This window comes from Aquarana catesbeiana, linkage group LG02, assembly GCF_042186555.1.
Source record: "Aquarana catesbeiana isolate 2022-GZ linkage group LG02, ASM4218655v1, whole genome shotgun sequence".
NCBI classification, from domain to species: Eukaryota; Metazoa; Chordata; class Amphibia; order Anura; family Ranidae; genus Aquarana; species Aquarana catesbeiana.
The window spans coordinates 341281222-341414381 of NC_133325.1; the positions used below are offsets into that span (position 1 = coordinate 341281222).

Below are 133160 nucleotides of genomic sequence, written 5' to 3' on the forward strand. Positions count from 1 at the left end.
TTTCCCTCAGGTGAAACGGCTGTGGTAATTACTAAGGCAGTGAAACTGATCAAATCACCTGTGCAAAATAATGGGAAGCCTGAAAACATGACCTGTTGGGGAGCCTTGAGGACTGGAGTTGAGAAACACTGTATCAAAGTGCATTTAATGTAGTACCATCTGTCAAAAAATGTAAGTTGAACCAGAAATTAGACTTTCAATACGATAATGAATAATGACCCAAAACACCTAGGAAACCCACCAAGGTGAGGCTTAAAAAGAAAAAAAAAAAAAAAGAAATGAAGGATTATAGACTAACCTAGTCAAAGGCCCAAAAATGATTCCCACTGAAATTCTGTAAGGGGATTTTGTAATGTTCATGCAGTTAAACCCATGAACATTGCAACTGAATTACTTTTGCATGGAGAAGTGGTCAAAATTTCTCACTCTGAGTCTAGTGGGCAATTATACAAAATGCCTACAAGGAGTCGTTTTTGCTAAATGGGGCAATACAAGCTTTTGATGCCAGGAATGTACTTTTCTACAATATACCATTTATATCTGTTAATATTTTTCCTGAATAAATGATAGAAAAGAATAAAATCTGCTTGGCTTTATTCAGCTATATCCTACCCATTTGCAGGCACTGTTTGAAATATTGAAAATATTTAAAAATGTTTGGCTATTCAAATATGATGCAAAATTCGACAATTTCCATGGGGTATACTTTTATTTTTCATATAACTATGTACAGTCGGGACGGAAAGTATTTAGACCCCCTTAAATTTTTCACTCTTTGTTATATTGCATTTGCTAATATCATTTAAGTTCATTTTTTTTCCTCATTAATGTCCACACAGCACCCCATATTGACAGAAAAACACAGAATTGTTGACATTTTTGCAGATTTATTAAAAAAGAAAAACTGAAATATCACATGGTCCTAAGTATTCAGACCCTTTGCTGTGACACTGATATATTTAACTCGGGTACTGTCCATTTCTTCTGATCATCTTTGAGATGGTTCTACACCTTCATTTGAGTCCAGCTGTGTTTGATTACACTGATTGGACTTGATTAGGAAAGCCACACACCTGTCTATATAAGACCTTACATCTCATAGCGCATGTCAGAGCAAATGAGAATCATGAGGTCAAAGGAACTGCCTGAAGAGCTCAGAGACAGAATTGTGGCAAGGCACAGATCTGGCCAAGGATAAAAAAAAAAAAAAAAAATTCTGCTGCACTTAAGGTTCCTAAGAGCACAGTGGCCTCCATAATCCTTAAATGGAAGACGTTTGGGATGACAAGAACCCTTCCTAGAGCTGGCCGTCCGGCCAAACTGAGCTATCGGGGGAGAAGAGCCTTGGTGAGAGGTAAAAAAGAACCCAAAGATCACTGTGGCTGAGCCCCAGAGATGTAGTCGGGAGATGGGAGAAAGTTGTAGAAAGTCAACCATCACTGCAGCCCTCCACCAGTCAGGGCTTTATGGCAGAGTGGCCCGACGGAAGCCTCTCCTCAGTGCAAGACACATGAAAGCCTGCATGAAAACACCTGAAGGACTCCAAGATGGTGAGAAATAAGATTCTTTGGTCTGATGAGACCAAGATAGAACTTTTTGGCCTTGATTCTAAGCGATATGTGTGGAGAAAACCAGGCACTGCTCATCACCTGTCCAATACAGTCTCAACAGTAAAGCATGGTGGTGGCAGCATCATGCTGTGGGGGTGTTTTTCAGCTGCAGGGACAGGACGACTGGTTGCAATCGAGGGAAAGATGAATGCGGCCAAGTACAGGGATATCCTGGACGAAAACCTTCTCCAGAGTGCTCAGGACCTCAGACTGGGCTGAAGGTTTACCTTCCAACAAGACAATGACCCTAAGAACACAGCTAAAATAACGGAGTGGCTTCACAACAACTCCGTGACTGTTCTTGAATGGCCCAGCCAGAGCTCTGACTTAAACCCAATTGAGCATCACTGGAGAGACCTATAAATGGCTGTCCACCAACGTTTACTATCCAACCTGACAGAACTGGAGAGGATCTGCAAGGAGGAATGGCAGAGGATCCCCAAATCCAGGTGTGAAAAACTTGTTGCATCTTTCCCAAAAAGACTCATGGCTGTATTAGATCAAAAGGGTGCTTCTACTAAATACTGAGCAAAGGGTCTGAATACTTAGGACCATGTGATATTTCAGTTTTTAATAAATCTGCAAAAATGTCAACAATTCTGTGTTTTTCTGTCAATATGGGGTGCTGTGTGTACATTAATGAGGAAAAAAATGAACTTAAATGATTTTAGCAAATGGCTGCAATATAACAAAGAGTGAAAAATTTAAGGGGGTCTGAATACTTTCCGTCCCCACTGTATATTGTGCATGGCAGCTAAGTGGTTAGTAGCCCTGATGACTTGGATTTGATTATTGAAGGCAATATACATAAAAAGGTATATGGTTATCCCCAAAGTGATGTTCTTAATTTAATTGTCCTCTGCTTTGCTAAGCTTTGTTTGTGTGTCAGCAGGCCATTAGATTGTAAGATTCTTTGGGGACAGGGAACGTTGTAAATAGTTAACTGTTCTGTTTAAAGCTCTGGAATAGTTTGGAGATATACATTAATATCTAATAAACAGAACAGATGTATAGTCATAAGCAGAATTCAAAGACTTTTAACCATGATACTCAGGAGTATTTAGAAACTATTTTGGCAGTCGGTGCTTTTCAAAGACTATACTTTAGCCACTATGAAGTGTGACTAGAAATAATTGCTTGATGTTCTCTTCCAGGCATTATATGTTTTTAAGTAACAGCAGCATTTGTAAAAACTCCCTCTTGAAATTGCTTTTCTAGGGATCCATCTGTCAAAAGAACGATTTGTAAGCGATGCAGCTCCCTCCTTCTTTCCGGAATCACGTGTACTGTGCGTCAAAGAAGTAAGCTAAAAATACTCAAGTCAACTCAATGACCGGTTTTTATAGCGAATAGTATCTTTATCACAATGGTTTGAGTGAAGCTGTGCAAAATCTGAAAGCTTATGCATTTCTAATAAAATAATTTTTAGGTGACTAATGTATTATTTGAATTTGGGTTTGTGATCGGTTTTAAGGCAATTCTGTCGCAATTGAAACTGAGCATGTGATAATAAAATTCATAGGCAGAGTTTCTCGCCAGTGAGAAACACATAGTGGAATTACAAGCATATTTTAATTTTTTTTTTTCAAAAGTCAAACTCGGCCCACTTCTCAATCCTCTCTAATAGGATGGTTGGGCTTAGGCCAGCCATACAAGAAGTGCATTTCTTTCCTGCAGCCACGGGTTGCAAGAAAGAAATTTGCTAGATTCCCCATCAACACACAGTGTTGATGCAGGAATCCCTCCTGCTGAGCCATTGTCTTCTCCCAGCAGATAATTATCACTAGCGACTATAGCAGCCGCTAGTGATAATCGCAAGAGAACCCATCAGGCTGGTTGTACCCAAGTTGATTGGTCACATAGGCTAACACAGAACTGCATTCAGAGGAATTAAAAAAAAAAAAAATGCCAGACTCCTCTAACAGTGCCATTTTTTTTTTCTGCCTGTGTGCATGAAGACTTATGGTTTCAGCTGCTGAAAGACCCGTTTGTTATTGGTATTGGCAGAGTAGGTAGCCCCAAACACTGATGGCGCTTTGCTACATCCACAGCCTGATGCCTGGTATCAAATCTTTTCTCAATAAAAACTATTAAAAGTACAATTTTGCAGAATTATATCAGTTAATTGTGTGTTGTGTGAAATGACTCCCTAATGACTGAATCTCAAACTTGGCAGAAAAATTACCCAACCCTAGGCACTGTCATGTGGTTATGCTTCCTTAGACTAGACCAGGGGTCTCCAAACCCTGGCCCACAGGTGTGATTTGTCTGGGCCGCAGCTTACCCAGGCTCTGCCAACACATTACTGCCAATTTTGCTGGCTTTTAAAAGCAGCTGCTGTTATTGGCATTGTGTCTGGCAGGTCCTGGATACAAATCCGCTTCCCCCACACCCTCCCGTGCTGCCAGAGGATTGGCTGCTGCGCTGTGGATTGGCTGCTAGGATATGATGTCATCAGCGTGGCACCTCCCGGCTTACGCCCGCTGTTTACACTAGAATTCCTTCCACCATACAGCCTGCGTGTGTAGCAGCGGGTGGGAGTCGGGAGGTGCTGGAGAGCTTAATTTGGCTCAAACAGTGACAAGAGGCAAATGGGCATAAATCTGCAGACATAAATGTACAGGAGACTCTGCTGGTGACACTGATGGGGAAAATTCTGCTGGTGACACTGATGGGGAAAATTCTGCTGGTGACACTGATGGGGAAAATTCTGCCGGGGACACTGATGGGGAAAATTCTGCCGGGGACACTGATGGGGAAAATTCTGCTGGGGACACGGATGATGGGAAAACTCTGCCGGGGACACTGATGATGGGAAAACTCTGCCGGGGACACTGATGATGGGAAAACTCTGCCGGGGACACTGATGATGGGAAAACTCTGCCGGGGACACTGATGATGGGAAAACTCTGCCGGGGACACTGATGATGGGAAAACTCTGCCGGGGACACTGATGATGGGAAAACTCTGCCGGGGACACTGATGATGGGAAAACTCTGCCGGGGACACTGATGATGGGAAAACTCTGCCGGGGACACTGATGATGGGAAAACTCTGCCGGGGACACTGATGATGGGACAACTCCTGCCGGGGACACTGATGATGGGACAACTCCTGCCGGGGACACTGATGATGGGACAACTCCTGCCGGGGACACTGATGATGGGACAACTCCTGCCGGGTGGGGACTGATGATGGGACAACTCCTGCCGGGTGGGGACTGATGATGGGACAACTCCTGCCGGGTGGGGACTGATGATGGGACAACTCCTGCCGGGTGGGGACTGATGATGGGACAACTCCTGCCGGGTGGGGACTGATGATGGGACAACCCCTGCCGGGTGGGGACTGATGATGGGACAACCCCTGCCGGGTGGGGACTGATGATGGGACAACCCCTGCCGGGTGGGGACTGATGATGGGACAACCCCTGCCGGGTGGGGACTGATGATGGGACAACCCCTGCCGGGTGGGGACTGATGATGGGACAACCCCTGCCGGGTGGGGACTGATGATGGGACAACCCCTGCCGGGTGGGGACTGATGATGGGACAACCCCTGCCGGGTGGGGACTGATGATGGGACAACCCCTGCCGGGTGGGGACTGATGATGGGACAACCCCTGCCGGGGGGGTGGGACTGATGATGGGAAAACTCTCTGCTGGGGACACTGATGATGGGAATGATGATTCATTCATTTGTACGTTGTACATACAACTGATTTTTTTCTGGCCCCCGAATACTTGTAAAAACTACAATGTGGCCCTCATGTTGAAAATTTTAGAGACCCCTGGACTAGACTGTCTGTTTTAAGAGTATAGGTTAAAGAAAGAAAAATACTTTAAAAAAATGTCTTCACACAGAACGCCGAGGACAACGACTAACAATCGTTAGATGCCTGAGTTGTGGTCTTACCAAACGCTTCCTCAATAACCCAAACTACAAACTGTGGTGTGAGCAGCCAGAGGCACAGTTAGAAAATCAGCCAAAGCCAGGTAGGATACCCCTTCAGATGCCATATTTATTTGTATTTTTATTCTATCACTTAATTTTTATTTTTGTTATCCAGACCTAAATCCTGGTTCTCAGCAAGACCCAACAAAGGAGAGAAGACCACCTACCCAACCAGACAGTGAAACGAGAGAGGCTACTTAACTTCCCCAACTGCTAAGTGTGGAATCGCTGCAGATGTACAATGCATCTTCTGTATTATTTAAGATTTTGATTGGTTGTTACATATGTTACTTCTAAAGCGATTCCCCCCCCCCAGTAAATCTGCTGTGATGATCTTCCAGTTTAAATAAAATTATTCCTGAGATATTTATTAGATATCTTTGTTTGACTTTGCATCTCTGAGATCCTTGACACTATCTAACCTGTGTGGAATATCCAGGTCAGAATTCAACTTATTGTTAGCCCTGCAGACCAGACTGATATAAAAAAAGATTTAAAAAAATTGGGAAACACAGGATGAGGCTGACCTCATTCTCTGAAGTTGAGCCTTTGGGGTTTATTAACGAAAGGCAAATCCACTTTGCACTACAGGTGCACTTGGAAGTGCAGTCGCTGTAGATCTGAGGGGGACAAGAAAGAAAAAGAAAAACTGCATTTTTGCTTGTACATGATTGGATGATGAAATCAGCAGAGCTTCCCCTCAGATCTAAAGCGACTGCACTTCAAAGTGTACTTGTAGTGCAAAGTGGATTTGCCTTCAGTAAATCAACCCCTTTTGTGTGGTTCGCTAGAAATTAGACATCTGTATTACTTTGGACCCCCAGACTATCAGCCCACCACAAACGTTTAACTTCATTTTATGATTTAGTTTAAAGCCAGACTGGTCTGTTTAACCAATCAGGTTTTCAATAATGTGTTCATTAACTTACATTTATAAAGAGCAAGCCACTCTTTATCAGATGGCGGACACATGAAAATAGGGTGTGTCTATGGTGCACATGCACTAATAGGTAAAAATAAGTAATGTATCTACTTCTGTGAGTTCATAATTTTTTCATGTGCCCTGAAAATACATGCTGCTCTACCAAAGTGCTTCATGTTCTATTTATATAACAGGGCTAGTAAGTTGCCCAGAGTAAAATATAATAGTACTATTTGACAGCTGTGGTCATACGTACATTTTATATATCTCAAATGCTTAAAGTGATTGTAAACGATCACCCTGTAAAACAACCCATTTGGTTTAAAATAGAAAGACAAAACATTTTTGTATAGTTATAAAAAGAACATTATAAATACCTTTTTATATATATATATTTTTTTGTTTTGTTTTTTTCTCTACTTTTTTATAAGTGATCTGTTCTCAGCTGCATAAGAGCGGGGGGAGGAGAAGCTGCAGCACACTGAGCTTCCCAGTGACAGGCTATGTAGGTGGTGTGTGTCAGGACAAGTCTGATCACTGGAGGCGAGCATGCTGTGTTCCCAGCACAACTAGAGAACTGACTGAGCTGAGTTCTCCTGCTTAGTGTGGTCAGTTTTTCATTGGAAAGCAGAGGGGACTAGCAGGAATGCCAGAGATTTCACACAAATGAAGCAATTCAAAGAGAATCGGATACTTTTCTCAAATAAGTACATAGTACAGCAGGCCCATATCAGGAATATGAAATGTTTGGGTAACAAACACTTTAAGGCTCACTTCTCTCACCTACTAATAAAATATGACATTACATCCTCTGAGGATAAACCTAAAACGTTTCATAAAACACGGTACTACTGGATGGACCACTACTTCTTAGAGGGAGGAAAGCCCTGATAGGAACATCCTCTTGTGGAGTCAGATGGTGGTCTAATTGTTAAAGAACCAGCTGGGACTAAACCCTCACGTTAAAATCCTTTTAGGAGCTAATTTACAGTTGTGTACATTTTAAAATGGTATTTTTTACGCATAGAGTTGCATTAACCACTTGCCCTCCGGAAGGTTTTACCCCCTTCATGACCAGGCCATTTTTTTTGCTATTCGGCACTGTACTACTTTAACAGGCAATTGCGCGGTCATGCAATTCTGTACCCAAACTAAATTTTATATCTTTTTTTTTTTTTTTCCCACACAAATATAGCTTTCTTTTGGTGGTATTTGATGACCTCTGGGTTTTTTCATTTTTTTATTATATAAACAAAAAAATAAAATTTTGAAAAAAAAAAAAAAACAATATTTTTTACTTTCTGCTATAAAGTGTGTATGTGTGTGTATATGTATGTATGTGTGTATATATATATATATATATATATATATATATATTAATATAATACAATATAATTTTATTTTTTTAAATAAAAAATTTTTAATAAATTTTGGCCAAAATGTATTCTGCTACATGTCTTTGGAAAAAAGTAAAATCCCAATAAGTGTATTGGTTGGTTTGTGTAAAAAGTTATAGCATCTACAAACTATGGTATAGATACTGGAATTTTGATTTATTTTTTTGCATACTAGTAATGGCGGCGATCAGCGACTTATTATAGGACCTCGATAGTGTGGCAGGTAATCTCACACTAATCTGGGAGGAACTGACTAACTGCCACTGACATCCCCAGTGACATTGTTACAGTGATCAGTACTAATGGTAAGCACTGTCACCGTACTAATGACATTGGGCAGGAAGAGGACAACATCTAGGGCGATCAATGGGTTAAATATGTGCCTAACAAGTGTTTGTGTGTACTGTGTGCTGCTTTTACTGGGGATCTAGTTTTCATTCCCTGCTTGGCAGGGAGTGAACAAACAAGATCCCCTGTCACTGAAAACAGCTCTGCACTGTTTACACTCCCAGAGCTGTGTTCGGGGAAGCTTAGAGCCGATTGCTCAGTGCCGGAGGTCAATCATTGGTCGGTACCCAGTGATCGGCATTTGCTGTGACGAATCACAGCACAGCTAGGCCGACGGTGTGCGTGTGGATCATACAGTGCCTTGAAAAAGTATTCATACCCCTTGCAATTTTCCACATTTTGTCATGTTACATCCAAAAACATAAATTGTATTTTATTGGGATTTTATGTGATAGACCAACACAAAGTGGCACATCATTGTGAAGTGGAAGGAAAATGATAAATGTTTTTCAACATTTTTTACAAATATGTGAAAAGTGTGGCGTGCATTTGTATTCAGCCCCCTTTACTCAGAAGTCACCTAATTAGTAAATAGAGTCCACCTGTGTGTAATTTAATCTCAGTATAAATACAGCTGTCCTGTGAAGCCCTCAGAGGTTTGTTAGAGAACCTTAGTGAACAAACAGCATCATGAAGGCCAAGGAACACACCAGACAGATCAGGGATAAAGTTGTAGAGGAATTTAAAGCAGGGTTTAAATTTAAAAATATTTATAAAAAAAAATTTCCCACGCTTTGAACATCATCCATCATCCAAAAATGGAAAGTGTGTGGCACAACTGCAAACCTACCAAGACATGGTCGTCCAGATAAACTGACAGGCCGCGCAAGGAAAGCATTCATCAGAGAAGCAGCCAAGAGTAACTTGGAGGAGCTGCAGAGATCCACAGCTCAGGTTGGAGAATATTAGTCGTGCACTCCACAAATCTGGCCTTTTGGGAAGAGTGGCAAGAAGAAAGCCATTGTTGAAAGAAAGCCATAAGAAGTTCTGTTTGTGGTTTGCGAGAAGCCATGTGGGGGACACAGCAAACGTGGAAGAAAGTGCTCCGGTCAGATGAGACCAAAATTTAACTTTTTGGCCTAAAAGCAAAAGCTATGTGTGGTGAAAAACGAACACAGCACATCACACTGAACACACCATCCCCACCGTGAAACATGGTGGTGGCAGCATCAATTTGTGGGGATGCTTTTCTTCAGCAGGGACAGAGAAGCTGGTCAGAGTTGATGGGAAGCTGGATGAAGCCAAATACAGGGCAATCCTAGAAGAAAACCTGTTAAAGTCTGCAAAAGACTTGACTGAGGCAGAGGTTCAACTTCCAGCAGGACAACAACCCTAAACATACAGCCAGAGATACAATGGAATGGTTTAGATCAAAGCATATTCATCTGTTAGAATGGCCTAGTCAAAGTTCAGAGCTAAATCCAATAGAAAGGAAAAATGGGCGAAAATGTCACTCTCTAGATGTGCAAAGCTGGTGGAGACATCCCCAAAAAGACTTGCGCTGTGATTGCAGGGAAAGGTGGTTCTACAAAGTATTGACTCAGGGGGGCTGAATACAAATGCACCCCACACTTTTCACATATTTATCTGTATGAAATGTTTAAAACCATTTATCATTTTCCTTCCACTTCACAATTATGTGCCACTTTGTGTTGGTCTATCACATAAAATCCCAATAAATTACATTTATGTTTCTGGTTGTAACATGACAAAATGTGGAAAATCTCAAGTAGTATGAATACTTTTCCAAGGCACTGTACCTAGTAGATCTAGATCACGTACCAGCTCAGGGAGGCCGCTTTGCCACCTTACATCCTCATGATGCGGTCGGCAAGTGGTTAATCCTTTTATTTGGGTGTTCTTTACTGGCGTCAACACTTGAAATAGACATCTACACTACTTTTTGGCAGAGTAGCACACCACAGAGCATTCAAAGCACCTACTATGTGACTCTGTGCATTCCATCCGTCAGAAGGACAAAATTGTGCTGTTTAAAAAAAAAAATGAAAAGGAAGGGTGATGTCTTCAGGTTTCGAGGATACGATTGGTGGCCCTAAGGGCTCAGTCACATGTGTGGCAATAAAATTTTTTTTTAAAGCCTCTTAACTGCCCCTCAAGGTCTGCCATGAATATTACAATGGTTACCACACAGTGCAGAGCACACATGCAAAAGCCCTGGTTGTGTTAGAAATTAAGCAGCATGTTACTTTCAGCAGGCACTGCCGCATGTCATCCGCCTCTATTCAGTTCAATGTAGTGTGCTGTAATCACACCTATAGTGTTTACGGAACGTTAGTGAAGCATAGGAGATTAAGCTGCAGGGATTTCAATTCCCAGAGCCGGTGAAGAAGCTTGCCAGTGTCCGACAGCGGGAGATGGCGGAACTCTTAAACAGCAGGAATGGGGGGATGGAGAGCGAGTCCAGTGTAAGGTCACCTTACAGATTTTCTGTAACGGTGAACTTACACTTTAAGCCAAAGGTCATTTTAGAGACTATGGATTTCTACAGTATAACTTGACACTGGAATACATCTCTTGAAACCTGTCCCTATCATGAGTAACTACCATTATGGAACCACAGAATTGGGACATTTATGTTTCATGAGCTAAAATCAAGTGTATTTAAATCCAAAAACTAACAATAAATATAGTAAAGCTTACCTTTGTCATGAAATCAGGCTGAGACAGAAGCACAGTTAAATCACACTTGTTTAATAATAAAAGTAAAAAGAACAAACGTAGTCAAAACATAGCCAAAGTTCAGCAACTGGAACAGATAGTCAGCCAAGCCAGAAGCCTGGGATCAATGTAGTGGAACAGCAAGCAGGATCTGGAGCCATAAAGGACATCAGCAAAGCCAGTCTTTAAACAGGAACACAGGAGATTTCTTGTGCTGTGACCAAGGTGAAGGCAGAGATCCTCTGGACTGGACGGCTTAAGTAGGCAGGACTGATGAGCAGGATCATTAACAGCTGAGTAACTGTGGAGAGAGAAAGGAGCTGGCAATTAGCTGACAGCTGAGTGGCCAGCTCAGAGAAAGAAGGGCTGAGCCCAACCCTGACAACCGTGAGGTGGTTGGATCCTTTTTTTTAGTCTTGTTTTCTTTTTACTTGGTAATACTGCAAAGAACACACTTCCTGTCCCGGGCCCCCAGCTAGACTACAATTAAAGTGGTTCTAAAGGCAAAAAGTTTTTTGTTTTACCTTAACCACTTACTAACTATAGGTTCTAGTGAGATCAATAATTCTAGCGCTAGACCTCCTCTGTAACTCTAAACTGGTAACCTGTGAAAAAGTGTGTACAATTTTAAAGCATAACATGTTAGGTATCTATTTAATCGATGTAACATCATCTTTTATAATTTAACGAAAAAAAGGGGTTATAGATTGTTTGTTTTCTTTGCATTAAAATTCATTAAAGTGTATTTTTTCCAAACAAATTGCATTTGAAAAATGACTGCGCAAATATCGTGTGACATACAAAGTTACAACACCCAACCTCTGCTTAAAAATATATATATAATGTTCAGGGGCTCTGAGTAATGTTTCCAGGAAAAAAGGATGATTTTTACACGCAGGAGAGAAATGCCAGAATTGGCCTGGTTAATGCATTCTCTGCATTAAAGCAGAGGTCCGGCCTTTTTTTTTTCTTTTTTAAAGTCAGCAACTACAAACACTGTATGTCACGGAACGTCCCACACTCCGCTTGAGTGCTTCCGTCATATACCACTTCCTCCCAGTCTGTATACAGATATCCCAACCTCTCTGAGCACAAACAAGGCGACACTTGCTTGTTGCTACCAAGAACTCACTTTATTTAGAATCAAAATTACAAGACTTTATATGCCGTTGGAACCTCCTCTAACAATACAACTGTAACTTAATTAACATGAGCTAATTATCTAATCCTTTATACAGCCTAGGTGACTGAGACATGACCTTTCGCCCAGACTTGTGGTCACCGAGCTTCACACAGTTATATCAACACAATAGCAGTCGTCCCGTCTCCTACATTGTATAGAGGACAATGTCATTAGCTCATTCAATTAACATAAACACAGGTAGTTGGAATTGATGACACCAGCATCTCCTCACAGGATGTGTCCCAACAGAATGAATCAGTCTTATCAGCAGGGGGCTGCTGGAGGAATCCCCCCTCCCTCTTCAGGGACACAAATCTACAGTAAGGAGTCCCCAACAGAATCAAACAACATACAATATATACATATATACACGACTGAGTCCGATTAGTACAGTTCAGCCTGGATTTCTCATTCACTTCACAAAGAGTATTGTTCCATTGAAAATCCAGGGCCCATAATCAAAAGGCAACAGGCTTGCATACAGTCCTCTCCAACAGCCTCTGTTCTGGCTAGGTCTGTCACATTTCTCCCCTTTCGGCAGGAGACTAACACAGGAGGAGACCCCAGACGGGTTGACTCTGAAGTTAGTCCATAGTTCCAGTCCTCTACTGCCTGTACCCACACAGTACCCCAAACAAATTATTCCAAACAGAGTATTACTCACCCAGCCATCCTCTGCCTCTCTCAGAGAACATATCCGCCGCTGGGGAGAGGCCCAGACTGGCCCTTCTCCCTGGAATCCTTTCTGCCGCTGGAGAGAAGACAGGGGGACTGGGCTCACTCCATCCTGCTGTTGGGGATCTGGGCCGACTGCCCAGCATCCCTGGGGTATACAAGTGGAGACTGAAGTCCCATCCACCGACACCAGATCAAGCTGCAGTTGTGAGGTGATGACTGCATTCTCTCCTTGGATCCTGATCTGCAGCTCGCGATAGACTGCCACCTCTTCACCTTGGGCCTCCACAATTGCTGCAGGTGTGGGGCAGAGGTCTTGGACCCTCTGTCCGGTTGCCAGCACTTCTGCTGGGGGTTTGCCAGGTGGTTCCTCCTCTACAGAAACGTCTTTTAAATCCCCAGTCTCTGGAAGTGGTAAAAGTGTGGGGCAGAGGTCTTGGACCCTCTGTTCAGTTACCAGATCTTCAGCTGGAGAAGTTTGTTTTAACTCCATAGATGCTGCTGGCAGTAAATCACATGTCCCTGTCAGTGTTGTGGGAGAAAGGCCGACTACCTCTTCTCTCAAGAAGGCCGAAGCCACTGTTGGTGCTGGGCAGAACACAGTGAACTTTGGCCCTGATAGCAGCTCTTCTGCTGGAGGCTCATTAGGTTGTTCTTCCTCAGCAGAAAAGTCTATCAAATCCCATGTCTCTGCAACTGATGCCTGGGGATGGAGGTTCACCATCTCCTGTCCATGGAACCCAGAAGATGCTATCATTTCTGGGCAGAGGTTAGCAGAGCTCTGCCCTGTTGTCAGCACTTCAGGTTTGGGGACGGCAATCTCCGGATTTTCCACTGCCGATTCTCTGGCATGCTGCTGAACTTGTTCTAGCAGTTTCCTGTATGCCCTTTCCAGATGCTGTTCCTTCCTTAGCAAATGGTCCAGATCAGGTTTGAGCTCTGAGACCCCTAAAAAGACAGAGCATAGACTCTCTATATTCTCTCAGGTCCTCAAGGTCAGGTTCCCCTTCATCGCCAAACATAAAAAGATCTGTAAGGTTCTCCCACAGCAATCCAGGGCCGCCAAAGTCATATCCCTCTGGAGAGCATTCTGTCGTCTCCCCTAAATATCCCTCCTCTGCATGCCATTGCAGAGCCCGATAACGATTGTCCAGCTCTATCTCCTGCTGGACCAACCTGTCCAACTCAGTCACCCATTGCTCCTGGGGCTGCTCTCCCAGGAATGCCATCCGCAATGCCCGTTGGTCACTGGCCCGTTGCTCTTGGGTTGGAAAGCACTTGCCCTGTTTTATACCAGCGAGACGGAGGGCTGCAATCCAGAGCTCCACCCGAATCTGCTGCCTAAGCTCCAGGTATTCATCCTCAGACACAGTCCTGGTGTATGTTGAAAGGATGATTCGCAGCAGCCCCGGGAATTCTGATGCCAGGTCCATATCTCCGCTGGGGTGACTGAAGTCTGCTATGCTGATCTTGGATCCAGGTGGAGGTTTGGATGTCCCAGACTGCAGGAAGCTTTGCCGCTGCTTGCCACCAATGTCACGTAACGTCCCACACTCCGCTTGAGTGCTTCCGTCATATACCACTTCCTCCCAGTCTGTATACAGATATCCCAACCTCTCTGAGCACAAACAAGGCGACACTTGCTTGTTGCTACCAAGAACTCACTTTATTTAGAATCAAAATTACAAGACTTTATATGCCGTTGGAACCTCCTCTAACAATACAACTGTAACTTAATTAACATGAGCTAATTATCTAATCCTTTATACAGCCTAGGTGACTGAGACATGACCTTTCGCCCAGACTTGTGGTCACCGAGCTTCACACAGTTATATCAACACAATAGCAGTCGTCCCGTCTCCTACATTGTATAGAGGACAATGTCATTAGCTCATTCAATTAACATAAACACAGGTAGTTGGAATTGATGACACCAGCATCTCCTCACAGGATGTGTCTCAACAGAATGAATCAGTCTTATCAGCAGGGGGCTGCTGGAGGAATCCCCCCTCCCTCTTCAGGGACACAAATCTACAGTAAGGAGTCCCCAACAGAATCAAACAACATACAATATATACATATATACACGACTGAGTCCAATTAGTACAGTTCAGCCTGGATTTCTCATTCACTTCACAAAGAGTATTGTTCCATTGAAAATCCAGGGCCCATAATCAAAAGGCAACAGGCTTGCATACAGTCCTCTCCAACAGCCTCTGTTCTGGCTAGGTCTGTCACACTGTAGCTGCTGACTTTTAATAAGGGCACTTACCCGTCCAGCGAGCCCATGATGTCGGCCCCCCCGAGGCCGATCCGTCCATCGGATCAGATGCCGGCGCCGCCATCCTAACTAAGGGGAAAAGGCAGTGGAGACTTGCGGCTTCACTGCCCATTTCCTACTGCGCATGCGCGAGTCGCACGGCACTTTGTGAATGGCCCTGTAGTTTTCTGGGACACACATATGTTCCAGAAGACAACGGGGCAGCTCGCCGAAGAGGAGGAAGTGAAGGAACAGCGTTGCGGAATAGGAAGAGGCAGATTAGGAAGGCTGCCTAGCAACAGGCATTTCTGGTAAGTAAAAAAAAAAAATTTTTTTTTCAAATTTTTTTTTATATATTTTTCATAGAATGTTAATGTAATTTTTAATTTTAGGGTGGACCTCTGCTTTAAGGTAAAACAAAAACCTTCTTGTATCTGTGGCTCTCCCTCACCCCTAAACACTTACCTGAGCCTGATCTCCATCACTATGCCTGTCTGCAGCAGCTCTCCTCTCACAGGAGACTCGGCAGCGACAGGGGTTATTGGCTTCTGCTGCTGCCAGTCAAATCCAGTTAAATTATTTTTAAACTTTTTTTGGATGGCGGCAGAGTTGCTTTAACGTACCTGGTGATGGAGCAGGTGCATGGTTGGCCTCTTATAGCCCTGGTAGAGTAACAGGGAATGCTGGAGCACAGAGTGGCATGAGTGCCTAACAGAATACTGGAGAATGCTGATGTGCATCGGGATACACAGGGGTAACTGGCTGGTAGCATGCTGGCTGAAGAGCAGGAAGAAGAGCCAAGGCAAGGTCAGGCAGTCCAGGTCAGCAACTAGCAGGTAGATCAGACACAGGTGGTAGGCAGAGGAGTAGTCAGAAGTCAAGCTGGGGGTCGGTAACAACAAGGCAGATGAGCAGAAGGATAAGGCAGAAGTGTAGTCCAGGGGTCAGTGCAGGCAGAGTTCAGGCAAAGTCAGGAGCATATCAGGTCAGCAACAGGTGAGCAATACAGGAACAGATAAACAGATGCTTCAGGAAGTTATAGACCAAATCACACTAACACAGGGAACTAGTGCAGCTTACATAGCCTGCCTGGTGCCAATGCACACGTGCACGAACCTGTGTGTGTGCACCCACTAAACGGCCATGAACAGGGCTTTCAGGAACCATGCGCCTACGCACATGCATGGTACTTACTTGACAGTTGCTTTAAGCTGGAAAAGAAGCAGTTTTTTTTTACATGGTTGGTGCAGAGCTCATGCTCAGATATAGTGGCTATATGTTATAACATTCACACTTGCTTAAGCTTATTACTCACATTGTACAGCAAATATATACAAAGCTTTCAAAAAGTTTTAGGCCTTTTAAGCACCCTTCATCCCATGTCTGGCAGAACTGAGGACCAAAGTCTTTTTTTTTTCTTTACGATAGAGTAATGCCACGTACACATGATCGGAAATTCCCCCAGCAAAAGTCCGATGTGAGCTTTTGGTCGGAAATTCCGACCGTGTGTATGCTCCATTGGACTTTTGTTGGTGGAATTCCCGCCAGCAAAAGTATGAGAGCAGGTTCTCTATTTTTCGGTCGGAAATTCCGATCATCTATACGAATTCCGACACGCAAAATTCCTACGCATGCTCGGAAACAATTTGACGCATGCTTGGAAGCATTGAACTATGCAAGTCAAGCTTAAGCGGAATTCCGTCGGAAAAACCATCCAAGTTTTTTCCGACGGAAAATCCGCTCATGTGTACGGGGCATTAGGGAGGTCTACAACCCCAGTCAGGTTTCTTTTTTGGCATCTGTCTCCCACTGGGGAGATTTAATAACGCGATAATTCACTTTGACGTGTGTCTTAACCCATCCATTGAAATTAATTTTGAAGCATTTTCATTGACTTCAGTAGAAATCTTATCAAGCAATAATGCAAAGGTGTGAATCCAGCCTAACTAAGGCAACACATCTGCATTTCTACAACCCACAATGCATAGTAGTTGAGGAAAAACAGTGCTCCTCTTCAGTGATCCAGCATCCCTAAGGTCCCTCACTGGCGTGGGCTTCTCCCCAGCGTCTTTCAGCAGTAGGGTCTTTGGCCATATTCATTTACTGGCGGGAAATGAAATGCCACCCATGCATGCACAGCTCAGTGTACATGCCAAAGAAAATAGCAAATTGGGGAGTAAGTTTGTTTGCCTGCAGAAGAGAAATAGCATGTCTCTCCTACAATAAAAAACCTGCCTGCTTGATTTTTGTTTACTTATTAACTTTATTTCCTCTTTAAAGTAGTATAAAATCCTCAGCATTTTAAAATTTAACACAATGAGCACAATAAAATATACATCAAGCATAATTGCTATAAAAGTGACAAACCACAGAATACAATTTGTAAACCCTGATTAGTTTTTAGTAACAATGCCTCCTTCATCCTTTACCCTAGAATAGAAGAATTGCAACCTTTAGTCCAGTGCAATACCTGGACTTTATGTAGTATAGAGTCAAAAAGCTAAAGTGGGATATGCATATACCAATACACAAAAAAACGAACTGTTATATCTAATGTTTGGCAACTTTTGAAAAGAACAACCGACTAGTGGAGATCCCAACATAGAACTTGTCTGCCACCTGGCCTGGCTTGTCTCCTAGTTTCCACTTGTCTGCTGCCTGCCTGGACCCACGGCTTGTCACCTGGGTTTTACTTTTCTGCTGCTTGCCTGGACCGTTGGCTCGCCTGTCGGTTTCCTCTGGTCTCCTCAGCACTGTTCAAGCCTACATTACTCTCTTCGCCTGCCTTGTCTGGAACAAGTTTTAAGGTTCTCATCCTCGATACAAAAACAGTGAGTAATTGGGATCTTGGTGGTGTTTGTATGTTTTTATAATATTAAACAACTAGGTTGCTATGGACTTGAACAACACTGCAGGGATAATGTGAGTGTATGTTTCTGGGAATACCTAAAGCCTAACTCCTATGTTTTAGTAAACTTTATTTTCTTTAGACCAAGCTGCTCCAAAAGAACTATTTCCTTCACTAACACATGCAGCAGTTGTGTGGGCTGCATGTACTATATGTAGCCTCATCTAAGTTCCAGCAGTAGGATGGGGACTTCCTGTCCCACTCCTGGAACAAAATGGAGTTCATTCACAGGAAGCTTTGTATTTCCTGAATGAATACAAAGCTTCCTCTGATTGGCTGAGATCATGATGTCATCTGCCTTGCTCCCTGACTCAGCCACTGCACTGAATAGAGCTGAATAAAATGTCACCTGCAACATTTCAATAAAGTTCTAACAAAATAAAAAAACAGTGCGATGCGCAGGAATTGGCGGATTGGCACTGTTCTTCCAAGCACACATAAGCAGCTGTGCAAAAAACATGAATCCATTTCTTCTTTTGTTTTGTTTTTTTGAGGTCTGTAAAAAGGAGGTGTGGATAAAAAGTAGACACCCGGCTTCATCCACTAGCACGTTCTAGCAGTAGTTTTTACTAATATAATTGTGACATATAAGGGTCAGAGCTTGTGTAATGGGGTGTTAACATTCAGATGTGCTTAGAGCAGCATGGTGTCTAAATTCCCCACTTCTTATCAGTACAATTCTCTATTTATTCAATTTCTACTATAGTAACCACCTCTATATTGTTCTTTTATTCCTCTTTTAGGCTGGGTTCACACTAGTGCGATGCTAGACATCCCATGTGATTCGCACTGCATTGCTGTGCACATCACAGGCGATGTCTGTGCGATGCAAATTCAGCCATACAAACTGTATGGCTGAAATCGCATAGCAATGGCACCAAAATGGGGCAGGACCCTTTTCTGGGTCCATACTGGAATCGGATTGCTAGGGGGTGTAAACACCCATGCGATCTGATTCCTGTCTCTTTTCACAGTTCGCACTGCAGTCTGCGAACCGATTTGGGGGTAAAATAAACTTTTCATTGACACCTGCAGCGGTTCGCAGAGCCTGCGAGTGAGTTGCAATGCGGGAACCCCTACTGGAATCACACAGGTTCCTGCATCGCACAAGTGTGAAGGTTGATGTATTAACCCTTTCATGACTAAGCCTATTTTTGAAATTTGGTGTTTACAAGTTAAAATCCATATTTTTTGCTAGAAAATTACTTAGAACCCCCAAACATTATATATATTTTTTTAGCAGAGAATCTAGAGAATAAAATGACGATTGTTGCAATATTTTTTATCACACGGTATTTGTGCAGCGGTGTTTTAAACGCAAATTTTTGGAAAAGTGACACTTTCATGAATTTTAAAAAATTCAAACAGTAAAGTTACCCCAATTTTTTTGTATAATGTGAAAGATGATGTTACGCCGAGTAAATAGATACCAAACATGTCACCCTTTATAATTGCACGCACTCGTGGAATGGCGACGAACTACGGTACCTTTGAATTTCCATAGGCGACGCTTTAAAAAATTTTTACGGTTACCAGGTTTGAGCTACAGAGGAGGTCTAGGGCTAGAATTATTGCTCTCGCTCTGACGATCGCGGCAATACCTCACATGTGTGGTTTGAACACCGTTTACATATGCGGGCGCGACTTCCGTATGCGTTTTCTTCGATTGCGATTTTTTTTTTTTACCTAAAATATGTAGAAGAATACATATCGGCCTAAACTGAGGAAGAAAATTTTTTTTTCTTTTAATTTGGGGATCTTTATTATAGCAAAAATTTTAAAATATATATTTTTTTTCCAAAATTGTCGCTCTTTCTTTGTTTATAGCGCAAAAAATAAAAATCGCAGAGGTGATCAAATACCACCAAAAGAAAGTTCTATTTGTGGGAAAAAAAGGACGTAAATTTTGTTTTTGTACAACGTAGCACTACTGCGTAATTGTCAGTTAAAGCGACCCAGTGACGTATCGCAAAAAATGGCCAAATCTTCCCGGGGCTGAAGTGGTTAATACAGAGAATACATTAAGGTAAAAAGAAACTTCTGTTTTTTAAACCATGTTAAAGCATTCTCTGCATTAAGGTAAAAAATGCCCCACTACCTGTCCTACCCCACTTTGTCCCTAAACATGTACCTGGTTCCATGGCACCTCTTTAGCGATGTCTCCGGTGAGCTTATCCTTTAAGTGTAAGTGTTTTTTTTAATTCGTGTGACCATCACGCTGATCAATTTTTTAATCCCTTATAAATCTATTACTTCTCTTCCAACACTGCTTATAATGGGGTGTAGGTCAAAGTAAAAGCTTCCAATCACAGTATAATGTACCCCTGAGCTCATAGAGACACTTTAGGACTCTTTTTCTGTAGTGTTTTTCCATATGTCCTTCAATGGCCGAGCGAAATCCCAAAAGATCTGCAATGTCAGATGCCTGGTGCATGCTTTGGTGTCATCTGTTGACCCCTAGATCAGTACTGTACATAGTGGGGGACAAAGGCATCCAACACTCTCAGAAGTGTCAAATGCTAATGCTTAGTACACATGACTGGTTCAGCGGGAACCGGCCGACAATCAGTCAGTGTGTACAGATGCCTGCCCGACAGAAACTGGTCTAACGATAGGCCTTTGTCACAGGGACATGCTGGAAAAACAGCATCCGATCAGTGCTTGCAGCCAATGGCTGCGAATGCTAATGAGCGTACTCTGGCGGGGGGAGTCCCCTTGTCATAATACAAAAGCACAGCGGGAGAGATTGCTGCATATCGCTTGTGTTAGTACTGTGATCTGTCTTTTTTTTTTTTTTTTCAGCCTACTGGGTTGAACGAAAAAAATTAGCTGTGTGTATCGGGCTTAAAGATTCTGACTGAGGCTGTAACGCTTCAATGAAGCAACGATAGGTCAACTGCTCTTAGGATTTTCTTTGGTGGTGACCATGCCAATTTAATTTTCAGCCTGTTAAATATCCTACCAACAATTGTTGATGTAGCTTTCAGATAACTGATTTAGGCCCCTTTCACACGGGACGGATCCGTGTTGATCTGCCCTGTGTTTATCCGCTGCTCAGCGGGGATCGCTCCGCTTTCCCCAGCTGAGCAGGCAGATGACAGGGCGGGACCCGCACACTGTGCAGGGACCGCCCTGTCAGATCTCCGCTCTCACCTATGGGGGATCGGAGGAACACGGACCGTCTGTCCGTGTTCCTCCGATCCGCTCTGCAGACGGATAGAAAAATAGGATTTTCTTCCGTCCGCAGAATCGGACGAGAGCGGAGCCGGACAACATCGGGTGTTAGCGGATGTACATCCGCTGACACCCGCTATCCCATAGGGATGCATGTATGTCCATATTTCATCCGAAAATGGATGGATGAAATACGGACATACGGTCCGCATGTGTGAAAGGGGCCTTACTGCTTTGCTGGGAAAATACAATAAATGGAAGAATCTTTACATACAAATACTCAGCCTAATGAGTGACTTGAATACAGTCAGTGCAATATAAATAATAAAATAATTTGCACTATATTGCCAAAAGTATTACTGTATTACGTATTACTGTGAGGATCTGCTAGCCTCAACTTTTTTACAAAAGTATTGGGGCACATGAACTTTAATGGCATCCGAGTCTTAGTCCGTAGGGTTCAATATTGAGTTGGCCCACCCATTGCTTCTATAACAGCTTCAACTCTTCTGGGAAGGCTGTCCCCAAGTTTAGGAGTGTGTCTATGGGAATGTTTGACCATTCTGCCAGAAGTGTATTTGTGAGGTCAGGCACTGATGTTGAATGAGAAGGCCTGGCTCATGGTCTCTTCTCTAATTCATCCCAAAGGTGTTCTGTTGGGTTGAGGTCAGGACTCTGTGCAGGCCAGTCAAGTTCCTCCACCCCAAACTCACTTATCCATGTCTTAATGGCGCTTCTGGAAGAATGGTCAAAAATTCCCATACACACACTCCTAAACCTTGTGGACAGCCTTCCCAGAAGAGTTGAGGCTGTTATAGTTGCAATGGGTGGTCCAACTCAATATTGAACCCTACGGACTAAGACTGGGATGCCATTAAAGTTCATGTGTGTGTAAAGGCAGGCGTAATAGTGTATTATCCACCAGTAGCGTTAAAAGAGAAGTTTGGGATTTTTTTTTTTTAAAGAATTATACCTACCTAGGTGGATGCAGCATCTGTCCCCCGCCAGCACTAAGACTGAGAATTGACCAATCAAAGATCACTGTTCGCCCGGTTCTCAGAGCACCGTGAGCATAGAGCTGGTGACAATATTTTATGTCAGACCGTATTTGCGTAGCGGTCTTACAAACAAAATTTTTTGGGAATTTTTTTTTGAGTTTTTTTTGATAAAATACACTTTTTTGAATAAAAATAAAATAAAAAAATAAACAGTAAAGTTAGCCCAATTTTTGTATAATGTGAAAGATGATATTATACCAAGTAAATAGATACCTGACATGTCAGGCTTTAAAATTGTACATGCTCGTGGAATTGACGACAAACTACGGTACTTAAAAATTTCCATAGGCGACGCTTTAAAAATGTTTACAGGTTGCATGTTTAGAGTTACAGAGGAGGTCTGGTGCTAGAATTATTGCTCTCGCTCTAACGCGGCAGTACCTCACATGTGTGGTTTGAACACCATTTACATATGTGGGCATGACTTTTGTATGGGTTCGCTTCTGCACGCAAGCACGGAGGGACGGGGCGCTTTACTTTTTTATTTTTCTTATTTATTTTACTTTTTTTTTTATTTATTTTTTACACTGTCTCTTTTTAAAATGTTTTTTTAGTCACTTTTATTCCTATTACAAGGAATGTAAAAATCCCTCGTAATAGAAATAAGCATGACAGGTCCTCTTTATTGCGAGATCAGGGGTCAGAAAGACCTCAGATCTCACATTTACCTTTTAAGGGTCAGTTCACACCATAGAAACGCAGTCTGGATGCGTTCCAGATGCTTTTTTGCATGCGTATTTTTGATGCAGTTCCGTGCATTTCCCTCCTTTTTTCTTAACCTTAAATAAGGACATGTGTGTTCCAGTGTGTTTTTGATGCGTTCCAGTGCGTTTAGGTGCGTTCCAGTGTGTTTTTGATGCATTTTACAGCGTTCCAGTACAGTCCAGTACAGATAAAATGCAGAATGTTCTACTTTTTTTTCTGGAACTGCAAGCACTGGTGTGAACTATGCCATTGAAAACCAAATACAGGGGGTCCCCGGGTTACAAACAAGATAGGGACTTTAGGTTTGTTCTTAAGTTGAATCTGTTTGTAAGTCGGAACAGGTACATTTTTTAAGTGTAGCTCCAGCCAAAAAATCTATTTTTAAGTTTTGTAGATAGCATAGGGAAGGGTTATCACCCCTGTAACATTTGTTTTGCTGTCTGTGCCCCTGTTCAGAAGATTTCACCTCACTTTCTGTCCCAATGACAATTGGATTTTGAAAATTTGGGGTTATTAGGGAAATAAGGATTGGTGATAAAGCATCAGTGGAGACACCTTTTTCCCATATTAACTCTTACAGGAGTGAATTTCCCTTCCTAGGGGTAGATTTCCTCTCACTTCCTGTTGTCTCCCTCCGTTTGTAAGTAGGAGTCGTTTGTAAGTCGGATGTTTGTAAGTAGGGGACCCCCTGTAACCTGCTTTCCATGTGTTTCTGATGCAGAAAAAAACGCACTGGACTGCATGCGGTGTGAACTGGCCCTAGAAGCAAAAAAAAACAAAAAAAAGCAATTTTTCCTTTAAGAGATAAAAAAAAAATCATCCCTTTAAGGTTGAAAGTCGGAAGTGACGTCTGACGTTGCTCCAGTCCTGCAGGGGCATAAAGCTGAAGGGGGCTATCTTTCCCTCACTGGGCTTCCTACCCAGCCATGGATAGGATCGGATCGGCTCTGGGCTTAAAACGGTTGTAAACCATAAAAAAAAAATTCAAAAAAAAAACCCTTCAAGACAAAGTCATAATGAGCGAGTATGCATAGCACCAATCACCCTCCTTGGAACATCATACATTTCCCCTTGTGTGCCCCCCCCCCCCAGTCCCCTCCTAGCATCAGCCCATTGAACAATTTATTGTTTGAAAATCGGTCATTAGATGATGACAATATCGCTCACTCTCACAACCGTGTGTTTGTTTTTTGAAAAGACGATCAAACGATTTTTCCACTAGTTTATGGCTAACAAAGGTCTGGAGAGATGTTGGAAGTAAAGCTGCAGAGTCCTTGTAACCACAAAATAATCCCTAATCACTGCACCAGAAAGAACAGTTTCTCAGACACACATAAACCTACAGGATTTTATATTTAATTAAAAAGCTTGCTATGAGAAAGCCGAGCCACTGCTCTGTGTGTCCATTCAGACATGGAGCCGTGGTTCGTCCACATCTTCACAGTTTCCTCTCTCTTTTGGTCAAAGTTCCCCCTCTTTACTGCAGATTCAACCCCCTCCACGTCACAGTTCCCCCTATTTACTTTGCAGCCCCCCCCCCCATCACAAATCTCCTTTACTTCACAAATCTCCCTTTACATCACAGATCTCGCCTTTACATCACAGATCCCCCTTTACATCATAGATCCCCTTTACTTCACAGATCCCCCTTTACATAACAGAACACTCTTTACTTCACAGATCCCCTTTTTACAGCACAGATCCCCCTTTTACTTCACAGATCCTCCTTTACTTCACAGATCCCCTTTACATAACAGATCCCCCTTTACATAACAGATCCCCTTTACATCACAGATCTCCCTTTACTTCACAGATCCCCCCTTCACATCACAGATCCCCCTTTACATCACAGATCCCCCTTTACTTCACAGATCCCCTTTACATAACAGATCCCCTTTACATAACAGATCCCCCTTTACATAACAGATCCCCATTTTACATCACAGATCCCCCATTACTTCACAGATCCTTTCTTTACATCACAAATCCCCCTTTTTTTATCACAGATCTCCCCTTTATGTCACAGCCCCCCCCCCCCCTTTATGCTTATCTATTGTTTTTCATTGATTTTAATTTTGTGATGCTATTGATATATTGCTGCAGTTCCGTGTACTTTTTAAAACTCTCCAGCCTGGCTACATCCAATGCCTCAATTCTCCTTTGAATGTTGTCCCTGAGGATTTCTTGCCGTTGTGTAGATCTCCCTCTCTGCTCTGCTACACAAGGAGTTTTCCCATAGTCTCTTGGTGAGGGCGGTTTAGACAGAAAGGCCTGATCGGCACACTTTTGCCATCTTGGAATAGCTGGATTTTCTGAAGTTGTGCCTTTCCTTTCCATGGTTAGAGTTTTGGGTCCAGTCAGCGGTGTCCTGGAACACTCCAGAACCCGATCCCTTATTTCTTTACTCATCTTCTGCGTCAGTTCATTCTCTTCTCTCCTCTCTGCAGAAGGTATCATCCCACAATATTTTATGGGTTTAGGATGAAAGAGCTGATCTGCACCCTTTTGCCAACTTACAATAGTTGTATTTTCTGAAGTTGTGCCTTTCCTTTTCAGACTTTTGGGTCCAGTCAGCGATGTCTTGGAACACATCGGAGCCTGATCCCTCTTTTCTTCACACAACTTCTGAAGCAATTCATAGTACACTGATTCCATGGGTTTTAAGACTCCATTCACACATGGGCAACTTTGGATCCGACCTCAAGTCGTCCCTAGCCGCCTCAAGTCACGCTACATGAAAAAATCAGTGTAAGTGAATGGATCTGTCTTAATGCACACTACTGCAGTCGCTCCGACTTCAGAAAAGGTCCCTGTACTACTTCAATCCTACTTCTAGGCGACTTGTACCCATTGATTTCAATGGAAGTTGCCTCCAAGTCGGATCCCCGTTCATAGTGAGGCAACTTTGCAGGAAAAAGAAAAGAATTTACCCAGGAAGAGTGACCGCGATATGCCAGTGCCGAGCTGGCTTGCTCATCGCTCATCAAATGTGTTTTTTCCTTTCCGAGTGACAAGCAATACTGTCATGTGTTTGGTATGAATCATGAGGGGGAACTCCATGCCAAATTTTAAATAAAAAAACGGCATGGGTTCCCCTCCAAGAGCATACCAGGCCCTTAGATCTGGTATGGATTTTAAGAGGAACCCCCTATGCCGAAAAAATGGCGTGGGGGTCCCCCCAGAATCCATACCAGACCCTTATCCGAGCACGCAGCCCAGCCAGTCAGGAAAGGGGGTGGGGATGAACGAGCGCCCCCCCTCCTGAACCATACCAGGCCGCATGCCCTCAACATGGGGGGTGGGTGCTTTGGGGAAGGGGGACGCCCTGCGGCCCCCCCCACCCCAAAGCACCTTGTCCCCATGTTGATGAGGACAAGGGCCTCTTCCCGACAACCCTGGCCGTTGGTTGTCGGGGTCTGCGTGCGTGGGGCTTATCGGAATCCGGGAGCCCCCTTTAATAAGGGGGCCCCCTGATCCCGGCCCCCCACCCTATGTGAATGAGTATGGGGTACATCGTACCCCTACCCATTCACCTGGGGGGAAAAAAGTGTCAATAAAAAAACACACTACACAGGATTTTAAAGTAATTTATTAGGCAGCTCCGGGGGTCTTCTTCCGACTTCGGGGGTCTCTTCCTTCTTCTCCGCTCTCTTCTTCGCTCTCTCCGGCCTCTTCTCCCGGTGTCCGGTTCTTCTCCCGCTCTCCGGTTCTTCTCCCACTCTCTGGTTCTTCTACCGGGCTCCTCCGCTATCTTTTGCTCTTTTGCCGCTCTTTTGCTAGCAGTGGCCCGGTCTTCTCCGTCATCTTGTTCAATCTTCTTCCGATGTTGACACAACACTCTCTCCCGCTGTAATGCCGTGTACGCGGTGCGCAATGACATATATAGGCATGGGGCGTGGTCACTGGATGATTAATGTACCCGGTGACCCCGCCCCTTATGACGTAGACACACCGCAACTACGATAGCCACGATGCGCGCCCCCGGGGGCGCGCAGCAGCTTAATTTCCTGATCACGTCATATGACGTCCGGTCAGGATATTGAAACCACTTTGCCGCCGTCATTTTGCTATATGGCGGGCGGCAAGTTAAACACACATTTTCCGGAAAAAATATAATAAAATGAATTTTAGTGCACAATCACACCATATATTACTAATTTTTTGGTTAAAATATAAAAGATGAGGTTGCATCAAATAAATAGATACCTAACACTTTTTTTTTTTAAACAAACCTTTAATACCACATAAAAATGCTGCAATTCTATATTTCTATGTAGCACAACACACCTCAGCCATGTGCTGCAGTGCATAGATGTGAATTATGTGTCATTTTATGACACTTCAATAAAGTTGAATTATAAATATTCAGTGTGATGCATTGTAACAATGGATGGAATATATAAAAAAATAATAAATAAAAGGTCATAATTTAGTATTGTATCCTTAAGCTGACCATAAATTAAACAAGTTTTTTATTCAAGGGAGGGGGGAGCTGGGGGGGCTGGAGCCCCGATTGGGTCCCTGAAAAGCCCAGAGTCTCAGGAAGGCACCGTCCAATTATTAGCCCCGAGCGCCGCCAGCTGTCGCCGAGCAGGGACCGATCTGATCCGCCGAGTGCGGCTGAGTGTGGCCGGGTGACATAGCAGGTCCCGCCTTCTGGAGCTATGATGGACATCCTACTGGTCCAATGCCGGGACCACGTGACGTGTGATGTCCATCATAGGCGCTGCAGGCTCCAGAAGGCGGGAATTACAATACCGCCGCGTCACATCACTGAGATCCCCGCTCAGCACTCAGAGAAATTAGGGCAGCGGAGGAGCGATTGGGCGAGATCTGGCAGTGACTGCACCGATAATTGTAGAGGAGGGGATGAGGATAACTGGAAGAGGAGCTTGCTGGGGTGTGTTGATGACCTCGGTGTGTCCAATCATGGGCATCAGAGTGTGCAGCAGGAGGCAGAAGAGTCTTCTCCATACCGCCTTGTGCCTGCTGGCCCTGCTAGGACTGGGCAGCGGGCTCTACTTTGTATAACTATGTGCAGGACAAAGCCCGGAGCTCCAAGGTCCAGGCGATGAAATTCAAGCAGTCTCCTCTCCTCCTCTGGCTGCCTGCTGTGACACATGATGGGCACGCTACACACCGCACACTATGGCTGAGGCTGAACTGAACTGCTGGACACCTGGACACATGAAGTCTGTCTCCTGGTCAGGTAGGTGAGGTCAGTGTATGTAAGTTAGGTAGGTGTATGTATGTTAGGTAGGTGTATGTATGTCAGGTAGGTCAGTGTATGATGTAGGTCAGGTAAGCAGGGGCGTTGCTAGGTGGCAAAAAGACCAGGGGCTTCAGCCCGAAGTCCGATGCTGACACCGGGGGGGAGTACATGTATGTATGTCAGGTAGGTCAGTGAATGTTAGGTAGGTGTATATATGTCAGGTAGGTCAGTGTATGTCAGGTAGGTCAGTGTATGTATGTCAGGTAGGTCAGTGTGTCGGGTAGCTGAGATTAGTGGTCAAAATTGATGGGCACTGGTAAGCCCCAGGCAGCAACAAGCAAGTGAGCTTACACCCCGCCACATAACCCCACCGCCCAGCCAAAAAACCCCGTGCCACGACCACCCTGGACCCCCCCCCGGTGCCAGCATCGGACTTCAGGCTGAAGCCCCTGGTCTTTTTGGCCTCATGGAGATCGTATTTATGTATTGTTCACAAAGACATTTATTTTTTAATAAAAAAAATACATGACTTGTTTTTATATTGATAAAATAAGTCATCCCCTGATTGGCCCTAAGGTAACCATAGTTACTTTTAATTAACCCCTTCCTCCCTGCTTTTTTCAGATTTTTTGTTTTTTTCCTTCATACATCAAATATAAAACTTTGCGCTCCTTAAAGTGGAGTTCCAGCCTGTAATAAAAAAAATTTAAAGTCAGCAGCTACAAATACTGTAGCTGCTGACTTTTAATATAAGGACACTCACCTGTCCAGGTATTCAGCGATGTCGGCACCCCTAGCCGATTCCTCCATCGGCTTCAGGTGCATGCGCCGGCATCCTTACTAAGGGAAGCAGGAAGTGATGCTTTGCGGCTTCACAGCCTGTTTCCTACTGCGCATGTGCAAGTCATGCTGCGCTTTCTGAATGGTCCCGCTGTCTTCTGGGACCTGTGTGTGTCTCAGGAGACAGCGGGGGAAGGAGGAGGGGCCAGAAATTCCATAGATCGCCACAATCGTTGTCCGGTGATCTTACCCAGAAGTTTGAGCGGGTACCTGGTTTTGACTGATATCCCCTTCCCCCAAAAAGTGCCAAATGTGGCAGTGAAGGTCGGTACTTCAAGGCCTGTTTTTTTTTTACAGTCCATTTATCATGGTTTCCTATGGGACACGTTCACATCTATGGTTTTTTTCAGCCACTGCATCTTTGGAAAGGGTCAGGGACTTTTTAAAATGCAAATCAGTGCTTTTTTTGGTTCAATAGACTTCATTGGAGAAGCTGAAGAAAAGGGTGTAGTGCGATTTTGCCGCAATTTGCACTTTTGTTATCTGCCCAACCACAACTTGGCAGTTGAGCCATAGTTTTACTGCCTCCTGACTGCCGTACCAACCACTAAAGATACAGCTGCTCATGGCTTTACACATGCCATGGCCATGATGCTGTACTTTGTGGCTGCAGCAAAACTTAAACAGCATGTCGCTTTGACAGGTGGTGCGGCCTGCCAAATGTGATTAATGCAGTTTTATGGAGCCTTGCAAGAACCACACTGCAACCACGTGTAATTATAGAGCTAAATAAGGTCGTGAGAAGACGACATATCACCTCCTCACCACCTGTCAAGCTCCTCTGAAAAGTGATCCAAGTGTGGATCGCTTTTTAGAGGGTTGATAGAGCCTGACAGACTTATAAATGAGCGCTTAGGATGATGTGCCTCTTGAGAGCAACACGCCACATTGCTGTATGTCAATAATTTCATTTTATTGTATAGTTATTTTATATGGGCGGCACAGTGGTATAGTACTCTCGCCTAGCAATATAAAGGGTCGCTGGTTCGAATCCCAACCACGACACTACGTGCCTGGAGTTTGTGCCTGCATGGGTTTCCTCCGGGTACTCTGGTTTCCTCCCACACCCCAAAGACATGCTGGTAGGTTAATTGGCTTCTGTCTAAATTGGTCCTAGTATATGAATGTGAGTTAGGGACCTTAGATTGTAAGCTCCTTGAGGGTAGGGACTGATGTGAATGTATAATGTATATGTAAAGCGCTTTCGTAAATTGACGGCGATATATAAGTACCTTAATAATAATAATATATGTTAAATTACATTGTTATCTTTAAAAGAGAACAGCTTATGTTTTAAGTATTATCAAGTACAATTAAGTCAGCTGTAAGGGGTCAACAGTTGTGGCAAGGTATGCCGCTTCTCCAAAAAGTAATCCACACTTGGATCGCTTTTCAGAGGTGTTTGATAGGCGGTGAGGGGGTGATATGTGGCCTCCTTAATGCCTGTTTTAGCCTCTAAATGGCACACTATCATGCTGCAACCACGTACATTGCAAGCAGTTGCAGGGTAGTTGCAGCGCTGCCCCGTTCACTTGAATAGATCTCCTGCCTTTGTACCTTAAGCGGAGTTGTTGGTGGACAGTAAAAACTCTCCCTTCCCCCACCACCCGGGCCGTAGATAAGGGGGTACCACGAGTCCCTCCTCCAGCAGGGTGACCCAGGCAGCACAGTTATTTGGATGTGGGCAGGGAGAGTGATTGGTGCGGCAGGGGGCCAAATACTGGAAACATTCCCCTGTATAGATCTCTCTGCAGCAGCTAAAAGCTGGCTTCTCCCCGCCCCCCCCTCTTGGCTTTCAGCTGTTACAGAGAGAGCCATACAATGGGCTGGTTCCAGTAATAATCCTATATGCACAGATCCTCCCCTTCTTTTACTGTCCCTAATCCATCTCCTGATAAAACAGAGCATGTGTAATGCTAGAGAGTTTATTTTTTATTTTTGGGAGGGTGCATGTGATGGGCACAGGTCCAATCAGCACTGTGCAGACAGAGGGTCAGGGGTTCTGCAGCATCATAGAACAGTCAGAGGAGAATGAAAACTCCTCCTACAAGCTTTAACCAGACACCGACAGAAGTCACAAATCTGCTATATACTGCTGATGAGAAAGTGTATTTTGCAGGTTATGTTTACTAAAATAATATTTCTGTGTTTTGGGAGAGCAGATATAGTGAATGCAGGGTCCTGAGTTTAGTAACATTTTAAGGACACATAGTCCTCAATCTCATTCTACCCTGCACTTACTAATGAACAGGAAAGTGTTTAGTACAAAGCTCTTCCCTCTTTGTTCACAAACTGAAATGATAGTAATTACATGATTAATCTTTACTGTTTCTTCAGTTATGAATGAACACTGGAGTCATCACTACTGATCACTTTGCATTCATTCACGAAAGTGAAGGGGTCAGTAGACATAAGAGACTTGTATATTGAGCCCCCCCTATTCTCCATTCTGAACAGATCCTTCCCCTGTGCATTAGCAACGCTCTGATGAGAGTGGGGTGGGGGAAAGTACAAATGAGGAGAGATCCTGGTGATTACACAACAGAAAGGTGGGGAAGGGTTGGATTAGGAGTGCACAGAGACCAGTGGAATGACCCGTACTTGGAGGGACATGTTTTATTTATTACAGGTACTGATATAACGCTGTCAATTTACATAGTGCTTTATATATTTATTTTACATTTACATCAGTCCCTGCTCTCAAGGAGCTTACAATCTAAGGTCCCTAACTCACATTCACACATACTAGGGCAGGGGTCTCAAACTGGTGGCCCTCCAGCTGTTTGCAAAACTACAAGTCCCATCATGCCTCTGCCTGTGGGATTCATGCTTGTAACTGTCAGCCTTGCAATGCCTCATGGGACTTGTTTTCGCAACAGCTGGAGGGCCACCAGTTTGAGACCCCTGTACTAGGGCCAGTTTAGACAGGATCAAATTAAACTACCAGTATGTCTTTGAAGTGTGGGAGGAAACTGGAGTATCCAGAGGAAACCCATGCACAGGGAGAACATGCAAACGCCAGGCAGGTAGTGCCATGGCTGGTATTCAAACTGACGACCTCTAAATCGTAGGGCAGAGAGGCGGGAGAAGTGGAATGGGAACACAGAGAAAGGAGGGAGAACGGCTTTGAGATGGATAGTTGGATCAAAGTGAAGCTGGGGGATCGGTGGTGATAGCAAATCTCACTAATAATTGGTGGTCAGCAGTTGTAGGAAAGCCCTTTCACGAATTGGGAAAACTGACCCCCTAATAAATGTTGGACTGTAGCAGTAGAAAAATCCCCCCTCCCCACCTAATAATTGGTAGTCAGTAGCAATATGAACCCAGCAATAATTGGGGGTCAGTGGCAGTAGGAAAAGCCCCTCCCCCTAATAGTTGGTGGTCAGTGGCAGTAGGAACAGCCCCTCCCCCTAATAAATAGTGGTCAGTGGCAGTAGGAAAAGCCCCTCCCCCTAATAATTGGTGGTCAGTGGCAGTAGGAAAAGCCCCTCCCCCTAATAATTGGTGGTCAGTGGCAGTAGGAAAAGCCCCTCCTCCTAATAATTGGTGGTCAGTGGCAGTAGGAAAAGCCCCTCTTCCTAATTGGTGGTCAGTGGCAGTAGGAAAAGACCCTCCTCCTAATTATTGGTGGTCAGTGGCAGTAGAAAAAGCCCCTCCTCCTAATAATTGGTGGTCAGTGGCAGTAGGAAAAGCCCCTCCCCCTAATAAATGGTGGTCAGTGGCAGTAGGAAAAGCCCCTCCCCCTAATAATTGGTGGTCAGTGGCAGTAGGAAAAGCCCCTCCCCCTAATAATTGGTGGTCAGTGGCAGTAGGAAAAGCCCCTCCTCCTAATAATTGGTGGTCAGTGGCAGTAGGAAAAGCCCCTCTTCCTAATTGGTGGTCAGTGGCAGTAGGAAAAGCCCCTCCTCCTAATAATTGGTGGTCAGTGGCAGTAGGAAAAGCCCCTCCTCCTAATAATTGTTGGTCAGTGGCAGTAGGAAAAGCCCCTCCTCCTAATAATTGGTGGTCAGTGGCAGTAGGAAAAGCCCCTCTTCCTAATTGGTGGTCAGTGGCAGTAGGAAAAGCCCCTCCTCCTAATAATTGGTGGTCAGTGGCAGTAGGAAAAGCCCCTCCTCCTAATAATTGTTGGTCAGTGGCAGTAGGAAAAGCCCCTCCTCCTAATAATTGGTGGTCAGTGGCAGTAGGAAAAGCCCCTCTTCCTAATTGGTGGTCAGTGGCAGTAGGAAAAGACCCTCCTCCTAATTATTGGTGGTCAGTGGCAGTAGAAAAAGCCCCTCCTCCTAATAATTGGTGGTCAGTGGCAGTAGGAAAAGCCCCTCCTCCTAATAATTGGTGGCTAGTGGCAGTAGGAAAAGCCCCTCCCCCTAATAAATGGTGGTCAGTGGCAGTAGGAACAGCCCCTCCCCCTAATAAATGGTGGTCAGTGGCAGTAGGAAAAACCCCTCCCCCTAATAATTGGTGGTCAGTGGCAGTAGGAAAAGCCCCTCCTCCTAATAATTGGTGGTCAGTGGCAGTAGGAAAAGCCCCTCCCCCTAATAATTGGTGGTCAGTGGCAGTAGGAAAAGCCCCTCCTCCTAACAATTGGTGGTCAGTGGCAGTAGGAAAAGCCCCTCCTCCTAATAATTGGTGGTCAATGGCAGTAGGAAAAGCCCCTCCTCCTAAATGGTGGTCAGTGGCAGTAGGAAAAGCCCCTCCTCCTAATAATTGTTGGTCAGTGGCAGTAGGAAAAGCCCCTCCTACTAATAAATGGTGGTCAGTGGCAGTAGGAAAAGCCCCTCCCCCTAATAATTGGTGGTCAGTGGCAGTAGGAAAAGCCCCTCCTCCTAATAATTGGTGGTCAGTGGCAGTAGGAAAAGCCTCGCTTATGTAGGCAGCTGTTGCTCCCAAGTCGCAGGACAAGTCTCCCAAATGTGAAAGGGGCCTCATGCACACAGGACGTTAAAAAAAAACAAGCTGCAAAGCCAGTACAAACGGCAGGAAATATCAGCTGTAAAAACGCACTTTTAGAAGTGTTTTGCAGTGGTGTTAATGCGCGTTTAGCTGCGTTAGCATTTAACAGCGTTCTCTGCCCTCTTCCATTTTCCACTCCCAGATCCAATTACTACAGCTTAAAAACGCTTGACGCAGCTTAACACTGTATACAGCATTGGTGACGCTGCTGCTCCAGAATGCGCTGGCCCTGGGTTGGTTTTTTTTTTTGCCGCTTGAAAACGCCTATGCCACTTACAGCTCCTAAAAGCCTACGTGTGCATGGACACATAGGAGTGCACGAAGAGGCGTTTTTAAGCTAGTAAGAAAAAATGCCTGACGCTCCTAAAGGTGGCAGGAAAAACGCACTGTGTGCATGAGGCCTAAATGCCGCATAGAGATTTTGAAAGCATTTACCTATTGTTTTTTTTTTTCATTGTAAGTATCAGGGATATTTTTACAGCAACTGTGACTGGTGTTGTAGGGATTTGTATGTTTTTGTTGGAAGGAAATGCCATTTTCAAAAGCACATTGAATATTGCTTTATAAAGAAAACAATCTCTACGTTACTCAAAAAAAAAAAAAAAAAGAAAGTCAGCAATAAGTGATAATGATATATTATATGTTGTCACTCAACAACTGCCGTGTGTTCCCACACCAAAAGTAATATGTAACAAAGTCCTGATCCCCGCAATCTATATGTGGCTCATACTAGCACATTATGTCTTAAACCTGCAGGGGGAGCCCTTTTTATTTGGGCTAAGTTTATTAGCGTTTTAAAGGGCGGATGATTAAAGACTAAGTTCCCTTTTTGAATTTTGAATGCACAGATTTTTGCAGAAAAAAATGTGCATTTATTCTTTTTTTTCCTGCAGGAGCCTGGAAAGCATTGCACTCACAATCAGTAGATCATGGGTGGAATGTGGGCTCCTGCAGACATGTCCATCGGCTTTCTTGCCTGTACATCTGAATGGGCTTTCTGTTAGAAAGCTAAAGGACATATCAGTGGATTATGACAGCGCTTACCAACACCCACGCTACCCATTGAAACTACAAGCCCGTTTACCGTGGTGGAAGATGGGACTTGTAGTTTATTTATTCACAGATTCCTGTGAATGATTGATGCGGCTGGGCATCAAGGTGTGAGAGTGGGCGCGGAGAGAAGTACCCCCGCATGCTGTCATGGGGACATAAGAGGCAGGAGCTGGAACACATTACAGGTTCAATCCTAAATTCAGGTGGAACATGTAACATGTAGCATGTTCCAGCGGAGAGTTTATCCTTTAGCCTGGGTTCACACTTGTACGGTGCGGGACATTGCATGCTATTCACACAGGAATCACACTGCATTTCTGTGCAAATTACATGCAATGTCTGTGCGGTGCGATTTGAGCCAATTATTTTATATAGCTCAAATCGCATTGCATCTGCACAAAAATGGTGCTGGACCCTTTTTTTTTTTTTTTTCTGCACCCATGCGGTGCCATACTGGTAATCGCACTGCGTTTTGCAAGCTGTTTTGCGGTGTCATTATTAGAAGATTGACACCCACAGCAGATCACATGAACACCATGCGATTTCAATGAGGTGCAGGAAACGCACAGGATTCGCTGCATTTCCCACATCGCGCATCATTGTAAATCTAGGCTAAAACCTTAACCATTAACATACATCTAAACATCTGGATACCGAATAAGAGGAAAAACATGCGGCAAGCACAAAAATTGAATGTGGCAATGTTACAATGAATATGGGGCTTGGCTTAAAATGGGGTCTGACAAACCCCAGGCACCAGTTCGCCATGGCAACCAGAAGCTTCGACATGGCGTCTGGGCTGCACATGCACCCCCCTTGTTATATATCCCTGGCTCCGCTTGCCCATCTGCAGGCCTGGGACGGTGGGACCGGGTACCGCCGGGTAGAAGGGGTGGGGGGAGAGCGGACACACATCCACTCTCCTCCCCTTCCAAGTTAATGACACCTCCAGATTCACAGATCACAGTGCGAACTGCCAAATGGTGCAGGAATCCCATGCGATCCGATTCCAATGCAGACCAAAAAAAGGGTCCTGCACCATTTTGGTGCTATTGCGATGCAAATTCAGCCATACAATCTGTATGGCTGAATTTGCATCACATGTGATCTGCACAGCAGTGTGGTGCAAATCATATGCAATGTCTAACATTGCACCAGTGTGAACCCAGCCTAGAAGATTTTATACACAACAAAGATGTCACCTGTGTATATCATCACAAATCTTGGGAAGTAAATGTGCGCTGCTCTTGTACGTTAAAGCGACATTAAAGCCTTGTTTTTTTTAATAACAGACATGTTATAATTACCTCCTCTGTGCAGTGGTTTTGCACAGAGCAGCCTGGATCCTCCTCTTCTTGGGTCCCACGTCGGACCTCCCTCCCTCCTGGCTCCTCCCTCCTGCTGAGTGCCCCCACAGCAAGCAGGCATGCTACCGACCCACGGCCCATGTGTGTCCATTCACACACGGGGGCGCGACTCGGCCCCGCCCCCTCGGTCTCATGAGTGACTCACTGGCTGTGATTGACAGCAGCTGAAGCCAATGAGTCCCGCTGCTGCCAAAAGCCAATCAGGAGTGCGAGTCCCTGGAGAGGCAAGGCTATCGTGGACATTGCTGGATTAAGAGGGGGCTCAGGTAAGTAAGGGGGGCTCCTGCACACAGTAGGTTTGCATAGAATGCATGAAGGTATAAAAAAAACTTGTGCCTTTACAACCACTTTAATCCCAAAGTGAATTTTTACATATTTCCATGAATGAGGTGAAACAAAGTGAAAATTCCCTTTGCAAAGAAAACCAAATCATGTGCAAGGAAAATGAATGCAGGATTTTTGCATGCACATGATCGGATAATTGAAGTTGGCATACCTTCATCTCATTCACTAACATTAGTTAATTTTCTTTTTCCAAAGTGAATTTTCACCTATATGATTGAATGAGGTGAAGTTTTGTTGACGTTCGTCATCCAGTAATGAATAATACCACCAAAAGAAAGCTCTATTTGTGGGGAAAAAAGACATCAATTTTGTTTGGGTACAATGTCGCACGACCGCGCAATTCTCAGTTAAAGTTAAGCAGTGCGTATTGCAAAAAATGGCCTGGTTAAGAAGGGGGGGGGTGAATCTTGCAGAGGTCAAGTGGTTAATGCCTGGCACCAGTACAGAAAGGTGTATGTCCTATCAGGCTTCAGCAGCCCTCACCAGCTGTAACTCCCCTAAAGCACCACAAGATGGCATGAGTGGACTCGTTAGCACAGAACGCATGAGCCGTTTGTGTTGTCGGAAGTGACGTCGGCTAGTCGGTTGCCCAGGTGCTGAGAAGCGGTGGTAGACATGGCTGGGGACGAGGTGATATCGGCTCCGGTGGAGTCTTCGGGTGGAGCAGAAAAGAACGGTGAGAGCAGCTTTCTCAGACATGCTGGGGGGGTTACAAATGGCAGAGGACGGGTTCATAGGAGCACTGTTACTTTGTCGTCTGTAATGTTTTCCTATGCGGACGATAGCGGGCTCAGGGCTGCCGCGAGTGTTCCTGGGAGTTGTAGTTGTGTATGACTGGGAATGCTGTGTGTGGGTTGGGTGAGGGGACTACATATCCCGGCGTTCTTTGCGCTGTGCCTACTGACGGTTAACTGTCATATGAAGAGGGCGGTTGAGTATGTTTATGAAAACAGCCTTTATATATAGAAGAAGAATGCTTACCAGGGCAATCCCTGGTGACCGAGAATGCTGCAGTTTACACAGCTGCTTGTACTACTTTAATAAAAAGCACAGAAATGGCTCTGGCTAGGAGAATATTTGGATCTCGTGCCCCTGATGAAAAGCACATGATCATTGTGATTTCTTCCAGTATCAGTGGGACAGGCCAGATTGGTGTAATAAGTTCTACAGTGTACTAGCTAGACCCATGGGCAGCGCCAGGACATCTACCATGGGCAGAGGAGCACATTGATCAATAATGATGTCTGCAGGATTGGCAGCACATGATCAGTCCATTCACTTTCTATGATCATATTTCCCTCTGTCCTTTAGTCTTGTCTTTGAAACATAACATGAATATTTCCTGTGATGTCATTATTGCACCCCCCATTATACTGTGACAAGATGGGCACACTCTGGTGTCACAGAGGTAGAGATGTGCTCTGAACTCCTCTCTACCCAAACTTTTTTTTTTTCAGTGAGCTGCAGGAGGGGTCATTCCTGCCCCACAGTTTATGTAAACAAAGAGGTGGGCTGTGGGGCATTGTCACCTTTTTTGGGGGGGAAATAAAAACACCTTATGATTTTTTTTTTTTTTTTTTTGTTAATAACACAACCCATTTTTGCTGGCTATATGACAATCACACAAGCTAGGGGATAGGGCAGGAATGGGTGGTGTATAAGGAGGAGGCATGGAAAATGAATAATGGACAGGGAGGCAGCAGTAATAGATGTGGAGGGAGCAAGAGTGGAGTCAAGTGGGGGGTGAAGGGAACAGAGGAGGCAGCAGAACCACATATGGGGAGCGGGGCTGGTGAAGTCAGCAGGACCAAATGTTAGGGTAAATGAAAAAACGGAGGCCGTGGAACCAGAAGAGGAGGGGAGGGAATAGCGGAGGCCGTGGAACCAGAAGAGGAGAGGAGGGAATAGCGGTGGCCGTGGAACCAGAAGAGGAGAGGAGGGAATAGCGGAGACCGTGGAACCAGAAGAGGAGGGGTGGGAATAGCGGAGGCCGTGGAACCAGAAGAGGAGGGGTGGGAATAGCGGAGGCCCTGGAACCAGAAGAGGAGGGGTGGGAATAGCGGAGGCCCTGGAACCAAAAGAGGAGGGGTGGGAATAGCGGAGGCCCTGGAACCAGAAGAGGAGGGGAGGGAATAGCGGAGGTCGTGGAACCAGAAGAAAAGGGGCAGGAATAGCGGAGGCCGTGAAACCAGAAGAGGAGGGGAGGGAATAGCGGAGGTCGTGGAACCAGAAGAGGAGGGGAGGGAACAGCGGAGGCCATGGAACCAGAAATGGGGGTAAAACAGGAATAGCAAAGACGGCAGAACCAGAAGTATGAGGGGGTAGGGAGTAGCAGCATAGCTGGTAAAACCAGAAGTGGGGAGGAAGTAAGTAGTTGAGGCAGCTGAGCCAGAAGTAGAGGGACCAAATGCGGGGGGAAAGGAAGTAAAGGAGGCAGTGGAACCAGAAGTGGGGAGAACGTGAACTGCAGAGACGGCAGAACCATATGCGGGGGAAAGGGAATAGAGTAGGCAATGGAACCAAATTTGAGGGAGAAAATGGAGAAGAGGTGGCAGTAAAACCAGATGTGGGGCAGGGAATAGAGGGGGCAGCAGGACCAGATGTGAAAGTGTGGACACCCAAGAAGGTAGTGGACAGGGAGAGTGACTACTGTGAAGGCTCCCTGGATTGTGGTGGTGGGAAGAGAGAGCACAGCAATGGAACCAGATCATGTAGGTGTTATGCCGCGTACACACGGTCGGACTTTTCGTCTACAAAAGTCCGACAGCCTGTCCGACAGACTTCCTGCGGACTTTCGGCGGACTTGCAGCAGACTTTCTAACGAACGGACTTGCCTACACACGACCACACAAAAGTCCGACGGATTCGTACGTGATGACGTACACCGGACTAAAATAAGGAAGTTCATAGCCAGTAGCCAATAGCTGCCCTAGCATGGGTTTTTGTCCGTCGGACTAGCACACAGACGAGCGGATTTCGGGGTCCGTCGTAGTTACGACGTAAAGATTTGAAGCATGTTTCAAATCTAAAGTCCGTCGGATTTGAGGCTGAAAAAGTCTGCTGAAAGTCCGGAGAAGCCCACACACGATCGGATTACCAGCCAGCTTTAGTCCGTCGGCGTCCGTTGGACTTTTGTAGACGAAAAATCCGACCGTGTGTACGCGGCATTAGAATAGGAGGCAGCTCCTAATGATCTTGTAACTTAAAGCTCAGGTAGCATAGTTCAGTCTCTGGTTAACAGGGTCATTGTGCATGTTTCTTGTGATTTGAAACTAGGATTGATCCAGGTTTGCACATTTGTGATTCTCTTGTATATTTGCATGTAGGTCTTTCTGATTTTCTGAGAAATGCTCAGTTTAGAAATCCAGACTTTTTTGATTTTTGAACTGTGTAATGCATGTATCCAGAAAAATGCAGTTCTACTTTGCTGTGTATTGCATGTGTACTGATCTCTTTAGTCACTTGCAATGTGTAGACTTGTTTTTTTTTTTTTCTTTTTTAGCACCGTTATGGAGGGCATATTTATGTTCATATTTAGGCCTCATGCCCACGGACGTTTTTACAGCCACTTGCTTGAGCGTTTTTTGCAGCTTAAAAACGCCTCTCCATGTTAGCCTATGGCCTCATGCCCACCATGGCGTTTTGTGAGCTGTAAGTGGCATAAGCGTTTTTAATCTCCAAAAAAAACCCTGGACCAGTGCGTTCTGAGGCTTCAGCGCTAGAGCTGTAAAAACGCCAGACGCTGATAAAAAGGTGTTAAACGCGATTTAATGGGGCTTAACGCTGTATAGACAGCGTTATGCACCTTCCCGCATTTCTCTGTCTCTATTCAAAATCAATGGTTCCCTATGGGAGCCCATTGATTTTGAATAGAAGTCTCACCAGAAGTCGGATCAAGATGACCCAACTTGTGGTGTGACTTTTGTGCTGAAAATCTTGAAGGGGAACCCTGACAATTTTGCGTGAGGTTCCCCCCAAGATCCATACCAGACCCTTATCCGAGCACGAAGCCCGCCAGGTCAGGAAAGGGGGGGGGGGGGGGGGGACGAGCGAGCCTGAACCATAGCAGGCCACATGCCCTCAACCTGGGGGGTGGGTGCTTTGGGGCAGAGGGGGCCTCTGCACCCCCCACCCCAAAGCACCTTGTCCCCACGTTGATGAGGACAAGGGCCTCTTCCCGACAACCCTTGCCCGGTGGTTGTCGGGGTCTGCGGGCGGGGACTTATCGTGATCTGGAAGCCCCCTTTAACAAGGGACTCCCCAGATCATGGCCCCCCGCCCTAAGTGAATGAGTGTGGGGTACACCCTACCAATTCACCTAAATAAAAAGTGTCAAAAATAAACACACTACACAGGTTTTTAAAGTATTTTATTGAAGCAGATCCGGATCTTCTGCTCTTTTGCTGGGTCTTCTCCCTGCTATCTTCTGCTCTTTTTGCTGGGTCTTCTCCGCTCTCTGGGTCTTCTCTCCTCACTCTCTTCTGCTCTTTTGCTGGTCTCTCTCTCTCCTCTCCTCTCCTCTCCTCTCCTCTCCTCTCCTCTCCTCTCCTCTCCTCTCCTCTCCTCTCCTCTCCTCTCCTCTCCTCTCCTCTCCTCTCCTCTCCTCTCCTCTGCTGGGTCTTCTCCTCTCTCTCCGCTATCTTCTACTCTTTTGCTGGGTCTTCTCCTCTCTCTTCTGCTCTTTTGCTGGGTCTTCTCCCTCTGTTCTTCTTCTGCTGATGTTGACTCGACGCAATCTCCCAGTGTAATGCTATAACCTGAAGTGTACTTTTTTTTTTTTTCAGTTACAGCAGTGGATCTTACAGGACAGGGTCTTCAGAAACTGACCGCCATATTACCCTGTGGAGCTGACACTCAAACGTTGATTTTAGACAAGAACCAGATAATCAAATTGGAACACTTGGAAAAATGCAAAAACCTAACACAGGTGAATAAAATGGCCTTCTAAGAAGTACAGGGTTCATGTGCAGCCATTAATCTAAATTCGATTATTTTTAAAGCTGAGTTGAACTTTCAGTTTAAGTCAGCTACGTACCTTCTAGGTGCATCCAGACAAAATGATTCCTTCAGTTTGTTTTCTTTGGAAAGCAGCCACAGAGTAGAAAAGTCTGTTCCTGCCAACATGCTGTAGAGAAGGACTCTCTGAGAGACCACTGCTTCCACTCAGAGAGCAAGAGTCCTCCTATAGCATGCTGGCAGGGAACCAATTTTTTCTCTACTCGGGCTGTGGCTGCTTTGTAAAGAAAACAAACTATAAGACTTCACACACTTTTGTTTTAATTTACCTGGAATGTATTTAGCTGAAAGTTCAGTTGGGTTTTAAAACTGAGTATTTATGATGGCTAAAATTCCCTTTTTTTTTTTTTTTGAATAGTGTAAGAAAAATTAAAACGCCTGTCATATTTTTTTCTTTTTCGATGCCTATGTCCTATTTGGGTGACTTGCCTTCACTTTCTGTCTAAAGATGCAAAAGGAAATGGGAGGGTTTTGTAAACTAGGGAAATCTTTTTGCAGACAGTTGCCACTAGAACACAAGAAGTGTTCTTATTGGAAGATTTCCCTTTTGTTCCCTTTTGTTACTGTTCTGATGACAACTTGGAATTTCAGATCTTTCCTCACTTAGTCCTAGTGATGATGGTGAATAGGACAAATACAAAAAGTGAATCTTCTCTGAGGAAATGCAGGCAGCAAAAACCTGACAACCTTTCTCTAACAAAATTTGAAAAAAATTAAAAAATGTATTGCCTTTAGATACATTCTAAGATTTGTGAGTAACTATCTTTTGCAGGAAATAAAGTAGAATAATCAAATGTGTTCAATGTACCAGCAGATTTAGATACATTAACAAATTGAAGCTGAACTTCAGCTAACACTTTATAAGCAGTTACGGCAAACTTTTTTTTTCCTTTTGGGATAAAGGTTTTACATAAATATTAAAAGCTGACCATTGTAAGCTACCCTGTCAGTAGTGGGTGGTTTGTCCCAAGCCTGTAACTGCTGCTTCTGCAGGACAGCTTGTTCTTTTGAAAAACAGACCTACTGGCCAGATCATTAGGTGAAAATAAAGAAATAAAACTTTAAAAAAACTAATGCAGCCATCACATATAAGAATTGACAAGCTGCAATATAGTAAATGTTTGGTTTGGGATTTAATACCACTGCAATTTAATAAGCAGATCAGATGTGTTAGTTGGGTTATTCAAAAAGGCATTTACAGCTATTGTTTCCCTATGAACTACCTGCACCTAATTCAGGCATTTGCGCTAGTTTTGGTAACATTACCTGCAGGTGCACCAATTTAGGAAGTTCTACCTACTACTATTTTAAGAACCTGCCACTATGGCAGTGACAGTTTCCTAAAGAATTACCACCAGTTTGCAGATTAGGAAACTAGTGGTAAATCCGACCAGCTCTAAACTGTGTACAGAAGTAAACCAGTGCTCAAAGTGGGACAGGGCGGTACTGGGGAGCTATATTGAATTTGGCTGCTTCCTGCTGAGGGCTGTATCCCCAGCCTCATTTAGTTGTTGGCTGGGAAATTCCCCGGCCCTAAGCTAAACGCAAACAAGGGTGCTGGGAATACTGGTGATTTTCGTTACCCTAATATGGCAATGTGAGTCACAGAGGAAGCGAACTTAATGGGGAACTAGTCCCCATGGCTGCACTGCCTGATGGGAAACTGAGAGACTAGTTTCCCATCAAGTCTGCCTTGCTTGTGAATAACAGTGAATGGATTTGAAAGCTGTTATTGGGCTGAATAGCGGCTACAGATTTGCCCAATGCCATGCACTGTCAATCAGCAGTAAGGCAGACCTGATGGGGCACTAGCCTCTTAGTTCCCTGTCAGGCTTCTTTCACTACAGCACAAAATTCCTTGGCTATATGCTTTTTGTAGCCAAGGAGGGAGCTTAATTAAGCGGGTTGTGGCATATGGGGTAGGTATCATTTTTACATAATCTTTATCCGATTCCCTTACACTAAAGACAGTCTGGTATAGCTCTGCTTAAAAAGGAGAATGGTTAAACTGTTGTGGTAGCAAGCCAAATTGGTTTCCATTACTTAACAGTTGTGTAAATGTCATTATATTGCTATTACGTATTTTGTGTTTATAAGTATTTATCAGTGTTTGCTATGTCTTTGTCTATTATTAGTTGTCTGTAGCCAACAATCGCCTTGTTCGGATGATGGGTGTTTCAAAATTAATCCATCTTCGAGTTCTGAATCTGCCTCATAATAGCATTGGATATGTAGAAGGGCTGAAAAACTTGGTGCACTTGGCGTGGCTTAACCTTGCGGGGAACAATTTAAAGGTAAATTTTTGTTTTTGTTTTTATAGCCACAAACACTTGAAGTGTTAATGATTTATCAACATATTATTCTATTTTCTTTCAAAGATCCCTAAAGCTTATAGCATCAATGTGCTTATATATAGGCAAATTATTGTCCAAAATGGTTTGTCTTAAAGGAGAAGTATAGCCAAAGCTTTTTAGGCCATACTACTTCTATGGATTACAGGAGTGCAGTTCATTCTCCACTCCTGTGACCCATTTTCAGCCAACAGCAGACTAAAGCCCACTGTCGGCTGACATCACTCAGCTGATCCTGGCTCAGAAAAAATCCCGACCATATAGTCAGGATCCACCCAGGTGCCTGGGCCAGCACCTGGCTCGGCCTCTCAGTGATCTGCTAAGAGCCTGAACCAGCCCCTCCCACCTCCTCCACAGCCAAGCGCTCAGTGAGCACTGGAGGGGAGAGCAGAGAGCCCCTGACTGACAGTCACAGCTCTCTGCTCAGAGGGGAGGGGGAGAACTGACCGATCAGTGGTTTTTGATCGCTCAGTTCTCAGTGTAGAGCCTGCGGGGTACAGATGCAGCATCAGATCAATGCTTTATCCACCTAGAAGAGTAAAATTGTTTGTGTTTTTTTTTTTTTTTTTTTTTCTTTAAAGTAGACTTACATTGAAATGTAAAGGAGGATCTGATTATTCAGTAATAAATGAACACATCACAATATGTATGGTCAATTTTTGATTTTATAATCTACACATATATTCAGTAAATCTATCAGGCCCAGTCAGATTGCTCTTCTATGTCTAACAAGCATGTTCAAAGCAAGGCTTTAGCCTTTGTATAGGTTTCTGACATGATCCAGACGTTTTAAATGTCAGATCTTTTTAAAAGATTTATGCTGTCTTAATATCTGACAAACATTGGGCATTATGAGCCAACCACAGTTGCTTGTACAAGTTCTAGAGAGTAATACATTAAGAGTTTTTTTTTTATTATAAATGATTTTTCAGAATTAATTTTCAAACATTTTGTATTATTTTTCTTATTTGTTTTATTATATCTTCAGGTTATCGATCAGATAAACAGCTGTACGTCACTTCAACATTTGGATTTGTCAGATAATAATATATCCCAGATTGGTGATCTCACAAAGCTGATATACTTAAGGGTGAGATTTGAAGTAATTTCCTGTAATAGATTTTATGTGGCTTCAAATGAAGCCGTTTCCAAGTGATTAATAAATTATCGGTGACAATGAATTAGATATTTGCAAGATCAACTAGATAATAATAAAAAATGAAGCTTGAGCCTTTCATGTGATTTTGTGAGATATCTGTGAGCTATAATTTTTGAAAAATGGTATTTCAATCTATAGGGCATCCATTAAATCACGAGGGAGGAAAAGACATTTCTTTAAAAAAAAAAAAACAGTAATGCCAATTTGTTTAAATAACTACAGTATTGTTACTTTGTAATATATACTTAGACTAATTGGCAACTACTGAGATACAATCACTAGGGCTGAAACAATCAACAACTAATCAATTATGAAATTAATCGATTACTATTTTCATAATCAATTAATCGGCCAGTAAACATAATGGGGTTTAAAAAAACTAAAATTAGCCCTTTATAGTACAAAAATAGCAAATCGCTACTGTAAGTATTACTTTCACTGTTCCACAGTAAAAAAATGAACTTCTTACAGTAGCGATTATCTGCTCTTTTTGTACTATAAAGGGCTAATTTTATTAACCCCATTATATTACTAAAATTCTTAGGCCTGGTTCACACCTATACGTTTTTTGGTGCTTTTTGCAGAAACGCACTACAGTTCATTTAACATGGTTTCCTATGGGACACGTTAACATCTATGCTTTTTTCAGCTGCTGCGTTATTGGAAAGGGTCAGTTACTTTTTTCAAACCAGAATAGTGCTTTTTTGATTCAATATACTTCAATGGAGAAGCTGCAGAAAAGCATGTAATGTGTTTTTGCAGCAATTTGTGTTTTTTAATCTCCCCAACAACAAATTGGCCCAAAAAAATGTAAAAATGCAAATCGCAGCAAAATCATGTGCGCAAAAATCAAAATGCACAGCAAAAAACACTGCAGAAACTGATCAAAAGCAAACTGCATAGGTGTGCCTTGAGCCTTATGCTGGGCCTGGCCACACTGATCAATTTTCAGAGAATATTCATACAAAAAATCTTTGTACATTCGCTGAATGAAAGAATGCTTGAAATTTTCACTTGCTTTTAACATTCTGTTTTAAAAGGAATGTAATTTCTGAACAAAATCCACCTACACTGTGTGAAAATTCCTTTTGACCAAGAAGTTTTTTTTTATTATTTCTAAATTTTCCCATCACTGTGGTTGAAAACTAACATTGATTTGACCCCCACTAACGATTAGCAAATCGAACAATGTTCTTAAAATAACATTTTTTTTTGAACATTGACATTGTTTTTGTATGGCCAGCATATAATATATTACAGTTCTGTTTGAAAATCAGCAAAACAGTCTAACTTTTTTTTTTTTCTTTAAATAAAAAAAATGATCTGAGTCTGATATTTACCAGATTCACCCTCTAATAGTATATACAGTGTATCTCTTCTGTTTGTTATTCTCAGAGTGGATTAGATATTTTTCTCCTTAACCATATAGTTGAGTATTTATATTTACCACTGCATATAGATATTTAAGAATAAATTGCCTTTTTTTAAACTTCTAATTATACACCACACTTTTTTTAAGGTTATTAATCAAAACAATAATCGGCCAACTAATCGATTATGAAAATAATCGTTAGTTGTAGCCCTAAAAATCACATTCAAGCAGATATATAGAATATCACTTTTAACCAGTTCCCCCGACCAGTAAATGAAGAGGAAAGGATCGTCGCTATACCCCCTGGACCGGTAAACTTGCACTGGGAGAGAGGAACATGGAATAAGGCATGGCTACTATACAGGAGGCAGTGCATGTGTATATAATAAGCAAATATGGCTGCGTAGGACTGTTTAAGGCAAGCCACACACATTGGAATCTAATTATGCAAATACTGTACAATCTCCTTTCAATGTATATGGAAGACTGCCTAAAGAGTCTGTTTTATTTGTTTTCAGTCAGCTAGGCCCCTAGACTACATAGTTGTACAATCTAATTGTAATTTCTGTGACCGGTTTTGCACACTAGTCATGCTGCCAACTTTTTTCTGGAGCCTAGATTTCGTTTGTGATGTGCAGCATTTACTCACATGTATGTAGAAAGCAGAGTTATGGCATTAATATAAAATGAAAAAAGCTGATTGGGGTCTTATTTTTTCTTGTAGACTCTTTTGCTGCATGGCAATAACATCACATCGTTACGAACAGCACCAACCTGCCTCCCAAAGTGTCTCGCCATATTGTCCTTAGCAGAGAATGAAATCAGAGACCTCTGTGAAGTAAGTGGACCTGTTTTAAAAACTGTATTTCAAACCACATGTATGAGGTTTTTAAAGTTTATTTTAAATAACAAACATGTCATACTTACCTGCCCTGTGCAATGGTTTTCTCTGTGCAGCCCCAATTCTCCTCTTCTTGGCCTCTCCCCCTTGCTGATAGCACCCACAGCAAGCTGCTTGTTCTGGGGGGGCACTCGCGCGTGTTGGCTCCTGAGCCGTGTCTGAGACACACAGAACGCGGTTCGGCCTGACCCCTGCTCCCGATGGCTCCCGCTGCTGTGTCCCTGCCAATGAGGAGGCAGAGACCTGGGAGAGCATGTGCTCTCATGCACATCGCTGGATTGGGCTCAGGTAAGTATGGAGGGGGCTTGTGGGGGGGGGGGAGCTGCACACTGAAGGTTTTTTACCTACATGCATGCAAGGTAACAAAAAAAAAAAATACCTTCAGCTTTAAAACCACTTTAAAGATACAGAACTGTTTCTGTATCCCTTAGGAAACCCTGCCATCTTGCCCCTATAGGTGTCTTCATGGGCAAGCTGAGATGCCTCTTTAAAACAAAGGAGGGCATTGAAACTGTGTTTTATCGTGTAAGTTCACTGAGGGGCCCATTTATAAAGCTATGGTATTAAAACACTGATGCTTTACCAATGTGTCTTCAACTTTACTCGCTTTGGGATGTCGAAGCAAGCAAGGCCCCATTCATTGTAATAAATGGGAGAAGAAAAGGGCTGTAAGGATGGTGGCCCAGTCACATCACCTGGCAAGGTCATGTGACCACCTCTCCTTCTATCATGGCATGTTCTCTGCAGAATACTGTACTACAGAGGACATTTAATAGGACACTGCAAATGCCACATTTCAGCCTGATTCTTATGAAAGGCTTGTAAGATGCAGGCATAGTGTGGAGTCAGCACTGGGGCATCCCGCAAATAGTAGTATCCGCTCCAGATAACTTGATCTCTCAGGAGCACTAAGATAACCTCCTGGTAAGTGTCTTGTAATTTACTAATTTCTTTGTATGCTCTATTGTTGGTATGCTGTAGGATAAAACGGGTCCCATTAAGAAAGGCTTAATGTCTGTTTTCCATATTTACCTGCACAGATATTTTTGCCTTTTGCTATTCAGCAGGACTGAGTGGTATTAAATGTGCTGTTGTATTAGTATTAAAAGTTATTCATAGTGAATTACCTCACTTATATACATTAACTGACAAGCCATCTTTACATGATTGCTGAAAAAAAGACTTGTTATAATTCAAGAATCCTATAGGGAGATATTTAAAAAACGCAATAATAGTGTACAATTCAAGAAGTAAAACTGAAGATATAACCTGTTTTTCCAAAGCATGACGTTAGTCTTTGGGGGACTAGTACTAGCTTTAGTGTTTGTCTAACTAATTTAGAAGTGGCAGAGGAACGCTGAAGTGGGCATGTATTATTTATTTATTGGGTTATATATGCCCTGCTGTGAGTAAGGATTTTAGAATTCACTGAGCCAAACGGCAACATGCTATTGTAGAATTGTCACAACTTCAGCTAACTAACAAAATAATGTATAAAGATAAAAACTGATACCAGTGCCAGGATGCCAATGTGTGTATTAGCCAAAGCAGCTGTATGCCAATCCCCACTCTAGGGATAGATTAATTATTGTGAAGTTCTAATCATAGACTCCACTATTTAGCAAGCAACCCTATTTATTCCCTCACTCCAACTATCAAGAATCCTTAATTTAGTGCATAGTGTAAATACAACAACAAAGTTCTTAGTTTCGAAAAATAAAATCGCATAACAAAATCCAAAAGTTCAATAAAAAACACATTATTGATTGAACTTTCACTGACTAATGGACTTTTGGATTTTGTTATGTGATTTTATTTTTGTAGACTAAGCACTTGTTGTTTTTTTACACTTTTCACTAAATTAAGGATTCTTGATAGTTTTAGCGAGGGCATATATAGGGTTGCTTGCTAAATAGTGGAGTCTAAGGTTAGCGCTGTATATAACTTCACAACAAAATAATGTCGTTTTGTGAATTCCCTTTTGAAAGTATGGCAAAAATCAACTCCTTTTTAAACTAGTCTGGTGATTTTTGTGTTTGTTTACTGTGTTTTATGACTTCCTTTGCTATATAGATCTTCAGTGAATGATTTTTTCAAGCTACCAACAATAAAACCCCTCTTTGCCTTTTGCCAGGTTTCATTCCTTTCAGGTCTTACTGACTTGGAACAGTTGTCAATCATGAACAATCCCTGTGTGATGGCCACTCCTTCAATACCTGGCTTTGACTACAGACCTTACATTGTTAGTTGGTGTTTGAACCTCAGAGTTCTAGATGGATACGTAGTTTCTCAAAAAGAAAGGTAAATTGTTGCATGTGAGATATAACGTTGTTCAATCAAATATTTGTGTGTGTGATGTACATTTTGTAAATGTTTCAGATTACCAGCACTAAAGATATAACTTTTTTTGTTAAGGCGGACCTGAACTCAAAAATGAAAGATACAGTATATGCTATGTTCATAGGAAGGATCTATATAAAATACTTGTGTCTAAGTAATACCCTTGAAAAATCTACTGTTTTTTGCCTGGAATTCCATATGAAAATAGCAGTGCATTCCCTGTGCCTACAAACTTATAGTCATATATCAGCAGTGCCAGATCATCTAAGGCACTGCTGCTTGTGACTGTTGGGCACTCCTGTGCCTGCAGCCTCACAGCTGTATGTCAGCAATATCAGATAATCTAAGGCACTGTTACTGCTATTCTCATAAGGTTTGAAGTGTGATTATCACTACTGTGCTGCTCACTGTTCTTGCTGCAGTGGAAGTTGTACCTGAGGACCTGCAGTGTGAAAATCTCCCTGCCTTTGCTTTATTCATCTTGTAGATTTGCACTCCTGAACTTCTCCTGCTGTTTGATTATTTCTTTATCAGTCATCAGCTGTCAGGGGAGAAGCTCTGTGTGGCAGTGTTAATTTAGTTGACTAAAACATTTTAGTCGACTAAATGAATACTATTTTAGTTGACTAAAATACGACTAAAACTAAAACAATTGAGATGACTAAAATGCGACTAAAACTAAAATGGAATTTTAGTCAAAAGACTAAGAGTAAAACTAAATTGAAATTTTACTTCAAAATTAACACTGGTCTGTAGTGCATGTTCATACCTCAATACCATAAATAATAACATATTAGATTTTTCACTCAAGCAGTATATAATGAGTTTGGAAATTGTAGAGAAATGTTAACTAATGCATTACAATTTAAATTACACCCATTAGATTTTAGACGACTAAAATGAGTTTTTTAGTTGACTAAAATGCACTAGAGATTTTAGTCAACTAAAACGTAGGACATTTTAGTCGACTAAAATTTACTGGAGATTTAGTCGACTAAATACGACAAACAATTGCAGAAGACTAAAATGGGACTAAATCTAAAATGCCATTTTAGTCCTAAGACTAAAACTAAATCGAAATTTGCTGCCAAAATTAACACTGCTGTGTGGTTGAGGAGCCAGGCCCTTGCTTGCTTGTGTCAGAGACACAGTATGGAGCAAGGTGTGGTAAGTTAGTAATAGAAAAAAATCAGCAGCAGGGATCCCAGTGTTTAAAGGAATAAATGGAACTGTAGAATAAGAGACATGATCAAGCTCAAAGCATTGTATTTTTTATTCCTGGTATAAAGAGGTACTACTCAAAAAATATATAATATTATCCCCATAAATTAATGTTGGCTATGTGTTTTAATGATAGGTCCACATTTACTTCCTAAATAATGTATGTCCAGTGCCAGATGTCAATTTTAGATTTGGTAACTGTTGGATTATTATTTGTGAGTGTTGTTAGTGCAAGTGGTTCTAATGTCTAAATGTTTTTTGACCTTAATGCATTCCCCATTTAGCTACCTTTTTTCTACCCCACCCAAAACACTTACAAGTCAATCTGATCAATCCAGCCCTGCTGGCTGGTCTTCTCCCTTCACTTCCTGGTCTCATAGGAGACTCATGCAGCAGTGGGAGCCCATAGACTCCCGCTGCTCAGTCAGATTCTGTGAGGAGGGAGTGGGGGGCATGGCCGAGCCACACTTTTGTTTGTGTGTCTATGGATGGGAGCGCACCAGCACAGGTCCCCAATAGCATTATTATGGGGGCACCTGCAGGAAGAAGATGGGGACAGCGCTGGTGGAGAACTGTTAAAGATAAGCTAAAGGACCACTCTGTGCAATATTGTTGCACAAAGCAGGTAAGTATATACCTCTTTTTAAATTTGATTAAAAAAGATAAGCTTTAGTTTTACTTTTTAAAATGGTGAAATTTGAATTCTAGATCTGTTGGCTCTTTAGAGCTTTGTTTAACTTAAAGTGATTATGAACTTTAATTTTTTTCTTTTTTAAATAACAATGCTTACCTACTCTGTGCAATGGAATTGCACATAGTGGCCCCAAACCTCCTCTTCTCAGGTCCCCTGCTAATCTCCTGGCTCCTCCTCTTTTTGGTGTGCCACCATAGGAATCTACTTCCTTTTGCAGCTTACCTGCGGGCTTAATCCATAAACACAGACATAGTGGCTCAGCCCCCATCCCCCCGCTCCCTTGATAGGGGATTTGACTCACAGCAGCAGCCAGTGGCTCCGGCTGCCTCAGCAAAGCCTATGAGAGCAGGCAGAACTGCTAAAGATGAGCACAGCGCTGGATCAAGTGAGGACCTGGGTAAGTATAAGGGGAGGTCTGGGGGCATACGGCTACCTAAACATTTTTTACCTTAATGCAAAGAATGCATTAAGGTAAGAAATGTTAGAACCACTTTAATGTATATTTTCTTTTTTTTTCTTTTTGTTTCCTAGTCTGAAAGCTGAATGGCTTTATAGTCAAGGTAAAGGGAGATTGTACAGGCCAGGCCAACATGTACCGCTTACGTCATATCTGGCTTCTGTGTGTCCTTTGACTTCGGCAAATGGCCTGCAAACTGAGGAAGATGCAAAACTAGAGAAAATATTAAGCAAACAAAGGTAAAGATGTCCAAATTATTTTCATGGAAAAATGCATAATACCTCAAATTACACAAAGCTGACAAAATGTTATTTCTCATATTTTCACCATGAGTTCGTCTACAAAGTCAATAGGAAATTGTTTCTAAAGTTGGATGTTTTATAGTGGTATTTTATCTGTGCCAACACAGATTCACTCATTAAACCAAAATGTACTGTTTGTATTTTTTGTTGCACAAATGTGGGACCCAAGAGTGTTCTTAGTGAAACTACATTGTTTAGCAAAGTTGTAGGTAATGCTGCAGTGTTATGCTGTAAGTTTAAAGTGAGCTTTCAGAAGAGCCCCTGCACCTGGTTCAACCCCAGCCAAAGATTTTTATTTTTTATAGTGAAGAATGTTGTGCAACCTATGTAAGGGTTGCTTTGTCCTCTTTGTCCCTATTGGGACGATTTCCCCTCACTTCCATTACTGGTGACTCCCAGTCGCACAAGTAGTTTTGTCAAGAGTTTGCCTTCGAAGCCTTCAGTATAAAAATACTGTACATTAACTCAAAAATTTTATATATATTTTTTTATTTTTATTTTTTTTAAAACAGAATGTTCCATTATTGAAACTTGCACATGGATACAACAATAATACAGGAGACATATGTAAAATAGCAAAGTCACGTGATATACATATGCAGTTGGAAAGGAGCATTGTTCACACATCCAGATCTTACAAACCCAACGTTAGGGTACCAATATTCCAACAGCAAAGCCCTTAAACATAAGTGGGAAGGAGAGACCTGAGAGAGTGCTACAGCCGCAGACTTAACCAGGGAAAGGCAGCAGGGAGTAACCCCCTCCTATGCAGTTCACGGCTGCCACACTCTATCGTACTTCATAGGGCAATTCCTGCTAAGATATGTAATTTTATACATAGGAAGTGCAGAGTTTATTGACTTTTCCCACGAGACTACAGTGGGAGGGGAACGGGAATTTCACTTAGGGATAATCTCTTGCTTAGCATAAAACAGCAGGTAAAAAATTATCAGTTTGGTATATCTGGGCCTCTGATCATCATCTTGGACACCTAGTAGCAACAACTCAGGGGTGACCGGAAGAGCTGAAGAAATTGGGCAGCCAGGTAGGGCAGTTCCGAAAGACATACAGGAATTTGGGGAGAAAAATCATTTTGAGGAGACTGACGCTTCCCAACAAGTTCAGCGGCAGGGACGACCATCAAGCACACTCCGCCCGAAGTTGGGACAACAGCGGGAGTATTTTGAGGTTGGAAAACCTGGGCGGGTCCCTCCCAACCTGGATGCCCAAGTATCTAAACTGTTCCACCCACACCAACTGTGTAGCCGGGTTGGCGGCCTGCGCCAGGGGGTCAAGAGGAAACAACGTGGATTTGTCCCAGTTAATATGTATCCCTGAAAAGTGACTGAATTCGTTAAACCGGGTCAGGGCCTCCGCAAGAGAAGAACCAACGTGTTGTAGATAAAGGTGTACAGTAGGGGGCGCTAGAGACCTGAAAACATATGTATCTGCCAATAGATACACGCACTAACTATATCAACCACAGTGGATTAAATAGTGCTGTTTGTGCTAAACTGAAATTATATCAAATACATAGTTTATAATAAAAATGAATAAAAAGAATGAAGTGAAAAGTGATATTAAAATCAACAAAATTCTTAGTGCAAGTGTGATAAATGAAATCGTGATGTTTGATTGTCCCAATCCATTGAAAAGATCAGAGCAAACAGTTGAAACCAACATTAAAGCAGACACATGGATCCTCAAAGATGCAACAATTCTTGCGATGATATAAAGATTCCGTCACCCAAGAGGAAAAAACACCTGAAGATAATAGATATCTGCTTACCAGATACCAATGACTTCTTTAACTAAAAAGAAAGTCATTAGTGCTTGTACAGGATTGTGCCTGTTCACATGAAGGCTGGAAGGCTGGATGGTACTTTAGGCATAGATCCCTCCCGTCCCATTCATTCAGGATAGGAAATATGAGAAACAAAAGGGAATCTCCATAGCGTAAAACCGTTTAATGTATAAAAATAGAGAACAATAAAATAGCCAATTGGCCTCTTACATTGATCGGTGCCTACCCGGCACTGGGACTGCTTGCATGTCAGGGTGAATGGAGTCAGGAACCCTTCGCATCACATCGCACATGCGGCGTGCGTTCCACCCCGTGCGTCTAGCTAACCAGATGATCCGGAAGTAGGTGGGACGATTCTGGACATGTGACCACGTACCGCTCCGACGTACGTTTCGTTTGTGAACGTCTTCAGGGAAGCGTACATTGGTCACTAAGCGACTGGTTTATATGGGGAATGAGGGCGGGTAAATTGGCTTGGTAAGAATACTCCGCCTTTGTGTCGATAAAGTTTATTTGCTGAGCATTGTGCACAAACCAACCAGGGGATGAAAAACTCCCCCTGGTGGTTATATGTCACAGTGCTCCAAATAAAGAGAAAACTTCTTAGCATTACATACCATAATTGTCAATCAATAAAATGGCAGAAAAACAGTTGGAGATGATAAATTAATAAATATACTACATAAACAATCTCATTAATAATGATAATTATCATAATTAGTTGGAAAGGACTAAAAATAATCCCGTCATTCAGAGCAGTCTCAGTCTCGGTTTCACAATGGCTGGTAAGTGATAAGCACATTTAAACATTCTCCATTGTAACCACAATAATAAATTATTTTTAATTTTAATTTAATATGTTGAAGATCTTAAACTATACTTTGATATAAAAAAATGATAACCACATAACCAATAACATCAGGGTTCAAAAAATGCATACTGATAAGATTGTGATTAATCATTTGTTAAAAAACAATTGAGGTCTATGTCTATGTTCATCCCATACGGTTGCATACTCTGTAGCTTATAAAGCCAATATGTTTCATTTTTGGACACTGTCCTTTTCATATGAGTACCCCTCCAGTCCCTTGCTACTTTATCAATCCCATAAAACGTACATAGTGATGGATCACTGTTGTGGTACATTTTAAAGTGTCTGGAGACACTATGATTGGGGTAGCCATTTTTTATATTAGCAAGATGTTCACTAATTCTTACTTTGAGTTGACGTGTGGTTCTGCCCACGTACTGTAAGGAACATGGACATTCCAATACATAAGTTACGTGGTCAGAATCACACGTAATTAATGGTTTGATATTAAACTGTTGCTGGGTAACCACAGAATTGAATTGGGATTTCTTTTTCTTGGAGCCCGGTTTCCTCGTTATTTTGCATGCATTGCACCTAGTGCAGTAGTGGAAACCAGATCCATCCAAAAACGTAGATGGTTTCCTGGGTGGGTCCGGTACATTGGGGGCTAGTCGATTCCTGAGAGTAGGGGCCCTACGGTATATGAATTTTGGTTTCTTTGGCAAAGAGGACTGTAAATCTTTATCTTTTAACAGAATTGGCCAGAATTTCTTGAAAATACCCTCCACTGTTCTATATTGTCGATGGAAGCCTGACAGGAATGCGCATTCATCTTTGTATTCTTTTTTTGGTTTAGAAACCAACAAAGTTTGTCTGTCCATATTTGACACCTGAATTACCAGTTTCTCCAAAACATGGGCTGGGTAGCCCTTTTCCAGAAATCTGGTGGTAAGGGTATCTGCTTGTACAAAAAAATCTTTATCATTTTTACAGTTGCGCCGTATGCGCATGTATTGCCCTTTAGGTACAGCCCCAATCCATTGCGGGTGGTGGCAACTGTGTGTGGGGACATAGGCGTTGCGGTCGGTTTCCTTAAAAAATGTTTTTGTGCTTATAGTGGAACCCTGTTTGAAAAGTGTTAAATCCACTTTATTTGGAGCACTGTGACATATAACCACCAGGGGGAGTTGTTCATCCCCTGGTTGGTTTGTGCACAATGCTCAGCAAATAAACTTTATCGACACAAAGGCGGAGTATTCTTACCAAGCCAATTTACCCCCCCTCATTCCCCATATAAACCAGTCGCTTAGTGACCAATGTACGCTTCCCTGAAGACGTTCACAAACGAAACGTACGTCGGAGCGGTACGTGGTCACATGTCCAGAATCGTCCCACCTACTTCCGGATCATCTGGTTAGCTAGACGCACGGGGTGGAATGCACGCCGCATGTGCGATGTGATGCGAAGGGTTCCTGACTCCATTCACCCTGACATGCAAGCAGTCCCAGTGCCGGGTAGGCACCGATCAATGTAAGAGGCCAATTGGCTATTTTATTGTTCTCTATTTTTATACATTAAACGGTTTTACACTATGGAGATTCCCTTTTGTTTCTCATATTTCCTATCCTGAATGAATGGGACGGGAGGGATCTATGCCTAAAGTACCATCCAGCCTTCCAGCCTTCATGTGAACAGGCACAATCCTGTACAAGCACTAATGACTTTCTTTTTAGTTAAAGAAGTCATTGGTATCTGGTAAGCAGATATCTATTATCTTCAGGTGTTTTTTCCTCTTGGGTGACGGAATCTTTATATCATCGCAAGAATTGTTGCATCTTTGAGGATCCATGTGTCTGCTTTAATGTTGGTTTCAACTGTTTGCTCTGATCTTTTCAATGGATTGGGACAATCAAACATCACGATTTCATTTATCACACTTGCACTAAGAATTTTGTTGATTTTAATATCACTTTTCACTTCATTCTTTTTATTCATTTTTATTATAAACTATGTATTTGATATAATTTCAGTTTAGCACAAACAGCACTATTTAATCCACTGTGGTTGATATAGTTAGTGCGTGTATCTATTGGCAGATACATATGTTTTCAGGTCTCTAGCGCCCCCTACTGTACACCATTACTTATTTGATTGTTTCATTCAAATTAGGGGAGCAGCTTGTATTTGTGACTTTTTGTGTTTTTTTGTGTGTTTTTTACACTTACCATATTTATTTATTAATTTTTCCATATTTATTATCACGGGCGCGAAAGTATTGTCTATTTGTGTTGTAGATAAAGGAGAGCATCGTCCGCGTATAAAGATATCTTCTCTTCCAACGGTCCCACCCTCAGCCCTTTAACCAATCCTGAATCCCAAATGCGAATTTCCAAAGGCTCCAAGGCTAGGACAAAGAGGGAGGGGGACAAAGGGCATCCCTGCCGGGTCCCCCTCTGTAATGGAAAAGGTGCAGAGTGTATTATTGGTGCGAATTCGGGCTCTAGGGGACCTGTATAGTATCTTAACCACCGAAGAACTTGGGCCCAAACCCAAATCTACTCATCACCTCCCAAAGGAAATTCCATTCTACAGAATCAAACGCCTTTTCGGTGTCTAAAGACCCTATAACCTGTTGTCCACTGTTATCATGAATGATAGAGAGATTCAGAAAGATGCGGCAGAGGTTAATATCTGTACCCTTCCCAGGCATGAACCCTGTTTTGATCTACATGGATTACATCCTCGAGTATTCCAGATAGACGATTGGCCAATATCTTCGCCAGGATTTTGGCATCAACATTAAGGAGACATATTGGTTGGCACGAGGAGCACTCCTCAGGGTTCTTCCCCGGCTTGGGCACCAGTTCCACCACCGCCTCTGATATAGAATCGGGTAGGGCCTCATGTAGAAAGAATTGTTTAAATAATAAAGTAAGCCTAGGGGCAAGCAACTCCAAGTGCTGTGTATAAAACTCAATGGGAAGTCTGTCCACCCCCAGGGTCTTCCCTGACTTGAGCTGAGTCATAGCCAGCTGGACCTCTCCTTCAAAAGCAATGTCTTGTTCTAGATTAGCACATTTATCAGCATCAAGTCTAGGAAGGGCAATCACGTCTAGATACATATGTAGGGCAGAGGTATTATAGGTCACACGGGATGAATACAGTTGCCGGTAGTAACTAAGAAACCTATTATTTATGTCAACAGGCGACCTCAGTAGTCCCCCATCCTGATCCTTTACCCCACTAATGTGCGTCATGGTGAATTGGCCCTTTGCAAGCCATGCCAACATCCTACCATTCTTATTGCCATGTTCAAATATTCTCTGTGCTGTATCCAACATAGATTTTTGGGTCAAGTCCACTCGGAGCAAGGATAGCCGCTGCAATGCAACCTGCTAGGCCCCATACGCAGTAGGGTTAGGGTCAGCAACATAGGCAGCCTCCTTCGCACCAACCTCCCACTCATCTAATGACTGTGCAGCAGCCTTACGAGCTGCCGCAATACAGGAGATATAAGCACCGCGGGACCAGGCCTTGAAGGCATCCCAGACATTCGCGGGTTGGTAGAATTTGCATTATTGATCCAATACTGGCATACACCTTTCTGCACACTCTTCTGAACCGCAAGATCCTCTATCCAGTACCTGGTCAGCCTCCATAGCCTCTCCCCCGGAACCCCGAACCTCAGCTTGATGCACACTGGGGCATGGTCCTAGACACCCCTGGGAAGGATGGTGACCTCGGGCACCCTGTCAAGCGCGGTGCGGTTGGCAAAAATTAACTCAATGTGCGAGAACGTCCGATAGGACGCCAAGTGACATGAAAACTCCCGAAGGGTAGGATGAAATTGTCGCCAGGCGTCCACCAGATCGAAAGCACTCACCCACTGGGCCAGGCCGGGAGACCATCGGGAGGCAAAGGTAAACCTGTCCAGATCCTAAGTAGGTGTCATATTAAAGTCCCCCAGGAAAAGCACTTCATCCACCCCATATGCCATCACATAATTGCACAACGGTACCAAGTAAAGAGATATCTGCAGGGGGCGGTAAATATAGACCCACTAGTACCATGGGAACATCCTCTAAGAGGGCATGCATTACTATATATCTGCCACCCGGATCTAATTTAGGGTCCAGAAGCCTAAATGGGAGAGATCTGTGAATCAATATGCTGACCCCCCTGGAGTAGCCGGAGTGCCTAGCATGGTAATGTGAGTCAACCCATGCCCGCTTAAGGCCTAGAATGCCTGACCCCACAAGGTGTGTCTCAGCAAAATGACAATCTGAGGATTATATTTTTTAAGGTAGTTGAACACTAAAGATCTCTTAACTGTGGAGTTGAGACCCCATACATTTCAGGAGATAGTTGACATGAGGTTAGGGTCACATAACTAAAATATAGCTCATATATATGAGCCCGCACTCCAGCATCCCAAGGGGTCTCAGGTGGAGGGGCCAGTCCCAACAGAGCCAGCCCCTCACAGAAGACATCCCTCAGCAGCAACCTATTGCCATGTAGTATATCAAAGTGAAATAGACCATGCCATAAAGGAACAACAACGTGTTGGTGTAAAACAAAACCCCATAACAGAAAGTAACATAACATTAAAAAACCCATGTCCAACCAGGGTCTGCAACTGCCAACTGTCCCTTCCCCCCCACCCCTGCAGAGCCCACATATCTTGGGACCGTTTGGATCCCCTTTAACCAGCCCGAAGGCAACCATAACCTGGGAGACGTGTATCAAAACGGGAGTAAAAATCACCCCATAAAAGTCTCTAGTTCTGCCCTCCTTCTGGAGCTTCTATTGGAGAAAGAAACCTAAAGTTCCCAGCAGGAGATGCTGGATAATGATTTATTACCCGAGTCAGAATATTCACCCGGACCAGGCCAGGGGCACAAAACTTGAAAAGTTCACTCAGCAGCTATTGCACAGTTCCCTCGACAGCCTGGGAGATATCTTGAAACAGAGAGAAGCCCTCCAGACTTGTAGCGACAAAGCAGGGTAAATGCAGAGAGCCCCAGCAAAAGGAAACAAAAGGTGGAAAACGAGATGGCGGGATCCCAGGTCCTCCAACCCAGGGATAGCAGCCAAAGGTGTAGTAGTCAGACTATAGTGCTGACCAGGGTCTTCATCCCTTCGGAAGAATTAAAGAACCAAAGTGCCTCACCGTCAACGACTCTCAGCTTGGCTGGGAAAAGGACGCTGTACTTTATCCCTCTGGTACGGAGTGCAGCTTTAACCAAATCGAATGACTGATGAAGTTTCTGCGTTTCAACTCTGATGCATCTGTCTGGGATGCCATGCTTGCACGCTGTTGCCGCTCGGCCCTAGGTTGGAGCTCCGGGCCGGCTACGATGGGTATCTCTGGTGGGAAACGGATCTTCCTGGTACCTTTCCCTCTGCCTGATGACTTAGAAGGCATCCGCCATCTTCCCAGCAGCACGGGACAGCACAATACTCGGGTATGGGTAAGATTAGGATTAAACTCCAGCAGAGCTCCGGAAAGATGTCCGGTCACTCCGCCATCTTGGACACGCCCCCCCAAAAATGTTATCTAACATTACTTTTTCTCCCCTGGGTTCCCTGCTAGCTATGGCTATACATTTTATGGTATGCCCATTTTCTTGCCTGCAAGATTGCTGACTGTTCTATCTTTTAGCACTAGCACTGTCCTCCTGTTGCCTTTTCCATTTTTACCAGCTCACTTTGGAGAATAAAGTGAGGTACACACTATTTGAAAATTTAGCGAACGTTTCGTCCGATTCTTTTTTTTTTCCCGATGTTTCACAACAAATCGGAAAGATGAAAGAAAATTTGTACGAAAATTCTTGCGAATATTCTCGTACGACGAAGGCTTTTTTTGTTTATTGTTTCTGATCATGTGCAGCCTTTTCTTTTTTAGATTTTTGTTGTACGAAAATCGTACAAAAACTGTACACATTAAAAGAAAATTTTTCGTTCTGTTCCTGTACGAGAAAAATTTTGGAGTTTGTTCCTTCGGGAATTTTCAGACGCAAATTTGGAATTGGCTGTCGAAAGTTGTGTACACACTATATACGAAAATCGTATGAAAAGTCTTTGGACGAAAATTTTCACCCAATTTTTCTTATAGTGTGTACGAGCCTAAGGCTGCTTTCACACTGAGACGCTTTACAGTCGCTATAGCGCCAAAAATAGCGCCTGTAAAGAGCCTCTCATCTCACTCCAGTGTAAAAACGCCCGAGTGCTTTCACAATGGAGCGGTGCGCTGGCAGGACAGCAAAAAAGTCCCGCAAGCCGCATCTTTGCATCGCTGTAGGACCGGTGTATACACTGCTCCTAAAGCGCCCCTGCCCATTGAAATCAATCAAGGGGCTCTGCGGGCGGTTTTAACCCTTTTCGGCTGCTAACGCTGCTTTACCGCCGACGGCCCCAACGCCCCAGTGTGAAAGTAGCCTAAGGGGGCTTAAACAGCTGCAATAATTGACAAAAGGTTATAGTCCTGCCAGTAACTCTGATGAGATGCACCTGCGGCTGCAATAGATTTAGTAAAACTCAGAATAAGGACTGAATGATCTTGCTGTGTTAAGCAATGATTCCTCAATATAATTATCCTTTGCCTTCTCGTTCATTGAGGAACAAAGGAATTCACAGACTGTTAGGTTTAACTGCCACCTACAGGAGGAATAGACACTGGCAAGCAAAAGAACTGTTAACTAGCCCAGGATAACCCTTCCTACTCACAGCCTGCTTCAGTTTTTTGCAGTAACCAGGGAGGTTGAATGCCTTTTTTTTCAGCTTTTTTGGCGGCTAGACCTCGCTAGGCTGAATGATATGATATGCCTTCAGGCACTGGGCTCTGCATTGTGTCACTTTACAGACTTATGTGTATTGTGTTAGTTACAGCTTGCTTTCCAGGTCCAGTTCTGTGGCATAGCTTTAGAAGCCAGACTCGGACCCATGTGAACTGGGGTTTGTGGAGCTTGCAAAGAGTGTGACCTTGAGCCTTTTCCAGTCCTGACTATATTGTTACATAGTTACATAGTTAGTAAGGTTGAATAAAGACACCAGTCCATCCAGTTCAACCTGAGTGAGCGTGGGTGCTTGCCTACAATTATCCCTATTTATTTTTTAAGGTACCCATATAGCGCCGTCAATTTACGCAGCGCTCCACACATACATCGCACACTCACATCGGTCCCTACCCTCAAGGAGCCCACAAACCAGAGTACCCGGAGGAAACCCACACAGGCACAGGGAGAACATGCAAACTCCAGGCAGGTAGTGTCGTGGTTGGGATTTGAACCATCGACCCTTTTTACTGCTAGGCAAGAGTGCTACCCACTACACCACTGTGCCACCACTGTTGGCTGCAGAGAGTTTTCCAGGACTAGAGCCATAGAAAAACCCAGGTGTGACCTGCTCTGTCCTGCCAATCAATTTCGAGAAAGCATCATCTTTGCAGAGCACCATGTGGAACTCATCTCTGGCTTGTTTCTGTTGCCCTCCTACAGTGACCTGGTCACCTCCAACTGTCCAACCCTCATCAGCACTAGCTGCTTGGGACTGTGAGTACCTGAGGCCTTACCTCCACACTTTGGGACTCGTTTTATCACTGTTACACAGATGCAGTCGATAAAGACACCGAGGGGACAGTCCTGCTACTATGGGTTACCTTAGTAGTAGCCTACTCTATTGGTCAAATCCTCTAACCTGGAGTCAGGGGCCCCTTATTTTGTCACCTAAGACTTTGTAGCCATGTTAACTCAATTCGTCACAGATACTGACCACAAAGATTCTAAGCGTTCTCCAGTACCACTCCCCACAGAATCTAACACTGATGTTTCAGAGACCTTAGAACAGGCCACCAGTTGCAGTAACAACCTCTGTCCCAATTGTCTATCTCTGAAGAGACTGTCTTTGAGTCGCCACAGTTTCCTTCCATCGCCTTCCCTTGTTTGGACTTCCAACCAGGCATATATTCTTGTTTGCACAAATACGTCCCCTGTCCCTTGTTCCACAGATACTAGTGCCTCGTTGAATTTGGGGGGGTTCAGCAGCATTTCGAGACCTTTGTCTAGATTCCAGGGATAGACAGAAATGCTCTTCAGAAGGGTTGTTCTAGAGGTATTTTGTGTGTTCCATGGAGGATGTTTTTAGTTCTCCGTAGTCTGCCTGGTTGTTTTCAACTCACCAGTCTAGTCCCAGAATATCTATCTTTTCCCTTCCTTTGGTCTTGCTTCTGGACATCACAACAGTCTGTTAATTCTTGTGTCCCTCTATGAAGATTAAAAAATGTATTGCTCTTGGAGTTCATTGAGGGACACAGAACCCTCCCCTCTGTGTTTATGATCATGTGTTTAGTGCTGCTTTGACACAAAACTGAGGCATGCTGAGAGTAGGAGGGGTAATCCTAGGCTGGTCCACATTTTTTTCTTTTGCCAAGCTCTATACCTCCTGTTGGCGGCAGTAAAACCCAACAGTCTATGAAATCCTGTATGACCTCAAGGAACTCCAAGGAATGGATTTTGGGGTAAGTACTAAAACCAGTTTATCTGATTATTTGTACCACATGACTACATTTACATGCAATGGTGGGACCGTGCAGATGACTGGTTCTCTTTTGAGCACTGATGCAAATATTTGTTTTTAATAGATTGCACCAGAGACAGTTAATAAACCAGAATCCTAATGAAATTCACAATGAAAACCATCTCTCCTTTACACCAAAAACAAGATCATTTTCCTTGACTGAGCCACAGACTTCAACCCCACCTCTCCTGCGATCTAATACTTGTGGTAAGCAGACAAAGTACATTTCCTTTATGGTATTTGTACTTTTGCAGTGAATATTATGGGCTTTTAGGCTGTCAGAAACTGAGTTTGATTGCATAAGGTGCAGTGTTCCAACTAATAGTGTTGAAATATTTTGCTTTACTGTTTGTCAGAAGCATTTTAGGCAAATGTATTATATGAAATGTATGATTACTTGTTATCCTTTTATCTTCAAGTATATTTAACAAAACATTCCCTATTGCTCCTTGTCTATTTCAATGTTTTCTGACTATTTTCCATTTGAACCTTACATCAATGGACCTGTTTTTGCAAACTTTCCAGACTTCAGCATTTTTACTTTGCTAAAGTTCAAACTCTTGTTTGAAATAGCAGCATCAGACATTCTCCACCTATTTCATATTTCAATAGTTGTTAAACTTGTTTCTACTTATAACATGGCATTCTTTCCGTTCCATCATTAAGATTTCTGTAAGGTCACATGTGACCTATACATATGTATATATAATATATTATGTATTATTTTTGTCTTCCTTCCTTGAACTATTTTATTTTGTTTTCCTAGAGCCTACTGTGAAAGTTAACAACTGGCTTGGTACAAGTGGCAGTGAAGATTATGCTTCAAGAAACCTTCCCTTTAGTCCTGCTCATTCTGGCACCTCAAACTATAATAGTCTTTATTTAGAAGATATCCAGACGGATGAAGACAAGTTAAATTGTAGCCTTCTTTCCTCTGAATCAACTTTTATGCCTGTTGCGCCAGGTTTATCCCCGGTATCCCCCACAGTAGAAATGAGAGTACCAGGCTTGTCAAATGAAGCAGGTGCCAATGAAACTGTGTTGGAATTTAATAGAAACAAAACTGAGATGTTTTCCACAAGTTCATACGAGGAACAGGTAGAATCTGAAGTGGAAAGTAAAAACCATCCCATTAATCAAACCATGATGTTAAATGAGAATGTAAAAGCAAGCCTCACTGATAACTTGACATCTTCTGATGTAAAGCCAAAAAGCGATGACTCTTATTGCAGTAATGGAGAAAATAGCCAAGTATTTTGTCTTCAGAACAATAATGCGGATAAGCTAAACTGTATGAACAAAGCCGCTACAAAACTTCAGTCACTCTGGAGGGGCTTCTACGCAAGGAAAAACAATCCCAAAATCAAGGAAGTATACTATGAAATCAGACTAAGCAGAATGCATGAGTATATCGTCTTCTTAAGTGAAGAAGTCATAAGGTAGGTTTCAAAGAGGATGCTATTGCTGTTTTAGTGGTAAAGAATAATTTTGCCACTCAAGGCAACATTCTCAAGGATGGGTGCAAAAAGTGGCTAGAAATAGTGTCTGTTTAGTTGAAACAAATTTACTATCATTTAACATTCTTTGTTTACTGTTCTAAAATAGCATTACATAATTTTAAAAGACTTGCCATTAGCAATTTACTGGAAATGCGATTTGCCTAATCGTCATGGGGACCATTAACTGTGCATTTTACCATGTCAGCATGGTTAAAAACAATATTGAACTTTGTACCTACCTAGACGTGAATCTACAGTACCCTATTACTGTTACATAGGGGCCAGTCGTTTATAATAGGGAGCGGATGTCGCTATCCGCTCTACACTGTTGCTATACACAGTCTGAATTTTTACAGCCAATATATACAATGGCTATGTTGTGTAGCCTGCAGCTCTCAATTGTGTTCTCTCTGCTTAACACAGCGGAGAAGAGACTCATCGCATGAGTTTGGCAGGTCATGTGACTGGGCTCTCCTTTCAATCCATTTTTTTTTTTTGAAGCAACGGTATGGCTTCAGTAAGGCCAGTCTGCTTTTTTAAAAGTGACCTCATTGTTATTGCCATACTCATATATTACCATTACTTACAATAGACATGTTGTGAACAAGGCATCCCAACAAATATAAGTGCTTGACTTAAAATAAGCCACATTGTACATTAAGGACAAATAGCCAGTCAACTGACTCAGTATCTAAGAGCATTGATCTTAAGCTAGCCATAGATGGTTAGATTTATTTTTTTCTTGTCCAGCCTGCAGCGAAACAAGTGAAAAATAGTAGATTCTCCATCCACATGTATTGTTCTACCCAAACAGTGACTTTATCTGATAGGATGTATTCGCTGTTCGGTTGATAATTTTCCACCCCACTCAGTTGATATTTAAAACAACTTTTACCAAGCTAGGTGGCCAGCATTAGAGTCTTAAATAGCTGCAAAATGCAAGGTGGCATGTAATGCTCATTACTAATTTTTTTATTAAATGATATTGATATAAAAGGGACTACAGAATAGTACATAATGTATCACCTATGACTTGCAGCATTCTTAGATGTTTTACATTTACTAAAGTGAAGCTTAGACATTTATTTTTATTATTATTATAATACAGGATTTATATAGCGCCAACAGTTTGCACAGCGCTTTACAATGTAAAGGGAGACAGTACAGCATCAATACAATTCAATACAAGAGGGTTAGGAGGACCTTTCTCCTGGAAGCTTACAATCTAATAGGGAGGGGCTGGTGGAACTAAGGTAATAACTGTGAGGGATGAACTGATGGGAAAAATTGAAGATTTGGTTATTAGCTGAAGGCAGGATAGGCTTCCCTGAAGAGATGGGTTTTCATGGGATCGCCTAAAAGTAGACAGAGTAAGAGATAGCTGGACAGGTTTTGGGACAATTTTTTGGGTCAGATGGTAGACGCACCAACTAGAAATAAAGCGTTACTGGATCTACTGATTACCAACTATACAGACCTGATCATGGATGTGGATATACGGGGCAATTTAGGTAACAGCGATCACAGGTCAATTGGCTTCAGTATAAATCACACAAATAGGAAACATAAGGGGAATACAAAGACACTGAATTTCAAAAGAGCCAACTTCCCTATACTAGGAACCTTGCTAGATAACATAAATTGGGATAAAATCTGGGATAAAAAATATCCCCCAAAAATATATAAAAAAACATTTTTTTTCCTTAGTTTAGGCCGATCGTATTCTTCTACATATTTTTGGTTAAAAAAAAATCGCAATAAGTGTTTATTGATTGGTTTCCCCAAAGGTATAGCGTTTACAAAATAGGGGATAGTTTTATGGCATTTTTATTAATACATTTTTTTTTACTAGTAATGGCGGCGATCGGCGATTTTTATTGTGACTGCGACGTTATGGCGGACATGTTGGACATTTTTGACACATTTTTGGGGCCATTGTCATTTATACAGCGATCAGTGCGATTAAAAATGCACTGATTACTGTGTAAATGACACTGGCAGTGAAGGGGTTAACCACTAGGGGGTGGGAAGGGGTTAAGTATGTCCTAGGGGAGTGATTCTAACTGTAGGGGGGATGGGCTAGCAGTGTCACTAGACTGATCACTGCTCCCGATGACAGGGAGCTGTGATCAGTGACACTTGTCACTAGGCAGAACGGGGAGATGCTGTTTACATCACCATCTCCCCGTTCGTCCTCTCCGTGAGGCGATCGAGTCCGCGGGACCCGCGACCTGACTCACGGAGCTCCCGGCCGGCGCGCACGCAATGGCACGGCGGGGAATTCAAATGGACGTACCTGTAAGTCCATTTGCCCAGCCGTGCCATTCTGCCGACGTACATCGGCGTGCGCCGGTCAGGAAGTCGTTAAAAAGGGGATTAATTCCAGAGATAAAACGATAATTCTCCCACTCTACAAGACTCTGGTCCGGCTGCACCTAGAGTATGCTGTCCAGTTCTGGGCACCAGTCCTCAGGAAGGATGTACTGAAAATGGAGCGAGTACAAAGAAGGGCAAGAAAGCTAATTAAGGGTCTGGAGGATATTAGTTATGAGGAAAGGTTGCGAGCACTGAACTTATTCTTTCTGGAGAAGACGCTTGAGAGGGGATATGATTTCAATCTACAAATACCGTACTGGTGACCCCACAATAGGGATAAAACTTTTTCGTGGAAGGGAGTTCAACAAGACTCGTGGCCACTCATTAAAATTAGAAGAAAAGAGGTTTAACCTTAACCACTTCAATACCGGCGTATAGTCATATGACGTCCACAGATGGGATCTCCCATCCTGGGTGGAGGTCATATGATGTCCTGGGATTCCCGGCCGCCCGCCGCGTTCCTCGGGACCTGGTGCGTGTGCCCGCGATTGTCGGTTAACCGGGGCGGACCATGGATCTGTGTCTGTAAACACACAGATCCACAGCCTGTCAGCTCTCAGGAGAGCGATCTGTGTTCCCAGAACGGAGGAACACTGATCGGTCTCCTCCCCTTGTACGTCCCCTCCCCCTACAGTTAGAAGCATTCCCTAGGAAACATAATAACCCCTCCCCGCCCAATAGTGGTTAACCCCTTCACTGCCTGTCACATTTACACAGTAATCAATTGATCGCTGTATAAATGTGAATGGTCCCAAAAATGTGTCAAAAGTGTCCGATGTGTCCGCCATAATGTTGCAGTCACGAAAAAAAATCGCGATCGCCGCTAAAAAAATAAATAAATATATATTTTTTTAAAAACGCCATAAATCTATCCCGTATTTTGTAGACGCTATAACTTTTGCGCAAACCAATCAATATACGCTTATTGCGATTTTTACCAAAAATATGTAGAAGAATACGTATCGGCTGAAACTGAGGAAAAAATTAGTTTTTAAAAAAAAAAAATTGTGATCTTTATTATAGCAAAAAGTAAAAAATATTGTTTTTTTCAAAATTGTCGCTCTTCTTTTGTTTATAGCACAAAAAATAAAAACCGCAGAGGCGATCAAATACCACCAAAAGAAAGCTCTCTTTGTGGGGAAAAAAAGGACGTCAATTTTTTTGGGGTACAACGTCGCACGACCGCGCAATTGATGTTTAAAGTGCGACAGCGCTGAAAACTAAAAATTGGCCTGGGAAGGAAGGGGGTGAAATTGCCCGGTATTGAACCGGTTAAACTACGTAGAGGGTTCTTTACTGTAAGAGTGGCAAGGATGTGGAATTTCCTTCCACAGGTGGTGGTCTCAGCGGGGAACATCGATAGTTTCAACAAACTATTAGATAAGCACCTGAACGACCACAACATACAGGGGTATACAAGGTAATACTGACATATAATCACACACATAGGCTGGACTTGTGTCTTTTTTTCAACCTCATCTACTATGTAACTGTAACTATATAGTTATATGTAACTAAGATTGAGCTAGAGAGTTCCAGAGGATGGGAGAGGCTCTGGAGAAGTCCTGGAGATGAGCATGGAAGGAGGAGACAAGGGAGCTAGAGAGCAGGAAATCTTGGGAGGAGCAGAGAGGACAGTTTGGGTGATATTTTGAGACAAGATTGGTGATGTAGCTCAAGCAGAGTTGTAAATGGCTTTGTATGTTATTGTTAATGTTTTGAATTTTATTATTTGGGCAATTTGAAGTCAGTGGAGGGATTGGCAGAGAGGGGTGGTGGACACTGAGCGGTTGGTAAGGTCAATGAGTCTGGCAGCAGCATTAATGATAGACTGAAGAGGGGATAGCTTGCAAAGAGCTAAGGCAATAAGGAGGGAGTTGCAATAGTCAAGGCGCGATAAAACAAGGGAGTGAATAAGTTGCTTAGTGGTTTCAACTGGTAAAAAGTGGTGTATTTTTTTAGATGTTACAGAGGTGATGTGTAGAAGATTTGGACAGTGATTGGATTTGGGTCTGAAAGGACTGGTCAGAGTCCAGGATTACACCTACCATGCTAGCATGAGGGGAGGCATTGATGGTTGTATTATAGATCTTGATGGAGAAGTCAGGGCACGGGTCGGAAGAAATATGAGCTCAGTTGTAGAAAAATTGAGTTTGAGGAAGCGGTGCGACATCCATGCTGATACGTCAGTTAGTATTGCAAGAGGAGACAAGGGGTGAGGAGTAGAGAGCTAGATTTGGGTGTCATTAGCATAAAGATGGTACTGGAAGTCATGGGAGTTAAGTGACCAGGAAAAGAGGTGTAAATGGAGAAGAGGAGGGGTTCAAGGACAGAACCTTGGGTACTCCTGCAGAAAGAGGAAGTGGAGAGGAGGAGACAGAGTTATAGGTAACACTGAAGGAAGGCTGTGATAGGTATGAGAACCAGGAGAGATCAGAGTCTTGCAGGCCAAAAGAGTGGAGTTTTTTGAGGAGGAAGGGGAGGCCGCAGAGAGGTCAAGTAGTAGGAGTACAGAGTAGTGGCCATTGGTTTTAGCAGTTGGTAAATCATTAGTGAGTTTTAGTAGGGCAGTTTAAGTGGAGTGTAGTAAGCGAAAGCTAGGCTATTTTTTATAGATTTATGTTACCTGAAAAGAATAAATATTAAAATACGCATGTGTATACAGGTCTTAACTAAACTTTATTACATTTCAACTTTTTTTTTTAGGATGGAAACTATGAATGCAGGTGTAATATGAGCAGTAGTATAAACAGAAATACTCTTGATGCCAAATTTATCTGGAATCTATTTCTGTTCCTCAGACTCAGTGAGATGAAAACACGTTTTAGTAATTTTAGCTCGTTCCGTCATTTGTGTGTGGAAAAAGTTTTTAAATCGGGTAGAAAGAAAAAACTTAGAAAAATGAGGTTCCCAAATGAAAAAAATAAAGTCCAGAGTTAAAAGGCCAATGTAGTCCCCGAGTCAATGTGAATGTGTGCTACAAACTTGTGAATGCACATACAGACAACATTTTTTAGTTTTGGACAGAATGTAGAAGGATTAGACCCTGTTACTAAGTTTTTGTCTGTCTCCTCATTGGAAAGGTAAACCCCTCTATTTGTCCTGATGATGACTGTCACCAAACATAAATTAATGGGAAAACCTTCATTTTAGAGTTTTCCTGAGGCAATAGACCCTGTGTACTAAGACGTAAGGCGTAGGTGTGGAATAGGCTTGTGTCCTGGTTCTCACTGGATGTCAGTACAAGTCTGTTTTGGGTGTGCTAGCTATGTGGAAGTGTGAACCCATGATTTCATTCACGTATATGAAATGCTTACATAATTGCAACTTATACACAGCAGTTATCAAAATATATATCAAATGCATAACCTAACCAAAAATATATTTAAAAGTTTATTTCACCATTCTAATAAAAAGTTTCCACGCATTCAAACATCCCCAGTAGATTAAAAATCACTGTATAACTTTAAAAAGAGGAGCTTCTCTCACCCTTCACTGCCACATCATAAAGTGTTGGCAGCAGGAGGGGTTTTTACATACACTCCACAAGCCAACTATCAGCTTTCTGTGTGTCACTTCTGGTTTCTGTTGTCACTTTTTCCCTGGCTGCCGTGGACAGGGAAGACAGTAATGGTTTGTGGGCTGCACTCCATTCGTTTCAATGGAGGACAGGTGAGACATTGGGTTGAAAAGACCCCTGATGTCTCACAAAAGAGAACCTGCAAGAAAGCATTTGTCACATGGGGACTTTGTGTCCTAAAAAAAATTGTCAAAAAAATAAAGTTACACCCAAGCACTAAACCCATGCCCCCCACCACCACCACCCAAATTTTTTTTTAAACCCACCCCTCCTCCATGTACATGCATGGGGTGCCTGTGTACGAAAATGTTGCTTGCACTACACATGTTGGATATCGTCACACACTGGAGTGAGAGCAATTAAGGACCTGTTTTGATGGTATCAGTTTAAAGTGCTTTAGAGATCACCCACAATTAATTGACAAGTGCATTTGACCTGCAGTTGCTGTCATTCTGACCTTCTGCATTTGACCCGCTACAAGCAGGCTTTGCATTCTTTTTGACTTGTACAGGAATGCAAAACTCTGTGTTGAACAATTCAAAAGAATTGGAGGCAACAGTGCTGACAGCAAGTCATTAATACTTAAAGTGGATGTAAACCCAATGTCATCCCTTTTAAACTACTGCCATAGGGGTTATCTATAAGGATATACATGCCTCCTGCATGTATCTTTACCTGTCAAATGTCTCCCCTCTGTCTGTTATTAGACCCGAAAAACTGCATATTCTGTGGGTGGGTCTGTTGTCTGGAGCTCGGTGGGTGGAGTTGTGATGTCAGTAGACTCCCCGCCCACCTCTACACTCCCCTTGTCAATATGCATTTTCTCCTGTGTATTTCTTACACTGAACTTCTGCTATGATCTCTAACATCCAGTGAAAAGACAGGAAAGTAACCACATGACTTCTGTATGCCAAATAATGCTGAGGTGTGGAACAGCCAATCCTTACAGAGCTGCTGAAGAAAGGAGTGGGGGAGAGAATTAAAAAATAATGCATGATTTTTAGGCTAGTGCACGAGATGTAAATCACCTGTCACTCACAGCAAGGGGGAGGATTTGACAAAGTTTTTCTCTGTTTGTCAAGATTTATCTCACTGAACAATAAAAGAGGATTGCTCAGAGATGGATTAACTCTGTGTGGCAAGACTGGGCTCAAATGATAGGAAATCTTATACTCTACATTATGATATTTAAAAAAAATAATAATAATTTCGGGTTTACATTCACTTTAAAGTAAATTTGTGCTGATAGAGTACAGAGGGCTACCATTAATAACTTTAAAAAAAAAAAAATTTGCCTGGCTGTCTTTGGCATCAATACTATGATCATTAACCTGGACCAGGCATGTGGATGAGGATAGGCAGAACTTCACAAATGACTGAAACCTTTGGAATAACAGGCAAGGGGAGATTGGATTGTCACATCCTTTATATGAAACTTTTGTGGCTCATTGAATCTCTGTTCTGAAATCTTGTTTTTATGTTAGAAATTTTCTTTTTGTTCTGTAGGTTGAAGAAAGAGAAAGATGAGGAGAAAATGGAACGACTTGTACAGACAGAAGCTGTGAAATTTTTATGGGAACAGGTATAACTGTAGCTCTGTAAATGGAAATGCAATCTTACATAAATGATTTGCATGTTTCTTAGAAATTGCACTTATTATTTTAAGGGAAATTTATGGTTTTGACTGAGGTTTAGCCAAAACAACATTCTTTATATCTGCAATAAATTAGCTTACCTGTAATAAAGTACTGTATGTCCCACAGTGTGCAGGCAACTGGATCCTGAAGAAATCTTCTGTGTATAGTGCCCTCTCTTCTTCCTGTTCCTGAACTTTTAGCGCTGCAGGAGTTAATAGCTTTAGTTCTTCTGTGAAGCTGCAGTGAAAAGTTTCCCAACCAGAAGCCCCCCCCCTCCTCTCTCCTCCTCCCCCTCCTCCTCCATTAAGAAAAGTTGTTTCATAGTGTACACTGCATGTAACACAAACCTGTCTGGAGCTTGTTCACTGCAGCTTCACAGAAGGCTGGGAGCTAATAACTCCCACAGTGCTGGAAGTTCAGAGACAGGAAGAGGACTGGACATCCCTGCACAAAAGATTTCTACAGGATCCAGCTGCCTGCACAGCATTGGAACATACTTCATTAGAAGTAAGTTTGGTCACTAAAGCAACTCTTTTAGTTGGGAGTGTAAGTTAGAGCTTTAGCTTTAGTTGTTTTTTTTTGGGGGGGGGGGGTTCTTCTTTTTTTTTTTTATCTTTTTAAAAGAGCGGCCAAGGTTAGGAGGGAGGTAAACCGAAAGCTCTATCTGCTCTAAGGTCACAGGCCTCAAAAGAAACACTTATGAAATGCATATAGGATGTGCTTGTAAATTATAAAGGGAGACCCGTTATGCAACAGGCAGACGGAAATAAAGCTGACACATTTTGAGGCAGGGTATCTCCTCTTTAGAGGTGCCTAAATCTGAGTAGGGACAACCTATAGTTTAAACATATCAATGGATATTCAAAAGTATGCCACAGACAAGTATATATCATATTGAAGAAACATACCATCATGATTATCCCAATACTAACCCATCTCACATCTGCACATCTCTCACAGAGGGATTTGGTATTGGGATAATCATGAAGGTATAATGTTTCTTCAATATGATATATACTTATCTGTGGCATACTTTTGAATATTCATTGATATGTTTACATTATAGGTTGTCCCTACTCAGATTTAGGCACGTTTTAAAGAAGAGATAAACAAAACCCTGCCTTTGAAATGCGTCAGCTTCATTTCCGTCTGCCTGTTGCATAATGGGTCTCCCTTTGTGCTGCACACTGTGTGATGTATGTGAAGCTGCTTGATATGTATATGTATTCTTTTAAGCCTTTTTTTTAGAAATAATATTTTCCAGGGGAAAGGGGAAGCTGTTGAGGGCAATAAAAACGCAGCTCAACCACATGGTCCGTCTCCCCCCCCCCCCCCCCCCCCCATAACCGCTAATAAACAAGCACTTACCGGCAGGATCAACAGGTAGTAAAACTGTTCCTGGGAGGCTCCGAAAAGCGAAGACTGCTTTGTTATTGCTAGTGACAGACTGCATCATATGCCTTTTTTGATATCTCCCATAGTTCACTTCAGCAAGCCAAGCTGTCTAGAAAAAGTGACAGTTACAAGGTTGGGATAAATTATATACTGTAACACTAAGGCTTCTTTCACACATGCAGCCAGGGGGGCGGTAAAACTAGCAGATGAGGCACTGCTTTACTACGCGCCTGAATGCTGACATGGATCCACTCATTCCTGTACACAGCATCAGGCAGTTAGGAAGTATTTTGTCACTTCCTCATCACCTGTCAAATGTCCTCTAAAAAGCAATCCAACATGGTTTGTTCCTCTGGGCTCCACACCTGAAAAACCAGTCAGCATTTTTCTATATATGTCCTTTTTCATAATTAAAAAAAAATGGTTACTGTAAGGGTTTAAAAATTGTTAGCTGAAGTTGGGCTTTAAAGGCCAACTCCAGGCAACTAAAAAATTATCCCTTGCAGTGGGACTGTGTACTGCAAGGGTTCATTACTCCAGGGCAATTGTCTCCATACTGCGGCCCAAGAGCCGGATGTGGCCCTTTTTTTTTTTTTTTTTTTTTTTTTGCCATTGTCCGGCACTTGAAGCACTATTCCTCCTACTGACAACAATGAGGCACCATTGCTTTCACTGACACCAGCAGTGGAGCATTATTGCTCCCACTGATTCCAATGATGGGGCACTATTCCTTCAACTGACACCAACGATAGGGTCTAATTCTTCCCACTGACACCTACAATGGGACATCATTCTTCCTACTGATACCTCACTCTTACTGCCACTAATGCCAATGATGGGGCATTATTCCTCCTCTTCACCACATTTTTTAAATCCCACTGACTACCAAGCCTGAGACATTGTAAAAGTGTTTCTCCTCTTCCCTAGAAAACAAGCTTTTAACGTATGCAGTTTGGAGTCAGCCCCCCTTGCAATGGATAATTTTACATTTAAAATGTTACACTTTCCAGGAGTTGGGCTTTAATTTGTCATTTACTTAAAGTGAATGTAAACCCACCACTCACCCAGTATAAACTAATGGCACAGTATTAATGTATATATACATGCAAGCCTCCTGCATGGCTCCCTTCATTGCAAATGTCACCCCCTTTAGCAGTAGGAGCCCCACAAAACTCTGGAATCGGTGGGTGGGTCTCTTTGCCGAAGCTCGGTGGGCGGAGTTGTGATGTCACAAGGCTCCCCGTCCACCTCTACACTCCTACGCTGATCCTTCTGAGTTTTGAGTAACATCCAGTCAAAATTCAGGAAAGGCACCACATGACTTCAGCATGCCCAATCATGCTGAGGTGTGGAGCAGCCAATCCCGGGAAAGCTGGAGGAGGAAGGATGTGAAGCTGGAATGGTGTCTCTCTCTCCCTCTCCCCCTCTCTCTCTCCCTCTCCCTCTCCCTCCAGTGGGGGATGTAGGAACACAGACTTGTCTGTGTGTGGTTTTTTATCTTGCTAAAAAAAAGACCAGAGGATTGCTCAGAGCTGGATTAACTCTTTGTGGCAAGACTGGGCACAGATGACTTGACATCCTCTACTGCAGTGGTTCTCAACCCTGTCCTCAAGTACCCCCAACAGGCCATGTTTTGGGAATTTCTCTTAGATAAAATAGCTTTCCAAAATACCAAGATATTGACTCTGATTTAAAACACCTGTACAAGATAAAGGAAAATCTGCAAACATGGCCTGTTGGAGGTACTTCAGGACAGGGTTAAGAACCATTGCTCTACTGTACCAGGTGGAAGTCTTCATTAAAAAAAAAAAAAAATCAGGTTTACTTTCACTTTAAGGTCCATCTAAGATTACATGTCCATCTAAAACCACCCTGCCCAGAGGATGATACAGTGCCTTGAAAAAGTATTCATACCCCTTGAAATGTTCCACATTTTATCGTGTTACAACCAGAAACTTCATGGTATTTTATTGGGAATTTATGTGATGGACCAACACAAAGTGGCACATAATTGTGAAATGGAAGGAAAATGATAAATGGTTTTCAAAACTCTTTACAAATAAATATGTGAAAAGTGTGACGTGCATTTGTATTCAGCCCCCTTTACTCACCTATTTAGTAAATAGAGTCCACCTGTGTGTAATTACTCTCAGTATAAATACAGCTGCTCTGTGAAGCCCTCAGAGGATTGTTAGAGAACCATAGTGAACAAACAGTATCATGAAGGCCAAGGAACACATCAGAAAGGTCAGGGATAATGAACAAGTTTAAAGCAGGGTTAGGTTAACAAAAAATATCCAAAGCTTAGAAGATCTCACGGAGCACTGTTCAATCCATCATCCGAAAATGGAAAGAGTATGGCACAACTGCCAACCTGTAATTCTACTGTGATCTTGCTGCAAAACAAATTGCGTTTTTATCACTTTTTTTACAGCAAGTTGTGAGATAAACGCATCTACTAGATTGATCAATAGGTAAAAAAAAACATATTACAGGGAGAAGGGTGTCACAATAAAACAAAAGCTGCTGTGTTAATTCTGATGACAAGTCTTCATCATATGTGAAATTTTCCCATAGCTGCACTCTGAAAGCCCAAGTTGGCAATGACAGCTACAGCTGCCTTGTTTTCATCTTGCCTTTTTTATAACTTCTGACCTCCTTTGATATGGAAAGATATTTGTATCTTTTTTATCTCCAATTATGTCTGATGGACCATTTTGATAAACCTACACGCATTGATAATGACTGATTGTTTCCTATAACTTTGTAAAGCCAGAAGAGGATATAACATATGAAACAAATCTGTGAACGAGTTCAATGTATAATACTGCAGGTAGTACCTTAATTACACCACCGTGTGGCAGTATGTTACCACACTACTACTACGCTAGGGTTCCAAGAAATCTTTACATATGTTTGTATTCTATCATTAAAAAGAAAACTGAGCTTAGTTGAGAGATTTTCAGATTTGATATCTAACTAAATAGAATCTGTTAAGACACAAAAATATAGGAGCTGCCATTGCAGACATTTTTGTTTTTTTGAGTCTGCTTGTTCCAGACTGTTATGCCCCATACACACGGTCGGATTTTCCGACGGAAAATGTGTGATAGGACCTTGTTGTCGGAAATTCCGACCATGTGTAGGCTCCATCACACATTTTCCATCGGATTTTCCGACACACAAAGTTTGAGAGCAGGATATAAAATTTTCCAACAACAAAATCCGTTGTCGGAAACTCTGATCGTGTGTACACAAATCTGACGGACAAAGTGCCACGCATGCTCAGAATAAATAAAGAGATGAAAGCTATTGGCCACTGCCCCATTTATAGTCCCGATGTACGTGTTTTACGTCACCGCGTTTAGAACGATCGGATTTTCCGACAACTTTGTGTGACCGTGTGTATGCAAGACAAGTTTGAGCCAACATCCGTCGGAAAAAAATCCTAGGATTTTGTTGTCGGAATGTCCGAACAAAGTCCGACCGTGTGTACGGGGCATTAGGCTTTTTTGTTCTTCACTGATTGGTGGGTGAATGGTCCAGAACAATTGACCACTGGTACACATCTATGAATTACAGGCCAGCAACTAAGAATTAAATGATGAGGATGACTGCCCCTGAAACTTGGAGTTTCAAAAACAAGTCCATACCACTCTGGCGGGTTTCTTTTAAGGCCTTTTTGTTTTTAGGAATGCCTAAAAGTCGATGGTTGAGCATCTATAATACTTTATGACATGATCTGTACAGTCGATCACACTGTAACTATTGCATGTGCCACTCTTGGTATGGAAATTTGGTCATGTAGCAGCTCATTTAGCATATATTTAACTGATTGAAGGAAGATGCACTGGGGTCAAAAAGATTTTACCAGTTCAACATATAATTGCATTAGTACTAAGTGCTACATAAGATGTAAGATAACTTGTTGCAGCAGGTTCATGCTACAGTAAGGAATACATATGAAACTTTTTGACAAACTTAGACATTGTGAAAAAAAACGACTAATACCATTGACCGCTTTGTATTTGAAAGCTGTATTTGCATCATGCAGAAATTGAGACTTTTGTCATATACAGTGTGTTATTTTGCTCAGTATCCTTCTGCTCTTTGTTAGGCGTCATGGTGGAAAAAAGGGAAGCACCAAAATTATCATTGTTCGATTTTTTTTTTTTCCTATGGGATTATTGGACAAGAAGTCAGCTGAGTGTTGGAAACTATCGTCCCCACTATCCCACCTTAATTCTAAATATACAATATGTTCCAATAACCTTCAGAAAAGATATTCAAACTTGAATGATTTAGCACCTTTTACAAACAAGCTCATGGAATTGGTTTAGTCTCTAAGAACCAACTAAACTCTGGAAACTATGCCTTAAAAAAGGCAAGCAGATGGCAAACAAGTCACTAGTATTGCCTCTAGGCTTCCTGCAGCTGATCTTTTTTGCATTACTGCCTTGCCGCCTTCTGCACAGTATTGCCCTGTACACACGATAGGATTTTCCGATGGAAAATGTGTGATAGGACCTTGTTGTCGGAAATTCCGAGCGTGTGTAGGCTCATCACACATTTTCCATAGGAATTTCCGACACACAAAGTTTGAGAGCTTGCTTTAAAATTTCTGACAACAAAATCCTTTGTCGGAAATTCCGATCGTGTGTACACAAATCTGACGCACAAAGTGCCACGCATGCTCAGAATAAATTAAGAGACGAAAGCTATTGGCGTCGATGTACGCGTTTTACGTCACCGCGTTCAGAATGATCGGATTTTCTGACAACTTTGTGCGACCGTGTGTATGCAAGACAAGTTTGAGCCAACATCCGTCGGAAAAAATCCATGGATTTTGTCGGAATGTCCGATCAATGTCTGATCGAGTGTACAGGGCATATCTCTGTGTGGAGATGGTCATCTTGCTAGAGAAATATGACTTTGCTTCCTCACATCATTGTTGTTCCCTGATGACTGATCTGCGGGGAATATTTAGGAAGCAGAAGGAAAGTTTCACAAAGCAAAGCACAGATCCACAGAAAGAAAGAATGATTCAGAAGCAGAGAGTAGCATGTAGTGCAGATTCTTTTTCAACACGATGGTGACATCACCAAGTCTTACATCATATTTGATGAGCCTAGCAATTGCAGGCAGTGGTGGATGATCCCACATATTCAGTATACAGCTATAAGGTGGTAGACACAGGAGTTCCTAGATACACTCGCATACCAGGAAGTGCACTGCCATTTTTCAGGAATTCTAGAAAAAAGGTACATTTTTCAGGGTACTACTTGGGCTCAATTCACAATTCTAGATGTTCTCTGTACATAACAAATCTTCACCTTTTTAGAGTTTTGGTCTACTTGAAATAACAAAGCTTATAATAGAACATATTTTTTTTTGCAGATCTTCTGGTTATGCAAACAAATAGAAATGTAGATATTTTTCTTCAGTAAGGCAAATCTACACTGCCTCACTGGGGTTTGACCTCAGTGCAGGTGCAGCGTGAGGTAGCCGCGGTTTCCTATAGACTTCTATTAGATTGCACATTTTTTTGGTGCGTTTTCTGAAAGCGCAACAAAAGTCCTGCATGCTGCATTTTTGGTGTACTTTCAGAAAAACACACCAAAACATGCAATCTAATAGAAGTCTATGGGAAACTGCAGGTAACCCACACAAAAGCCATGGGTACACTGCCTGCCCCATAAGTGTGAAACAGCCCTTCATCCTTTCCATAACCGCAATTTTAAGCTTTACATATTACCAAAATGTATTTTTCAGTCTTGAATGCCCTTCTGTATTCAGACTTGATATTTTCTTTTCTCATTTTCAGGTCCGGTCCCTTAAAGAATGGCAGAACGAAGTAAATGCTCGGATTGAGGGTTTCGGTATATTTGAGAAACCATTGTCCGGTGTCCAAGACTGCTCATCTGAAGTACTAGAGCATCATTCAGATTCTGCTGCAACGCTTGCTGAAAAGGATAATAGAAAAACTTCCCCAGACATCCCAGACTCTGGTTTTCATTCCATTAATGTAGAGCATGACTTTCATCAGGAAAAAAGTAGTTCTGAAAAGAGTTCAACTGAGGGCAGTGTATCTACTGAGCATTCCCTGGAGACAGTGAGACCTTACCATCAGAAAGAACTTAATTGTCCAGTGGACCAAGATACAGCTGTTGAAGTGCACAGTGAAAGCAGCAAGGATACTTCCAACAGTGAACACGACAGCAGCCTTCTGCAGCAGTATTTGGACAAGGTAGAAGAATTGGAGCAAGCAGATAACATAAATCACAGTGATGTAACTGAAGAAAGTAAACCTGAAATCACCAACAGTTCATTTAGCTCTGACTTCTATGTTAGCAGCATCTCCGATGTGTGTGAACATGGCAAGTCTGACATCCTTCAGATCCATGATGATACTTTTCAGTCATCAGACAAAGCACAAAGCTTGCAGAAGCAATCCAATATTTTCATATACGAGCCACAAGGAGACTTGACACCCTAATGAAGAATACTATTTTGTTGTCTCCTCTTCAAACACTCCATGATGTAATCAATAAATTGCCTTTATTTTGGTAAGGTTGTGATAAATATACATTTATAACTACTATTATGCACTTTGCCTGAATAGATGTTCCTTTCTGTGAAATAGATAAGTGATGACACTGTCATTAAGTGAAAGAGCAGCTTAGTTCAGCTTTGTTTTTCCTTGCACATGAACAAATTCATCATCAAAATGAGGTTGCACCAATTTACAATACAAATCTCTTGCATGAAGTGTCTTATGGCGGACCCCACAAACACAATGAAAGTATCCACTTGTGGGCAGAGTGTGAATTGCATGAGCTAGTAACATTGTTACAGCTCATACTCGTCCGACAGAAGCCAGCTACTGTCCGACCGGCTGCTATACATATGGGCCGAATGTCAGACGTTTTTTATTGAACCGGCCGATGTCACCCGACATTCAGCCTGTGTGTACTAGGTTTAACTGTCAGCAGTATTTTTAAGAATAACTTTATAGATTAATAGATTAAGGCCTAATGTTTTCTGCATTTTTACAGGTTTCAGTAGTTAATATTTTACACCTTGGAATAGACAATATTGCTTTTGTTTTAATGCAGTTTTTTTTTTTTTTTAAAGACTGCTTAGACTAGCAATTCAGAAATGCCCAAAATGAAATTCCCATAATATATGTAAAACAGTAGGTTGTAGCAGCCTTGAAATGTATATTACTCTAAAGTAATCTTTAATTATCTGGGAACAGAAGGAACACTTTGCAAAACATATTCTTGGTTAAATGCCAATTCCCGCCAAACTACGAAGTACCAGAATTGAAATGCATGGGATTTCTTTAACCTACCTAACGAATGTAAAGTGATACTCATGTGCCTGTGTGCTGTATGACTGCTTAATATGAGGCGGGTGGCTGCACTTGTCAGTGCTTGCAGTTCTGCAGATTCTGTGCCACTGTTACACCTCTAGCATTAGCCTTGTGTAAATAGAAAGCATCTTTACACTGATAATACCCACCATGTACTCCCTTTGTTTTCTAAGCTCCTCTAAACTCCACCACTTCTCTCCTTTCAGAAGCTCACCAATGGCAATCCTGATTTCAGGATTAATCTGGCATGTACAGTGGGGCAAAAAAGTATTTAGTCAGCCACCAATTGTGCAAGTTCTCCCACTTAAAAAGATGAGAGAGGCCTGTAATTGTCATCATAGGTATACATCAACTATGAGAGACAACATGTGGAAAGAAATCCAGACAATCACATTGTCTGATTTTTGAACGAATTTATTTGCAAATTATGGTGGAAAATAAGTATTTGGTCAATATCAAAAGTTCATCTCAATACTTTGTTATATATCCTTTGTTGGCAATGACAGAGGTCAAACGTTTTCTGTAAGTCTTCACAAGGTTGTCACACACTGTTGCTGGTATGTTGGCCCATTCCTCCATGCAGATCTCCTCTAGAGCAGTGATGTTTTGGGGCTATCGCTGGGCAACATGGACTTTCAACTCCCTCCAAAGGTTTTCTATGGGGTCGAGATCTGGAGACTGGCTAGGCCACTCCAGGACCTTGAAATGCTTCTTACAAAGCCACTCCTTCATGGTGTGTTTGGGATCATTGTCATGCTGAAAGACCCAGCCACGTTTCATCTTTAATGTCCTTGCTGATGGGAGGAGGTTTGCACTCAAAGTCTCATGATACATGGCCCCATTCATTCTTACATGTACACAGATCAGTTGTCCTGTTCCCTTTGCAGAGAAACAGCCCCAAAGCATGATGTTGCCACCCCCATGCTTCACAGTAGGTATGGTGTTCTTTGGTTGCAACTCAGCATTCTCTCTCCTCCAAACACGACGAGTTGTGTTTCTACCAAACAGTTCTACTTTGTTTTCATCTGACCATATGACATTCTCCCAATCCTCTTCTGGATCATCCAAATGCTCTCTAGCTAACCTCAGACGGGCCCAGACATGTACTGGCTTAAGCAAGGGGCACTGCAGGAGCTGAGTCCCTGGCGGCGTAGTGTGTTACTGATGGTAGCCTTTGTTACGTTGGTCCCAGCTCTCTGCAGGTCATTCACTAGGTCCCCCCATGTGGTTCTGGGATTTTTGCTCACCGTTCTTGTGATCATTTTGACCCCACGGGGTGAGATCTTGCATGGAGCCCCAGATCGAGGGAGATTATCAGTGGTCTTGTATGTCTTCCATTTTCTAATTATTGCTCCCACAGTTGATTTCTTCACACCAAGCTGCTTGCCTATTGCAGATTCAGTCTTCCCAGCCTGGTGCAGGTCTACAATTTTGTTTCTGGTGTCCTTCAACAGCTCTTTGGTCTTCACCATAGTGGAATTTGGAGTGTGACTGTTTGAGGTTATGGACGGGTGTCTTTTATACTGATAACAAGTTCAAACAGGTGCCATTAATACAGGTGATGAGTGGAGGACAGAGGAGCCTCTTAAAGAAGAAGATACAGGTCTGTGAGAGTCAGAAATCTTGCTTGTTTTGTAGGTGACCAAATACTTATTTTCCACCATAATTTGCAAATAAATTCTTTCAAAAATCAGACAATGTGATTGTCTGGATTTCTTTCCACATTTTGTCTCTCATAGTTGAGGTATACCTATGATGACAATTACAGGCCTCTCTCATCTTTTTAAATGGGAGAACTTTTTTTTTTGGTGGCTGACTAAATACTTTTTTGCCCCACTGTAGCAGTTCAGAACAAAGACACAAATTTCAGGTCATGCCACAAGCTGAATTAAAAAGTGGTTAACTGACTTTTGAATATACAAAAAAAAACTTTCTTATGCCTTCAAGAGTTTTCCTTAACCACCGTTTATGTAACTCTTGTAGATAAGTGACATGCATGGGTGTAATGGTTTTTGAATGTATAGCGATGCACCGTGCTTACTCACAATATTTAAAAGATTGTGCAGACAAACCATAAGTCTGTTTTAGTGCCAAGTGTTTATTTCAAAAGTTTGCATTTATTTACAATTTCTGACTACAAAAATCCACGTGTCGCTTCTTTTTGTTGGCTGGAATAGCCACAATGGGTTGACACACATATTACATTTAATAGATAGTAGTATTTTATGAGATGGTATTTTTTATTAAAACATGTGGAAGTTAACACTGGCTTTCCCAATTGTTCTTATGATGTTTCATCTGAATGCTTTAGAGCTCCCCGTGTGACATTGACCACAGACTTTCTGGATTTCTTGGTGTAGTGTGTTATAATATAAACAGCATTTTAAGGCCTCATGCACACTGAGCGTTTGCCCAGCTGTCCTGAATGCCTTTCTCCTGGAAGAACAAAAGCAGCGTCAAAAATGCACGCCATGTTTTTGTAAGTGTGTTTTAGAGGCGTTTAGGAGCCTCAAACGCTTGAGCATTCTTTAATTTAACTGGCCAGAATAATCATTTATTCTGTTCATTTTAAACGAATTAACAATCAAGCGCTAAACACATCAAGCGTTAATGTGTGCTTTGAGGGGTTAACGCGCATTTAGGTGTGTCAAAGATTTTTTTTTTTTTTTTTCTGCCAAAATGCTGCTGCTCCTGAATGTGCTGGCAGTGGATTTTTTTTCTGCATCTAAACACCTATGGGTGCATTGATACACAGCGTTTAGAGGCAGAAAAAAAGTCAAACACTCTTAAGTGGCGGTTTTAACAATCTGTGTACATGAGGTCTAAAACGCAAATCCAGCCCAAACATTTGTTTTTAATTTATGTGCGCATTGGGAATAGTTAGAACATCTGCTGGGTTTCTTGCTGTCTGTTGCTAGACTGAGTATACACACCCCTTGCTTTCTCTCCATGTGACACGAAATAAGAACGGACATGAGATTAAAGGGAGCAGCAAAAAACACAAGGTTCTAACGCCTGCCTACCCTCTGTCCAAAGCTAAAAAAACAAAGTTTGGGCTGGAGTTTGGTAAACTGTTAACAGAAGACCTGCTTGGTCTTCTAAACCCCAATCATCCCTTAAAATATAAATAAAGGCAAAACTTTTTTTTTTTTTTTTTAATTTGGATGGTGTTGAGAGGAATTAGATTCCCGGTCATTTTTTATTACAGTCTTAAGATCCCTCATCTATTTGTCTTGTTTACTATTATCATTGAAAGTGAAATAAAATCCAATATTTTGGATTGTCCCCAGAAAAGTAATAGAGGGGAAATCTTCCAATGGGCACTCTAGTTCTGGTGACCTGGGATGCCCAAGAAATTCCCTTAATTTGCAGGGATTTCCTCTCACTTCCTGTTTGGCTATGGGACAGGGAGTGAAGGGAAATCTCCCCAATGGGAAAAAGATGGCAAACATTACAAGGTTTATAACCCTCCTTTACTCTATCCAAAACGAAAATAAAGTTTTGCCTATAGTTCTACTTTAAATCAAAGGTTGCCCAGCACTGATGACAAAAATTACTCTTGAAAAAGTAAGCAAAGCTGATAATTCTCACAAGGCACATAAGTAATGTTAGCAGCCAGTTCACACATACCATATTTTCACTCGGTGTTCAGTACACAACTGTATACACAGGATTTTATTGTAAAGCAGAACTCCACGCAAAAATCTCAACACAGTTGATCTGCATATACATACATTGTTTTAACTGCCACAGGATTCCTAATTTTATTCAGCCAATCTTGAAAGTCACACATACACCATAGTGCATAATCGGAATGGTGACTCCAATGGTAACAGCTTCCTGTGTCACCTGCCTGCTGATTGGGCCAGGAGTTAGCAGTGGGAGGGCTGATTAATTTAAATCTCAAAAGTGAGTTGGCTAAAAGTCGCATAGAAAGCTCAACCTGAAAAAGGGGGTGTCACCAGCTTGTGCTTTGGGCTAAAATGAGTGGAAATCACAAGAATAGTTTAATAGATTTATAATACCTTTTGGGAGGTAAATGTTTACACACGCACAGTATGAAATCCAGTTGGAAATCTAAACTTCCATAATTTGTATAGTTCATTAAAATAAGCTATTGAATTGCCTGTGAGCAACCCTTGTACAAATAGCAGCCAATTTAAATCAAGAACAAAATATTCTTGTTACTTGTTACAAAATGTTGTGATTTTTCCTTGTAAACACCTTTTATTTTATGATTTTTCCACTTTGTGTTTTACAAACAACACTATTATATTTCTAATATTCTCATTGCTATGGCTAGCACATTGTATGGATCATATCATATATCATAAGATGGCATTGTGACAAGTAAATAGAAATATTATGTTTGGTTGCTATGTTTAATATTTGTTAGGGATACTGGGAATATTTACAATTAATATATGGTATTTTATAAATTTAAAAAAAGTCTCTTAAAAAATTCCAGTGTGAGCTATATGCACATATTTAATAAAGTTATATATTTTATAAGTGTGTAATGTCTGGAAATGTCTTTCTTTGTTTTGTTTTTTTCATTTTGAGTAATAAAGTTTTATTTATAATTCCCAAACTCTCATTTTTGTCTGCTTTTAAATATACATTAACCGCCTCTATTATTTTGCAGTTATATGATGAATAGTAAAGTGTCTTTCTTATTGCATTCTTATTAATAGAATTCTGTACAAATCCTGAATGTGCAATAAACTGGCATTCCAATGATTAAAAAAAAAGTGCTTTGAAGAATAATGACTTCCTCACTTTAATCAACCTAATTAGGGGGAAAATGTATGAATATTTTAATAGAAGACACATATTGCCCATGCCCTCTTTTCCCCTACTTAAAGCGGAGTTCCACCCAAAAATGGAACTTCCGCTTTTCCGGTTCCTCCCCCCTCCGGTGTCACATTTGTCACCCGGGAGCCGAGGGACAGATCAGCTTCGGGTGAGGACATCGCAGACTCCCTGGACAGGTAAGGGTCCGGATAATAAAAGTCAGCATCTACAGTATTTGTAGCTGCTGACTTTTATTTATTTTTTTTCGGCGGAACTCCGCTTTAAACTAGAACTAAAGACAAAACTTTTTTTACGTTTTGGATAAAATAAGGGAGAGTAATAACCCCTGTCCATTTCTTTGCCATGTGTGTACCATCGAGATTCACTTCCTGTCCCATAGCCAAAAGTGAGGTAATCCATGTTTGTCACCAAAACTAGTGTTCCCATTTGAAGACTTGTGTAATTTATTTCTGTTCTGATAACAACCAAAAATTGAGGATTTTCTTTCGCCTCAGTCAGAGAGATTCACCCTCTCTATTACCCAAACAGGGACACCAAAAGCAATAAAAACCTGAGAGGTGTTCAAATCTCTTCACTATACCCACTTCCGCCTACCAGCAATAGGTTCGTCAGTTGGAATCCCAACCACGACACTACCTGCTTGGGGTTTGCATGTTCGCCCTGTGTCCTCCCACAATCCACACATGCTAGTAGGTTATTTGACTCCTGTCTAAATTGGCCCTAGTATGTGAGTTAGGGACCTTAGATTGTAAGCTCTTTTGAGGATAGGGACTGATGTGAATGTACAATAAATGTGTAAAGAGCTGTGTAAATTGATAGCGCTCATTCAATACCTGTAATTAATAGAAAAAAAAAAATCTAAGATAGGCATTATTACCCCTCTTGCTGCTGAATTCTGCTGTCTTCCTAAGATAAGTGGAGGTAAGTGTAATTATTCATTTTCTTTGCAGGTATGCATTATTTTTAACTACAGCTTTAAAGGAAGCCTGTATTTAACAAGAACAGATAAGCCTTCATTGCTGACCTCTGCTAAGAGTGTCAGTTGCCTGGCTGTCACACTAACAATTTAGCTTTAGAGTCTTTGACCTGAAAAATTGGCAAATAAAGAATTATGACTTTGACTATGCAAGTTAGGAAAGTCACAGTAAAGTAATGAAGTGCATTATTTCAAAAGGAGCTCACAAATGGCAGCCTACATATTATTCTGTACACCCTACACAATGCTGTGCTCAGCTTGCACTTGCCCCGGCGTGGTGGCCAGGCACTATAGCAAACAAGTACTTGTGATTGGCAGACAGGAAGAGTGGTTCAATGACGGTCCAGGTACAAGGCAGGCAAGGTTAAGAGTAGTTGAGGTCCAATCTGTAATCAAAAGGCAGGCGGAGTTCAGAGAATAGACGATACCCGATCCGAGGTTGTCAACTAGGGAATCCAATATAGCAGAGCAGGGCAGACATACAGGGAGCTTGCAGCATGTGTAACAAACGCAATATCACAAACATGAGACTGCAGGCTTGGCTGGCTTAAATCAAGTTTGGTCTTCATTCAGAAACTGTCCACATCAATCACCTTGCAGGTGGACAAACAAGGAGAATGCCACAGCAAAAAACAGGATGCTGGAATAAGGAGCAGGCGCATTACATGCTCCTGACACAGAGTAAGATAAATAGGTTTAATTCACAAAGGATAAGGCTCTGGTAGAGGAGACTGACATGATGTGGATCGGGGCCCCTGATAGAGTGGACAGGTGGCGCATGAATACAGAGTGGCATGAGTGCTTGTTGGTCTTGCTAGCAGCATGGATGGAAGGAAAATTCATATCAAGCATTCAGCGGACCACAGCAGAGCAGGAGACAGAAGCAGGCTGGCACTGGCAGCAGCAGACAGGCAGTAATTGGGCACCAGTGGATTGTAGGCAGAGGCTTGCAGCAGGTTGTCCAGCAGCAATCAGAACAGAGGCAGAGTCAGACGAGCCAGGTCATACATGGGCAGATGAATCAGGTGCAGAAGCGTAGGCAGGAGTGAAGTCAGGATACAGGCGAGTCGGTAACAGATCAGTGGAGCTGTAGCAAGGGGCACAGGCAGAGGCGGGGTAAGTGCAAGCAAAGTTCAGGAGTGGTCAAGACAAGTCGGGTCAGTAGACAAGACAGCACTAAAGTATAGCACAGGCTCACTTTAAAAAGCCCGCTTGGCTCCAATGCGAGCAACAGATGCAAACGCGTGCATGACCACGTGCACCTTTCCTAAGCGCATGAACCATGAACTAGCCTGTACCTATGCACAGGATGCCATCTAGAAGAGTCATCCTGTCTGCTGATACATTCTTCCTGACAGGCTCTTTCATTTAGCCATGTGACTGGTTTTCATATCTCATTGGACTGTTGAAAATACGTGGTAATTTTTTGATCCCAGTGTGTTAGGTTTGTGAATTAGGCCTATTGAGATCATTAATTTCTGCTTGGAGTTCAGCTTTAACACTTACATGCACAGGGTGGTTATGGGGCACTTTCAGCCCCTTCCTGCCCAGGCCAATTTTCAGCTCTCAGAGCTTTACTTTGAATGACAATTGCTCGGTCATGCAACACTGTACCCAAACAAACTTTTTATAATTTTTTTTTAGACAGATTTGATTTAATTACTATACTGTAGCTGCTGACTTTTAATATTAGGACACTTACCTGTTCTTGAATCCAGCGATGTCGGCACCCCAGCCGATGTTTCCATCGGCTCTCTGGTGCTGCCACTGCTATTCGTAGTAAGGGAACCTGGCAGTAAAGCCTTTAGGCTTCACATTAAGTTCCCTACTGCGCATGCGCAAAGTGCGCTGCACTTTCTGAATGGCCTGGCGGCGGGGGAAGGAGGAGGGGAGCCAAACTTTCGAGTTATCGCGCCGCGGTGCGATCTCATGGAACTGGGGACAGGTACCTGTCAAAAGCAGGTACCCCCCCCGGAAAGGTGCCAAATGTGGCACTGGAGGGGGGGGGGGGGGAGTCAGATAAGTGGAGCTTCCACTTTTGGGTGGAACTCTGCTTTAATTGCCATTGGGTTTATTTTTTTGCTTAACAAACAAAAAAAAAATGTTGAAAAAAAAAAGTTTTCTTAGTTTTCTGTTATAAAATTTTGTAAATAAGTGATTTTTCTCCTGCACTGATGAGGCTACACTGATGGTCACTAATAGGCTGCACTGGTAAGGTGGAACTGATGGGCATCACTGATGGGCACTGTTGGGGCTGCGCTGATGATCAGTGCCCTGATTATCAGTGTAGATGTCCCCTGTGTGGATTGCCACTTACCGGCTCTCCTCTCCTCACCTGTTGTCAGCGTGAGGAGAGGACCGCCGATAACTGTCAAATCCTGTTTCATTGTGACCAGCTGTGACTGGACACAGCTTGTCACATGGTAAAGAGACGCTGTGATTGGCTCCTTACCTCAATCTGTAATCACTGCCAATGCGCGCCGCGGGAAGTACGATCACGGGAGAAGGTCAATAGATGCCCTGCTTGAAATCTGCGGTCATGAAGAGGTTAAAGTACCTGTAAACCCAAATAATGCTGCTGATAACATGCAATGTAGCTGTGCCCCCTTTTTTTTTGATAATTGCTTCACCTTCCAATAATTGCCATTAATCCACACTTGCCTACACTTGGCAGGCTTTACCAAACAATACCTCACATGTAGACTCGCTTCTCCATCATCAGCCTATAAACAAAGCATACAAACAAGTGCAATCACATATCTGCTCATAAACCATAGTTGCCAACAGTCCCGATTTTCCTGGGACAATCCCAATTTGGTTGATTATTTTGTTTTTGGAGCAGCTGGCTCCAGCAAAATGGCGGCCGGCGCCGCCGCTCGATCTTCCCCCTAGTGACAGTGTTGAGTAGTGAAGAGAGGAAGGGGGCTCGATGAAGCGGCTTCTTTAGATGCACAGCCCCTCCCCTCTCCACTGAAGCAGAAGACAACGTCGCCGCCGTCGCCGTGTCTTGCCGAAAGTTCCCCAGCCCCGTACTGCGTAAGCGCTGCGCAGTACAGGGGGTCCATACTTGCCGAGGGGGAACTTTCTCGGCAGGCAGAACACCGGCCGCTCCTGCACTGAGGGGGGGCTGCATTGAGGGGGGCTGCACTGAGGTGGGTCTGCACTAATAGAGGGGGGGCTGCACTGAGGGGGGGCTGCACTGATGTAGGTGGTCTTCACTGATGGAGGGGATCTGCACTGATGGAGGGGGTCTGCACTGAGGGGGTCTGCACTGAGGGGTTCTATACAGACTCTACCGGGGGCACCTGATGCAAGGACAGACTCTGCCGGGGGGCACCTGATGCAAGGACAGACTCTGCCGGGGGGCACCTGATGCAAGGACAGACTCTGCCGGGGGCACCTGATGCAAGGACAGACTCTGCCGGGGGCACCTGATGCAAGGACAGACTCTGCAGGTGGCAGGCGACGTGGCAGGTGACACGCTCATGGATCCCACTGATTCGGCATTATGGTGAGTTGAATGATTTAATTTTATATTACAATGTAATAATAGAAATAATGCGCTTCAATCATCCTGACACCATAACAACCATGGTGCCGGGATGATTGAAGCGTTAACACCAGGTGTTTGGAGTATCTTTATCTGCTGATTGTTAAACTTTCTAGAATGCACATATTTCTATTGTGTAGGATCTGGGGCTGCTCTCCCGTCATTCCTCTCTCCCCCTTTCCTTCTCCCCCTTTCCCTCTCCATCCCTCATTCATCTCAGACTCTAACCACACCCTCTTGAGCCACGCCCACTTCCACGTAAGCTACACCCAATTTTCAGGCAAACCACGCCCATTTTTCGCTGCACCGCGCTTCACACTTTTAATTTTTTGCTAAGCCACGCCTACAAATGAATTCCCCGCCCCCTAATTATTGTACAGCTCCGCCTACAGCCAAAAAAGCGTCCCACTTATTTTTTTTGCAATGTTGGCAACTATGCACAAACTTCAGCTACAGATTGGAAGATGTAGAGTGCTTGGTAATCTGTAGCAACCAATCAGAAATAAGACGTTTGTTGAGGTACAATCCAGTCAGAATTTGAGGCGATGCTTTGAAATAGACAAGGGAAGCAGAATGCAGGTGAATATATAATATACTCGTGTTGTCTCCAGTCTAATATATATTCATCAACAATATGGTTGTACAGTGAATGATGTACTTTTAGTGTCTTTATACAGACCCTACTTTATACAGTATGTGTACTCTTCTTTTTTAATATGTATCAAATGAAATAAATATTTTAATTAATGAATCTTGTTGCCTCAAAAGTCCCGTCTCCAAGTGGGGGGAACCCTGTTTTCCTCGAGGACATGATACAATAGACGGTCAAGAACTGCAGACGTGATACAAGAGATGGTCAGGAACTGCGGACATACTACAAGAGACTGTCAGAGACTGTGAACAAGCTATAGGAGTTGTTAAAGATTTGGGAATACGGTAGGCCTCAGGAGATTGTCAAGGACAGACATTTTACATGAGACTGATAAAAATCACTACTATAGCAGCGCAATAGTGAAACACAGATTAGTGTCTGCAGGGGTCCCGAGAATTGCACAAAGAGTGCCAAACGGCTGCATGTGGCCCCAGGGCAGCAGGTTGGGCACCAAGGACCTAGATGCAGCTATCTGAGGCTCTATTTTTTGCTCAAACGCTGCTGAATCGCGATGGAGCGATATCTTGGGAGCCATTCCATAGGGACAAACAGACAGCCTCTTAGATTTCCACAAATTATCAGCGGCAGGATCACTAGCCGCATAGTAACCACCTGATATCAGCCTAAGGCTGGCCATACGTTATACAATTTTTAGATTTACCAAAACCATATAATATGAGGTCAAGCCTAAACTCTTTTAATTTGTATGCAATCTGGCAGGCCCTTGCACTACTTAGTTGAAGGTAAATCTAAAGGAATAAGAAAATTGTATACTGTATAGCTATCCTAAGAAATGTCCTGCCAGGCTCTATGGCAGGGGTCTCAAACTGGCGGCCCTCCAGCTGTTGCGAAACCATGAGGCATTGCAAGGCTGACAGTTACAAGCATGACTCCCTAGAAGGACCAATGAGATGTCCCTTCCTTTCTGCCCCATCACTACGGAGCAAAACCCCCCCATCTGAAAGTCTACCTGCTCGGGGTTTCTGTTTTTATCACCCAGGCACATCATCACCACACCAGTAAAAAAGAAGAAACATGGACAGAAATATGGAGGTGAGACAGTGAAGTCAGAAGTCCTGCAAGCCTACTCAGTAACTTTGATTGGTTGAAGGATGAGAATGAGCCTACAATGGCAGCACCCATATTTCTATCCCAATAGCATCATATGACCAGAAGCTGCAGCCCCACCCCAACATACAGTACATAAAGGGATCTTGCAAAGCAGCAAGGGCCTACATGGAGATAAGGTAGAAGAGCAGTCAATGAGATTTTATCACAACTGCACTGATTTATCATTCAAAAACTGGTGCCTGGAGTTACACTTCACTGAGGTGACATCTGATTGCCTGCCACACATTTCTGCATTTAAAACATCATCACTAAGATCCCCCCTCTCCCCCTAATTTCCATTAAGGGGAATACTAGCCATCCAAAAACTCCATTAAAATTCAAGACAGGAATTCTCATTTATATATGAAACAATATTCATCTTCCCGGTTCCACCCTTAACTGAAAAGCATACATTTAACACTTTTGGGTGGAACTCCGCTTTAATTGCCATTGGGTTTATTTTTTGCTTAACAAACAAAAAAAGACCGAAAATTTTGAAAAAAAAAACGTTTTTCTTAGTTTCTGTTATAAAATTTTGTAAATAAGTGATTTTTCTCCTGCACTGATGAGGCTACACTGATGGTCACTGATAGGCTGCACTGGTAAGGTGGAACTGATACAGCTTGTATAACAGTGTAAATTTGCTGTCCCCTCAAAATAACTCAACACACAGCCATTAATGTCTAAACCGCTGGAAACAAAAGTGAGTACACCCTTAAGTGAAAATGTCCAAATTGGGCCCAATTAGCTATTTCCCCTCCCCGGTGTCATGTGACTCGTTAGTATTACAAGGTATCAGGTGTGAATGGGGAGCAGGTGTGTTAAATTTGGTGTTATCGCTCTCACTCTCTCATACTGGTCATTGAAAGTTCAACATGGCACCTCATGGCAAAGAACTCTCTGAGGATCTGAAAAAAAGAATTCTTGCTCTAAAGATGGCCTAGGCTATAAGAAGATTGCCAAGACCCTGAAACTGAGCTGCAGCACTGTGGCCAAGACCATACAGCAGTTTAACAGGACAGGTTCCACTCAGAACAGGCCTCGCCATGGTCGACCAAAGAAGTTGAGTGCACATGCTCAGCGTCATATCCAGAGGTTGTCTTTGGGAAATAGACGTATGGGTGCTGCCAGCATTGCTGCAGAGGTTGAAGGGGTGGGAAGTCAGCCTGTCAGTGCTCAGACCATACGCCGCACACTGCATCAAATTGGTCTGCATGGCTGTTGTCCCAGAAGGAAGCCTCTTCTAAAGAAGATACACAAGAAATCCTGCAAACTGTTTGCTGAAGACAAGCAGATTAAGGACATGAATTACTGGAACCATGTCCAGTGGTCCGATGAGACCAAGATAAACGTATTTGGTTCAGATGGTGTCAAGCATGTGTGGCGGCAACCAGATGAAGAGTACAAAGACAAGTGTGTCTTGCCACACCATTATTTTGTGCATGGAGTTCACCAGAGCTTCACAATTGAGGGCTTTCACACTGAAGCGGTGAAGCGGTGCGCTGGCAAAAAAACTCCTGCAAACCGCATCTTTGGAGCGGTGAAGGAGCGGTGTATTCACCGCTCCTAAACCGCTCCTGCCCATTGAAATCAATGGGGCAGCGCGGCTATAGCCGCACTATGCGAGCGGTTTTAACCCTTTTTCGGCCGCCAGCGGGGGTTAAAACCGCACCGCTAGCGGCCGAATACCGCCGCAAAAATGACGGTAAAGCAGCACTAAAAATAGCACTGTTTTACCGCCGATGCCCCCACCGCCCCAGTGTGAAAGGGGCCTAAGAAACATTCCCAGGAAACACACTTAACTCCTTGATCGCCCCCTAGTGTTAACCCCATCCCTGCCAGTGACATTTATACAGTAATCAGTGACTATTTTTAGCTCTGATCGCTGTATAAATGTCACTGGTCCCAAAAAAGTGCCAAAAGTGTCTGATCTGTCCGCCGCAATGTCGCAGTCCCACTAAAAATCACAGATCACCGCTATTACTAGTAAAAAAATAAATAAATAAATAAAAAATGCCATAAATCCATCCCCAATTTTGTGGACGCTATAACTTTTGCGCAAACCAATCAATATACACTTATTGCGATTTTTTTTCCCCAAAAGTATGTGGAAGAATTGGCCTAAACTGATGAGGAGTTTTTTTTTTTTTTGAGGATATTTATTATAGCAAAAAGTAAAAAATATTGTTTTTTTTTCAAAACTGTTGCTCTTTTTTTGTTTATAGCGCAAAAAACAAAACAAAAACGCAGAGATGATCAAATAGCACCGAAAGAAAGCTCTATTTGTGGGGGGGCAAAAAAAGGACATACATTTTGTTTGGGTACAGCGTCACAAGACCGGGCAATTGTCAGTTAAAGCGACGCAGTGCCACATAAGTCTATGGGACACGAACATGAAAAATCAAAAGTGCTCATTTTAAAGGCTTATATGCAAGTTATTGCCATAAAAAGTGTTTAGGGACCCAGGGGACATGTATCAATGCAAAACAAAGTTTTAAAAATGACAGTTTTTTGGGGAGCAGTGAAAGTGAAACAATAAAAATGAAATATTCCTTTAACTATAATGTCTGGGTGGGTCCCTTTAGTCTTCCTGTAAAGTAGCGCATCTGTGTAATGAGTTTAACAGTGCTGCAGCAAAATGACATTTCTAATGGAAAAAATGTCATTTAAACTTGCTCGCGACTGTAATGTTTCGCCGGCTCCCGGTAATATAGATAAAAATCAGGGGAAAAAAACGGTGTTGGTTCCCCCCCAATCCATACCAGGCCCTTTGGGTCTGGTATGGATATTAACAGGAACTCCAGGCCAAAATTAAAAAAAAAAACAGCATGGGGTCCCCCCAAAAATCCATACCAGGCCCTTCGGTATGATAAAAATTTCATTTGGGTACAGTGTTGCATGACTGCGCATTTGTCATTCAAAGTGTGAGCACGCTGAAAGTTGGAAATTGGCCTGGGCAGGAAGGGGGTGAAAATTCCTGGTATTGAATCGGTTAAAAAGAAAATGAATGATACAACCTACATGTATTACTAATACTGTACCGTTATGTATAGGATTAGTTACGACCATCATGTGGGTTTTTCTGGAAAAAAAAAAAAAAACCACAAGCTGGAACTCCCCTTTAATACAGCTGCCAAAAAAAACAAACAAAAAAATTCTATTCAGGGAGCTACAAAAACACCTCACTAATATGTTCTGAGGAAGAGAGGGAAGTGTTCCACTCCTAGATAGAGTACGAACGTTGTCACCAGAATACAGGAAGCGTTTTATTACATATTACCATCAGGTGATAATAAAAGAAAGACAACTAATACAGCCTGACATCTAAGGGCTGGTAAGCTGCAATACAATACAATACATTACATTACAATACATTACATTGAGCTCTCTATAGACTTCTTCCAGTGACTTCACCTCAGCACTGAATGTGTTACACAGCGTGCGTCCCGCCCCCTCCCGGCGAAGCTATATATATGACATTACCCACAATCCTCTCTTCCTCTTCGCCATTTTAGCCGGCGCCATGAAGTAAGCGGAGCTGATATTAGTGAAATGTTTCTGAGTGAATCCGTTGTCATCCTGCCTGTCAGGCGGCTCCTCCGCTCCGATAACATGGGCGGCTGGTGGCCCCGGGCCCCCCACTCACTCACCGCCTCTTATTTTCTCGTTGTAGGGTCGAGCTGTGCAGCTTCAGCGGTTACAAGATCTACCCGGGCCATGGCCGGCGGTACGCCAGGACTGACGGCAAGGTATGGGAGCGGGCTGTGTGTTCGGGGTGGACTACGATTCCCAGCATGCCTCGGGGGGATGTGTAGTACAGGCCTGGGCCTTCTCAGAGACTAGAGCAGGCCTCTGTGGGAATAGAGAGCTACCAGACACTAGTCTATAGGGGAATGGTCAGGCCTTGCCTAGGACTGTGTACACCACATTGGCTCATACTGTTCAGTCTACACACAGCCTCCCAGCTCCTGACCATACACAAGTGTTACCCACATAACTAATAAGGGAACGTGTCACTCAGGGTCTCTTCCCTCCATCACACTCCTCATCTGCACTCTGGTCAGTGTTAAAGCCCTAATCTCCCCCTCCTCCTTCAGGTTCAGGCGTAGCCATTAGCTGCTTAGGCTTGATCTGGCCATGTGCAGTAAAGTGATACTAAAGACCCTAAAAATAACAATCATGTTATACTTCCCTGCTGTTGCAGTGGATTTGTACAGAGCAGCTCAGATCCTGCTCTTCTCAGGCCCCCCTTCTGTGATCCCGACCCCTCTCTCCTGTTAAGTGCCCCCCACAGCAAGCAACTTGCTATGGGGGCACCCCAAGCAGCAGCACCCTGTGTCCATTCGGACAGGGAGCTGCGGCCTGGCCCCATCCCCTTTTTCCTTTATTGGCAGCAGCGGGAGCCAATGGCGAGTCCTTGCTGTCTCAGCCAATGAGGTGAGTCATGGACAGCCAAGTCTCCCCTACAACATCGCTGGATCTAGATGAACCTCAGGTAAGTATTAAGGGGGGCTGCTGCACACAGAAGGCTTTTTATCTTAGTGATTGTAGTCTCTTGTGTGGTGTGTGTTTTTTTCCAAATGTTATACTTGCCGCCTCTGTTTAGTGGTTTTGCACAGAGCAGCCCGGATCCTCCTCCTCTTGGGTCTCTTTGCTGTTCCTGGCCCCTCCCTCCTACTGAGTGCCTCCACAGCCAGCGGCTTTCTATGGGGGCACCCGAGTCAGACCTCCGTGTGTCCATTCAGACATGGATCTCCGACCCGGTCCCATCCCATCTCTCTCCTGATTTACTGACTTTGACAGCTGCAGGAGCCAATGGTGCCACTGCTGTGTCTCAGCCAATCAGGAGTGTCCTGGACAGCTTAGACATTTGTGGACATCGCTGGAGACAGAAGGGGCTCGGGTAAGTAATTAGGAGGGTGCTGGGGGGCTGCTACACACAAGGATGGAACTTCCACTTTAAGTGCTGGTGACCCCCTGACATGCTGCATTTGGCACCTTTTTTGGGGGGGGGGGCAGGTACCCAGTTTTTACAGGCATCCAGCTCCCACTTCCTCTCCTGGCGGTGTTGGAAGGAAGTTCACCTCTCCCCCCAATTTTCTGGGGCACATCACAGGTCCCAGAAGATTGCCTGGCCATGCGCAGTGCGCGCCCGGCTGTGAAGCCACAGCTCGGCGCCCAGTTAGAATGCCAGCGCCCCCAAGAGGAGCGAGGCTTCGTGCGCCCGCATCGCTGACCCGTGGGACTGGTGCGTGTCTGATTATTAAGTCGGCTACACTTTTTGTAGCTGCTGACTTTTAAAAGGGTGGAACTCCGCTTTAATGCAAAGAATGTGTTAAGAAAAAAAAAAACTTCTGCCTTTACAAACACTTTAAGGCTCATTTACACTTGCAATTGGGGGAAGTAAAGCCCTGCAGTTGAGGTTTTTTTTTTTAACCATCCTGCAAGCACTGCCCTTTTTTGCTGTAGAAGCAGCAGCCAGGGGTGTACACACTCCACAATGCTTTGCCTCGCAGCTGGAATTAAACCCCCCGTCATGCAGGTGGCACTGCTTGCAACCCATTCAAGTGAATGGGGCCACATTGCAGCAGTGCACAATGTACAGTTGTCTGCTGTTTAGGGGGTTAAAACAGGCAGTGAGGAGGCGATACAGCACATCTTATCGCCTGTCACATCACTCAAGGCAAAGCAGGTGTAAATGAGCTGTCGTGATACTAAAATCTAATTTTAGTTTTTTTTAAATAATTTGTTTCACAGCAATCAGCGCTGTCACCTCTCCTTACTCCAGGTGCCTCCTTGGCAAGCCAGGTGTGTGCACACTCAAGCCGGGCTGTGTGCATCCATAGAGGCACAGTACTGATGAGCCACAACCCCAATCCCGCCTCACCAGAGTTTGACAGCAGCAGAAACCTATGGCTCTGCTGCTCTGTCGACTAGGACAGTCTTCAGAAAGGAACTGAAGGAGAATATGGAACTGGGTCATGGGCAGATATAAAATCTGATTTGGCCTGGATGCCCTTTCTCTACTGAAAGTGGAGTTCCACACAAAAATGGAACGTCCGCTTTTCGGAGCGCCCCCCCCCCCCCCCCCCCCATCCGCCGGTGTCATAGATACCTGTGCCACCTGCATGTATACACCCCTTCCTGTCCCCCCCCATGCGCGCCCCCCCCCCCCCCCGCTGTCTTTTGGGAGACAGCAGAGACCAGTGGGAGTGCGCAGCAGGGAACCAGGAAGTGAAGCCACAAGGCTTCACTCCCTACTTCCCTTACCAAAGATGGCAGCGGCAGCACCTGAGAGCCGAGGGACAGATCGGCTTCGGGTGCCGACATCGCGGGCACCCTGGACAGGTAAGTGTTATTTTAAGTCAGCAGCTGCAGTATTTGTAGCTGCTGATTCTAAAAAAAAAAAAAACCAGCGGAACTCCGCTTGAAGAAACTTTTGTCTGCATTGCTGTCAGTTGCCCTCACCTCCTGTCTGGTAAAAGGTCAGAAGGACAGGAAGTGAATGTAGATCTCTCTATTTGAGTACTGCATAGCTTTCCTTACTCTTAGCCCTCCATTCCCATCGGTGCGACTTGTCATGCGGTTTGACAGGGCAAATCCACACCCTATTGGCAATGGAACTGTACAAATCGTTGCAACGCTGACTTTGCGGTGCCACACTGGTTTGAAAAAGTCGGTTCCTGCACTACTTTTGCAGTTTTCAGGTGCAACTTGCGTAGACATTTATGCATGTAGTCGCACAGATATCAGCCAAGTTGCACCTGAATTCTCACTGACTTGAAGCTTCATGCAATTTCAAGTGAAGTCTCACTATTTCAAAGTATGAACCTAGACTCAATCCTAAGCAAAGGAAAACATTTTGGCTAACAATACCTTTTATATGGTGGTTGCTTTCCTTGTTTACATATTTAAGGTGCATTTACTGTTTAACCCCTTCCTGCCTGCCCTGTTGACCCTTTACAGTTCTGCATGCCTAGGGGGACGGGAAGGCTTGGTGATCATGGCTTGCGCTTTTTATTGTAGATTAGCTAGCACGTTGACAAAACCAATTATTCACAGATGGAGCGCATTGTTATAGATTAAAGTAGTTGGGCGGCACAGTGGTCTAGTGGGTAGCACTCTCACCTAGCAGTAAGAAGGGTCCCTGGTTCGAATCCCAACCACGACACTACCTGCCTGGAGTTTGCATGTTCTCCCTGTGCCTGTGTGGGTTTCCTCCGGGTACTCCGGTTTCCTCCCACACTCCAAAGACATGCTGGTAGGTTAATTGGATCCTGTCTAAATTGTCCCTAGTATGTATGAATGTGAGTTAGGGACCTTAGATTGTAAGCTCCTTGAGGGTAGGGACTGATGTGAATGTACAATGAATATGTAAAGCGCTGCGTAAATTGACGGCGCTATATAAGTACCTGAAATATAATAAATATAATATTAGCTGACTGAAACTTGCTTTATAAGAGGGCACTTTAATGCAAGAAACAAATATCTGCATATATAAGCAGCAGATATAGCTAGCTTTACGATACATTGTACATATAAACAAGGTTTGAAAGAACACATTGATTACATTGAGCTGAGCATCTGTATTTTAAATAGATATCTTATACAATAACTTTAAAAAGTGACTATATGGTGGTCTGATTCCGCTTGGTTTTATGCTTTAGGTGTTCCAGTTCCTGAATGCAAAATGCGAGTCTGCCTTCCTTTCCAAGAGGAACCCTCGACAAATCAACTGGACTGTTCTATACAGACGAAAACACAAGAAAGGGCAGTCAGTATGTATCATCTCTGCGGTGGAGACTTCACTATTGTTGATGGCTATGCTGCATATCCATTCTAAATAAGTTGCTGCTGGTTTGTTTCCTGGCTTTCATGATGCTGCCTTACTGCTGAGACAGATAAAATAAGAAATTGATGCTCATTTGCATAGTATTTGTTACAGGTACATGATTTAGAACAGACGGGCAACTAGCATTTTTCCCAAGAGAGCCAGCATTTTGGCAATTTCCAAACTGTTCTTTTCAGTCAATGTAATTAAACAAGCTGTTGTATGCATTTTAGAAATGGGCATCATGTGAATGTATTTTATCGCACTTGGCCAGTTTGTCCCTTTCCTTGAGCAGTTGGTGAACTGAAATTGTGGCTGCTATGGGGGATTGTTTACACAGGAGTAGTGCGGGGAAGCATATCCAGCTCCTTGTTGTCTTTATGCAGTATTCTTCCTAGCTTTTTGGTAGTCTTTTAAGGAGCTGAGGATGCCATAAGCAGAGATTGAAACTATGGAGGGTCTGTGCTTTTTGTGTGAATAGCTATTGGCAGTCATTGTATGAGGGCAATACCCACTCTTATTGTGCATACTTTTACTCTTGCAGCAAAGCAGTGCTGCCAGTGGCTAAAGCGGGTGCTAGGGACCACTGCCTGCATCAATCTGCTTTAGAAAAGTTTTACTCTCCAGTGTTCAAATCAAGTGTCACAGCTTACTAGCCAATTGATGCGGGACATGAACTTAGTTGCATAAGAAACCAATGGCAATGCAGAGGTTGTGGGTGGTTGTTTCTAGTTGCACTGTTGGTGTGCTTTCAGACTTGACTGAGGCTGGGTTCAGTCACACATGCCTTGGCTCACAGCAGGGGGTCTGATGCGTCCCTGTTCACCGATTTGGCTACCAATCTGGTCCGAATTTCTGCCTGCATTCACACCTGATTCAGAGCCAGACGCACAGGACCCTTTCCAAATGCGGGGCTGCCCTGGAGGTGTGTAATCCGGCTCCATTGAGAGCCAGTCACTCTCCTGCAAATTGGATGCGGGGAAACCCTCATCCAATTCACACTACTGTGAATCTAGCCTTACATTGAGTTCTATCTCTTGTCTGTAATGTTGTTCGTGTCGGATGTAAAATGCAGAGCTGGAAAGTTTTGATGGTCCTATCGTGAAGTGATGCGATGCTAGCCCTGTATCATGTAAAACTTTTATTGCTGTCTTGGCCCCATATTAGAGAGTCCACTTACTACTTGTCTCACTGGGCAACGACCAGGACAGGCAGTGAGGTGATCTCCAACCTGGATACAGATGACTTTTATATGGGGTAAGATTTGGAAACCCAGATATTTGCACTGTTTGGGAGGTTTTACCCAACAACTTTTTCAACGGGGCAGGAAGTGAGAATGTCCAATAAGGTCATGGACCTTAAAGGGTAAGTTCACCTTTACAGAAAAATCTGTAAGGTGAACTTGCTCAGGACTAGAAATGCTAACCCTTCATTGTTGTATCAAAAAGAAAACCTTTGCCTTCAGTTACTCTTAATGTCCCGCACATCGAAAGATTGCCATTACCTTTTTTGTTGATAAGAGAATCCTCTGAAATTTTCATGAATTCTGGCTTAAGCTAAATCCCCCTCCTACTGCTATTGTGCCATATCTGAGGAGTGGACCCTATTGGCTAGTAAAGATTGTTTGACTGTGAGATGACAATTGAGTGTTGGTCTTAAAGCCAGGACTTGATGGGCGCATGGTATGGTTTTTTGGCTCCTTAGGACATTGACAGCTGATTGCGGTATCTTGCGGCTTTATTTAGCTTCCTGTGTCAGGGTCTGTCCCCTTTTAAGCCCTTATTGGACCACAAGAGACAAGCATCTGACAGAGGGGTATGTGGATATATCCTACATTTAGGAAATGCTAGCTTGCCTTATTAAAGTGTTGTTATTTTTTTTATTTTTTTAGGGTATCCTGTTCCTTTAAAGCATGCTATACAGCACAGTGCTTGTGCTGTGTAATTTGTCCCCTTATCACCTGAAATACCTGGCTGACTGCGGTTTATCATGGCTGCCGAGCCCTGGCACCGTTTCAGTTTACGTGCCTCTTTTATCCGCAACTCTCTTCTATCCTCCCCTAATATCGGCTCCTAGATCCTCCCCTGCTGCTGTAAAAATAAGTGTTTTCGTTCTATAGTTACCTCTGGATGATGTTAAGCTCCCCAGTGTATGTGATTTATAAAAATATGCTGCCTAATGCCTTATTTCCAAGCGCCGCTCAGTGCTCCTGTGACTGCCCGCTGGTCTCTTTTCCTCATCCCGGCTTACGGCGCAAGATAACCAGCACCTCCCCCTGCAGCTATCAGATTGGGAGAGGAGACCAGCAGGCAGTCACGTGAGCGGCGTATTGGATATAAGGTATTGGGCAGCATATTTTTATAAATCGTACACTGGGGAGCTTAGTGTTACTAAACTAAATTTAAAAAAAATGAAAATAACAAACATGTTATACTTGCCTGCTCTATGCAGTGGTATTGAACGGGGTGGCCGCAATTCTCCTCTGGGGACCCCAGAGGAGAAATCTTGGCTCCTCTTCTTTAGAAGGGCCACCATAGCCAGCCACTGGCTATGGGGAGAGTAGTCCCCACGCTCCATAGACTTACACATCGTGACTTAGGCCCGCCCCTACTTACTCCTCACTGACTGCATCTGATTCACAGCAGCAAGAGCCAATGGCTCCTGCTGCACGAATGCTGTGTAAAGAGGATGTAAGGGGAGAAAAGATGCAGCTGTGCACAACGCTGATCTCTTCTCCCCTCTTTTCCCCTTCACACAGGGAAGGGGGGGGGGCACAAGGAATAATCTTAAAACGTTTTTTTACCTTACTGCAAACCATGCATTAAGGTAAACATTTTTAAGTTTGTAACACTTTAATGTTATCTAAAAGAGGGAACTATAGAAGGAAAAAATTTGGCTTAACTTTAAAGTGGTTGTAAACCCTTTATAACCACTTATCTACAGGTAAGCCTATAATAAGGCTTACCTGTAGAGATATTTACTGTATCCGCCAACGTCATTGGCGCACTGAAGTACTGGCTCGTTCGTCATTTCAGCCCATTCAAATGAACACAGCGTTCTGTGTGAGTGGTGTAAATTGGCCCTGAGGGTTTTCCTGCAGCAGTGGAAATGCAGTGTTCTTACAATGTAGTGATGCCAACATTTAAAAGGTGAGGTTCATTTTAAGTGTTTAATCTTTTCAGGAAGAAATCCAGAAAAAGCGTTCTCGCCGTGCAGTGAAGTTCCAGAGGGCTATTACTGGTGCTTCTCTGGCTGAAATTATGGCCAAGAGAAACCAGAAGCCTGAAGTGCGAAAGGCTCAGAGGGAACAAGCTATTAGGTAAGGCCAGCTTCATTCTACTTTTATATAACATTTTATTGTAGTTTTTATTATAGGTAATCTGTCACGTCTTAATGTTGGCCTAACAGAGTGTGTTAGAGGCACTGGAACATTAAAGTTGGTTTGAATGCCATCCTATGGTATAATGTGATTTCAGAAGGTTTTTGGACATAGGGCTGGCAGCTTCTGCACACCTTAAGAGTTCTAATTAACCTTTGGTTGTCAAGATACTTAAGCCTGAAGTGCCACCCCATAATATTTGAGCCCAAAAAGGTTTATCTCATTCACAAGTGGTGTGTGTATATAAAAGCCCATGCGTTTTGTGGTCCAAACGCTACACACTTCATCAGAGCTCAAACAAGTAAAGCGTGCCGACTCAAAGGGTGGGAAGAGTGTGTTTAAGCACATCATCTGGTATATGCAGTCCTGATCCAGCTGCTGACTGTTGCTGTGCTTATCCATTCAGAGGCAATTTCGTATGAGTCTGCAAAATGTCTTCAAGCCCCCATGAAGGAGTCATGGTTTGGCCCCAAAACATGTTGGATTTAAAAAAAAGTTTTACATTATCTGTTTGGACTTAAACATTGTATGGCATATCACTTTTAGTTTTGGATCTACCTTAAAATTGGCCAGTCAGGCATTTTTATTTTCTAAATGTCGAGTTCTGTCAATGCAGGAACTTGGGGTTCTTGTGCTTGCCTTGTAATTAGCCAGAAAATTCACATGTAAGCCTCCTTGGCTTTGTACATATGGGCTTCAGTATGTAAAGAATGTTTACAGCATGCTTTTAAAAATTGTGAAAAGCTTTCATTGTGCTTCAAGAAGTTTAGTAAATTGTATATTTTTTAATAGAGTAAATGCAGTATACACAACACACTGCTGAACACGAGAGAAGAAGCTCAAGTAACTCATATTAAACAAAGGCAATAAACCTCTTCTATAGCGTAAAAGTTTGTCAAGTGACAAATTTGATTAGCTTACATTTACAACCTATTGCAGAGGAAGACCGACACATCGGTCTATACATGTCCAATCCAGGAACATGCATTAGGGTTGACAATGAGTAGGCCGATCTCCACAAGGCAGAATATAATTTAGTTTTATTGTCCTTTTATGCAAGCACCAGTTCCATATGGGTATTTTACACATTTTCCCTTCCCATCTGGTGAAACAGCTGTTGGTGTAATCCTGGGAGTAAATATGGATAGAAAGTTGGGATGTATGACTGGACAATATTGTGGGGGGGATACTCCAACTACAGTACCATGAAATTTCTTGGCCCACACAGCTTCATCTGTACTAAAACTTTGTTGGATCAGTTCTTTTAACGAGATGGGTAATGCAAGATTCACACATGTTGTCGGATTGTTCAGACATCTGAAATACGTATTTGTCTCATTTAGCTTTCATTGAATCAGAGGTCATCTGATGTTTTAATAGCATGAGCGGATAGTTAAGTCGCTAACCCAATAGTCTTATAGACTACTTGGTGTGCATAATGTTGTCAAATCTTTTAAATGGAATGTAAAATATAGGGGTCTGTAATGCATATTTGCTAGCTGGAAGACAGAATTCTGGTATTTGACATGGCAGCAACTTAGAATTCAAGCGATCCGATACACCAGTCTGAATAGTCAAAAAATAAAAAAATAAAAACTATAATGGGACATATAATTTTTTTCATAAATAAGCCAGTTATAGTAGATTGCGTCAAATTCTTAAAGCGGTAGTAAACAGCCTGACATCACTGGCAGCTTTACAAGTAATTATCTCCTAAGCGGTGCACGCTTTAGGAGATATTTACTGTACCTATAGGCAATCATCCATGGGAATTTACTTTCACTAAGCCCATTTATACATTTTTAGATGTCATACAGTATGTGTTTGAATAAAAGCCCTAATACATTGCAACCAAAAGCTTTAAAAGCTCAAAATACTTGGTGTACTTATGGTTCACAAACTGTCTCTTCAACTAAATGTTTTTTGAATTTTAAAGGGCCGCAAAAGAGGCAAAAAAGGCTAAACAGGCCACCAAAAAGACCGTTCCTGCTAAGGTAAGGAATATTCCAAATGTCTGTATTAAGTGGCTAAAGTCTTAACCCATACACTAAGCCTGTTTTGATGGCTGGTTGGGGGTTATATCTTCAAGGTCAATGAGTTTTTAAAAAGGGGACATTTTAATTTGTTACAAATTTCACTTTGAATGTGCTTGGCAATGGATGGGGGATTATTTTGCAGCCAGGTTTTATTTGTCACTGGGTTTTGTGAATTTATGGCTAAAATTGGGATATTCTTTCTACATTTGTAGTAAAAATGTTAGTTTCCTGTGTAGTTCCAGAAGAGCCTACCTCTCCAAGAAAAAAAAAATAGGTGTACATTTAGGAGAGGCAGGAGAATTGTATTGGAGGATAGAAAGTCGCGTTCTGGAGCTGCATATCCCACATGCCTTGGTCCAGGTCATAGTTTGCCTTCTGGGTTTTCTGTAACAAAAGATAACTGGTCAAGCTTGGTCATACACTGCAAATATGGGCTGGTATCTGAGGAACCAGCTGAAATTTCATTGGAGCGTCTTGCTCTGGTTGTCCAAAGCAGTAGCCTGCTGGAAATGTTATGACCTAACAGTGGATGCATCTAATCAGTTCAGTAGTTTCAAGTCTACTTTGTCTCTTAATGGGATGATCAGTGACCAAGCTTTACACTGGAAATCTGTAGACTTGCCTTATATCCAGTGCATCCCAGGACCTGTAAAACCTTGGGCACTCTATGCTACTATGGTAGAGCTCATGTCTGCCCTAAAGATTTAGGGGCTCACATTAGAAGGTAGATTTAGGCTGCAGCAGTTGAATTCATCAAATTGATAATTGATAGCAATGGGGGGGGGGGGGGGGGGGCTGGCTCTAGAGTTCGACTTCATGGTATGTATTTGCATGGAACGTTTGCTGCTGTTCACACTATTGTAATTGTATGAAACGTTAACTCTAATTTAATTATTTTTAGGGTCCAACAAAGGCTGCACCCAAGCAGAAGATTGCCAAGCCAGTAAAAATGGCGGCTCCCCGTGTTGGAGGAAAACGCTAAGCAAAATGTTCTCCTACTGGATGTGTTAATAAATTACTATTTTGAAAAATCTCTCTGCTTAATTTAATTAAGATGAAGGTCTTTAAAGCTTTCTATAGAATCAAATATCTAAATCAAAGTGCCCAAGTATTCAGCTGTAGCAGTGTAAATGGAATCAAGTGTCTGGCTGTCTATATACATGTAGCTTTGAAGTTGGGGAGGGTGGTTTGTTTCACAGCTAAAATGCCTTTCTTTTCAATTTTATTTAGGGCCAGTTCACACTGCAACATCTGTTAAATTGCAGAGCAGCCAGAGTGACTTCAGCACTCTGACTGTGCTGCTAGCTGGATAGGGGGCAGTGTGGCGCATGCTTCAAAACACTGCACTGTCCCCCTTTTTGTTGTACCAGCTTTATTTGACGTGTACAAACACATAAACTTCTTTCACTGCAATGTTGGATGGCATGATACACTTCCTGACATTGCAGTGCAATTTGGGCTGGTGCACTGTGATAAAGAAGCATATCTGCGTTTTATTGCAGCATGCCACAGCCCTAGGCTGCGTTAGTGTGAATGGGACACAGGCAACAATTTCTCTAAGAGTCTTCCAGGACAGCCCATGAGACCTAGGGCTCCTCCTACCAGGACAGAAAACGCGTTAACCCCCACCAGATAAATGTGCGTGTGGCATAAAATTTATTGGGGTCATTTGTTTTCTTATGCAGGACAAGGCCCAAGCGCAGCCACCAAAAAGGAAATGTGCGGTTTGTGGTAACAAATTGAGCTCCTCATGGAGCAAAGTAGTTTGCCGCACCTGTATAGACAGCCTAGTTAAAGAGGAAGTAAACACTCCCACTCTGATGCTTCTTTTTATTTAGTCCATTATAATAAGTAATTATCAAACTATAACCACTGTAATCCAGCCCAAATCGCATATTACCGTTTTAAACTTGTTTCCAGGGGTAAGGCAGTGCCATCTTAAGTATTGTTTTCTGAGTCCACAGTAGAGTGCATTTCTGCCCTTACATTGAGCACTTCCTGTACTGTTAACCAAGCCTCCTTCTCAATCCAACGTTTCTATGGCAACCCTGTCATAGCTGACTTGTTTTATTTCTTTTTTTTTTTTTTTGAAAATAAAGCTTTATTAAAGAGCAGTGCAGTACATTGAAGAAAAAAATCCAAAGGTATACTGACAAATCCCATGCAAATAAGGGATTGATATTAGAAAAGTACAAAGATATTAAACAGAGATTCAAAGCCACTTACATTTGCCATTGAAACAGAAGGGAAGGCTGTGTCTTATGTTCCCTGTGTGGGTTGACATTCCCAACACCCTTGACGGGATCACACTGTGTTAGGAGCCCCCCCATCTCCAGGGAAAGTGTTAAGGATAACCCGGTACCCCTACTGTCCCCACTCCCAGGGACCTGCCACCGCCACTGAGGTAAAGATAGGGCCCACTAGAGAAGCCATCAGACCCCTCCAGTAGTTCCCATCCATCTGGCTGTAATCTGTTTTGAATCCATAACTCGAACTTCCTATTCAAAGTCTGATGTCGACTTAAGACATTCTACTATATTGTAAAACAGAAAGTTAATCAAAACTGATACACTGCTAATGTGCTATCAATTCGTTGTAGTAACAGACAGGATAGAGAAGAAGAAATAGAACGCTAGCAAGGAAGCATATAGTTGTGCCTGGTCCAGGGTGGTTTTTTTTTTTTTTTTTTTTTTTTGTGTTTTTTTAATTTGAAATCAGCTTGGTTGTGTCGTTTGATTACCTGGGATAAGGGAAATGCCTAAATGTCTAGCCCAGGGCTCCCAGGTTGCCTCGAATGACTTAGTGGTGTCCGTCATAGAGCTGACCGTTTTTTCTTGGGACATAATCCACAAAATCTTTCTTTTGGCCGCCTGGAAGGACACTGTGGGTTGCTTCCAGGCCTTAGCTATGGTGGTTTTAGCTCCTAACAGTATGAAGGATATCAACTTTTGAGAGGGTTTCATTGTCTTAGGAATTGGTGCATTAAGTAATGCCACTTGGGAAGATTTAGTAATAGGAAGACCCGATACTTTTCGAATCATAGCGAATATTTTGTTCCAAAAACCTCTTAACCTCGGACATTCCCACCATATATGAATCATGGAGCCCTGAGCTTGACACCCTCTGAAGCATAACAGGGAGGCGGAGGGAAACATAGTTGCAAGTCTGGTGGGTACTAGGTACCATCTCAAAAACACTTTTAGATTAGCTTCTATTAATGAAGTATTTAAAATACCTTTAAAGGCTGTGGATCCTCTCCGATGCCATTCCTCCAGGCTCCAGGTCTCCTGCAGATCCCTCTCCCACGATTCCATGTATGCAAATTTTGTGGTGGGTTCCACAAGAGACTCGTAAATGAGAGATATACCCCCCTTTATGTCTAATGCTTGGCCACACCAACGCTCATAAGATGTAAATTCCAAAGGGAGCGCCTGTCCCTTCGTTAGTGAGGAAAGAAAGTGGGATATCTGGGCATATCTAAATCTCTCTGAACTTGGGAGTTCAAGCTTATCTATACAGTGCTTCAGCGTAATCGGACCCGAGGGTTAGAGAAAGTGGCCGATACGGTACATCCCCTTGTCCAGCCACCATTTAAAGGGCTTGATATCCATGCCCGGTACAAATCGGGGGTTATGAAAAATGTGGTCAAGAGGGTGGGAGGGCGAGGTCAGAGCTGGTAAGCATTTTGCGGTGTCCCACAGTTTAAAGGATTGGGACAATGCTGGGGCTAATATGGAAGGCCTTGATTTCATGGGGCACCAGAGGAGGTAGTCTATGGTGTGTGTCGGGATAGCTTGTCTCTCTATCTCTATCCAATCGGGTTTCTCAACTCTAAAGTATACCATTGAGAGTTGTGCCAGTCTTGCAACTTGGTAGTAGCCAAACAGATCTAGGAGTCCCAAACCCCCCCTTGGTCTTGGGACTAAAAAGCATATTGCGGGCTAGCCTGTAGCCTTTTTTACCCCGAATGAATTTTATTATTTTCCCTTGAAGGGGTTTAAGATGGTGTTTTCTAATGTCTATTGGGAGTGACCTAAACAAATAGAGGAGCTTGGGCAATAACGTAATTTTGATAGAATGAATTCTACTTAGCCATGATATATTGTATTTGGACCAGGCTAGAATGTCAGATTCTAGTGTGCGAAACATGGGAGGGAAATTAGCTTGAAAAAGTCTCTCAAACTTGGGGGTAAGGTTTATCCCTAGGTATCGGATCGAAGAGTCGCTCCATTTAAATTTGAATGAAGGCTTGAGCCTATTTATTTCTGCCTCTTGTAGGGAAATATTTAATGCCTGTGACCTTCAAACCCGACAAGGATCCAAATGTTTTTAGAAGATTGCAAATATTGGGAAGTGAGGTAGTTGGGGATGTGACAAATAGAAGGATGTCGTCTGCAAACAGGGCGCATTTGTGGGTGTGCGCTCCGCATTTTACACCTTAATATTATGGTTGGATCTGATCGCAATTGCCAGAACCTCTATAGCTAAGGCAAAGATCGCAGGAGATAGGGGTCACCCCTGTCTGGTACCCCTGGTTATTTGAATGGGATCTGAATAAAATCCGTGTAGTTTGACCTTGGCACTAGGAGTGGAGTACAATGCTTTCAGGATATTTATAAACTTTTCCCCGAATCCCCAACGTCCCAGGACTGTGAATAGGAATGACCAAGACAAAGAGTCGAAGGCCTTTTGAAGGTCCAACGACCGCAATAAACCTTCCTGCTTTGGGCCTCCATCCCAACCCGTTTTAATAATGAGACAATATCGACCGCCCTTCTTACTTGATCCGGGCCTTGTTTTCCCGGTATAAAGCCCACTTGGTCTTTGTTTATATATTGGTTGATGAAGGAGTTAATTCTGTTAGCTAGTATTTTAGTTAGTATTTTCAGGTCGTTGTTAATCAGTAAAATTGGTCTGTAGTTCTCGACTAAAGATGGATCCTTGTCGGGCTTGGGTATAACAGAGATAAATGCCAGATTTAGTTGTGACTCTAGGGGTATGCCTGCCCTTTTGGAGTTGAAGAATTTTGTAAGATGGGGTGCTAAAGTTTTCTTAAAAGATTTATAGTATTGATTGGAGAAACCATCGGGGCCGGGAGCTGAGCCCCCTTTTAAATTTTTAATTACCTCTATTGTTTCTTCTATGGTGAAGGGCGCTTCCATGAGATCCATATGATCTTTACGTAGAGTGGGTATGTCAAGATCATCTAGGAATGATCTCAAGGAAGAGTCTGACATAGTCATTTTGCTGATATAGTTTAGAATAAAAGGACTGAAAAGCTTGCAGGATTTTTGGGGGGTTAAGGGTTGAGGTGTCGTCCTGTAGTCTAAGGTTTGGGATTGTGAAGTTAGTGAATTTGGGGGAGAGCTTTCTTGCTAATAGAGTACTCATCTTGTCTCTCTGAACGTAGAATTTCGCACTATTCCATTTCAAGTGTTTTTCTGCCCTTACTGTGTGAGCTAGGTTTAAAGCTATTCTGGCTGCCTCTAGTTGAGCTGTTTGGACCTTAGAAGGATCCCGTTTGTGATGCTTGCATAGGGCCTTGAATTCCCTCTCTAGTTTCTCTATCTCCGCTATCTGTTCTTTCTTTCTTTGAGATGACATTTGAATGAGCTTCCCCCGTATGGTAGCTTTATGAGCGGCCCAAAGAGTCTCTGCTGAAATTCCCTCTACTTTTTATGGAACAATGTGATTTTTTTAATTCCCTCTCAATCTCTATTACTGAAGTAGGGTAATTAAGAATAGTGTCGTTGAGTCTCCACTGGGTAGTGGGTGGTTTGTGGGAACCGCCCCTTAGGGTGATGACCACCATGGCGTGATCTGATAGGGCTGTGTCCTTAATATAGGCTTTAAGAACATAGGGGATATGTATCACTGACAGGAGTATGTGGTCGATCCTGGAGTATGTTTTGTGAGGGTTTGAATAATGTGTATAATCCCTCTTTGTGGGATTATGTTCTCTCCAGATATCGGCTAGGCCTTGTTGGTAAATAAGTTTCGCGATCTTGGAGCTTGTTTTTGTGGGACAGATAGAGTGTGCTTTTAAAGGTTTGGATTTGTCTAGACCTGGGTCGAAGGCAACATTAGAATCACCTCCGAAAATTACCGTTCCTTCTAAAAGTGGGCTAAGAGTTTGAAGCATTGCTTGGAAGAATTTGGTCTGACCCTTGTTGGGGGCATAATAAGAAATGAACCAATATAGGCTTTCATCTATTTTACCAATAAAAATCTACCTTCTGGATCTCTGTGCACCAGATTGGGCTTGAATTTACAATTTTTCGCAAATAGTATTGCCACCCCTCTGGTCTTGTCGTCCGCATTCGCTAGGAAGAATGTGGGAAATTGAGCGTGAAGAAATGTTGGGTTATATCTTGAAGGGAAATGTGTTTCCTGGATCAAGACTACTGCCATTTTTTGTGCATGATAAGACTGAAATAATTTACGCCTCTTTACCACTGAATTTAACCCTTGGGCATTATGGGATGCTAATTTAAAGGACGTTAGGGGCATGGTATCACTTGACATATTGGTTGCGTGGGGAGTGCTTGTGTGAGACAGCATTTCTTACCTCCTCTGAAGTATGGTGGAGATTTATTATTCGGTTCGTGAAGCAGGACCTGGAGCCTGGAGGAGAGGGTCTATCTGAAAATCCTGTGGACTGGCACAAAAGAGAACAGGGTTAGAGAAGAAGACAGGAAGAAAAGAGAAAATGAGAAAAAATAAATGCGTGCATTGTCGTGTGAAGTGTCCCAAAAGGAATCTGCGGCATCGAGAGGGTGAATAGATCCTCCCAATGTCGCCCATCATTAGACAATAGTAGCCCTCCAAAGGGGCTAACAGTCCATCTCCTGACCATGGGGGTCCCATTATCGTGAGATGGATGGAGGCGCATGACTGCTACCCCAGTCATTGCCTGCCCAATTAGTTAACCTATATAAAATACTACACATGACCTCATGAAGAAAACCAATTAAACACTGTAACATTGTAAACTGTGTGTATCAAAGCCAGCCGGCAAAATTATTCTTGCAGTAGGCCTGTTACGCCTTGGGGAGGTATGGGAAGGGGGGGGGGGGCAGTAGTAAGGGGAATGGGGAAGAGCGGGGGGAAGAGAGGGAGGAGCATTATAAGAGCTGTATCTCAATTTATCAGGTGCGAGATATTCCTAACAATCAGGTGGAAGAGATATGAGGTGGAAAACCTCTAAAGGGTCCTCTGCATTTCCCCCCAAATACTTTTGGGAAAAACGGCAGTGCGGTGTGCTAGCGTGCCCAGCTCCTGGTCTTCCAATCTACCAGCCGGTGTTGAAGAAGTCCCAAAAAAAGGGGGGAAGGCCCAAGAGCTCGATCTTTGTTGTTTGTTGTCAAGTTGATTGTGGGAGATCCGGACGAATTCTTTGAAAAAAAAGGGGGGGGGGGACAATGATTTCGCGATCCGCTTAAGTAGTAACTGAAGATCCAACAGAAGAGTTCGCATGGCAAATAGATGCATTTTTATGGTGCGGAGTGACCTATCAGGTCTGAGGTGTCGGAGTCCGAAGATGTACATACGGAGGTGGAAGTCCGGTAACCCTGCTGGGTTCAGAGTTCGTACATCTTAAACCTAAGGGGGGATCTGGGGGGTCCCCATCTCTTTAAGAGGGTCATTTAGGGTTAATAACGACTCGGGTTATATCCTGAAGAATATGTCTGGGTATGACCTGGAGGTATTCATCTGAATCAGGAGGGCATCGGTTCCCTCACTCGTCTGCTTTTGGCAGTTTTCCATAAAGGAGAAACGGGGCTGGTCGGAGTCTGTCTCTTGTAGGATCCAGATTGCGCATTTGATGTGTCCATCTCTGAGTCCTGAGATATTAGCTTCAGTGAAAGAAGGATCCGCTCTCCTTCAGGCAGATTAGTGAATGAGTGGGTCTTGCCTTTGTAGGTAAATTTTAAAGCAAAGGGGAAGGCCCACCAGTATCTTATTTCCTTTTGTGTCAGGATTAGTAATAGAGGTTTGAGGGCTCTGCGTTTTTGAATCGTATAGGCGAAATGTCTGCAAATATTTGAACATCGTGGCCCTGGAAGGAGATGTGAGGTTGCTGGCGGGAGAGCTTCATGACCCATCCTTCCTGGGGGGTCCCAGTGATCTATGGGCTCTGTCTAACTCCAGCTTGTGTGTAGAGATATCAGGAATAAGGGACTTGATCAAATCTTGCACTGCCGTAGGGACATCCATGCAAGATTCTGGAATGCCTCTGACCCTGAAGTTCTCCCTTCTTGATCGGTTTTCCAAATCATCGATCCTATTTAAGGCTGCATCCAACTGCTCCTGCACAATCTGAATGTGATCAGAGTTTTGATTGGTTCTTGCGACTGTATAATCCAGCTTTTGTTCGATCGCTTCTATTCTGGTGCCCAGGTTCTGGAAATCAGATCTAATGTCATTTGTTATTTTGTGGGCTGTATTAGCTAAGCCCCTTTCCAACAGGTCAGATAGTTTGAGAAAGAGATCTCCTGCATTCTGGGGCATATCTGTGTCTGTGCCTCCCATAGTGCTGTTAATGTGCTGAAGGATAGGAGAATGTCCCATAGGAGATAGCAAGGGGGCTGCCAGGGGGTGCTCATGCTGATTGACTGCCTTGTAGCCTGAGGGGGATGTGGTGGGGTGGGATGAGGAGATTGCTGGAGGAGGATATGGGAGAGTAGCAGGAGCGATCACTTGCCTGGCTTCTTGCAGACCCCCTGATGCTGCATCTCGTGTCTGAGGCGCGGCCACCATCTTGGATTCGGCCTGTAATCTTTCTGCCTCAAAACGGGGTCCCAGGTCCTTTTTTGCAGCTGTGGCAGGCATGGGTGGGGAGCCGCTGTGTTCCCCCAAAAGATCCCGCTGTGCACGGGTTTGCGGCTGCCTCTGATACGGCGCTAGGGCGGCTGGCTGGCTGGGGTAGTGAGGAGCTCCCGGCTTACGCGGCCATCTTGGAGTCCCTCGCGCATGCGCCTCTCGACTTGTTTTATTTCATAGTGTTTGCCTATGTCAGTCTTATCAGCTTCAGCTGATAAGACTGCAGTAATGCTGTCCTATGCCCAGGACATGGTCACATGGGGTGTAGTAGGAAGCTCTGAGTGATTATGCAGTCTCCTGGGATTTCAGTGTTGTGCCTATTAAGTCCTGATAATACAGACAAGCACACAGTGTGCCGTAAATCAGGGGAGATATGGGCACGCTCAGTGACGTCATTCTAAAGAATAAAAAGGATTAAACAATACTAAGCAAATAAGGAGAGATCTACAAGCAGTGTTCATTAGGGTTTTTTATACTGATTTACATGGGACAAAGTTGTGGGAGAGTTTACAACTACTTTGAGGATGACCCAGTAGTCTCCTGTCAGAAAATGCTGACTTCTGTTAGAGATGAGCTTGCGTCTACGTTTAGCTTGTTTAAAACTAAATGACAATATTCAAGTCCGCTTAGAGGGTCCATCTCCAGTTGGGACTTCAGCCGGTCCTAGTGCTCCACAGCAGTGTGGAGAGTGAAGACTGAGGCTGAAGCTGGATCTGCCCAGTCTTCTCCGGAAGAATCTGGGTCAGATACAGGGCCCAGAGATAAAGAATCCGCAAGGGGCTCGAGGTATAAGTTATTTGAAGATGTAGATGACTTATTAAAGGCCATCTATATGACACGACCTTATGTACAAAGGTTTGCATAAGAAAAAGGCTAGAGTTTGTGCCGTGCATAGTTCCCTTGATACTATCAAGCTGGAATGGGAAAATCCAGAGAGAAACCCTTCCTTTTCTGTTAACCTTAAAAGGTAGTTTCCATTTACAGGACACAGCGCAGCCATGGAACAAAAATCCTAATTTAGATGCACCGCTTTCAAAACGCGTACCTAGCGTTTGACAATATGGGCGTGCTCAGGGATCCGATGGTTAGAGGAGATAGCCTTCACAGATTCTGGGACTCAGCCATTGGGAATCTTAAACCAGCTCTGGCCTCCACTTGTAGCCAGAAATTTATAGAAGTGTGGCTGACACAAACATACTTGTTGGCAGGTACCTCTAGAGAACAGATTCTTTCCCTCTCCTCTTTTGTGCAGTGGGTTTTTTGGCCGATTCTTCTGCAGAGTCTGTAAGAATGATAGCTAGGGCCTTTGTGAATTCGGCCAGAAGAAAGCTGTGGCTTAAAACCTGGTCAAGCAGTTTCATGTCATGGCCCTCCTCAACCAAATACATGCCTCAATTGAGATCATTATGCTTGGCCCCAATGCATTTTACTCTATCTATTTGGAAGAAATGCTCAGAGCGGTTCTCCCTGCCCTCCTTTTTTGAAGGTACTCTTCAACCTGGACATCCCTGATGGACTATCTTATGTACGGATGCTCCCTGTGGGAATCTTCCCATTGCGACAACTTGTACACCCTGTGACACGTGGACTCCTGTCCTTTTGCAGACCTCCAAGTGAAACATAAAATCCCTACATAACTTTTGTACTCATATATGCAATTTAAACACTTCTTCCTCTCTAAATCCCCCTTACTATCTCTAGAGAAGCCCACAAACTTTGAACTTTTATGTGCCAATGGACCATATAAAACGAAACTAATATCCATATATAAACTCTTACATGACCCCCCCCCCCCCCCTAACAGAGTCCATCCTTAACTGTATGGGGAAAAAAATGGTCCCACGTATTACAACGACCAATATCTTATATAGACTAAGGCAAAATTTGGGCGTCCTCGTCAAAAATCGTATGCTGTGTAGTGCAGAGAGAAACTGCACTTAAGAATTTTTCTTTTCTGGTGTAGAACCCCAGACATAGATGCCCGCCATCCAAATGTCCCTAGACAATGCTGGAAGTGTAATGAAACTATGGGTACTCACTTCCACATCTTTTGGGAGTGCTCTTCTATTGGCCCTTTGTGGATTCAAATCCAAGAGCTCTTGCGAAAGCTATTAAACACCTCCATACCCCTAAACCCCATACACTTCCTATTAGGGGTCCCTCTAAAGCAGTGGTCATCAACCCTGTCCTCAGGGCCCACTAACAGGCCAGGTTTGCAAGATAACTGAAATACATCACAGGTGATATTTGCTGCTCAGTAATTGCAGTATCCTAGTCTGCATCTCCCCTAGGTTATACATGAAACCTGGCCTGTTAGTGTGCCCTGAGGACAGGGTTGATGACCACTGCTCTAAAGCATTAGGGAAACTTGCGTCTTTCATTCTACTAGCTGCAAAATGAGCTATACCTAGAAACTGGCTGTCCACTTCTCCCCCACATTCCATCAATTTCTCTCTATAATGGCTGATAGACGTAGGATGGAACACCTGACTGCAATGATTGAAGACTCATTACCCTCTTTTCATAAGATATGGAAAGCTTGGGATGATTCTAAATATTCCCTCAAATGATACATCTTGAATGCCAGGTCTCATCTCTACCACATGATATACTTCTGATGACACTTGAATTTTCTGACCCTCCTGGTGCTAACTATTAAATATGTTGTCTTTCAAACCTATTGATGTTACACTTTCTTTTACTATTTTGTATGGTACAGTAAATACCATATCATCTAACGTCTCCCGCTCCTCGTCCAAACAACCTGGACGAACCAGAAAACCCATATACGCCAGGAAGGTGATCATCCCCTCGCTAACAGTACCAAAAAACCCTTTCCTAAACCACACTCTCAGAGTCCCTCAACTGCTGGTCAGGGTCCTGTGACACAGACAATGTTACCCGTTAAAGACGCTGGAGTACCATCAACAGCTGAAACCCCTTTACCAACACTATCAGGAAAAATTCCATCAATCTTTTTTCCAAAAAAACGGGAATCTCCATGTTCCGCCAAATAAATCACTACCTTAAATACATCATCTTCTTTAGATGTGGTGAATTTGTCATCACATAATCTCACCACAGATGAAATTTCAGTCCTCTCCAAGGGTCTTACTTTTTGTCCAAATAACAGACTAGACAAATTTGTAGCTATTAAGGATTTACATGTCTACACGTAAATTGCTACTTAAAAGCATGTTCGAGAAACAAAATCCAGAATATGAGGGCTGTCGAATGATCAGCGAACGAAAAGCCCTCGATAACCTAATTTCTTTGCTACAAGAAAATGACCCTCAGGACCTCATTGATACTCTAGACCTAGAATCCCTACTTAAAGAGAATGAAGACACGCCCACTATACACAAAAAATCTTCCTTAAAAAAGGCCTCTTCTATGTACCCTGCCCCCAGCTCCAACCATGGCGTGACCACCTTTCTGAAAATGACTTCTCAGGAAATTAGATCTCTTAAATCTACACTACCCCACAACCCAAATCTAACCAAAATGAACAAATAGCCTTACAAAACCTATCCAACAATTATGACATCACTATTAAACCAAGTGATAAAGGTGGGAACATTGTCCTAATGGACAATGAACACTACAAGCAAATGTGTTTCAAGATCCTCAGAAATCGTGACTGGTACCGCCCAGTGGGCACCGACATTGTGGAGGCCTTCAATAAAAAGTTCTACTCATTTGTAGATGATGCATTTCACAATAGCACCATCTCAAAACAAACATGGGAATTCATTTGAACTCCCTATCCACGCGTACCAACGTTCTACGCATTACCCAAACTACATAAAAATATTAATGACCCACCAGGGAGACCAATTCTCTCTGGCAATGGATCAATTACCGAAAATTTGTCGAAACTCATAGACGAACATATCAGACTTTTTGTTCTTGCCATTCCATTCTTTATTGGTGACACCATTCACCTCTTACAAATCTTGTAAGACATTCAAGTTCCTGATAAATGCATTCTTGCAACTATTGATGTGGAGGCCCTCTACAGTTCAATACCACACTGTAGAGGGATAGCCCGTATCCAAAAAGTGTTGTCACTTGTTGTGCCCCTGGCTACGCCAATCTGTACCTGGGGGAGTGGGAAAATACAATCTTCAGCAATGATGATCTCTCTATGTACCTGTGCCACGTTGTTATGTGGCACAGGTACATAGATTACATCTTCGTCGTCTGGGACGGCCCCCAATCCCTTTTGAACTAATGCTTAGATGCATTAAACAAGAACAAATTTAATCTCAAATTTACTATGTTGTCTGATATATCCACAGTTACATTCTTAGACATTGACATTTCGATAAATTAATCCAATCTACTATCTTGTAAACTTTTCAGGAAACCCACTGCAGGGAATACGGTACTGCATTCGTCTAGTTTTCATCCCAAACCACTTATCAACTCGATCCCCTATGGCGAATATCTATGGATTAAACGTAACTGTTCTGACCACTCGGACTTTAAATATGAGGCCAATAAACTCAAAAGCCGGTTACTTGAACGCGGCTATAGTCACAAATGCCTCAAAAAAGCCTTCCAATGTGCTAATTTGAGGGACAGACACGAACTTTTAGTTCCCAAACAAACCCCAACTACCAACGTAAGCTCAAGAATAATTACCACCTACACCAATGATCACAGTAAAATTAGGCATATATGCCAAAAATATTGGCACCTATTGACCTCTGACCCCGTCATAGGCCCTTTCGTGCCTCCAATGCCCCTAATCACCTAGAGACGGGCCACCTCTGTGGGTGATTTGTTGGTCCAAGGCGAATTTAAAGGCCAAGAGAGAGGCGATCCTTGTACAACAGTGGGAACTTTCCAATGTGCATCTTGTTCCTACTGTAAGTACATGGACACTAGGAAAAATATATACCTGCCCAATGGCACGCACTTTGTACCTAGACATTATTCCAACTGCCAGACCACGGGAGTAGTTTACATGCTATTATGTAACTGCAATTGCTTCTATGTGGGTAAAACCCTACAAAAATTATGGCAAAGACTTTACCGCCACATCAAGGCCATGCAAACAGCCGACCCTGATCTCCCGTTAGGAAGGCATGTAGCCCAAGTACATGATGGCATCTGCCCAAAAATATCTGTCCTGGTATTAGATCGCCTACACCCAAATTCTCGTGGCGGAGACTTTAACAAAATTCTCCTACAACGAGAACTTTGTTGGATATCAAGGTTTAATGCGACCTCGCCACCCGGCCTTAATGAAGCCTTTAACCTGAAACCTTTCCTTCCAGGCTTCGCCACAGGGAGCTATGACAAGGAACTGTAAACCATTAATCCAACTTATGAGCTTCTTTTTCCTTTTCTTTTTCCTTTTTTCCCCCCTTTTCCACCCCTCTCGCATTCCTTTTTCTACCTCCACGATCATCCTTGTAGTATTAATCGCATTAAGGGTGTTCCCGAAAATAATCCATACTGTTTATAAAATTGTGATATTTCTAAGATAGTATGGTTTACTCCAGTATTAAAACAACACTTGTCTCTCTTATTGTTTATATATTATGTTTCTAATTGTAAATTCTTTTTTTTTTTTTTCTTTGTTCTTTAGGGAACAACATTACTCTGTACAGATGTTAATCCCACGTCCTGTCAGTCTAGTATATATCTGTAAACTCCCCCTTATAACACTTAATAAAATTTACACTCTTTTCCCTATTAACACTGAGCTGGTTGGGCCTGTACTTCCTCCTTCTGTCCCTGTCGGGATGGCTCGTCGGTGCTCCCCGGCACGGAAGGGCCTCCGTCTTCTTTCAACGTGGACGGAGGCATTTTTTTCCAGCACGTATGCGCATGCGCCCGATCTAGTATCCCGCGCCTGCGCAATGTGCTCTCCATCCTTGCCCTGTTATCCTGCCCTTTCTCCGTGTCAGCGGCCTCCGTCTACATCTGACGTCATTGCGCTACCCTGCGCGCTGACGTCGAACGCTGCGCAGGCTGGGGAACCACAATTGGCTGATGCCTTCCACAAACAGCTGTGCACTCGTTTGAGTGCTCGGGGCTTTTACTCCCGCCCCTCATTAAAGTTTATTCCCTTTTCCTGGGTTCATACATATCCAAACACGCAGGATTGGCTGTCCTGGTATACCACTCCTACTTTATCAGGTATTTAACCTAGTAAAACAGACACAATCCTGCTACACAGCTGGGATGAGCTCTGTTCCCTGTACTATGACCAGTGAACTGAATGGTTAAGGTGAGTTACTTATCTTTATCTGTGTTTGAGTTAATATAACCACTCAGAGATCTCCCTTGCATCTTTCTCTTGCGATATGTACATTTACATTGTTATGCGCACCCACCCTTAGTATGCATATATACATAATCCCCCTTGTTCTCCACTACTTTTAGATTTGCACCATCCATGCCTCTCTTTTTTGTGGCGGTTCTCATGAGCCCTGACCTGCTGTCCTTCCCGCTGACATAAGGCTAGCCTGCTGTCTAGCAGATTATCTCAGCCGCTACCGGATATGTTGAGACAATTTGTCCCTTCATCCCAAAAACTTTGCAGTCTCACCAACAGATGGGGATGTCCCAAAGCGGACCTGTTCGCAGATCAGAACAATCGCAAGACAGAGAAGTTCTTTTCTCTGAACCCAGCGGATCGATCATTGGGGAATTCGTGACCATTCAGCCTCTGTTACGCCTTGCCGCCTATAGGGCTAATTCCGGAAGTTTCTTCTAGAAGAAACAGATTTTATCCTACCCCTTTCTGTCCCAAGAGGCCATGGTTTTCCCTGTTACAGACTCTGGTCTCAGAGCCTCCACTGAGTCTGCCGAAGAAATAAGACCTATTATCGCAGGGTCCAGTGTCGCACCTGCAGGTGGTTTCCTTAAGCTTGACGGCCTGCTATCTGAAGAAAGATACTAAGCGCCCAGGGGTTCTCTGAAAACGTAGTCAAGACCCTGGTAAATTGCAGAAAACCAGTCACTAGAGCCATATATTCCAAGGTTTGGAAGAAATTTAACTAGTGGTTATCTGAAAATCAAAGATTAACTCATGATGTTCATTCAATTTTGGAATTTTTTCAAGAGGGTGTCGACAAAGGTCTTTCAGTTAGTACCTTAAAGGTATAGGCGGCATCTATTAGTGTTTTTCTCTCTTGGAAAATTCCACTATAGCTAGATTCTTCAAATCAATTTCTTGGTGCAGGCCAGTAGTAGTTAGAAGTTGTCCAACCTGGGACCTGTCCCTGGTGCATCAAACTGGTAGAATTCCCTTTTGAGCCCCTAGAGGATATTTCAGTTAAGTTACCTTAAAAAAAAATTTGGTCCCACGTATTACAACGACCAATTATGTGGCACAGGTACATAGATTACATCTTCGTCGTCTGGGACGGCCCCCAATCCCTTTTGAACTAATGCTTAGATGCATTAAACAAGAACAAATTTAATCTCAAATTTACTATGTTGTCTGATATATCCACAGTTACATTCTTAGACATTGACATTTCGATAAATTAATCCAATCTACTATCTTGTAAACTTTTCGGGAAACCCACTGCAGGGAATACGGTACTGCATTCGTCTAGTTTTCATCCCAAACCACTTATCAACTCGATCCCCTATGGCGAATATCTATGGATTAAACGTAACTGTTCTGACCACTCGGACTTTAAATATGAGGCCAATAAACTCAAAAGCCGGTTACTTGAACGCGGCTATAGTCACAAATGCCTCAAAAAAGCCTTCCAATGTGCTAATTTGAGGGACAGACACGAACTTTTAGTTCCCAAACAAACCCCAACTACCAACGTAAGCTCAAGAATAATTACCACCTACACCAATGATCACAGTAAAATTAGGCATATATGCCAAAAATATTGGCACCTATTGACCTCTGACCCCGTCATAGGCCCTTTCGTGCCTCCAATGCCCCTAATCACCTAGAGACGGGCCACCTCTGTGGGTGATTTGTTGGTCCAAGGCGAATTTAAAGGCCAAGAGAGAGGCGATCCTTGTACAACAGTGGGAACTTTCCAATGTGCATCTTGTTCCTACTGTAAGTACATGGACACTAGGAAAAATATATACCTGCCCAATGGCACGCACTTTGTACCTAGACATTATTCCAACTGCCAGACCACGGGAGTAGTTTACATGCTATTATGTAACTGCAATTGCTTCTATGTGGGTAAAACCCTACAAAAATTATGGCAAAGACTTTACCGCCACATCAAGGCCATGCAAACAGCCGACCCTGATCTCCCGTTAGGAAGGCATGTAGCCCAAGTACATGATGGCATCTGCCCAAAAATATCTGTCCTGGTATTAGATCGCCTACACCCAAATTCTCGTGGCGGAGACTTTAACAAAATTCTCCTACAACGAGAACTTTGTTGGATATCAAGGTTTAATGCGACCTCGCCACCCGGCCTTAATGAAGCCTTTAACCTGAAACCTTTCCTTCCAGGCTTCGCCACAGGGAGCTATGACAAGGAACTGTAAACCATTAATCCAACTTATGAGCTTCTTTTTCCTTTTCTTTTTCCTTTTTTCCCCCCTTTTCCACCCCTCTCGCATTCCTTTTTCTACCTCCACGATCATCCTTGTAGTATTAATCGCATTAAGGGTGTTCCCGAAAATAATCCATACTGTTTATAAAATTGTGATATTTCTAAGATAGTATGGTTTACTCCAGTATTAAAACAACACTTGTCTCTCTTATTGTTTATATATTATGTTTCTAATTGTAAATTCTTTTTTTTTTTTTTCTTTGTTCTTTAGGGAACAACATTACTCTGTACAGATGTTAATCCCACGTCCTGTCAGTCTAGTATATATCTGTAAACTCCCCCTTATAACACTTAATAAAATTTACACTCTTTTCCCTATTAACACTGAGCTGGTTGGGCCTGTACTTCCTCCTTCTGTCCCTGTCGGGATGGCTCGTCGGTGCTCCCCGGCACGGAAGGGCCTCCGTCTTCTTTCAACGTGGACGGAGGCATTTTTTTCCAGCACGTATGCGCATGCGCCCGATCTAGTATCCCGCGCCTGCGCAATGTGCTCTCCATCCTTGCCCTGTTATCCTGCCCTTTCTCCGTGTCAGCGGCCTCCGTCTACATCTGACGTCATTGCGCTACCCTGCGCGCTGACGTCGAACGCTGCGCAGGCTGGGGAACCACAATTGGCTGATGCCTTCCACAAACAGCTGTGCACTCGTTTGAGTGCTCGGGGCTTTTACTCCCGCCCCTCATTAAAGTTTATTCCCTTTTCCTGGGTTCATACATATCCAAACACGCAGGATTGGCTGTCCTGGTATACCACTCCTACTTTATCAGGTATTTAACCTAGTAAAACAGACACAATCCTGCTACACAGCTGGGATGAGCTCTGTTCCCTGTACTATGACCAGTGAACTGAATGGTTAAGGTGAGTTACTTATCTTTCTCTGTGTTTGAGTTAATATAACCACTCAGAGATCTCCCTTGCATCTTTCTCTTGCGATATGTACATTTACATTGTTATGCGCACCCACCCTTAGTATGCATATATACATAATCCCCCTTGTTCTCCACTACTTTTAGATTTGCACCATCCATGCCTCTCTTTTTTGTGGCGGTTCTCATGAGCCCTGACCTGCTGTCCTTCCCGCTGACATAAGGCTAGCCTGCTGTCTAGCAGATTATCTCAGCCGCTACCGGATATGTTGAGACAATTTGTCCCTTCATCCCAAAAACTTTGCAGTCTCACCAACAGATGGGGATCTCCCAAAGCGGACCTGTTCGCAGATCAGAACAATCGCAAGACAGAGAAGTTCTTTTCTCTGAACCCAGCGGATCGATCATTGGGGAATTCGTGACCATTCAGCCTCTGTTACGCCTTGCCGCCTATAGGGCTAATTCCGGAAGTTTCTTCTAGAAGAAACAGATTTTATCCTACCCCTTTCTGTCCCAAGAGGCCATGGTTTTCCCTGTTACAGACTCTGGTCTCAGAGCCTCCACTGAGTCTGCCGAAGAAATAAGACCTATTATCGCAGGGTCCAGTGTCGCACCTACAGGTGGTTTCCTTAAGCTTGACGGCCTGCTATCTGAAGAAAGATACTAAGCGCCCAGGGGTTCTCTGAAAACGTAGTCAAGACCCTGGTAAATTGCAGAAAACCAGTCACTAGAGCCATATATTCCAAGGTTTGGAAGAAATTTAACTAGTGGTTATCTGAAAATCAAAGATTAACTCATGATGTTCATTCAATTTTGGAATTTTTTCAAGAGGGTGTCGACAAAGGTCTTTCAGTTAGTACCTTAAAGGTATAGGCGGCATCTATTAGTGTTTTTCTCTCTTGGAAAATTCCACTATAGCTAGATTCTTCAAATCAATTTCTTGGTGCAGGCCAGTAGTAGTTAGAAGTTGTCCAACCTGGGACCTGTCCCTGGTGCATCAAACTGGTAGAATTCCCTTTTGAGCCCCTAGAGGATATTTCAGTTAAGTTACCTTAAAAAAAAATTTCTTGTGGCAATTACCTCAGCTCGTAGGGTAAGTGAGTTACAGGCCCTATCAGTGAGGGAGCCTTTCCTCACAATTTTTGAGGATTGGGATGTTTTGAAAACTGATCCAGGATTTCTGCCTAAAGTGGCCAGTACATTCCACAGATCCCAGGACATTGTACTGCCAACGTTTTGTAGTTCGCTAAACGGCGAGCAAGAAAGAAAATTTATTTTTTTAGATGTGAGAAGAATTTGTCTCGTCTACCTTGAGGTCACCAAGACCTTTAGAAAAACAGACGCCTTGTTTGTCCTCTTTTTAGTAGCACACAAGGGAAAAAGAGTGCTTCTAAAGCCACCTTGGCTAGATGGCAAGCTACTTCTTACAAAATTAGGGAAGTTCCTCGACCTTTTGTCACTGCGCACTCAACAAGAGCCTTGTCTGCATCTTGGGCTGAGAGGGCTGGAGCCTCACCAGAACAAATTTGCAGGGCCGCCTCATGGTCCAGTTTTTCGACCTTCATCAAACATTATCACCTGGATCTCCTATCTGCTAAGGAGAAGGCGTTTGGTCGTAAGGTCCTTCAGGCAGTTGTCTCTCCCTAGACTGGCAAGTTCTGGCTCATCGTCTCATGGGCTGTCCTGGAAGACGCTTAGAGAAAAGCTAAGTTAGACTTGCCAGTAACTCCTTTCCTGAGTCTTCCAGGACAGCCAGATTCCCACCCGGTTTTGTCTTGAAGTTATTTGTATTATGCATATGTTTTACAGGGACGTCCTACGCTTCTCGAGACTACAGACATGGGGCCTGGAGGACCGCCCTTTTATCTGGTGGGGGTTAACGTGTTTCCTGTTGTAATGGAAATTCGTAAGCTCTGTATACAATTGTATTCTATTTTTGTATCTATTGCACACTGCCCTCATTGTGCACACGGCACTAATAATGTTTTCAGTACATGTTTACATTCTTTCGAGTCCTGATTAGAATTAGCCTGCCTATGTAACGCCCCTTGTTACGCGTACAATTATAATATTAATGTGATACCTACGTAATTGTGTATAAAAACCTTCAATTCATAATAAAGCAGAACAGTTATTTGGAAAGATGCTGAGAGTATATTTTGTGTCTGTTCCCTACTGCAGTAGTTATTATTAATTTGGAACCACTAATCAATATGAGGATAGGAGTTGCCTATCATCAAAATGTCCAACTCAGTGTCCTGGTAGGTGGAGCCCTAGGTCTCATGGGCTGTCCTGAAAGACTCTCAGAAAAGGAGTTACCAGTAAGTCTAACTCAGCTTTTCCTGTGTGTCCCATTTGCTGATGGACTTTTTACCATGCAGTAAAACGTGTCACTGCACTGCACTGTGAATTTTTCTGTTTCATGCACTCTATAAAATATGGGTTTACTTTAGTGTAGAAAACCTATTGGGAACATTTCAGCCTCTTGTACACTGTATTGAGCAAAGTAGCAATTCTTCACAATATTTAGTCTTTATTTCCATATTCCTCAATATGATCCTAATGTGACCTGAACTGCAGCACCAGGTGCCTTGATTAGTGAGTACCTGACGTCTTTCCTCACACTCTGGGTCTAGTAGCATCAGCACAATGCAGTTGCAACATGCCTTCATAGAGACAGAGGGAACAGTCCCCCTGCTATGAGTGACATCAGCCTGTACATGTTTTTTTTTTGGGGGGGGGCATCTACTCTAGATATCCTCAGAAGAAAGACACCAGCAATCTGGAATTCCGTGGCCCTGTAGTTATAGCCTCTACATCATGGGGGTCATATTGAGCTGTCATCAGGATCTCTACTGCAGCTCAGGATTTTGTGGGCAATTTCTTGTGAATACTGAGTTTTGGCTGGTTCCTCATGAACATGAATCGAAAGTCACTTAAAGTGGCAGTAAACTGTTACACCACTTGTACCTACAGGTAAGCCTATAATAAGGCTTACCTATAGGTACTGTGAATATGTCCTAAACTTGCACAGTTTAGGAGATATTCGAAGTGCATGCAGCCGATGACATCAGCGGGAGTGACGTCATCCTGCCCTGGTCACACATGTAGCCGGAGGCCCCGAACCCAGTAGAAGACTGGGGGAAGATGTCAGCCCTCTCAGCGGTGACATTGCGGCACTGGAGGGCTTTGTTCTAAGGTAAGTCTCTCATAATGGGCTTTTTTTTTTAAGCACATGCGGTTTACTACTGCTTTAATGGGCAGTCCTGCTGCCAGCCCTCTTGCCCAACATTTTTTATTTTAAGTATTTAAATTATTGGCTGTATCCAATCAGATGCAGCTGCTGTTCTAGTAATCTGACAATACGATTAGGTTACCCACCCCTCAGTTGGACTGCTTTTGGACATACTGAGGGCTAGTTGACACCTCAAATCCACTCCAGATGCCTTTCTTTTTCCCCTGTTTTTTTGTTTCACTGTACTGGGGTCTGGTGTGTTTTTGATGTGTCCCAGTGCAGGAAAAATGCATGTTTTACTTTTTTCTGGAACTGACTGCACTGGTGTGAACTATACCATTGGAAACCATATAACCTACTTTACATGTGTTTTTTGTTATTTTTTAACCAATTCAATACAGGGCATTTTCACCCCCTTCCTGCCCAGGCCAATTTTCAGCGCTGTCGCATTTTGAATGACAATTGCGCGGTCATGCAACACTGTACCCAAATGAAATCTTTATCATTTTTTCCTCACAAATAGAGCTTTCTTTTGGTGCTATTTGATCACCACTGCGTTTTTTTTGCGCTATAAACAAAAGAAGAGCGAAACACAATATTTTGCTATAATAAATATCCCAATTTAAAAAAAAAAAACAACAAATTTTTTCCTCAGTTTAGGCCGATATGTATTCTAAATATTTTTGGTAAAAAAAAAATCATGTGGCGTAGTAATGGCGGCAATCTGCGATTTTTATTGTGACTGTGATATTGTGGGGGACACTTTTGACACTATTTTGGGACCATTCACATTTATACAGCAATCAGTGCTATAAAAATGCACTGATTACTGTATAAATGTCACTGGCAGGGAAGGGGTTAACACTGGGGGGCAATCAAGGGGTTAAATGTGTTACCTAGGGAGTGATTCTAACTGTGGGGGGCTTACAAGGAGAGGAGACCGATCAGTGTTCCTCTGTACTGGGAACACACGTTTGGTCTCCTCTCCCCTGACAGGACGTGGATCTGTGGTTTTTACACACACAGATCCACGTCCCGGCTCTGTTACTGGCAATCGCGGGTGTTTGGCAGACAACGAGGCTGCCGGGCACACGCACCGGCTCCCGAGTGACGCGGCGCGGTTTCCCAATCCAGCCACAAGTTCTGGCATTATAGAACTTCCAAATTCACCCACATGTCCCACCTTTGCATAAAGCTGCACCCCCATTCTCCAGAGTTGAGGATGTCTGTTGACCTTTGTGGTTTCTTAATTTTGCATCGCTGATGCTTGGGTACAAGAGATAGTGACTCAGGGCTACAAATGTGAGTTTTGTTCCTTGGCCTTCCTACTGCAGTCTGTGGCCCTTCCTTTTGGTCTGTCTTCTGCACCATGGTTGTTCACCAAGGTACTGGCTCCAATGTTGGACCTGTTGCACTCCCATGGTATTCCTGTTGCAATTGTTATTGGATGACAAAAAAATAATATTTTTGTACCTACTGGTAAAACCTTTATCTTGAAATCAATTTGGGGGCACAGGTGTCACCTTCTGCTTGAACAGGCTGTTGCTACAAACCTGAGGAATGCTGGTAGTAGGAAGGGTTGTGATGTGTTAATAAAAGTAGTGCATGTGCTGGTTTTGGTGTTAGTCAGCCAATTTACGTGAATAGCATGTTAACACGTGTCTGCTAAATGCACAGCATTTTTTTCTGGATGGTCATGCAACGTCCCCTTTAACTATTCTGCGAACAGTAAGTGGTCCTCGATGCTGCTAACGTGATGATGTCAGTGCTACTCCTTGCATCATTACAAACTGAATGCAGGGGGCTGTGGAGATTTTCTTTTAAAGCGGTTGTAAGAAGAGAAGAACCAGCAAAGGGAGAAGACATCTCCAGAGGAGGGGAAGGAGCCGGAGACGGGAGAAGAAATCAGAAGAGACACCAGAGCTGATTTAATAAATTACTTTGTCAAAAACCTGTGTACTGTTTTTACTTTTGTCATTTTTTTTGGTGAATGGGTAGTGGTACAATTTACCCCATACTCATTCACATAGGGTGGGGGGCTGGGATCTGGGGTTTCAGATTCTGATAAGCCCCCCACCTGCAGACCCCGACAACCACCGGCCAGGGTTGTTGGGAAGAGGCCCTTGTCCTCATCAACATGGGGACAAGGTGCTTTGGGGTGGGGGGGCGCAGTGCCCCCTCGCCCCAAAGCACCCACACCCCCATGTTGAGGGAATGTGGCCTGGTATGGTTCAGGAGGGATGGGGGGGGGGTGCTTGCTTGTCCCCACCCCCTTTCCTGACCTACTGGGCTGCATGCTCGGATAAGGGTCTGGTATGGATTTTGGGGGGAACCCCATGCCGTTTTTTTTTAAATTTGATGTGGGGTTTCCCCTAAAGATTCATACCAGACTCAAAGTTCCTGGCATTGTCGAGATGAAAGTCGGATTCCCGTTCATTGAAGTCGGATGGATGTCGGACTTAAAGTCGCAGGGCAAACTCGGATCTGCAGTGGTACGACTGTCGTGCCGCACCAGTGTGAATCCGGCCTCAAGGATGATCAGTGGAAACAGGATGCACCTGAGCTCAATATTGAGTGTCATGGCAAAGGCTGTGAATACTTATGTACATTTATTTTTATTTTTTTTCGTTTTTTATGAATACTTATGTACATTTATTTTTTTTTAGTTTTTTATTTTTAATAAATTTGCAAAGATTTTAAACAAACTTATTTCACGTTGTCATTATGGGGTATTGTTTGTAGAATTTTTAGGAAAATAATGAATTGAATCCATTTTGGAATAAGGCTGTGTAACATAACAAAATGTGGAAGAAGTGAAGCGCTGTGAATACTTTCCAGTTGCACTATACATCCATCTGTGTGTGTTTGGGGCCAGGTCTGTGTCTGTACAGCTGCTGCATTGCATCTCAATTCGCATTGGAAACCTGTACATCCTGTGACGGTAAACACAACCCTCCATGAGCGTAAGCCTTATTACTCCTTGTGTGAAGGAGATCTATATAGTGAAGACAAAACTTTTTTTAGTTTTGAATAGATTGTAGAGAGATTAGAACATGTCAATCTTTATAGCTGTCTGTGTCTCTTCTAGAAGGTTTCACCCTCTCTAATTGTCCTGTTTACTGTTCACCAAAAGTGAAAGAAAATTCCAAATATTGTGTTCTTCCAATGGGCATGCTAATTCTGGTGACAACCAGGGATTACTCCACTTCCTGGTTTTGTTATGGGACAGGAAGTGAAATCTCTCCAATGGGACACAGATGGCAAAAACACTTGCCAATGGTTATTAACCCTCCCTTACCCTAGGTTCACACCTATGTACTACAGTCCATTTAACATGGTTTTCTATGGTACAAGTTCACATCTATGCTTTTTTCGGCCGTTTTTGGAAAGGTTTGTGACTTTATTTCCATGTTTTGGGTGTAATAAACTTTAATGGAATTGCATCAGAAACACAAGTGTTGTGTTTGTGCTGCGATTTTTAATGTGTTTTGCGGTTTTATTTTAACACTGTGTATAGCTGGTTGCTAAGCAGGGGGCTGGGAAGCTGGCTGTCGCATCCTTTACAACTGATCAGTCATCAGCTGTCAGCAGGGTTACCCACTGACAGTTGACTAAAAAAAAATTGCGAAAAAAACGGCATGGGGTCCACCCCAGGTCCTTCGTGTCTAGTATGGATTCGAAGGGGACCCCCCCATGCCAAAATAAAAGGCGTGGGGGCCCACCGAAATCCATACCAAACCCTTATCAGAGTATTCAGCCCGGCAGAAAAGGCAGGGGACGAGCGAGCCCCCCCCCCCCCGAACCATACCGCATGCCCTCAACATGGGGGGATGGTGACAAGGACCTCTTCCCGACAACCCTGGCCAGTGGTTGCCTGGGGGTCTTGTCAGAATCTGGAAGCCCCCATGTGAATGGGTATCGGGTAACTCTGAGCTGTCTTATCCCCGAGCTGTCTACTTCCACTGCTGTCTCCTCCCCGAGCTGTCTTCTCCCGTTGCTGTCTTCTTTCTCGCCACCGGTTGCCCGGAAAAAAAAAAAGCCGCTCTTTTTCTGTGGCTGTCTTCCTCTGTTGTGTTGTCGCCCGCTGTCTGGCATCTCTTATATAGTCATGGGGCATGGCCATCCGATGACATCATTCGGCCACAGAAGAAGAGCGCCTTTTTTTTTTTTAGCGGGTAACCGGCGGCGAGGAAGAAGACAGCAGCGGGAGAAGATAGCATAAGAAGATAGCATAAGAAGACAGCTCGGGGAGAAGACAGCGGCGGGAAGAGACAGCAGTGGGAGAGACAGTGGCAGGAGAAGGTGGGGCTGGGCTCCCCCTTCTTAAAGGGGGCTTCCAGATTCCGATAAACCCCCCGCCCGCAGACCCCGACAACCACTGGCCAGGGTTGTCCCCATCAACATAGGGCAAGGTGCTTTGGGGGGCAAAGCACCCATCCCGCAATGTTCAGGGAATGCAGCCTGGTATGGTTCAGGAGGGGGGGCACGCTCGTTTGTCCCCCTCCCTTATTCCCTCCCTTTCCTGACCTGCGGGGCTGCATGCTCGGATAAGGGTTTGGTATGGATTTTGGGGGACCCCACACCATTTAAAAAAAAAAATTTGGCAGGGGGGGGGGAGGGTCCCCTCCGAATCCATACTAGAGCCGAAGGGCCTGGGGGGACCCCACTGTTTTTTTTTTTGCCTGCATTCAGTGGGGAACCTTGCTAGCAGCTGATGACTCATCGGTTTTCAAGGACGTGGCGGTAGGGTTGCCACCTGTCCGGTTTTTGAATGATGTGTACAGGTTTTCATCTGCCCTAGACCCGGACACATTATTCACACCAGACTGCATCAAAACTGACAAGTCTGCTCAGTCATCTGATGTGTCTCCTCGAGCCCCCAGGCAGTCTGTTTCAGCAGAGTGAATCTAAGCTGTCCCCTCCTCTGCACTATATACACACACAGGTCTGTACAAAGTTTTTCTTATACGCTGTAGATGTAGAGGGGAGGGGAGAGAGTGGTTGGGAAGGAGGACAACTGCACTTTGGCAGGGAGAAAATGTATGCTAGATGTGTGTGGGTTGGATTTGACACCCCCCTTGCACTAGCCCTCTCCCCTCACAAAGAGCCCCCCCAGCACATATCCAACCTCCCAAGCGCCCCCCAGCACATATCCAGCAGCCCCTACCCCTCCCCTTTTAAAGCACCCCCCAGCACACATCCGACCCCCCTTGCACTAGCCCTTCCCTCTCACAAAGTGCGCCCCCAGCACATATCCAACAGCCCCTACCCCCCTTGCACCACCCCTCGCCCCTCCCAAGCACATATGTGACCCCCCCCTCGCTAGCACTAGCTCTCTCCCCACCCAAAGCATCCCCCCTAGCACATATCTGCCCCACCCCTCGCTAGCACTAGCCCTCTCCCCTCTCAAAGACTCCCTCTAGCACATATATACCCCACCACCATCACCCTGCTAGCACTAGCCCCTCCCCAGGACATATCTGATTCCTGCATTTTGTACGGTAAATATTTCTGTGCATAACACTTACAATTCGGGCACACACACTGTTCATGGCACTGCGCGCCGCATTACTACTCTCTTTCAGGTCCGGGTCTTTTACAATCTTATAGCATATACCCCCCCCCCAAAAAAAAAACAGCTGCCGCTAAAGTGTTGGGTTTGGCTTGAAGAAAAGGTGGCAACCCTACAGCTATTTATATAGCTGCTTAGCAACCAGCTATATAAATTGTGTTTACAGTGTGTTTAAAGAGAAAGAAAAAAATGCAACATGCATGAAAAGTACATGCAAAAATGCATAAAAAACAAGGGTTTAAAAACGTG

General features: G+C 43.2%; 3 protein-coding genes across 4 annotated transcripts in view; all 3 read left to right on the forward strand.

Annotated features, from left to right (window-relative positions):
- RPP21 (ribonuclease P subunit p21) overlaps positions 1–5939 on the forward strand; it is a 19539-nt gene extending 13600 nt beyond the window's left edge. For both annotated transcript variants that reach the window (XM_073614948.1, XM_073614947.1), the window contains exons 4-6: positions 2829–2911; positions 5474–5605; positions 5680–5939. In XM_073614948.1, the coding sequence (XP_073471049.1) occupies positions 2829–2911; positions 5474–5605; positions 5680–5765 (301 nt within the window). In that variant the 3' untranslated portion in view covers positions 5766–5939. The remainder of the gene's footprint in view (positions 1–2828; positions 2912–5473; positions 5606–5679) is intronic.
- A 31247-nt stretch (positions 5940–37186) lies between these two features.
- Positions 37187–86089, forward strand: CEP97 (centrosomal protein 97). The gene is made up of 11 exons (XM_073614949.1): positions 37187–37316; positions 41425–41567; positions 43792–43950; positions 44996–45097; positions 47263–47376; positions 49574–49740; positions 52226–52390; positions 63707–63849; positions 64409–65081; positions 72604–72679; positions 79954–86089. The coding sequence occupies exons 1-11, from the start codon at positions 37256–37258 to the stop codon at positions 80623–80625; spliced, it is 2475 nt and encodes an 824-aa protein (XP_073471050.1). The 5' UTR covers positions 37187–37255; the 3' UTR covers positions 80626–86089.
- A 9971-nt stretch (positions 86090–96060) lies between these two features.
- RPL24 (ribosomal protein L24) lies at positions 96061–106886 on the forward strand. The gene is made up of 6 exons (XM_073614950.1): positions 96061–96135; positions 96281–96356; positions 100275–100385; positions 103621–103757; positions 105754–105811; positions 106755–106886. Exons 1-6 carry the CDS (start codon positions 96131–96133, stop codon positions 106833–106835), a joined length of 468 nt encoding a protein of 155 aa, XP_073471051.1. The 5' UTR covers positions 96061–96130; the 3' UTR covers positions 106836–106886.
- Positions 106887–133160: the final 26274 nt, after the last annotated feature.

Coding starts and splice junctions, on each gene's coding strand:
- CEP97 (XM_073614949.1), top strand. CDS start 37,256: ATGGCTGGGGACGAGGTGATATCGGCTCCGGTGGAGTCTTCGGGTGGA. Junction 37,317..41,424: donor GGGTGGAGCAGAAAAGAACG/GTGAGAGCAGCT, acceptor TTTTTTTTTCAG/TTACAGCAGTGGATCTTACA. Junction 43,951..44,995: donor TTGCGGGGAACAATTTAAAG/GTAAATTTTTGT, acceptor TTATATCTTCAG/GTTATCGATCAGATAAACAG.
- RPL24 (XM_073614950.1), top strand. Junction 96,357..100,274: donor ACGCCAGGACTGACGGCAAG/GTATGGGAGCGG, acceptor TTTATGCTTTAG/GTGTTCCAGTTCCTGAATGC. Junction 103,758..105,753: donor CAGAGGGAACAAGCTATTAG/GTAAGGCCAGCT, acceptor TGAATTTTAAAG/GGCCGCAAAAGAGGCAAAAA.